Source organism: Phocoena phocoena, chromosome 16, assembly GCF_963924675.1.
Source record: "Phocoena phocoena chromosome 16, mPhoPho1.1, whole genome shotgun sequence".
NCBI lineage: Eukaryota > Metazoa > Chordata > Mammalia > Artiodactyla > Phocoenidae > Phocoena > Phocoena phocoena.
In genome coordinates, this window is record NC_089234.1 from 28,724,558 (window position 1) to 28,868,736 (window position 144,179).

Sequence of the window (144,179 nt, forward strand, 5' to 3'; positions counted from 1 at the left end):
TCCAATGCTATTAGGGTAAAAATCCTTGAGTTTCTCTCAGACAAAGAGAAGTGGCCTGGGGCTGAGAGGCACAGATTCATAAGCAATTTCCCTCATTATACACTTCCAGTTCTTAATCACCATTTCAAAGAGGATGAGCTATCAGAGCAGACTCTGAGAATTTTGCCCTAGACAAGACGCACAGCCCTTATACTGTAGCTTAATCAGTGTGCTTTTCTCAGCTGCTTAAAATGGGGGAGACCTGGCTCTCAGCATGGCTGAGCTGTAGGAGACCTTTTGTCCCTAGTGATTTTTAGGCCTGGGACAAGGAAGAATTTACAAAGTGCTAATGTAGAGATCTTTCCAGAAGTGGGATCTGCTCGCACGGATGAGATATCCAAGGAACCAGAGAGGTTATTAGCGACAATGCCAAGTGTAACATCGGGGGTGTGGGGGGAATGTATCTGGAAAAGTCAGACTAACACAATTCCAGTAATCCCAGAATCGAAAAGCTACAGGTTTAATAACAAAAACCTTGGTGCCCTAGCAGTTTTTGTTTGGTGCAGGAATTATAGATTTATTTTTTGTTAGCCACTCTGCTATTTATTATAAAATTATGCATTTAAGATTATAATATTAAAATAATAATTAGCTTAAATAGTCTGTAATCCAGGATTACAGATGGTATGACAACCAATAGTCCTGGAATGCACTTGGAATAGCTACACGAGTAGTGCATGGATACATTCTTGTAAAATATTTAGAAGTTTACACAGCAAAAAGTCCCTTTCCCTCCCATTCCTCTTCCCAGAGGTAACCACTGTCAACAGTTCAGTAAGTATATTTCAGTCATCTTTCTGAACATTTACATACACATGTATGTATATATGCACACTCATCTTTTCGCATGAGATCATATATATTGCTATGTAACTGAAAAAAAACCTGAATAGTACATATATCTTGGAGCTATTTTCATAGCAGTACATATGAGTCTTCCTCATTCATTTCCACATTAGCACAGTACTGCATTATCGGGATGTGCCCTACTTAGGGAATCACTCACTAACTGGTAGACATTAAAATTGTTTCCAATATGTTTGCTATTACTAACTTTTAAAAATGATGTATACCCATGCTGCACTGCTGACCCACTGATTCAGAATCTTTGCGAGTAGGGCTTAGGCTTTGGATTTTTTCAGAAAAAAACTGGAAAATTCTAATGTGAGGCAAGGATTGAGAATCATGATCTACACATTAAACAAAATAAAACAGAACTCTAGAGCATTTTAAGATAGTACAATCAATTATTATGGAAGCAATCAGAGACAGTCAAATAGTCACTGATTAATTTTTACTCATTTACTCTGAAAACACCTTGAGTAGATCAAGTTATCCAAGTGAAAATAAATATGATATTTAATAGCTGCATGGCATTTTTATCTTTGGGAATGCTTTCCTTTTTTAATCTCAGCATCTTCAATTCAAAGCTGTGAGCAAGGTGGGCCAGGAATGACCTTGTCTATTTTACAGTCCTGGAAGCTGATGGGGGTAAAATGATGCTTCTCAATTTTAATATGCTTAGGAAAAATCTGGGAATCTTCTTAAAATGCAGATTCCAACTTAGTAGGTCAGGGGTGGGCCTGAGATTTTGTATTTCTAACCAGCATGAAGGTGACTCTGATGCTGTTGATCTGAGGACCACACTCATTAGTAAGCACCTGGATTAAAGGTAGTGAGCTAAATACAATGGAGAACTCAATTCAATAGAAGAAACTGGGTGTCATTGAAATGATGGACACTTAGCATGACGAAGAAAGGAGTTAAAGGAGAAGGGAATATAGGGTGGAGAAGGATGGACAGCAAAGAAGCTCTTCCTCTACATCAGCTAAACAAGGATGCCTTTCATCTTGGAATCCCATGCCCTAAACAGGGGCACATCCTGAATATGGCACTAAAAGCATTCCAAGCCTATTGGCTGTCATACCATCTGTAATCCTGGAGCTTGCCCAATACTATTTCTTGTCTCTGTAACTTTCCCTTCTGGGGGATCCTGATGGTAGCCCATGGGTCCTGTAGTGCTCATCCCACCGCCTTTCACCTTGTTTACAACCCATTCCTTCCTGGGGGAACCAGAGGCTCCAATTCTGAACTTGACTTGTCTCTGCACACCATTTACTCTTTTGGTTCAGTGGTCTTCCAGAGGAGACTTTGCAGCCCAGCGCTGGCTGTTATCTCCGTCAGACATGGAGGAGACACCATAAGTCTCTTGGCGATATCCACTCACCAACTATGACAGTTCCATCTTCTTTGGGCAGTCCCTGTCATCAGTTTTCCTCTCACTCTTTAGAGATTCCTGTCCTGTGTAGGATAAGAATAATAAACATATAAGTACACGTTTCTGATTCTCCCTTCTCTTGATATCTGTTTTTATTTAATTAATAAAGATCTATGTGATTCAGAATAAATTTTTTACTAGTTTTACATTTCTCAACTGAGTCATAAAGATAAAGATACTTGTACCTTACTAATAGAAACTAGATTTTTTTAAATGCTGTTTTTGCGTTTTTATCATTTGGAACAAAAGAGCTAGAAGCACTAATAAGATAATAAAGGTATTATTTTAATGGGCCATTTTCTCTTGAAAACATTGGCTTCCAAAACAGATTCCAGAAATTTAAGATTAATATGTGCAAGCTGTAGGGTCTAAGGGGTGCTGCTGGGGTGGGAAGTAGAAGGGGAATGCTATCCACGCTGGAGGGAACATTCTGAGGGGAAAGAACTGGCCTCAACTAGATGAATTCCCCTTATTAATATGCTTTCACATTCCTTTTCCATGAAAGGACAAACAGCACTCACCATGGCTGTAATTTTAGCAATTTTATTTGTGCACTGCTTTTATTGTCTGTCTCCCCCATTAGATTAGAGAATTCGTGAGGACAGGGACTTTGTCTTTTTGTTCACCATGTTATCTTTTTCTTTTTTGGCCACACCGTGCGGCTGTGGATCTCAGTTCCCTGACCAGGGATTGAACCCAGGCCATGTCAGTGAAAGTTCCGAGTCCTAACCACTGGACCACCAGGGAAGTCCCTCACCATGTTATCTTTAGCACCCAGTGCTATGCCTGACACATAGTAGATGGTCAATAAATATTGATAAAATGAATGAAGTGAATGGAAAAAATCATGAAGAAAATTATGAAGAAAAAGAAACAGTGGTATTATGTTACGAGATGGAGTTTTAATGTAACTAAGGTTAAAACTATAATTAAAAGTAAAAAATAAAAGGCTCTCAAGACTACAAAGCTGATAAATGGAATATTGACTGCCATATCAGTAAAGAAAAGATGTCACAGTCATCAGCAATTGCAGCCACAGCCAGTGGTGAGCTGGTGAGCCCTGAGGGAACTCTGGAAGGAAAAGTGTACCTGCCATCTAGCAGCCATTAGGCTGCAGCTGCTCCCTACGGTGAGCCCTGAGGAAACTCAGGATGAGAGAACACAGGATACTGGCCCCAGTTAGCTGAAGTACATATCAAAGGAATGATTTCAGTGAGCCCAGACTCTTGCATCTTCCCATACATAGAAAAGCAATAAATTCCTTAACTTGAGATTTCTAGTTTTCTTTAATTAACAGTAATCATTTGTTCCTACTACCTGCCCTTTGTCGCAAAACTCCTATATATCCTAGCTCCCCCCTCACCTCCTCAGAGCAGTTCTCTCAGGGTTATTTGACATGCTGCCTCCTGGGCTTGAAGCCCTAAAAATTCCCACCAAATAAAACATTACTCTCAACTTTTAGGTTGTGAATATTTTTTCAGTCGACAAAGCTTAGCTAAGGAAGAAGGATTCCTGATTGGAAAAGTTGGAGACCCATTGCTTTAGTCATGTGGAAGATTAAAACTCACACCTTATCCCTTTAAATAATTTTGACATTGTTAGGTCATTTTTCTTTGTAAGCCCTATGCCTCTTCCATTTCTAGAGCAGGATGTTTCTCTGTTCCGAACTTGGAACTCTTGTATGGAAATTAATATGATGTCAGAAAGCAAATACAGTGACTCCACCACAGAACAAGGACCTCCTGTGGTCTTTTTAAACTCAAGTAATGAACCAGTAATACATTTTAAATGTTTTTTAAAATATGCTCTACCTTAAGGAGAAGTTGTGGGATTAAATTTTGGTATGCATTAATATAAAATATTCTGAAGTCCTTGGAATAAAAGCACAATATAATATCTAAAACCAGAACATCTCATGCATTCTTTCACTCAATAAACTTTTATGACACCAGAGGCCATATGGCACGGTGGAGCAGGGACCCTGAAGATAGGCTGTCTAAATTCATATCCCAACCATTTTATGGTTGTGCCATTTTGGGCAAATTGTTCCAGTGCTTTTTGCCTCAATTGCCTCATCTGTTAAATGGAACAATAAGACAACCTACTTCCATTGTTATTGTAATTTGAGTTAGTTTTTATTGAGCACTTAGAACAGTACCTGCCATATAGTGAGCACTATGTACATGGTTTTAAATAAACAAACTCCTGTAATGTGCCAAGCAGGTACTAAGCACCAACAGGCTTCCAGGAAATTAGTGAGCTAGTATCTACTGAACACTTGCTATGTATCAAGCACTAATCTGTAGGCAGTTTTGTATCCATTTTTACGACAACTCTGCTGGAGATATCATCCTCCTTCATTCCTTCAGCCAATATTTACTGAGTGTTCACTAGATGTCAGGAGCTGTTTTTGGTCCTGAGACACAATGTCTTGGGATTTATGTTTTAAAAAATTACTATTTTACTAACAAGTGATTTTCAAGAGCTCCCTTGATTTCCAGATCAGCTCAAAACTGTAGTGTGTCACATTAATCTTTATTAAAACATATTCTCATAACTTCTGAAGTTTTAAATTACTACATTTCTAGAGCTTTGTAGAACTATTTTCCTCCCTCTGTCTGTTCTACTTAATTACCATTATTAGAGACTATCTTAATTTTGTATTCTTGTTGTCTCTTTCAAATGTTATTTTTTCAATAAAAACTTGATTTTTTAGGTTATAAAATAACACCTTTGTTGGAAAGTATGTCATTGTTTATTTCTCTATTAAAGCAATGCTGCAATGCATAGTTGTATGTGACTGTCTCTCTTTGTAAACGTGTATAAATGTCTTTAGGATAGATTCCTAAGAGGAGAAATTGCTTGGTGAAATGGTATACACATTTTGACTGATATTGCCAAAATGCATTCTAAGAAAAGGGTTTATCGAGTGACACTCTCACCAATAGTGCATGAAAGTGCCTACCTTACCCTGCACTCTCAACGACGCTATTTTATCCATATTTATAAATATTTTTGTCAGTCTGATGGGCAAAAATGGATTAATTGGTGCGGTTTCAATTTTATAATGAGTATGATTTTTGGTCCATTTATTGGCCATTTGTATTTATTCTTTCCTGATTGATTTCTCTATATCCTTAATTCATTTTTATATCAATACAATGAAGCGCTGAGTATCTACTAGATGTGACTGATAAGCAGCCTGCAAATATTTTTTCCAAGTCACCATACTTTAATTTATGGTGTCTATCGTCAATGTTTTTCTTTACGGCTTCTGAGATTGTGTCGTGATTGGGAAAGTCTATTCCACCCCAGTACTGTTTCAAAAATCTCCACTATCTTCCCTATTTTGTTTGTAGTTTAAATATTTAAATTTCAAAAAATTGCTACAGTGATAGCAATAATGATTAAAAATAGTACTTAATTTTCAGTAATTAACAGAAGTCACATATTCTGGAAATCAAATAATAACAGAGTTTCTTTTAACGTGATAGTTTTCTTCATGTAAATGTTTAATTATATGCTAGACATAAATGACCTGTGAAAGCATTTTATAGAGGCGCCTCTCTTTTCTGGCATATATTCCCATGTTTATAGAAAATGGCTGAGAAAATGGTTAGAGAGAGACCAGGACAGAACCTCTCTGAGGGGAGTGAGAATTTAAAACAAAGTAGAAGTCTTTCGATTACCTTGTTCTACACATCCCTATCCGCAGAGTGAAAGTCCTGTATTTTTTTCCTGTTTTTGCCCAATCAACAAAGATGTGCTTTGGAAAGCAGGTGATCTGGAAGATAGTTATTAAGAATTAATTCTGGATGAAAAAGTTACAGAGATCTGTTGTATACAATGTGCATGTAGCTAAATCTACTGTACTATACACTTTAAAATGGTTAAGATAGTAAATTTTATGTTATATGTTTTTTACCATAATTAAATAAAAAGAGTTAATTCTGCATTAGAGTGTATTTTTTAATCAATCAACAAATATTTGAATGTCTATTATGTACCAAATATCTTGTTGCGGTGCAGGATACCAGGAAATATAATTGGTGGTTTCAGTTCTCAAGGAACTAAGAAGCTATCAAGTTGGAGAAAAAAGTTAAGTATGCATGAAAATGTACAATCTCAGGCAATGTAATGATACCAAATGAGGAGGAGAGACACAAATTCTTATAGGAGTTTAGAAAAAGCAGGAATCTGACTACAGTGATAGAAATATTTGTTAGGTACTTAAAGGGCTTTCAAAGCACTTTAACATATATTTTCCAAATTGACCCTTTTACCAGATCTAGGAGACATTATCTCCATTTAACAGATGAGGAAACAAAGGCTCAGAGGTCGTAATTTTTCCAAGTTCACATGGCAGAACTGGGAACTAGACTCAGGTCTTCCAGTTCTTACTCCTAGTGGGATTTATTTAAGTTGGCACTGAAGTTTTGCTGCCAGAAAGTTTTGAGGGTTACAGCAGAATCCAAATGTGCCAGGGACACTATGGTTATGTATTAGCTAGAATTATGATTATTCTCTCCTCGCTGTCATCCTGCCAAAGAGCATCAAGTAACTTTTAATACAAAACAAGGGATTATTTTTTTCTTGCTAGTTACTGCATAGAGAAACTCAAGTCAAACTGCAATTGAATGAGGACTAACATGCAAGACTTTAATTTCACCACTGTATACACACAGCCATTTAGCCAACTGCAGTCCCATGACAGACATTCCTTACCCATCATGTCTGACATCATTCTTTAAAGTCATAATACATATGGTACAGGTCTGATCTGACCCAGGTGTGACAGAAAGGAAAACTAACACAGACAGCAGAATAAAGTCAGTGAATTCAAATTTAAAAGCAGTTATCAGGGCTAAGACCATATGACTTACACACATTTTTAAAACCACATCCTGCTAGTTCAGTGGACTGACTTCTCCCCAGAAAGTGCAGAGGAGCATTAGGTCTGTTCATACAATAACCCTATCTGATTGCCTAGGGTCAAGCTACTGTTTATCTCTGTCAGACACAACCCATATCCTGAACAGAGCCCATATCCTAAAGCCTGCGTTTTTCACCAATTACTTCAGGGCAATACAGGATCTGACGTTCTTTCTACATAATCACCTAAACAAGAAAAATACTCTAATTTTTTGTTTTTTAAATATTAGGTAAAAGTAAACGCACAGACACAGTGGTCAAGAGCTTTGCTTTTCATTTTCCTTCTCGTTGAGTGCTCAACGTTTTGCAAAAGAAGGGCAGTGCTGCCCTCTACTGCAGGATGTTGCAATGTTCACAGTACACTTCTACATCCACGCATCACCCCGCACTCCACCCCAGACAAGTCAGGTAGAGGAAGACAATCTATTACAAGGTTTTACACTACCCCTTTAGGAGCTGTTTAAAAGAAATGTGTTCTTGGAAAATACATTGAATTTGTTTCCTTCATTATCTCTTCATCTACCTTCCTCTTGTATCAAAGCATAGGACTTTTAGGACATGACCTAACAACAAAAAAAAGGATATTACAACTCGGGGGAAAAATGCTTAAGACATTGCTCTAGAGGTAAGAGGTTGTGTTTTGATGCATTTAGGGAGAAACGGGGCAAGGGGAGGAAACTTTCTTCTGACTTTAAGGTCTGTAGCCTTCTGGTCTTCTGTCATTTGGTGCGTTTTCATCAGCTTTTAGCTAGGGTGATCTATTTCCTTTTCTGTATTTCTCTGACTGGAGATGACAGTCACCTGGGCATGTTAAGAGAGTAGTGGAATAGGGTGTCTAAAACACTCTCTACTCTTCAGAAAAAGATAATATAGAAATACTAAGGGCTATTATTAATATAGCTACATTTTAATTAATTATTAAATGTCTTGTTATCTTTAAATTGCTTTGAGATTTTACAGATCTCTACAAAGATTTCTTGAAGGGTTGAAGATATTAAGAATTATGTTCTGTTTTCTTTTCCATTAAAAAAAATTTCAGAGTACATGCCCTCAAGAGGCCACGGCAGACAGACTTTAAAGATAGTCTAACCATTACCTTCTAGCTACCCAGGAACTAAATTGTAATTTTCATGATAATAATTTCTACAACTGTGTTAAATGCATGTGTGTGTGTGTATCAACACCAAGAAAAAAACCTTTTTCCCCCCAATTTACAGATAAGAATACTAAAACTCAGACATATTAATTTACTCAAACTTTCAAAACTAGTAAGAGGCAAAACCAGAATTTGATTTCAGAATTTGATTGAAAGCCTAGGTATTGTTCTACTATGCAGCTGATCAACGAACAAACTAAACAAATCTCAAAGGCACATGCTTGTAAACAACATCTGTGATGATGACAATGATGATAGTTAACATACTGAGTACTTACTGTGTCCAGTACAATTCAAAGCATTTTAGAGTCAATCATTTAATAACATTAAATCATTTAATCCTCACAGCAACCCCATGAGGTAGAAATATTATCTCCTTGTTATAAGTAAGGAAACTGAGGCATACAGACAAAATCTAGTCCCAGAGGCCACGCTTTTAACCATTATGCTACACTGCTTCTAAGTAAAGTGCAAAAATTATATAGCACAACAATTTCTAAACGGTGCCCTGGAACTTAGTTCTATTAATAAGTAGATAAAACCCATCCATAGTTGTCAGTCCTGTTGATATCTGTTATACAAAGGCCTCAGCAGCTTTAAAAAATGTTCTGCCCATGTAGGTGCCTAGTTTAGAACTAACATTAGAACTTGTCCACCGCAGGCCTCACTAGACATGCCCTTCTATGAAATAGGAAACAGCAAGAGACCTTCACTTGGTCCAATCCATGTGTGCAGGTGGGGAGACAAGTCATACATAAGGGAGGGAGGAGAGAAGTGAGGGAAGAGATGCAAGGGGAGATGGTTCCACCAAGGCACAGCCAGGAAACAAGCCAGTTAAGCTGAAGGGAGTGGTTGATAAGCGATCATTTTCCTTAGCAAGAGTAAACTCAATCCAATCAGAAGCCAGCACCAGCTTAGGGGCTCTACTCTTACTTTCTTGCCCACGATTTGGTCACACGGTGACTATCAAACAGATCTCCTCTAACAGCTTTGGTTTTTTTAAATTTTTATTGGAGTATAGTTGATTTACAATGTTGTGTTAGTTTCAGTCGTACAGCAAAGGGACAGCTTTGGTTTTTAAAGAAACTTTTGTTCAATGCACAACTCAGCTTCTAAATAATATCCTACCCTTAGTGACAACATATACCCAAATATAACCATTCCAAAGCGCTTTGTGCTTAAGTACAAAGTGTGATAAACTCCTCCCTCTCTTGTTGCTAAGCACAGACCTTCTGGGTATCAGCGGCAAGATTAAGTACAATAAGCAGGTGTGGATTTGCTTAGGGGTCCATGCAGTGCCCGCCACTGCCCTGGCCTGTCTCTTATGCTATGCGGCAGTGCTGCCTAGCCCCAAAGGCTTCAGATTTCCAAGCGAGTATATTCTAAAGGAATTCATTCCCGATCAAGCTGTTGCTATGTGGTTCCTACTTCCTCCCTTCCAATTCTTTTGGGAAAAAAAAAAAAAAGGCAGAAGGGAGATGGTAGGGACAGATAGTCATAATGAAGTCAGGAGCCAGGGGAATACCTGCCCCTTTTCCTTCTGATCCTTACTGCCCTTTCCCTGGACACTCACTTTACCTGGCTGCCTACTAGTCTGGGCAATGTTTGCCTCTCAAGAATCTTTTGCTTGAATTATCCATTCAGCAGGGAGGCTGTCTTGCATCCATTCTAAGTCAAAGTGTTAAAATTAGTGATGGCCTGGAAAGCATTTTGTTTACTTCAATACAGGCATTTTGCTTAGAGGGGCACGCTGCAGAGCTCAAGATAGAAGGCTACTGAATTTAAAGTAATCTCCAAGAAACATATTCCCGAGGAAAAAAGTTTGAGACTTGCATCCCACATAATATGCAATCCCTTCCCCCAACACCCAGTAACTGTTTGCCCCTTTCTAAAATTCAGAACAGATAATTATGGGGACATGAAGAAAAACTGCATATGGTACTTTCTATGCCCCTGTCAGCACTGACTTGGTTATGGGGCTGCTTAGGTTGCCAATAAATATTTATTTGGACTTAGCTAAGTTGATAATGTTTAGGTAATTTAGGGTTGTTTTTCCCCCAGGGAATGACGTAAGGTGTGACCATGACATTGTTGGCCAACGCTGTGAAGATCATACTTTTAAATCAAACTTTCGTAAGGCTGGGCTATATAAACATCTCACTCAGCAGTTGCCCTTTGCCTCTGCTTATGGAAGCACCGAAAGTTCATTGTCATCTCACCTTCAGTGTTGAACTCACAATCTTAGAGGAAAGTGTTGTTAATGAAACACTGTTGACAGTTATCTTTAAAACCAGAGGCTGTTTCTGAAAAGAAGCAAATGATACAAAGGTTGGCAGGTGTTGCACAAAGTACTTTTGGCTTATGTTTGTCACTTTGAATGAGATTCATTTTGAGATTTGTCATATTATCCAATGAACAGAGGGTAAGGTATTGCTTTTTTCTGAACCAAAAGAACTGACTCCTCCTGCCACCATTTATTGAATACTTACTAAGTGCAAGAAACTAAGGGAGACTAATACAGGGTTAATATCTCTAGCCAAAGGAAGTTTACCATCTACAAGGGGTGTGCATCTGTGCAATGATGACAATAGCTAACATTTAGGGAGTGCTTACTATATGCAACTAAACACTTCATATGTATTAACTCACATAATCCCCACAACGACCCTAAGAAAAGTACTATTATCTCCACTTTATGGAGCAGGAACAGAGAGGTTAAGTAACTTGCCTAGCTCTGACCAAGTTAGTAAGTGGTAGCATTATAATCTAAACCTAGGTAGTCTGGCTCCAGAACTAGGTTCTTAACTGGGCATTTTGGTCGTTTCCCACAATTGTAATATTGCCAACAAGGGACAGAAGCACAGGAAAGAGAGAGGGATTTTAACCAGAGTGAGGGTTAAGGCAAAGCTTTAGGGAGGAGGCATTTGCTCTGGATCTTGAAGGTCAACAGATGGAGAGAGGGGCTGGGGAGGAAGGAATAGCCTGACTAAAAGAAGAGACAGTCTGAATACCAGCCAGCTGACGACAGCAAGATCTGGTTGAGTGCCTGCGTGGGAGAAAAGCTGGAGGGGGAGGCCGCGCCTAGATTCGTAAGGTCCGTGAGGACCAAGCTCTCTCGGTAAGGACAGGGGAGCAAAAGCTTCAAACTGTAAGAGCGGCAGAAAGGAATTCCTGGACACTTTCTCTTTTAGTAGGATGACCCCCTGTCTGAAACCAACGCAGGTGGCCCACCCACATTTCTCTCAGGGGGAAACAGCCGGCCGAGATGGTCAAGGTCGTCCGCGCGGGCTCCGGAGCTGCGCGTCCTGGCCGAGGACTCACTACCAGTGCGCAGAGGCGGATTTGGCTGCCAGCCCGAGCCGGGCCAGACTGGGTCAGGAACGTGCGCACTCCCGGGCCTGGCAGGGAGAACACCAGCTCCACGGGTACCGGAAGGGCGGTCCTCCATCTACCTGCCGCCAGCCACCTCGCGCCAGCTTGTCTCCGGGCGCCTGAAGGTCGAGAAAACTGCCTTCCGTGTACGCCGCTCGTCTCCTCCCCTCAGCGACCCAAGGAACAACGGCTTCAGCGATAGGAGCACGCTCTGCCAATCAACTCTATCCCCGCCCCGTCCCAGCCGGCGTACGTTGCATTGGTTGCATCAATACCGGCCTACGATAAGATTCTCTTCTTGGATTGGCTAATACCATCCTGTTCCTTTTGCGTCAGAAACTCGCGATTGGTTAACCGCGTTGCCAAGTTCCGGACGCGGCTCGACCATTGGAGGCCGCGGGCCCGCCCCTACCGGCTAGGTGAAGGTGAGAGTCTCCTCCAGTCGCAGCGGTTGGGCCGGACCGAGCGGCTTCAAGCGCAGAGTGGAAGCTTTCGGCCGACTCCAGCTTTCTAGCTATGGCGCCTCCATCAATCTTTGCCGAGGTTCCTCAGGCCCAGCCGGTCCTTGTCTTTAAGCTCACTGCTGACTTCCGGGAGGATCCGGACCCTCGCAAGGTCAACCTGGGAGTGGGAGGTAAGGATGCAGTGCCCAGGAGTGTGAGCAGCCTGGGAGTGGAGCGGGCCTAACCCTGGCTGTGGGGACCGTAGGAGATAACCAGGTCCAGCTTAGCTCCGTCGGAGAGGAGGAAAGATCCATGAGGCTTAGTTCAACCTGCCCATTTTACAGATGGGCATATGGAGTCCCTGGAAAAGGGAGATGTATCAGTGTACACACAGAAAAGGTGTAGCAGTCAGGGCACAAACTCAGTTTTTCCGATTCCGCATTGTGTGTTCTTTATACTGTATTCTTTCGCCTCTTAAGAAATGGGGCGGCCAGGGATTGAAAGGAGAGGGATAAAAATAGGAAGTCTTATAGGCTTGGAGTCCTGGCTGCTGGGGAATGGAAAAAGGAGAACTCTTAGCCCTAGGGAGCTCTGGTCTGGGTCGGTAAATGTTTGAGGTATCAATCAGGTAGTTTACCAAGCCTTGTGCGGGGAAGACTGAGTCTTGGTTTTGGCCCCAAGGAGATTAAAATCAGCAGGTGTTAAGTGATGTAATAGAGATCTAAAATGCTTCTGAGACAGGTTAATGCTCCCTGGGGATCTGGGAAGAATGTTCTGGCTCTCACAGATGTGGTGGGAATGGTAGAAATGGTGGTAGAGATGGTAGAAAAGAGAGGAAAGAGTGTGGACAGTAGAAGCTCACTTTCCACACATCCTTGTCATCATTTCTTGCTTGTATTTCTTGGACAGCTCAGAGCATGGGCCTCAGTTTTTCCTACTGCCAAGAAAAAGATTTGGACTGAAATGCCTCTGAAATTCCTTTAACTCTTATCTTAATCTTACCTGGTGAATTTGTTATTTCTGTCACTGTCATTTGGATGTTTGAAACCACACCAACACTTACTCAACCACATAGAAAGATGAGCCAGGGAGAAGAGAATGAATAGGACAATGTTCTGTGCTAGGGAACAGACTTAGAGCAGAAGGACTAGAAATTTCTGAAAGAAAATTGAACTGTTTTGTAGCAGAGAAGCAGTGGCGAGAAGGAGGTGCAGAATCAGGTGTCCCACAGTGACAGTGTCTGTACATAGAACTTGTTAAAGTCTTCACCAAGGAATATGCAGGAGGGGTGAGGAAAAAGCCATTAAAAAGTGATGGTTTGGGCTTCCCTGGTGGCACAGTGGTTGAGAGTCCGCCTGCCGATGCAGGGCGCATGGGTTCGTGCCCCGGTCCGGGAAGATCCCCTATGCCGCGGAGCAGCTGGGCCCTTGAGCCATGGCCGCTGAGCCTGTGCGTCCGGAGCCTGTGCTCCACAACGGGTGGGGCCACAACAGTGAGAGGCCCGCGTACCGCAAAAAAAAAAAAAAAAAAAAAAAAAAAAAGTGATGGTTTGTTGAACCTGGGTAATGGGTACATGGGCATCCATTATATTATTCTCACAACTTTTGTGTATGTTTGAAATTTTCCATAATAAAGCATAAAAAAGTCAATTCAGAATGCATAGTTTCACCCACAGAGGGAAAGTGATGTTTTTAGCAGGCAGCAAAGTGGAAGTAATATTGAAAGATTGCCTTGAATTGAGTTGGAGTGAGCACTATTCAAGCTCTTAATTTAAAACCAATCCAAAACCTCCAAGTATTCCTTTAGGGCCGGATATATCGTGAAGAACTAGTATTGATATTAATCCAAATACATGTTTTTAAAACCTTAGGTTTCATTGGCTCAATTACCCTTGAACTATCTTACAGGATTTTGGTGAGGATTAAATGCGTTTAAAGTGCTTAGAACAGCCTCTGGCACATAAGTAGGAGTTATGTAAGTATTAGCTGTTACTGTAGTTGTTTTCGCATTTCTTTGCATAAAAGATATTGAATAAAAATTTTCAGCTCAAGAACTGCAAAATGAAATAATTTCTGACATTGGTTCAGAAATAAATTGCTAATGCATAGAAAAAGCACCCTGCCAGCCAAGGCCAGAAGTGATTGGCTCAGAAGCATATTCTGCAGCCCGGATAGTGGTCAATTCAACTGTGAAAGTGCCTTTGTCATGTTTTCCTGGAACCGAGGAATTCTTTCTCTTTATTACAAGCAAATGATTTATGCAGTTAATTGCATTTAGTGCTTAGGATGACTCTGGAGGGTTGTTTATTACTATTACTGTTTTAGAGGTAAGAAAGCTGAAGCCCAGATTGATGAAGCATTTTGGTCGAGATCACATGGCTGTAGTTGGTAGAGCTGGGATTCTAGGCCACATTTCTCAGATCCCTAGGTCTCTGCCCCCTTCTCTATTGGGCACCTTCAGGTTGTCCAGAGGGAGCCAGTGTATGGTAGTGGAACAGCCAGGAGACCTGGGTACAGGCCCAGGCCTGCGGTCCAGTGATGTGACCTTGGGAGTGTTATTTACATCCCCGGACCCAGTCTGTTAAATGAGGAGCCAGAACGGAATGACCTCTCTCTAAAATTATACTCTAAGATTCACTAGCATGTTACATGACTGTAGTATAGAATAATAATGTTACTGTCTTCTTCAGATGACTGAGAATTAAATGAATAATTATGTGTGTGAAATATAAATGAAAAGTGTTGTATAAATGTTATTTTCGATGATCACTGTGACCCGTCTTTTTTGTGGATGGCAGGTGCTCAGATAAAGGTCTCATTAAAGTATAGTAGAATAAGAAGTCTCTTTACGGCTTTTGTATGTCCTAGCTCTATTTATACACATACTGAAGTATATCCTTTGTGAAGGAAATGTATTGATAATTAATCTCTGACTTTGGTGAAGATGCCCTTTTTTTTTTCTAAGTTAAGATAAAGCTTAATGGAAGTTAACCAGCTCAAGTTCTAATGATGTTGGACATTTAGAACAAACTGCAACTATAATCTCATTAGCTCATTCCTACTTGCAGATAGTTTCCCCAGAGATTTTCTTCTTGCTGTGACTATTTGCATAATTTCCATATACTTAGAGCAGAGCATCACATTTTTCACTGTTAAACATGATGCTCTTCGAGTTGACTGTTTTAGCGCTTCGTAAAGTTTCAGACAAGTGACTTTAGGGGCAGGGGAGATATGAGTTCATTCAGCCTGATGCAGCCTGAAGCAGGACATTTCTACATAGACTTCAGTCTATTCATCATGTAAACTTAGCTTTCTTTTGTTCCAGGTAGACTGTGCTTGCTTTCATATTTGTTGTTGTTTTTAATATGGGTTCTTAGCATCTTCAAATAAAGTTGTGGGAGCGACATGCTGTATCAGGTGTTTCTGAGTACCCCCGGTCCTCTCCGCAGGACCCTAGTTGGAGAAGGGCCTTAAAGAGGCATATGTGCATGGGCTGTTGGGTAGGGATGGATGGGGGAAGTGGAGATCTTAGGAGGAGGAGGAGAGTGATGGTTTGATCATCTAATTCTCCGTGTTCTTCTGGAAATGAGACTCACCTGCAGCCTGTATGACTCCTCTAAAAGAGCTGGTCCTCAGGGAGAAGGGTGTGGTGTGTGGAGCTGAGGGGCATGCTGGTAGGTAGAAAGGCCCCTTGCACAGTCAGTCCTCTGGGACCTGCTGGCTTCAGGCTTTCCCTAGACATCTCTTGCTCTTTAGAAAAAGCACAGGGATCCATGAACTTAATATTAATAGTATGACAGCCTAACTCTTACAGTTCTTGTGATCTTGGGCGAACTTTTCTGGCCTCAGTTTGCAGATCCCGAAAATAGAGATCATAATATCTATTTTGTGAGTTGTTATAAGAATTAAATGAAAGTTAAAAAAATGTGAAGTATTTAGCACAGTGCCCTGTATGTAGTAAGTATTCAGTAACTCCTTGTTATTACCATGGCTTCAGCCACCGTCCATGTCTATAATTATGAAATCTTTCTTTCCATCCTGGACTTCTTCCCTGGATGCCAGACCCATATTCGCTACAGTTTGCTGGACACGTTGTACAACCACTTCAAATTCAACGTGTTTAAAACAATGCATGGATTCCACCCTCCCCTCAATCTTTTCTTTTCTCTTCTGCTTTGCTCTATATCTTGGTTGCCCTCTCCCCTGCCCCACCCCCACTAGTCTTTATCCAGACTAGAGAGAGACTTTGGAGGTTGTCGGTGACCCTTTCATCAGTCCCATGTATATTTATTTGGTCACTAGGTTCTGTCTTTTTTACCTCATCAATTTATTTTGAATGTCTCCCCTTTTGTTTATCCCCGCGGCTGCTGCCGCTGCTGTGATTCAAGATTTCACTATTTCCTTCGTGGATTATTGCAGCAGCCTCCTGACTTCACTGTCTGCTTCTGTCCTCCTTCCAGTTTATTTTCCATCATGTCACTCAAATGATTCTGTTAAAATGTACAGCTGTCCATGTCACTCGCTTGCTTAAATGCTTTCAGTGGTTTCCCCATTGAGACAAAGTTCCTTAGAAGAGACCCCAAGACTCCCTGAGCCATTCCTTGCTGTTTCTCCATGGATCTTACATCCGAGCCATGAAAATGCAGATCCTCAAGAACCTCATCTCTTCAAGCCTCTGGAGCCTTGCACAAGTGTTCCCTCTGTCTGGAAAGTCCTTTTTCCTGTCTTTTAAACTCTTATTCATCTTTTATACTTCATCTTCCCTGCTCACTTACAGGAGAACTAAGGACTCTATGCTCTATGTTTCCTGGAGGGAGGCCAAGACAGTATCTTGTTTTATCTTACCCATCTCTGTGTAGCTACTTCTAGCCAGTACCTGGTTCATGGTGGATTCAATAAGTAGCTGTCAAATGAGTGAGATAATGAAAGAATGAATGAGAAACTCATGGGTCCAACAAAACAGGAATAAAACCCCAGCAGGAATAGTGGTTGTTGGTAATGCTTAACCTCATTGCTCCAAACGCCCAAGAGTAACTGCAGTTCTCCTTCAGTAGGGCAGTGAGACAAGGCATTGGGGATAAATCTAGAATTGAATCTGGGAGAAACTGGGCCGTGAAGAAGGAAGCAGAGGTGTGAATTGGCCATTTTCTCTTTTGTCACAATATGGACACAATGCCTCCCTGCCTCCAGTCCTATCACAGGATTTTTTAGAGTTGCACAGAGTATACATTACTGGTAAGAACAGTGGTACTATGGCTTTATCTTTCATATTTTATTTATTTATAATACATGATTTACAAATGACATATCATAAATATATGTAGCATAATTATATATTAACCATCCAAACACAGATGGGAAGCATATTAGAACTAGTTTTTCACAAACACCCATATTCTTGTACATCTAAACAGTATCCCCTCTGTGTAATGTAGTCCATATATACTGCTATTGCTCAAAGTTTTCCGAAAACCCTCTTTTAGAATGGCCTTCAAAGCATGTTAGACCCATGTAGGAGGCCATCTTTTTATAGCTGTTCTCCATTAATATTATTCAGTCCATTCACCCACCTACTTTGCTGGACATAATACAAGTACCATTTTCAAAAATTAAATTTACTTTCAAAGGACAAAGATTTGGCATCATTAAGGATATTCAAAATAATGAGATGTCTCCTCTAAAAACAATTCCAAGAATATTTTGAACAATGGTAGCATTGTGATCATAGATGGGGTGATCTACTTCAGGGAAAACGATCACTTGGGAGTCATTATTTTGGTATCTCTTTGAAAAACCAGACCAAATCTCAACTGATAAAGTAGACTTTTTGAACTTGTTGAGAGGGAGGGACTTTGGTGGGCCAGGGGGTGTACTGGGAGTGATTTGACAGCATTGTGAGTCAGATCCATCTACCCAGAGACTGGTTGTTGGTTAGTGGCTGTCAGTCTGGAACTCTCTCCACATTTTTATTACTAGCTTGATGTGCTTTTCAAATTTGCAGATGACACATTCCTGGAAGGTAGGGTTAGTTGATGGAGTAGAAGACAGATGCAAAATCAAAATATCTTATAAAGTCTTATTTGTTGTCTGACTTTTGATCTAGTGATTTTACATCTAGAAAAAGTTTTCCTAAGGAAGCACTCATGAATGTGTAAAGTATAAGAACATTAATTACAATGTTTATATTAGCAAATAGTCAAAAGCAACATAGTTAATAAATTATACATAGAAAGGAATATTGTCTAGTCACTAAAATTGTGTTGTAAATGGCTCATACATATGAAAAATGCCCAGTTGCCTCCACAATAAGAGAAATGCAAATTTAAACTACCCTGAGATAGCATTTGGATTCTTAAATTGGCAAAAATTCACTCAGTGGCTGTGGCTGTGGGGAAGCAGACACTCTTGTACATTGATGGCAGTGATGTACACTGATAACACCCCTGCCCTATGGCAGCAATGTACACTGATAACAGCCCTATAAAAAAGGCAATGTGGATATATCTGTCAAAACTACAAATACACAAAGTATGCTTAAAAGTAATATATTTGCATTTAAACTTTTCATTGATTGCCACCAGTATTCTTCCAATCAGTTGTTTTAACCATATTTGTCCTACAACCATGTGTTGTAAAATGAAAATCAGTTGAAAGTAGTAAACTAATGTATACCCTCAAAAACAACAACAAAATTACACATACACGTACTTCTCAACCTACTCTTCCATTTTCAACCCTGCCTCTTACAGCTATATTTACATACATGTAAGATGACATATGTACAAGGTTCACTGAAGTATTATTTTCTAATAGCCAAAGATTAGAAACAACTCAAATGTCCATCGACAGGAGACTCACAAAACAAATTATAGTACATTTATCAGTTATGCAGCTCTAAAAAGAACAAAGACAGTCTGTGTGCACAGACTTAAATAGTTGATGATGATGAAAGGTATTCATAATGTATATTTAATAAGTGGAAAAAAGCATGTTGCAAATTCTATATAAAAATGGCACAATTGATAAAAGAATATACTCATGTAGAATAAAGTTTAAAAGGCTGTACACCGAAATTTTCATACTCCTTATCTCTGAGTGCTGGAATTACATGTTAATCATAATGTTTATTATTTTCTTTCTGGGCTTTTCTAAATTTTCTACAGTCAACATGTGTTGTTCAGTAAACAGTATCAACCACCCTAAAAAAGTGATTTAAAAAAAAAGTCAGGGATTAATGTTGAGCAGAAATCAACAAGATAAAGAAGAATTACTTTAAAAATTTGTTTCACTGTCACTTGCCAAAGTATAGGCTTATTGGAGACCTAAACAGTCCAGCAGAAGCAAATCCCTGTCAGGAATCCTGCTCAGAGAAGTCACTGGCTTGGATGCAAGCCAAAGCAGCTGCCCTCTCAAGCTATACTCTCAAAATGATTATAGGGTAGTATAGGAAAAAAAATCTGATAGGTTAACTCAAAGTAGACTAAAAATACTTTTAGCATAGAAGAAATGCTTAGAAATTTGCTGTAATCAAGATTAAAAATTATGAAACAGGTAAACTTAGATCCATAAAAGTGTGAAGCAGAGGAAGTGAGTGGTAGGAACAGTCAAAATGGTAAACACTGACTGATGTCAAAAAACAGCAGGAGGACAAAGATGTGTTTAAACTTGTTGTTCGATGATTGTGTAACCAGTTGTGGGAATCTTCAGTCACAGGTGTTTCCTTGCCGTTTGTCTCATTTCTGTTCTTACAGGACAAGAGGAGGAGGTGGACGTCCCTCCACCCTCCTCTCTCTCCATGTTTATGTTTGAAGGTGCAGCGTTCATGTGAAGTAGCACCGAACCCTTTTCTTGGGGAGATGCAGAAGGAAGGCGATTACTGGGCCAGTGGTCGTAGAGACCTCAGTGCCCTAGTGATATTGACATAGCATTTGTAAGGTATTTTTAATTTGTGGAGTGCTTTTGCTTGCACTTTCTCACTCAATCAGGCTCTTTGATGTCCCAGTTTTATTTCAGCATTCTACTTTTTGGAGGTCACATATTTAAGAACTATAATTTCCATAAGGATAGGAAACTGTCCTTCTGCCTTCCCAGCACCTAGCCCGGTGCCTGGCCCAAAGCAGGCAGTCAGTAAGTGAATGAACTTTAATTTCCCTCACAGTTCTGTTTGGATTGGAAGGTGGTAGAACTCTCCCTGTTCACAGCTCCGAATTCTTCCTTGGACGAAGCCTAAGACTCCTCCATTGTATGTCTCTTTCCCGTGTCCCAGCTTATCGCACGGATGATAGCCAGCCCTGGGTTTTGCCAGTCGTGAGGAAGGTGGAACAGAGGATTGCTAATGACAGCAGTGTAAACCACGAGTACCTGCCCATCCTGGGCCTGGCAGAGTTCCGGACCCGTGCTTCCCGCCTGGCCCTTGGGGATGACAGCCCAGCTCTGCAGGAGAAGCGGGTGAGTTTTGGGTGAGGATCTATTTTTTTCTAGAAACTGTGAGGGTAAAAAGTGGTTAAAAATTAGGTGTTATGTCTATTGAACTGTCAGTGAATAAGGGTTTAAATAGTGTGACCTCAGGGACTTGATAGCACGAATAACATGCTTTTGTATAAAGCACAGCTTCTTCAGTTGTTCACTTTTGCCCAAGAGATGATTGGATTTCAGCTGCTGGGTTTGAAGCAGTCAATGGAAATGCCAGCCAAGGGAATTTAATGGAATGATCAAGAGATTAGGGTCTGGACCCAGCTCTGCCACTACTTTTGACCAAAGGCAAGTCATTTGCCCCTCCAGCCCCTATGTCTCATCTATATGTTAGGAGAAGACTAGTTTATGGTTCATGGTCCCATAAGGAGCATTTGCATAGGGGATCATTCAAGGGGCCTCTGAGCTCCCTGAAATTTTAGGCAGAATTCTGTGTGTATGTGTATTTCTGGAGAGAAAGTTCATAACTTTTATCAGATTTTCTGAAGGAACCTATGGCCCCCGAAAGTCCAAGAGCCACTAGTCTAGATGCTCTCTGAAGATCCTGCCAGTTCTAATATTTGATTCTTCTAGCCTTGATCTCAGCTTCTCTTCATTTAAATGCTTCCTGGTATGTAGTCTATGTATAACTAGAGATACATGGAAGAGAAATGCATTTGGGGAGAGTCTGTATGTGGCAGAAAGTGGTGTGATAGAGATTATCAGTGTTGTAGGAATTCAGAGAGACTGACAAAGGCTGGAAATGGGACTTGAGCTGAACCTTGGGGAATGAGGCCAGGACACTGGTTCTCAACTGTGACTGTATCACCTGGGAGGTTTTAAAAACATTCTGATGGCTGGATCCCATACCAGACCTGTTAAATCAGAATCTTGGAGGGTACCACCTTTCTCTGCCCTTTTATTACCTTTCCCTACAATTCCCTTCCCTTCATGGGTATTTTTTAAAAGCTCCCCATGTGACTGCAAAGTACAGCCAAGGTTGAGAACCGCAAAGTACAGAGGAAGAAAAAGGAGGGGTATTTTGTTTGGAGCAGTAGGAGTCCAGGGACAGAGGTTGGAGGTGAGCAGGTCTAGGTTGTAAAGAGACCTACCTGATATGGGCTGGGAACATGCTGGATAGATCAGGGAGGCTGATTTTGGCAGCCAGGGCAGGGGAAGCCCCTTGAAGTTTTGCGCAGAGAAGTTACCCAATAAGAGTGTTTGAAGAAGATAAACCTGGCTGGATGAGTAGGAAAGGGAAGAGCTCAGGTTTTTGCAATAGTCCGATTAGGTATTGTGCAATTTAAACCAACTTCCCTAATTGCTCTGCTAGGCAGTGTCAGCCCCGCTGAGCAGCCTTCGTGCATGAAAGAGACCACATCTTGGAGTCACTGATTTATTTCCATGCTGTTACCCAGATGCCCTGATAAGCAGAATGGGCAGGGTAAAATGAAGGCTGCACACAGGCACATTCTTATGTATATCAGGAGACCTGGAGGCTCTGCGTGAAGGTCTTGGAACTCAGATCAATGGTTAGATAAGTAATTAACTTGATGAGGGTTTTGTCTGGATTGGTATAAGAGACTGTAACTGACTTGCCTCTAGGAACAGAAGGAATATGGGTAGAAATGGTAGACTTTAGAGATTATGGGTGGCATTGGGAAGTTGCTCTGAAAATCTAGGGTTTCCACTGAGGGAGAGAGAGAGTCCTGATGAAGTTTGAAAATGGGGAACTTTGGCGACTGGAGGTGATCTTCTGAGACGTTGTTGATAAATTAGTTGGAATTCCATTGCTGACAAATGAAAACAGAGGTTCTGTGTTGGGGAGCTTCTTCCTCTAAGACTATACATTTCTTATATGATGCTTATTAACTATGTTGGCAGATAGATGCTTGTTCCTCTGCCCAGGAACAAAATGCTCGCTTAATACTGAGGCTTGGGGCTATTGCTTGTGGCATAGAGCCCTTCCTCTTAGTCTAGTTCATCCTGTGTTATGTTTTTGATCATAGAACAAATTTAAATGGCAGTCTGTAAATATTTGAAGATTTTTACTTTTTACTTTGTGTGTGTGTGTGTGTAATGGTTTAGGATACCATCTTGGCATCTACAACACCCTGGGTACCAGTTGATACTGAGCTCTGAGCACTTGCTCTTTCCCTGGACCATCCCCAGGTGACTATCTTAGCTCAGCCCACCATCATCTCATTTGGATTCTTATAATAGCCTCTTGCCTCTAGTCTCTTCCCCATTCTAGTACATTCTGCACAGTGCAGCTAGAATGATCTTCCTCAGCAAAAGAAAAAAAAAGAGCTAATTGTGTCACCTGCTTTCCCTCTCACAGACACACAGTAGCTCCTCCATTATCTACAGGGTAAAATGCAGACTCTGACCTGGGCATGCAGCATGTTTTGTAGCCAGGTGTCATCCTGTTCTTGCAGTCACTCTTGCTCCCATCCTCTCAGGGGCCTGCCATCCTAAGAGCCTGCTGTTTTCTAGACCTTCCGAGCCTTGCCATGACTTGGCACCTTTGCCTCAGCTGTTCCTTCTGCTAGGAATGCCCCCTTCACTTCTCTGACTCCCCAGTCCCCACCTCCAATTCCTTCAAGACCTGAGCAAGGGTCACTTCCATGCTGAATCCTGAGCTCTCTTAGGCAGAGCTAGTTGTTGGAGTGCTCTGAGTCATCACAGGACTGTGCATTGCTTGGGAAAAGCAGTACTTACTGTGTTTAATGTACAATTTTGTAAGCCTGTCCCTCCCGCAAGACCCTAGGTTCCTCCAGGGCAGGGGTGATGGCTTATTTACTTACTTAAAAAAAAATTTTTTTTGTGTGTGTGTGTGTATGGTGTGAAGTATGGTTCTTTTATTTATTTATTTATTTGGTTGCGCTGGGTCTTAGTTGCGGCCCATGGGCTCCTTAGTTGTGGCACGTGAGCTCTTAGCTGCGGCATGCATGTGAGATCTAGTTGCCTGACCAGGGATCAAACCTGGGCCCCCTGTACCGGGAGCATGGGGTCCTATCCACTGTGCCACCAGGGAAGTCCCAATGGTTTACTTATTTACCTCATGAATCTTCAGCATTTAGCTCCTAGCCTGGCACTTCAGAGATCTCAGATGTTTTAATTCACTCATTCGTTCAGTCAGCAGATGTGTGCTCACCACTAGGCACTGTTCTAGATGCTGGAGCACAGTGGTGACCAAAACCACTGCCCGGCTTACAGTTTTGTGGGGAGAAACCGACAGTAAACATAATAAATAGGAACATTATATAGTGTTTTGAAAGATGATAAATGCTACAAAAACAGAGCAGAGGAAGGCATATTAGGAGTGCTGAGGGTGGGAGTGAGAGTGGATACAGTTTTAACTAGGGTGGTCATGGTAGAAACAGAAATGACATTTGAGCCAAAACTTGAAGGAGGTGAGGCATGAATGAAAGAATGAACCAGAAAACAAACAGTAATCATGTCCTCTCTTAGATTTTTCTTCTCAAGATTTTACATTACCAGGTCCATCAACCATTTTGAGGAGACCTGTCTTCTAGACTCGTCACTGCCGCCTTCTGCTTTTCCATCTTCAGATCTTAGAATCCAGACCAAATGTCCAATTGTCATCTCCTGCTTGGTAACATTTCAGCTTCTGAAATTACTGAGCCACTGCAGGTAGGAGGGCTTGTGGCGCATGAGATGGCGTCCCAGTTTCCTGCTCAGACCGTTGCCTCTGGGAGACTTGGGGCTTTCTCTGTGGCTCTCACCTTGTCAACACTGTCTTCTTCTTCATCTAGTTCAGCCCATGTTTCTTTAGTGCCACATGCCAGATACCACATGAATTGCTAGGAGCACCCAGATCAATGCATCATAGCCTTGGCCACAAGCAGCTCCTAAACAGCTCTCCTGCTCCTCACAGGGAAGTCATTGCATCAGCAAATTGTGATCTCAGACAAGTGTTCTAGAGCCCAGCAGGGATTCCTTCAGGCAATTCATGGCTAAATTGGGAATACAGATTGCTGGCATAGCTTTCTGCCAAGTCTTACTGGATTTCTCTTGTTCTGGATACTCCTGTTTAGCCACCCAGGTCCAGTTGCCTGGCTCCCTTTGAAGTTTGTATTTATTTCCTTTGCTATTATGATTTTTTCCCTTCATCCCAAATACAGGATTTTCTTGAGCTTTACAGCTATTTGCCAAAAATCAGTTCAGAGAATGACCGAATTGACATATTATTGATTCACCAGAAATTCATTTCCGCTAGTTGCTGATATAGTTTAGAGCCACCTGTGTTTCACTGAAGCCATCTAGTGTAAAATATATTTTTAGAGGGAATGATAATTTCTTGGGAATTTAATATGTCAAGTGTCATATACATCATGAATATCAAGAATTAGTTACAGGGGATTCCCTGGTGGCGCAGTGCTTGAAAGGCCGCCTGCTGTTGCAGGGGACGCAGGTTCGTGCCCCGCTCCGGGAAGATCCCACATGCCGCAGAGTGGCTAGGCCTGTGAGCCATGGCCACTGAGCCTGCGCGTTCCGGAGCCTGTGCTCTGCGACAGGAGAGGCCACAGCAGTGAGGGGCCCGCGTACCGCAAAAAATAAAAAAAAAGAAATAAAGAATTAGTTACTGTTAGTGAAGTGGGTTTATCTCTTCCAAACACATTTCCAATCTAGTCTACTGACTTTGTGACTTCTTTTAGTTAATGACTTTGCTTTTTGGAGTGGGAGAGAAAGGGTGGAGTTAAAAGCTGAGCACAGGAGAGGGCAGACAACAGAAGCAAGAAGAACTACAATCCTGCAGCCTGTGGAACAAAAACAACATTCACAGAAAGATAGACAAGATGAAAAGGCAGAGGGCTATGTACCAGATGAAGGGACAAGATAAAACCCCAGAAAAACAGCTAAATGAAATGGAGATAGGCAATCTTCCAGAAAAAGAATTCAGAATAATAATAGTGAAGATGATCCAGGGCCTCGGAAAAAGAATGGAGGCAAAGATCAAGAAGATGCAAGAAATGTTTAACAAAGACCTAGAAGAATTAAAGAACAAATAAACAGAGATGAACAATACAATAACTGAAATGAAAACTACACTAGAAGGAATCAATAGCAGAGTAACTGAGGCAGAAGAATGGGTAAGTGACCTGGAAGACAGAATGGTGGAATTCACTGCTGCATAACAAAATAAAGTAAAAAGAATGAAAAGAAATGAAGACAGCCTAAGAGACCTCTGGGACAACATTAAACGCAACAACATTCGCATTATAGGGGTTCCAGAAGGAGAAGAGAGAGAAAGAAAGGACCAGAGGAAATATTTGAAGAGATTATAGTCGAAAACTTCCCTAACATGGGAAAGGAAATAGCCACCGGAGTCCAGGAAGTGCAGAGAGTCCCATACAGGATACACGCAAGTAGAAACATGCGGAGACACATAGTAATGAAATTGGCAAAAATTAAAGACAAAGAAAAATTAATAAAAGCAGTAAGGGAAAAACGACAAATAACATACAAGGGAACTCCCATAAGGTTAACAGCTGATTTCTCAGCAGAAACTCTACAAGCCAGAAGGGAGTGGCATGATATACTTAAAGTGATGAAAGGGAAGAACCTACAACCAAGATTACTCTACCCAGCAAGGATCTCATTCAGATTCGATGGAGAAATCAAAAGCTTTACAGACAAGCAAAAGCTAAGAGAATTCAGTACCACCAAAACAGTACTACAACAAATGCTAAAGGAACTTCTCTAAGTGGGAAACACAAGAGAAGAAAAGGACCTACAAAAACAAACCCAAAACAATTAAGAAAATGGTCATAGGAACACACATATTGATAATTACCCTAAATGTGAGTGGATTAAATGCTCCAACCAAAAGACACAGGCTTGCTGAATGGATACAAACACAAGACCCATATATATGTTGTCTACAAGAGACCCACTTCAGACCTAGGGACACATACAGACTGAAAGTGAGGGGATGGAAAAAGATATTCCATGCAAATGGAAATAAAAGAAAGCTGGAGTAGCAATACTCATATCAGATAAAATAGACTTTAAAATAAAGAATGTTACAAGAGACAAGGAAGGACACTACATATTGATCAGGGGATGCAAGAAGAAGAAATAACAATTATTAATATATATGCACCCAACATAGGAGCACCTCAATACATAAGGCAAATGCTAACAACTATACAAGAGGAAATCGACAGTAACACAATAATAGTGGGGGGCTTTAACACCTCACTTACACCAATGGACAGATCATCCAAAATGAAAATAAATAAGGAAACAGAAGCTTTAAATGAAACAATAGACATTAGATATTTATAGGACATTCCGTCCAAAAAGAGCAGACTACACTTTCTATTCAAGTGTGCACGGAACATTCTCCAGGATAGATCACATTTGGGTCACAAATCAAGCCGAGTAAATTTAAGAAAATTGAAATCATATCAAGTATCTTTTCTGACCACAGCGCTATGAGATTAGAAATGAATTGCAAGGAAAAAAACACAAACACATGGAGGCTAAACAATATACTACTAACTAACCAAGATATCACTGAAGAAATTAAAGAGGAAATCAAAAAATACCTAGAGACAAATGACAATGAAAACACGACGATCCAAAACCCATGGGCTGTAGGAAAAGCAGTTCTAAGAGGGAATTTTATAGCTATACAAGCCTACCTCAAGAAACAAGAAAAATCTCAAATAAACAATCTAACCTTACACCTAAAGGAACTAGAGAAAGAAGAACAAACAAAATGCAAAGTTAGCAGAAGGAAAGAAATCATAAAGATCAGAGCAGAAATAAATGAAATAGAAACAAGGAAAACAATAGCAAAGATCAATAAAACTAAAAGCTGGTTCTTTGAGAAGATAAACAAAATTGATAAACCCTTAGCCAGACTCATCAAGAAAAAGAGGGAGAGGACTCAATAAAATTAGAAATGAGAGAGAAGTTACAGCAGACACCGCAGAAATGCAAAGCATCCTAAGAGATTACTACGAGCAACTGTATGCCAATAAAATGGACAACCTGGAAGAAATGGACAAATTCTTAGAAAGGTATAACCTCCCAAGACTGAACCAGGAAGAAGTAGATAAAATGAACAGACCAGTCACAAGTAATGAAATTGAAACTGTGATTAAAAATCTTGCAACAGGGCTTCCTTGGTGGCACAGTGGTTGAGAGTCCGCCTGCCGATGCAGGGGACATGGGTTCGTGCCCCGGTCTGGGAAGATCCCACGTGCCACGGAGCGGCTGGGCCCGTGAGCCATGGCTGCTGAGCCTGCGCGTCTGGAGCCTGTACTCCGCAACGGGAGAGGCCAGAGCAGTGAGAGGCCCACGCACCACAAAAAAAAAAAAAAAAAAAAAAAATCTTGCAACAAACAAAAGTACAGGACCAGATGGCTTCACCGGTGAATTCTATCAAACATTTAGAGAAGAGCTAACACCCATCCTTCTCAAACTCTTGCAAAAATTTTCGGAGGAAGGAACACTCCCGAAATCATTGTATGAGGCCACCATCACCCTGATACCAAAGCCAGACAAAGATACTCCAAGAAAAGAAAATTACAGACCAATATCACTGATGAATATAGATGCAAAAATCCTCAACAAAATACTAGCAAACAGAATCCAACAACACATTAAAAGAATCATACACACCATGACCAAGTGGGATTTATCCCAGGGATGCAAGGATTCTTCAATATATGCAAATCAATCAGTGTGATACACCATATTAACAAATTGAAGAAGAAAAACCATACGATCATCTCAATAGATGCAGAAAAAGCTTTTGACAAAATTCAACACCCATTTATGATAAAAACTCTCCAGAAAGTGGGCATAGAGGGAACCTACCTCAACATAATAAAGGCCATATATGACAAACCCACAGCAAACATCATTCTCAATGGTGAAACACTGAAAGCATTTCCTCTAAGATCAGGAACAAGACAAGGATGTCCACTCTCGCCACTATTCAACATAATTTTGGAAGTCCTAGCTACAACAATCAGAGAAGAAAAAGAAATAAAAGGAGTACAAATTGGAAAAGAAGAAGTAAAAGTGTCACTGTTTGCAGATGACATGATACTCTACATAGAGAATCCTAAAGATGCCACCAGAAAACTACTAGAACTAATCAATGAATTTGGTAAAGTTGCAGGATACAAAATTAATGCACAGAAATCTCTTGCATTCCTGTACACTAATGATGAAAAATCTGAAAGGGAAATTAAGGAAACACTCCCATTTACCATTGCAACAAAAAGAATAAAATACCTGGGAATAAACCTACCTAAGGAGACAAAAGACCTGTATGCAGAAAACTATAAGACACTGATGAAAGAAATTAAAGATGATACCAACAGATGGAGAGATATACCGTGTTCTTGGATTGGAAGAATCAATATTGTGAAAATGACTATACTCCCCAAAGAAATCTACAGATTCAATGCAATCCCTATCAAATTACCAATGGCATTTTTTACAGAACTAGAACAAAAAAACTTAAAATTTGTATGGAGATACAAAAGACTCTGAATAGCCAAAGCAGTCTTGAGGGAAAAAAATGCAGCTGGAGGAATCAGACTCCCTGACTTCCGACTATACTACAAAGCTATACTACAGTAATCAATACAAAAGACCCCGAATAGCCAAAGCAGTCTTGAGGGAAAAAAATGCAGCTGGAGGAGTCGGACTCCCTGACTTCTGACTATACTACAAAGCTATACTATAGTAATCAAGACAATATGGAACTGGTACAAAAACAGAAATATAGATCAATGGAACAGGATAGAAAGCCCAGAGATAAACCCATGCACCTATGGTCAAGTAGTCTATGACAAAGGAGGCAAGGATATACAATGGAGAAAAGACAGTCTCTTCAATAAGTGGTGCTGGGAAAACTGGACAGGTATATGTAAAAGAATGAAATTAGAACACTCCCTAACACCATACACAAAAATAAACTCAAAATGGATTAGAGACCTAATTGTAAGACTGGACACTATGAAACTCTTAGAGGAGAACATAGGAAGAACACTCTTTGACGTAAATCACAGATCTTTTTTGATCCACCTCCTAGAGTGATGGAAATAAAAACAAAAATAAACAAGTGGGACCTAATGAAACTTAAAAGGTTTTGCACAGCAAAGTAAACCATAAACAAGACAAAAAGACAACCCTCAGAATGGGAGAAAGTATATGCAAATGAATCATTGGACAGAGGATTAATATCCAAAATATATAAACAGCTCATGCAGCTCAATAGTAAAAAACACAAACAACCCAACCTGGAAATGGGCAGAAGATCTAAATAGACATTTCTCCAAAGAAGACATACAGATGGCCAAAAAGCATGAAAAGCTGCTCAACATCACTAATTATTAGAGAAATGCAAATCAAAACTACAATGAGGTATCACCTCACACCAGTTAGAATGGGCATCATCAGAAAATCTACAAACAACAAATGCTGGAGAGGGTGTGGAGGAAAGGGAACCCTCTTGCACTGTTGGTGGGAATGTAAATTGATACAGCCACTATGGAGAACGGTGTGGAGGTTCCTTAAAGAACTAAAATTAGAATTACCGTATGACCCAGCAATCCCACTACTGGGCATATACCCTGAGAAAACCATAATTCAAAAAGACACATGCACCCCAATGTTCATTGCAGCACTATTTACAATAGCCAGGCCATGGAAGCAAGCTAAATGCCCATCGACAGATGAATGGATAAAGAAGATGTGGTACATATATACAATGGAATATTACTCAGCCATAAAAAGGAACGAAATTGGGTCATTTGTAGAGATGTGGATGCATCTAGAGACTGTCATACAGAGTGAAGTAAGTCAGAAAGAGAAAAACGTATATCGTGTATTAACGCATATATGTGGAACCTAGAAAATGGTACATATGAACCGTTTTGCAGGGCAGAAATAGAGACACAGATGTAGAGAACATACGTATGGATACCAAGGGGGGAAAGTGGCGGGGGCGGAGGTGGTGGTGGGATGCATCAGGAGATTGGGATTGACATGTATACACTGATGTGTATAAAATGGATGACTAATAAGAAAAAAGAATAAATCAATTAAAACAAAACAAAAAACCCTCCCCAAAACAAAAAAAAAAAGCTGAGCACAGGAAATATAAAAACTATGCTTGGGAATGTCTTTACTGATATCCACATGCACCTGTCACATATCCATGATAACTTTAAGTCCCTGCTTTAAGGGAGACCTTGCTCATTTGTATAGGAAGTATCAACATTCCTATACAAAGTGCTGAGGTATTTGAAATGTGAAATAATGAATAAAGTTGACATTCAGCTTAGCTGATGACAAATCCATAAAAAATGAATGTACATTTAGGTTACATCACCTTGGTCGAGATTTGCGTAAGGAATCCAGGTAAGTCACAGTGTAAAGCCCAAACCTTTAAGGTAATGGGAAGCAACAGGTACACACTGCTATATTTAAAATAGATAACCAACAAGGACCTACTGTAATAAATGAATGAATGAATGAATGAAATTATTAAAATAAAAAGAAAATAAAGTAATGGGAAGGGACCAGTGCTCAGGGCGGACCACTTTGAAGAACCACATCTGATGCACAGTGACCTTTTCCATCCCAGTCCACTGCCTTTGCTCCTCTCTGCAGTGGATGCCGTGCTCAGTCCCTCGTTTTCCTGAACGTCAACTTCACTTCTGTTTCACGTTTCAGGCGATGTTCTTTCACAGATGCTCAGATCTCTGAATATAGATAGAGCAGTGGGGAATAATAGTGATAATTGGTATTATTGCCTAGTTCCTAGCTTAAAGGGAACTTCTGCTCGTGATTCAGTGTTCTTCATGAAGCTGACTTACTCATCATGGCTGGATCTTATTTTTTTTTCTTTTTAGTTATTTTTAGGAAGTCTCATTGCTTCTTTTTTTACCAAGCATTTATATCAGAAATAGCTATATTGTTTTCTCCTGTTATGATGATCATTTGGGTGATCATTTTCTCTATCTAGCAGCATGATAAATTTTATATTTCTTCTCTCTTTTTTTTAAAATAGGAGAAAATCAAAGTTTAATAACACATATACGTGGGAGAGGTCCAGGAAAACTGACTCACTCCTATATTTGTTAATAATCATGCATTCATGGGATGACTAACTTGACCAAGGGAGTATTTTTATATGCACTATTGGATTAATACTGTTCATCAGTATTTAGGAAGTTAGTATCAATATTCATGAAAGAGGTCTCTTTTTTTCTCTTTTTTCCCTTTGTCATCTTTCAGCATTGGTGTTGACGTTAGTTTTTGTTTTTTTTTTTTTTTACAGATTTTGGAAGCTTTTCTTCTTTAGGAAGATTTTTTTTTTTACTTTATTGTGGGAAATTTTAAATATATACAAAAGTAGTTAAAACTGTAATGAACAAACCCCCATGGATCCATCAGCTAGCTTCAACAATGATCTGTATTTGGTCAGTCTTGTATATTCCCCCACCCTCCCTGCCAAAACTGAATTATTTTATAGCAAATTACAGACATCTAAATATATTTTTTAAATTATTAAAAAATTTTCCAAATAATACATGAATACATTCTCCTTATTTTTTAAAAAAACAACTTGTAGATTAGGCCAAAGTCCCTTTGACCACTATTCCCACATCCTAGGCCCCTCCCCAGAGGTTGCTGCTGTTATCACATTGGCGTGTGTCCTTCCTTTTCAGTAGACATTCTTATGTGATCTTTCTCTTTCTTTCTCCTTTAGACATATTAAGCAACACGTAATTAATGACATTTCTCTACTGAAAGAGTTACGCTAAAACCTAATTAGAAGTGTGAAGGGGCAAAAGCAAAGATGTTTAGGCAGAACAACAGAAGTAGGGCCTAGTGACTAGATGTAGAGTGAGAAGGTCTGGATTTATACCCAGCTCTGCCGCTCACCAGCTGCGAATCCCTTGGCGAACCACTTCTCTGAATCAATTTCCTCATGTATAAATTGGGGATCTAGAACTTACTTTACAGGGCTGTGTGAGGGTCAAACAAGAATGTGTGTGAAGGTATTTTGTAAACGGTAAAATGTAGGACTTTTATTATTGCCCAGGTGAGGCCATTTTAAGATAAGAGGAAGCTTCAGGAGAGGAGAGTAGTATTTGCATATAACCTTTGTTCTGTGAGAACATTTCTAAGGATTAATAAGCCTTTGTCATAGCGATGAGAAAGGGCATTGCAGACTGATGATAGCAAGCTCGGAACATTATTTTACCGGCTTCTGTTGGAGGGCAGTTTTGATCTTGGGATGGGTGCAAAGGGATGAGTTTGCTTTGCAGGGCACACTCTAATGTGCCCGAGGTATGTCCTAGGGCCTAGGTATGTCCTCCACCTCTGTGTTCAGAGGGACACTCCTTTGGGGGCCAGACTTCCAGACTTCCTGGGTGAAGACCTGACCTTTCTGCTGAGTAGCTGGTAACTTTGAGCAAGGTGCTTCACTTCTTAGCCTTAGTTTCCTCGTTTGTAAACATGGGCAAATAATACTTTTTCATGTAGTTATGACATTTTATAGAGATAACACATTTAAGGAAGTGCTCATCATTACCATATTTTCCCTAATATTATCTGACCTCACCATTAAATAACCAGTGACCCTGCTTCTTCTCTTTCAGGTAGGAGGTGTGCAGTGTTTGGGGGGAACAGGTGCACTTCGAATTGGAGCTGAGTTCTTAGCGCGATGGTACAATGGAACAAACAACAAGGACACGCCCGTCTATGTATCCTCACCAACCTGGGGTGAGTCCTGTAGCTGTAGCGAGAGGAGAAACAGAGAAGCCAGAGGCATTCTCACATACTGTGAGACAGCTATATTGATGAGGTCCTATGGAGGCACATAGCCCAGACTCTGGGGAGTGTGTGTGTTTTGGGAGGGCTGGTGGTAGCAGAGGAAGCCTTCCTGGAAGAAGTGGTTTCCGTGTTTAGACTTGAAGGATGAGGATGGGTCGGGGCCGGCAGGGAAGGAATTATCCTCATGAGTCTCACTGCTTACACTGAAAATGTAACCCAGCCCTGGATCAACTAACATGGGAATGGCTTGAGCAGTGGATTATGGTAGTACATGGGTAACCTGATGCTTAAATTCAGATTGGGACTACTTTATCCCAAGACTCTTGGTGAACTTGTGTTTTAGTGTATATTGAGCCTTCCCAGAGGAGGGAGGTCCCACTGTAGTAGGATGTAAGTCAGCATGACTAGACTGGTCAAACTTGTTCTTGGTCACAGTCATTCCTCTCAATCTTAACCCCTCACCTCCATGTCACCCAGTGGATGTTGAGCCTTTGAGGGCCCTGGAAGCTGCCTTGAGTCCCTTCTGTTCATGCCTCCTTGTGTTTGTAAAACATTTAACATTTTACCCCTTTGCTTGCAGAGAATCATAATGGTGTCTTTATTGCCGCTGGATTTAAAGAAATTCGGTCTTATCACTATTGGGATGCAGCGAAGAGAGGACTAGACCTCCAGGGTTTTCTGAATGATCTGGAGGTGGGTTATTAGAAGAAAAAGTAGACAGAATGCTATGACGTCAAGAAGAGCAGGGAAAAGTCTTTGGATCAGTTGATAAGTGAGAGAGTCTGAGGCACCCTACTCAGGCCGGATGGTGGTTTCTGAAATGGCACGTAAGGAGGGAGTACCTGCCCTCTGTGCCCCTGACTCTGCCCCCCATGTCCCTGCTGGTGTCAGAACTTACATAGCTTCCTTCTCCCCAGAAAGCTCCCGAGTTCTCCATCTTTGTCCTCCACGCCTGTGCACACAACCCGACTGGGACTGACCCAACTCCGGAGCAGTGGAAGCAGATTGCCTCTGTCATGAAGGTAAGTCTTTTCAGAGCATCTCTTAAAATAGTGTGTATTAATATTTGATGTATTCAACAGCAGTACCTATTTACGGAAGAATTTGGAAAAATGGAGAAAAGCCCAAAGAAAAAAATAAGTACTAACTATAAATTCTATTACCCAAAGAAGGCCACTGTTAACATTTTGATATACAGAATGTCAGGCTCTTTTCTTTTTAAATTTTTTTTTAGTGTAGTTATACATGACATGCATGGCTATGTCACAGTACAGATTGATTAAATCAGTTGATGGCCATTTCGTGCCCAGGTTTCTTACTCTTGTGAACAATATATGTAATAAATCTCCTTTTTTTTTTTTTTTGCGGTACGCGGGCCTCTCACTGTTGTGGCCTCTCCCGTTGTGGAGCACAGGCTCCGGACGCACAGGCCCAGCGGCCATGGCCCACAGGCCCAGCCGCTCCGCAGCATGTGGGGTCCTCCCGGACCGGGGCACGAACCCGTGTCCCCTGCATCGGCAGGCGGACTCCCAACCACTGCGCCACCAGGGAAGCCCCTAAACCTCCTTTTTATTATTTCTTTGGGATAACTTTCTACACTGGAATTTCTAGCTCAAGGTGTATATATTCTTCATTAACATGTTTAAAGAATACTTCTTGATAAACTATTATGTACCAGGTGCCATAGGAGGACAATAGTGAACAAAGCAGAGGTGGTCCCGCCCTCAGAGCATACAGCCGGTTTGGGGAGACAGCCACGTACTGTGAGACAGCTGTGTTGATGGGGTCCTATGGAGGCACATAGCCCAGACTCTGGGGAGTGTGTGTGTTTTGGGAGGGCTGGTGGTAGCAGAGGAAGCCTTCCTGGAAGAAGTGGTTTCCGTGTTTAGACTTGAAGGATGAGGATGGGTCAGGGCTGGCAGGGAAGGAATGTTTCCTGCAGAGGGAAGAGCACCATCAAAAGCCCAAGGCAGAGGTCATGGTCCATATGAGGAAGTAAAAGTAATTCGTGGTACGGGCTGGAGTTCCAGGGGAGGGGGCGAGTGAGTGATGAGGCTAGAGAGGTAAATGGGGGCCAGGTCCTGTGCTGAAGCCTCGGACTTTATTCTGAGGGCAGTGGGGAGCCCCTGGAAATCTTTGATGTCATGGAGTGACATGATCAGATGTGCCCTTGTTGGCAAAGCAGCATCGTGACACTCTAGGACAATATACTTAAAAAAATAAGGTTTACCGAAGTTAGATTTGTTGGTTGGTATTTAGGTGAACAGAGAAACAGATGTAAAGTGGAGTTGGATGCAGAAAGGAAAGAGGTAGGAGAAACGGACAGGGTGAGACATTCCTTCCAGGCACCAGTTGGGGAAGGAAGGCCGGTGTCTGAGGTTGGTTCCAGGAGGATTTCCTGCCCTGACTCACTTTCCTTCCTCACAGCGCCGGTTTCTGTTCCCCTTCTTTGACTCAGCCTATCAGGGCTTCGCATCTGGCAACCTGGAAAAAGACGCCTGGGCCATTCGCTATTTTGTGTCTGAAGGGTTCGAGCTCTTCTGTGCCCAGTCCTTCTCCAAGAACTTCGGGCTCTACAGTGAGTGCTCTCATGAGTTACAGACCAGCTGCCCCAGCCTCGCCGCCCCCGGAGCCCCAAGGCTGATTCTCCTCCTTCCTTTTAGATGAGCGAGTGGGGAATCTGACCGTGGTTGCGAAAGAACCTGATAGCATCCTCCGGGTCCTTTCCCAGATGGAGAAGATAGTGCGAATTACGTGGTCCAATCCCCCTGCTCAGGGAGCACGAATCGTGGCCCATACCCTCTCTGACCCTGAGCTTTTTAATGAATGGTAAGGGGCTCAACGCCGATGGGCGAAGCGTGGGGATGCAGAACAGCGATTGTCCCATTACATTTAACTGTCTCTTCCTTTTATGCTGGCAGAGGCAGGACAAAAATACTTGAACCTCTTTTGAGTGTCAGTTATTATTTCTGTAAAATAGGGCTGACACTTACACATGTGTGTAACAGAGCACTGGGAACATAGGAAGGAGGCCCTCAGTGAATGGGAGTTTCCCCCACTCTCCCACCACCCAGGCTTCTTCCCCTTAAAGTTGGGAAATACAGGGAGGAATTTCTGATAGAATAGAATATCTAACTCCAAGTTAGTGCAACAATTTTGGGGCTCTTCATTCTTATCTAATTTATATATTTTTCGTCTTATTTTGAAACAGTAATTTTTTTGTAGTAGCTAAATCTGCAATCTCTACCTAATTATACCTGATAAAATATATTATCCTGTCTCAAGCAGCACCTAGCTGAAGAAAATATATTATCCTGTCTCAAGCAGCACCTAGCTGAAGTCTGAGTTAAAACATAAGTGGTATTACAGCCAGTATACCTAAGACTAGCCATAAACTCCATCAGTAAATAAAGTCCTTTCCTTCTGCCTAGTAAGTCTATCTCTCTGGTCTCCTTATCCACCCATCCAGGCATCCACATACCATAATAGGCAGGTTGTGATCATGTTTTCAGCTTACAGATTAAATTACATTTAAAAAATGTTTCTGTTTTCGTGTACCATCTCTCCTGTGTGGATTGGTATTCATATTGCTGTCCACTCAGGACAGGTAATGTGAAGACAATGGCTGACCGCATTCTGACCATGAGATCTGAGCTCAGGGCACGATTAGAAGCCCTCAAGACCCCTGGAACCTGGAACCATATCACGGAGCAGATTGGAATGTTCAGTTTCACCGGGTTGAACTGTAAGTGGCCCCACCGCCTCGAATGCTCACTGTTGGACACAGCACTCCTCACAGCCAGTGTTCTTGGGCTTGGCTCCCTTAGCTGTTGCCCATTTGGTCAGCTATGACTTTGAACCAGAACAAGTTAGATTTTCTCAGTGTGCCCCGCCCATCTCCTGGACTGCTTGGGTCTCAGAAGAGCATTGTTGTGGTCTACCCTCCAGAACATAACTCAGATATTTTCATTTTTATGGGCTTGGGAAGTGGCTCAGAGCCAGCTGGGAAGTAACAAGATTTGTACCTTGGAGCCTTGATTTATGAAACATCTTTTATAAATGCTTAGGCACCTTTTGGGTTTTCCTTAACCTTAAGTATAAATATTACATATGATTATCGAAGAACCTAATTTCTTAACAGGTCTTTCCTAGTCTCCAAGCATTGCCTAGGTTACAACATTCTCTTTTCACTTCATAAATAAGAATTTAGATTGGTAGTTGGAATTAAAAGTCAGTTGACAGTCTAGCAGGCAGCCATGCACGATCTTGGTCAGCCGTCAGTAGGGTGTATCAGTGATTGGCCATCCCTTCTGATGATAGAGGACTCATTCATTTAATAAGTAATTCCTGAGCACCTCAAGCCAAGCCACTGGTTGCGTGGTGCAGATATGACCTCCCTGTGGAGCTTGTGTCTGAGTGGCTCAGGGGACAGATGTGTGCCTTTGGGTAGTCAGTAGAACCTCAGGTACTGGGAGGTACTATAAACCAGGGCCATCAGAGTGCCTGTTTGAAATGGGCTCAGAAAAAAGCCAAAAGAAAGGTGGTAAAGATTGTATATTGCAGACTCACTGAAACACTTTGGGGTAAAATGAGGCTAACCAAGAAAGTAAACGGATAGCTCAGTTAGCCTTTGGTGTTCTCACAGTTCTGGAATGGGGAATTAGTTCACTTAATTAAGGAAAATCATCCTTATACAATTTTTAAGATATTAAGTGTAATGGAAATGGTGTTTAGTAGTAATATTCTTTTTTTTTCCCCAGCCACATTTCTTTTATTTTTTTAAATAAGTTTATTTATTTATTCATTTATTTAATTTTTGGCTGCATTGGGTCTTCCCTGCTGCACGCGGGTTTTCTCTAGCTGCTGAGAGCAGGGGCTACTCTTTGTTGCGGTGCGCGGGCTTTTTGTTGTGGTGGCTTCTCTTATTGCAGAGCAGGGTGTCTAGGCATGCGGGCTTCAGCAGTTGTGGCTCACGGGCTCTAGAGCGCAGGCTTAGTAGTTGTGGCGCATGGGCTTAGCTGCTTGTGGCATGTGGGATCTTGCCGGACCAGGGCTCGAACCCATGTCCAGTGCATTGGCAGGTGGATTCTTAACCACTGCGCCACCAGGGAAGCCCTTTTTTTTTTTTAATTTATTTTTTTATGCAGCAGGTTCTTATTAGTTATCTATTTTATACATATTAGTGTATACATGTCAATCCCAATCTCCCAATTCATCCCACCACCACCACCCCACCACTTTCCCCCTTGGTGTCCATACATTTGTTCTCTACATCTGTGTCTCTATTTCTGCCTTGCAAACTGGTTAGTCTGTATAATTTTTCTAGATTCCACATATATGTGTTAATATACGATATTTGTTTTTCTCTTTCTGACTTACTTCACCCTGTATGACAGTCTCTAGGTCCACCCACACCTCTACAAATGACCCAATTTCGTTCCTTTTTATGGCTGAATAATAGTCCTTTGTATATATGTACCACATCTTTATCCATTTGTCCGTCGATGGGCTTGCTTCCATGACCTGGCTATTGTAAAGAGTGCTGCAGTGAACACTGGGGTGCGTGTGAGTAGTAATATTCTAAGAGCTCACAAGGTGGGGATGTCCTCCCATGAAGTATCCATATTGTCCCACTCTCCAGAGTAGGAAATTAGTTTTATTATGAATTGAAAAGTGGTGAGAATAGACCTGGGCTTATAACATAAAGTTATACTTTTAGAACTTGGCATTATTTATCCTTTTTAAAAACAGGGTTTGTTTTTATTTCCTTCCGACATTTTATTAGGAAAAATTTTAAACATACAGAAAAGTTAGAGGACTTGAACCCCATGTGCCCGCCACATAGTTTCTACAATTCTCATGTTGTGGTACTTCCTTTTCTACATTTTATCTATCAGAACAGGGGCTTTCATCCTGAAATATTTTTAAAATTGGGTATGCCTATATTGGCCTTTTTCTAGGGAAAGAGTCCCTAACTTTTACTAGCTTCTCAACTGTGGTACTCCCTTTCCCCATAAAAGTAGAGAAGTTTCATTTCTATTTAAGAAAACGGGGCGGGAGCCCTGTAACCACAACATCTACATCTGGGGCATAGACTTTACAAGGTGCTGTGCCCGTGGCTCTGTTGATGTCTGAGGTTAGGCGCTCTCTCCTTGGATGGCTGTAATTCACATAGTTAAAGCCGATCAGGGCTACTGTGAAGGTGGCTTTGTTTGGAGGGGCCCAAAGGTAGCACTGAGTACAGGGTCTAGGTTTTTCACTTCCATACAGAGGCAGTATAGTATCCTGGCTAAGAGCTGAGAGCTGGGAGTTATACTGCCTACCTTAAAATTCCAGATTCACAGCTGACTAGCTGTGTGACATTGGGAAGGTCATTTAACTTCCATCTATGCCATCTGTAATATGGGGGCGATAAGGTTATTATCAAGATTAACTGAGCTAATATAAAGTGCTTAGAACACTGCCTGGCACCTAATGTTTGCTCCTCTGATGATTATGATTTTATTACTGTCTGAGTCTGCTTGGGCTGCTATAACAAAATGTCATAGACTGGGTGGCTTAAACAACAGAAATTTATTCCTCACAGTTCTGGAGGCTAGGAGGTCTGAGATCAGGGTGCCAGCATCAGCAGGTTCTGGTCGGGTTTCTCTTCCTAGCTTGCAAGTGGCTGTCTTCTTGCTGTATCCTCACATGAAGGGGGAGAGAGAGAGAGCGAGCTCGTCATGAGCAAGCTCTCTGGTCTCCTCTTATAAAGGTCACCATTCCCATCATGCATGCTTACCCTCGTGACCTCATCTAAACCTAACTACCAGCCAAAGGCGCCGCCTCCTAATACCATCGCAATGGGGCTTAGGGTTTCAAAGTATGAACTTTGGAGGGACACAAACATTCAGTCCATGACAATTATTATTATCCTGATCCCTCAAATTGATGGTGCCTTAAGGGTGCTAATTACTTAGGGGAAAAAAATCAGCTAAAATTCTCTCATGGTTTTGCAATAAAGCAAAAAAAGCTCTAGAGATTGTGGCAGAAGGGAAGTACAGGCAGTCCCTTCCCATTTCATACAGCAGCGTTTCTGCAAACTCATGGGAAAACCCTCCTGTGTGTGTGTGCGTGTGAATGAGAGCTGAGATGTGCCAGGCCCGAGAGGTCTCTGCAGTGTTCAGCCTGCGGGTTCACACACACAGCATTTATCCAGCAACGCTCATCTCAGGGCCTTGTCCAATGTACTGTGAAAATGAAATGTCAAAGGGAAGTTGCTCTGGGTGCTCAGGCTTAAACAAATACAGGTGAAGGAAGAGATAAACAAAGCACTTCTTAACCAGTTTTTCATATCAATGGATTGTTCTTAAGTCTATGGGTTTGGTTGAGTGGATAGGGTGTCCCGGTGAACGTAACCTCCAAGGTTTGGTTGGGAGGTAGTCCCAGATTAAAATTCTCATCAGGAAGAACCATGTTAAACTTGCTGGGGATTAGGAAGTTCGCTCATAAGAGTAGTTTCCAGAATCTGCTGAGCGTATTTCTCACTGTGTCAGGTGGACAAAATAACTCCTATTGTTTTGCTTCTCTGTGTTAGGGGGAAGAAAGGAAATTGTCATTGTAATGGACTCTCTGGACCTCCATTACTTAAAGGATTCCTACTGCTCTGATTATGTATCTCTTTTGGTTTTCAACAGCCAAGCAGGTTGAGTATCTGGTCAATGAAAAGCACATCTATCTGCTGCCAAGTGGTCGGATCAACATGTGTGGCTTAACCACCAAAAACCTAGATTATGTGGCCAGCTCCATCCATGAAGCAGTCACCAAAATCCAGTGAAGAAACACCACCCAAACAAGCACCACCAAAGCGGTCCTCTGTCTCGTGTATTCCCTGCCTGCACAAACCTGGCTGTACACATCACAACTAGATTAGAGACTACTGAGGGACAGAAAAGCTGTTCTGGTGAGGTGATTTCTGTTTAAGCTGGCCCCACGGGAAGAGAACATCTCTTGAAAGGAAATGGGCATCTGGGATTAGAGCCCGTTTGGAGGCCAGAGCAAATTAAGGCTTTTATTTGAGAAGAATAAAAAGGTACTTTGATGATGAAATGTAGATGTCTTGCCCCCTCGCTGGAAGCAGGAGTATTGCCCATGTCACTCGTGTGCTCCTGTGTGTTGCTTTACTCTGTACAAATTCGAGTCCCAAAGATCAAGTTGTCTGAAGAGCCAGGTGTGATTGTGGGTGTCATTTGTGTCATTAAAACTCGTCATCTCGATCCAGAGTGTCTGTCTCCCTGCTCTTTCTGCATGGTTGTGTCCCTGTCCCTAAGCTTGAGTTCTTTAGAGTGACCAAGGTAAGAAATTTATTTATATCTCACCCACACATTTAACTGACATGAAAGTTTCACAAAACAATATTTACCCTTGCTATGTGTAATGCATTCTGATATTTTCTATTCTATTCTATTCTATTCTATTCTATTCTATTCTATTCTATTCTATTCTAATTCACTAAAGTAATAAAGTGAAAGTGCTGATTGAGGCCCATGGACTTGATTTTGTCATCCGCTAATGGGTTGTAACCCATGATTTAAAGTGAATGCTGGGGCATACAAAATGGACTTGAGGACATGGGGAGGGGGAAGGGTAAGCTGGGATGAAGTGAGAGAGTGGCATGGACATATATACACTACTAAATGTAAAATAGATAGCTAGTGGGATGCAGCCGCATAGCACAGGGAGATCAGCTCGGTGCTTTGCGACCACCTAGAGGGGTGGGATAGGGAGAGTGGGAGGGAGATGCAAGAGGGAGGGGATATGGGGATATATGTATGCATATAGCTGATTCACTTTGTTATACAGCAGAAACTAACACACCATTGTAAAACAATTATACTCCAATAAAGATGTTAAAAAAAAAAGTGAATGCTAGAGTGGGATTTACCAGTTGCCAAAGAAAAAACTAAAATGTATTCCTGCAATCTGCCTCCCTTTAGTGAACTCACCATAACACAGCCCTTTGACAGTTTTGTCCTTCAGAGGCCAGCCATCTTCATATGTTACTTAAGAAACTGAACTTCATGGATTCATAGAAGGGTTGACATCACTCAGGGTGATTCTAGAACCCAGTCCCTCCCACTGTAGTTGGAGTACCTCTTAGTCTATTGAAACGATTAGAGCCACTTAAACATAGATCACATTTTCCAAGGAGTCCAAGGGACTCTCCAAATGATGATTTAGTAGAATTTGAGTCTTACTTAAAACAAGAGGGTCTACTAATTGGTGTCTTAAAATACTGAAAAATAATTCTTGTTATGTTAACAGGATCTGCCCCTTTTTAGGATGCCTTTGAGTTGTTATAAAATCCTACAGTCTTTTTTTTTTTTTTTTTCCAAACTGGAAGAATATATTTGCCATGCACATAATAGACAAAGGATTATTATTCAGAATTATAAAGAATTACTGTTATACAGGATTACTATCTGGGATTTTTAATTTTAATTTTTAAAATCCTACAAATTAAAAGAAAAATACAGATAACCCAGTAGAAAAATGAACAAAGGATACGAACAGGTAATTCAGAGGGAAAACTCAAATCAATTATAAACAATGAAAATGTTCTGAACATCGCTAGAAAAAATGGAAATGTAATGAAAGTAACAGGATACTATTTTACACTTAGATTGGGGAAATGGGAAATATGGGACAAATGTGTTGGAGAGCAATTTGGCAACATTTTGAAAAGCTGAGGATGTGTGTACTTCACAATCAAGGAATCGTATGCACTTTATGCACGTTAGAGAAACTCACTTGTGCACCTGGAGAGAGCCATGAGAGTGACCAGGGAACAGTGTAACAGTGAAGAGATGAAAACACAAGTGTGCATCAGTAGGGGGTACATCACCCCACATCCAGTACAGTCACAGGACTGGACATGGCACCAGAGCTGTGTGTGTCAATGAGGGTAAAGCTCACACATAATTTTGAGCGGATGAAAGGTGAGATGAGATGCCGTTTATGACACCATTTCTTAAAATGGGCTGCATATTGCAGTTGCTTATGAATACATACATATGTAATAAAAATTTTAAATATAGGTAGGAAAGGTACACATCAATCTCAGGAAAGTGGTTACCAGTGAGGAGAAAGGGAGTGAGACGGTGAGGCGCTTAACCTGTAACTGTGATATTTTCTTTAAAAATTATGTATCTAAAAGAAATACGAGGAGAGGATTTATTAAATGTTAATAAATGTTAATAAAATTAACATTTACTGAATACAATTTGCCATTGTCAGGCACTATTGTAAGCCCTTGTATGTATCGGTTCACTTAATCCTCAACAATAAATCGGTGTGGTAGGTACTAATGTTATCATCACCCTTTGCAGAGGAGAAAAGAAGCATAGTAAATCAAGTAACTTGCCTAATATTAATATTAGTCACATGACTAGTAGGTGCTAGGATTTGAACCTAAGAAGTCCGGGTCCAGAGTCCATAAGTTTAAGCTATTACTCTACCCTGTTGCTGTGCCTTATTCTCTCTGAATCTCCTAAAGCAGGAAGGGCGAGTACAGAGCAGTTCTCAGGAGCTCAGAGCGTAGCCTGTGATTCGCTCAGCGTCAAGGGCAGAGTAGCCTACATGGCCTTCTCTGTCAGAATTCAGTCTTTCTAAAGCCTAATCTGGAACTCTGTGATTCCAAAAGGTACAGGGTGGCCATGTTCATCTGAGGCCGCCTCCTACACCTGCCTCTCCCTTCCTCAAAATACCTGTCTGTTCAGTCTTCCACTCTTCCCTGTCAGGAAGAGGGAAGACACTCCTCACCAATTCCTTCTTCAGGATCTGCCAGGAATGGGACACCATATATCTCCTCATGGCTCCTGAGTTGGCAAATGGCACAACAGCCCCTTTGCCTTTCAAGGGTAGAACCACAAATCTTTCCCCAAGAATCCAGTTGTACTAGAAATAAAGTTTCCTTAGTGGCAAGGTAAGAGCTCCTCTCCATTCCTCATATCTGACCAACAGTGGCTGGAAGCCTTGTTTGGACAGATCTCATGTCACAATGGAGGATTCTGGAAGGAACAGGGGGCAGTGGGAAATAATTGGAATCTGGGAATCTAATGTTTACTGAGAACTCATAGGCATTATCTTAGTTAATCCTCACGACTACTACAAATAACCCAGAGGGACTTCACACCCAGTCCTTACATGAGGCTGAGGCTCAAAGTAGCTAAATGACTGAGTCATGGGGCCATCTTAAAGTGGGAGGCTTCTGGACTGGAGGTGGGGGCACCCAACACCTCAGCCTGGGGACCACTCTGAGGCTTAGAAACGAACCCCTGGAGTGTAGGTACAAGGCACTATCCTGTAAATCTTAAGTCGGCAAATCAGGAACACTCCGCGTTGGGCTGCCACACCACAGGCCTGCAAGCCCTGTACTTACCCAGCCTCAAGACCGAAGAAATAAAATCCTAGTCTTGAAGGACGATCAGGGTCTTAGAAATCATTAACTCCAGCCTCTCCCAGTGCAAGAGTCTCTTCTATATTGTCCCTGACTCATCACTTTTAACTGGGGTGGGTTGGGTTCTTTCTTTTTTTTCTTTTCCCACAGCACGTTTTACATGCTTACATTAAATTATATGTTCATTTATTTATTTTTAATTTTATTTATTTTTTATACAGCAGGTTCTTATTAGTTATCTATTTTATACATATTAGTGTATATATGTCAATCCCAATCTCCCAATTCATCCCACCACCATCCCCACCCCCCCACCACTTTCCCCCTTGGTGTCCTTATGTTTGTTCTCTACATCTGTGTGTCTATTTCTGCCCTGCAAACCAGTTCATCTGTACCATTTTTCTAGGTTCCACATATATGCATTAATATATGATATTTGTTTTTCTCTTTCTGACTTACTTCACTCTGTATGACAGTCTCTAGATCCATCCATGTCTCTACAAATGACCCAATTGCGTTCCTTTTTATGGCTGAGTAATATTCCATTGTATATATGTACCACATCTTCTTTATCCATTCATCTGTCGATGGGCATTTAGCTTACTTCCATGACCTGGCTATTGTAAATAGTGCTGCAGTGAACATTGGGGTGCATGTATCTTTTTGAATTATGGTTTTCTCTGGGTATATGCCAGGTAGTGGGATTGCTGGATCATATGGTAATTCTATTTTTAGTTTTTTGAGGAACCTCCATACTGTTCTCTATAGTGGCCATATCAATTTACATTCCCACCAACAGTGCAAGAGCGTTCCCTTTTCTCCACACCCTCTCCAGCATTTGTTGTTTGTAGATTTTCTGATGATGCCCATTCTAACTGGTGTGAGGTGATACCTCATTGTAGTTTTGATTTGCATTTCTCTAATAATTAGTGATGTTGAGCAGCTTTTCATGCTTTTTGGCCATCTGTATATCTTCTTTGGAGAAATGTCTATTTAGGCCATCTTCCCATTTTTGGATTGGGTTTGTTTTTTTACTATTGAGCTGCATGAGCTGTTTATATATTTTGGAGATTAATTCTCTGTCCGATGATTCATTTGCAAATATATTCTGAGGGTTGTCTTTTCGTCTTGTTGTAGTTTCCTTTGCTTTGCAAAAGCTTTTAAGTTTCATTAGGTTCCATTTGTTTATTTTTGTTTTTATTTCCATTACTCTAGGAGGTGGGTCAAACAAGATCTTGCTGTGATTTATGTCGAAGAGTGTTCTTCCTATGTTTTCCTCTAAGAGTTTTATAGTGTCCGGTCTTACATTTAGATCTTTAATCCGTTTTGAGTTTATTTTTGTGTATGGTGTTAGGGAGTGTTCTAATTTCATTCTTTTACATGTAGCTGTCCAGTTTTCCCAGCACCATTTATTGAAGAGACTTTTTTCTGTTGTATATCCTTGCCTTTGTCATAGATTAGTTGACATAGGTGTGTGGGTTTATCTCTGGGCTTTCTATCCTGTTCCATTGATCTATATTTCAGCTTCTGTGCCAGTACCTCATTGTCTTGATTACTGTAGCTTTGTAGTATGGTCTGAAGTCAGGGAGTCTGATTCCTCCAGCTCCTTTTTTTTCCCTCAAGACTGCTTTGGCTATTCTGGGTCTTTTGTGTCTCCATACAAATTTTAAGATTTTTTGTACTAGTTCTGAAAAAATGCCACTGGTAATTTGATAGGGATTGCATTGAATCTGTAGATTGCTTTGGGTAGTATAGTCATCTTCACAATATTGATTCTTCCAATTGAAGAACATGATATATCTCTCTCCATCTGTTGGTGTCATCTTTGATTTCTTTCCTCAGTGTCTTAATATTTTTCTGCATACAGGTCTTTTGTCTCCTTAGGTAGGTTTATTCCTAGGTATTTTATTCTTTCTGTTGCAATGGTGAATGGGATTGTTTCCTTAATTTCTCTTTCTGATCTTTTGTTGTTAGTGTATAGGAATGTAAGAGATTTCTGTACAGTAATTTTGTATCCTGCAACTTTACCAAATTCACTGATTAGCTCTAGTAGTTTCCTGGTGGCATCTTAGGTTTCTCTATGTATAGTATCATGTCATCTGCAAACAGTGAGTTTTACTTCTTCTTTTCCAATTTGTATTCCTTTTATTTCTTTTTCTTCTCTGATTGCCATGGCTAGGACTTCCAAAACTATGTTGAATAATAGTGGCAAGAGTGGACATCCTTGTCTTGTTCCTGATCTTAGAGGAAATGCTTTCAGTGTTTCACCATTGAGAATGATATTTGCTGTGGGTTTGTCGTATATGGCCTTTATTATGTTGAGGTAGGTTCCCTCTCTGCCCACTTTCTGGAGAGTTTTTATCATAAATGGGTGTTGAATTTTGTCAAACGCTTTTCCTGCATGTATTGAGAAGATCATATGGTTCTTCTTCAATTTGTTAATAAGATCATATGGTTCTTCTTCAATTTGTTAATATGGTGTATCACATTGATTGATTTGCATATATTGAAGAATCCTTGCATCCCTGGAATAAATCCCACTTGATCATGGTGTATGATCCTTTTTTTTTTTTTTTTTTTTGCGGTACGCGGGCCTCTCACTGCTGTGGCCTCTCCCGTTGTGGAGCACGGGCTCCGGACGCGCAGGCTCAGCGGCCATGGCTCACGGGCCCAGCCGCTCCGTGGCATGTGGGATCTTCCCGGACCGGGGCACAAACCCGTGTCCCCTGCATCGGCAGGCGGACTCTCAACCACCGCGCCACCAGGGAAGCCCTGTATGATCCTTTTAATGTGTTGTTGGATTCTGTCTGCTAGTATTTAGTTGAGGAGTTTTGCATCTATAATCATCAGTGATATTGGTCTGTAATTTTGTTTTTTTGTAGTATCTTTGTCTGGTTTTGGTATCAGGGTGATGGTGGCCTTGTAGAGTGAGTATGGGAGTGTTCCTCCTCTGCAATTTTTCAGAAGAGTTTGAGAAGGATGGGTGTTAGCTCTTCTCTAAATGTTTGATAGAATTCACCTGTGAAGCCATCTGGTCCTGTATTTTTGTTTGTTGGAAGACTTTTAATCACAGTTTCAATTTCATTACTTGTGATTGGTCTGTTCATATTTTCTATTTCTTCCTGGTTCAGTCTTGGGAGGTTATACCTTTCTAAGAATTTGTCCATTTTTTCCAGGTTGTCCATTTTATTGGCATAGAGTTGCTTGTAGTAGTCTCTTATGATGCTTTCTATTTCTGCAGTGTCTGTTGTAACTTCTCCTTTTTCATTTCTAATTTTATTGATTTGAGTCCTCTTCCTTTTTTTCATGATGAATCTGGCTAAGGGCTTATCAATTTTGTTTATCTTCTCAGAGAACCAGCTTTTAGTTTTATTGATCTTTGCTTTTGTTTTTATTTCATTTATGTCCGCTCTGATCTTTGTGATTTCTTTCCTTCTGTTAACTTTGGGTTTTGTTTGTTCTTCTTTCTCTAGTTCCTTTAGGTGTAAGGTTAGATTGTTTATTTGAGATTTTTCTTGTTTCTTGAGGTAGGCTTGTATTGCTCTAAACTTCCCTCTTAGAACTGCTTTTGCTGCATCCCATAGGTTTTGGATCATTGTGTTTTCATTGTAATTTGTCTCTAGGTATTTTTTGATATCCTCCTTGATTTCTTCAGTGATCTCTTGGTTATTTAGTAACGTATTGTTTAGCCTCCATGTGTTTGTGTTTTTTATGTTTTTTCCCCCCTGTAATTGATTTCTAGTCTCATAGCATTGTGGTCAGAAAAGATGCTTGATATGATTTCAATTTTCTTAAATTTACCAAGGCTTGATTTGTGACCCAAGATGTGATCTATCCTGGAGAATGTTCCGTGCACACTTGAGAAGAAAGTGTAATCTGCTGTTTTTGGATGGAATGTCCTGTAAATATCACTTCAATCTATCTGGTCTATTGTTTCATTTAAAGCTTCTGTTTCCTTATTTATTTTCATTTTAGATGATCTGTCCATTGGTGTAAGTGAGGTGTTCAAGTCCCCCACTATTACTGTGTTACTGTCGATTTCCTCTTTTATAACTGTTAGCAGTTGCCTTATGTATTGAAGTGCTCCTGTGTTGGGTGCATATATATTTATAATTGTTGTATCTTCTTCTTGGATCGATCCCTTGATCATTATGTAGTGTCCTTCTTTGTCTCTTGTAATAGTCTTTATTTTAAAGTCTCTTCTTTCTGATATGAGAATAGCTACTCCATCTTTCTTTTGACTTCCATTTGCATGGAATATCTTTTTCCATCCCCTCACTTTCAGTCTGTATGTGTCCCTAGGTCTGAAGTGGGTCTCCTGTAGACAGCATATATATGGGTGTTGTTTTTGTATCTATTCAGGAAGCCTGTGTCTTTTGGTTGGAGCATTTAATTCATTCACATATAAGGTAATTATTGATATGTATGTTCCTATTACCATTTTCTTAATTGTTAACAGGTTTTTTTTTGTAGGTCCTTTTCTTCTCTTGTGTTTCCAACTTAGAGAAGTTCCTTTGGCATTTTTTGTAGAGCTGGTTTGGTGGTGCTGAATTCTCTTAGCTTTTGCTTGTCTGTAAAGGTTTTGATTTCTCCGTTGAATCTGAATGAGATCCTTGCTGGGTAAAGTAATCTTGGTTGTAGGTTCTTCCCTTTCATTACTTTAAATATATCGTGTCACTCCCTTCTGGCTTGTAGAGTTTCTGCTGAGAAATCAGCTGTTAACCTTATGGGAGTTCCCTTGTCTGTTATTTGTCATTTTTTTCATGTTGCTTTCAATAATTTTTCTTTGTCTTTAATTTTTGTCGATTTGATTACTATGTGTCTCAGCGTGTTTCTACTTGGGTTTATCCTGCCTGGGACTGTCTGTGCTTCCTGGACTTGCGTGGTTATTTCCTTTCCCATGTTAGAGAAGTTTTCGACTATAATCTCTTCAAATATTTTCTCTGGTCCTTCCTCTCTCTCTTCTCCTTCTGGGACCCCTATAATGCGAATGTTGTTGTGTTTAATGTTGTCCTAAAGGTCTCTTAGGTTGTCTTCATTTCTTTTCATTCTTTTTTCTTTATTCTGTTCTGCAGCAGTGAATCCACCATTCTGTCTTCCAGGTCACTTACCCATTCTTCTGCCTCAGTTATTCTGCTACTGATTCCTTCTAATGTATTTTTCATTTCAGTTATTGTATTGTTCATCTCTGTTTGTTCTTTAATTCTTCTAGGTGTTTGTTCTTTAATTCGTCTAAGTCTTTGTTAAACATTTCTTGCATCTTCTCGATCTTTGCCTCCATTGCTTTTCCGAGGTCCTGGATCATCTTCACTATCATTATTTTGAATTCTTTTCCTGGGAGGTTGCCTATCTCCACTTCATTTAATTGTTTTTCTGGGGTTTTATATTGTTCCTCCATCTGGTACAAAGTCCTCTGCCTTTTCATCTTGTCTGTCTTTCTGTGAATGTGGTTTTCCTTTCACAGGCTGCAGAATTGTAGTTCTTCTTGCTTCTGCTGTCTGCCCTCTGTGGGTTGGGTTCTTTCAATGCTTGGTGAAACATCCCATTCTACTGATGGAGTAATTTCATTACAAAGATCTTTTCCCTTGATCCAGAATTTGATCTCCAACTGTCCTACTCACCCAGTCCCCCTCTTCTCTTCCTTTAAACCACAGACACTAATTGTACTGGCACTTCTAATTGATGACTTTTCAAATATTTGAGAATAGCGGTTGTTATCCCTTGTTTTTGCTTCTCCCTGTGAAACTCCTCCCTCCAAGATTGTGCAGTGTTTGAGCACAGATTATGGTTTCCAGATCCTTCACCACCCGGCTGGCTCCCTAGCAGTCCTTCAGAAAACATGTGCAGGTGCATGATTGGGTCTAGTGGATGGGAACAGATTTCAAGTGATGAGATGACCTTTCACTCAACTCTTCATTACTTTCATTCTATTTTTCTTTCTGTCAATATTTGTTCTTCCTATTTAAATATGCTTGCCCTTCATTAGGGAAGAATAACAAAACTGGAGTCGAATGATTCTACATTTTGTCAGTCTTCTATCATTCTTCTGAAACACAGCTTTAAACCATGAATTCTCAACAAGGGTGATAGTACCCCTTAGATAGGGGCTAAAAATTGGTTCATGGGGACAAAGAAAGTCCGAGATATTAAAGTGGTTTTGTAGTTCTGCAAAGCACAATCTTACTTGACAAAATCTTATTTCTGGGTACTTAATTTCTCTTGTTGGGGAGAATTTGAACTTAATTTTTGTCTTTAGGGGGATTGCTAATGAAAAACCGGTTGAAAACACTTCTTTAAGTCAAAGTATACCTACCAAAGTTCTCAAATGTTTTTAGTATTTAAAAAAGCCCCAATCTCAGGAGTTCCCTGGTGGTCCAGTGGTTAAGAATCTGCCTTCCAATGCAGGGGATGTGGGTTTGATCCCTGGTTGGGGAACTAAGATCCCACATGCCATGGGGCAACTAAGCCTGCCTGCTACAACTAGAGAGAAGCCCATGTGCCACAACTAAGACCTAACTAAGCCAAAAATAAATAAAAGCCCCAGTCTCAATAGGAATCTGCCTTTCTTCATTCTCTTCTTACATATATTCCGAACAGCGTGTTCTTTTTCCCCACGAGCAGGGGCTCTCAGCAAGTCTGGGAAAAGCCAGGCTAAGTGAGTTACACAGGTTTCTTTGCTGCAGGGCTTCTCGGCACCTCTCACATGCAGGAACGCTCATTTCTTTCTCAAAATCACCCTGGAAAGGAAGTTTCACAGCCTGCCCTCTTTTACAGTCTATGAAATAGGCTGGGAACAGTTAGGTGAATTGCTCAAGTTTCCATGGCCAGGAAGTTGCGGAGCCTAGGGGTATGAGTGCTTCCTCGCAAGCGTGGACCAGTCCTACCTCTGAGGTTCACAGTGCACACCTGCTTAGCACAAGACCTGGCACATAAAACCCTCAGCAAAATAGTTGTATCATTTATTTACTGTTAATGAACTTAACAGCCTATGGAGGCTCCTGGGAAGAATCATGGGTCATACTGGTGCAGGTCACTCGCTAATTATCCTGTGTGGTGGTTGAAGACTTTGGTAGTAGGTGTCAGATTCCAACCCTCTGCAAAGACCTTAAAAACCCCAACACCTGTGCCCACCTGTCTGGCTGTCCCCTCGCTCCTGCCTTGGTTTAAAACTCATCAATAAGCTCTGCCCACTCCCTCGTTCCTTTTTCCAGCCTTTGGTTGGAAAGTGCTGAAATTAGGCCACCTTTGCTCCTCTCCAAAGGGCCTACAGAAGTGAGCCAGTGTGACCAGCACGTTGTCTCAAGTGCTAGACTGGGTTTTGGCCTCCAGGACCTTGAACTTAGAAGGCACCCAGCCCAGTGCCTTGCACATCACGGGGCTCTGGCAAACGCCAGCCCTTCTCGTTATCATCCTTGTGCTTCTTCCTTGTCCAGAAGTCACACTCTTGCTTCTCATTTGGCTTTTACTTTCCATCCCTGGCATTTGTTCTTGCAACATCTTACCCATCTGATATCCCAAAGCAGAATGCGAGGGCTTTTCTGTAACCTTACCTGCAACCTCACACCTGGTCTCAAGAGGGGTGCCTCTTTAGGCAGGTGGGCCTCAGGTAAGATAATTATGTGTGCACCACCCACCCTGCACCTCAAATGAAACCATGTCAGAACACTGAGATGCCGGGGCAAGGGAAACAGCCACATTCCAGGAAAAGCATTTTTATTTTATTTAAAAATTATTTACAGTTTATTGAGCCTTCACAAATGCTTTATTTTAAAATCCTCTTTTTTTTTTTAAATCTGAAGAAAATCTTGGGTTGGGGTGGGGAATAGGGACGGGAGTGGTGACAGGCTCCTTAGGGATTTTGCAAAGGGATGGATTAATGCAACAGCAGTGGTGTAAGGGGTAATGAAAGGAAGACTAGACAGGCAGGCCCCCTCGGGCCAGTGGCCAGCTGGGCAAGATGACTGCATGATGGCAGTCGTTGTTTGAAACTCACTGTATACTGGTTTGGGTTGGAGCACCCAGCACCAAGGGCTGACACTTTGCCTATTTCTACCAGGCAAGAGTAGGTGTTGGGGGTGGGTGGTAGCTGTGAGTTATCTACAAGAAGTCATGCACTGCTGAGCCTCAGGCAGAGCCAGGCAAGGGATGTGAAGTCAATAATACATTGATGAAAGAGGCATTTCCAGCTGGAAAGTCTACTTCCACATGCTGTGTCCCTCCTGTTGGCAACACCTGCTCTGGTCTGGTGGGGGAGGGGGACCAAGTTATGTCGGGTGTAGGCTGTACAGCACCACAGGGTGTGTCAGGGGTTTCTGACGACTTCCACGTGGTGGGTGCCAGCTTTCCCTATCGATTTGATGGACACTTGAGAAGAATCTGTCTCAAACTAACCAGTATTCACTTCACTCTGCACTGCAGAAACTCTGGGCTGAAAGTTCCACTAGTTAAAATAGTGGGTTTTAACACTTTGTGGGTCTGAGACCTTTGAAAATCGTATGAAAGCTTTAGCCCTCTGGAAAACACACATAAGAATGCAGACACTAAATTCTGACAGAGTCAGGGGTTTCATAGACCCTCTGAAGTCCAACAATGGACCCCCTGGAGCAATGGACCCCCAAGTTAAGGACCCCCTGAGTTAAAGGTTCCTCTGGATATTTTTTTTTGAGATGCAAATAACCCAGAGGAATTATCAGCCTCCCCGCTCCCCATGTGATTATTGATTGAATGGGTGGGGGGAGGTGAGAGTAATGGTTTTGGAGGAAGGGAAGGGAAGCCTGAATAGTATACCCCAGAGAAAAGTTAGGGAATGGTTTGGAGATCAGCAGGTAGCACTGGATCACTGGATCCCTGATCTAGGGGTGGGATATACATCAGAAAGGGGGGCAGGTGTCCCAAAGACAACCTTCACTTACTTCCACATTTTCCCTAAGGCTGGCTGTGTGGTTCCGGATCAGAACGAGTTTGTTCTTCAAGTAGGTCTGTGCAGTCATCCTGCCATCTGGTGGTGATGCTTGGAATTGCACCTGCCCCAACATCAGGTGAAAAACCAGAGATCTAAGATCAGTACGTTCTTAGAATAAAGTACACTCAGCTGACTTGCTGGAGTGGAGTAATGGGTGGGGGTGGGGGGAATGGATGAAAAAAGAAGAGTGATTCTTCAGTGTTCCAGTGTAATATACACTGAAGTCCCATGAGAGCTTGCATCCTTCTTGGCCGACCTGGGCACTCTTTGGTTTGTCATGGCTAAAAACTTTCCACATATATATATTTTTTGAACTTAAAACCTGAAGTTCCATCTCTGGCTCCCAAATGGGGTTCTCTGCTCCCTGCTCCTCCTCTTCCAGAGCAGATATATTGTTGGATTGATGAGTACTGATCAGGAGCCAAAACAGATGTGTCCCTGGGAAGTAACAGTGACTTGAGGTTCCATCTCACATTCTTTCCATTCCAGCTGAGACACACCTCCCGGCTGCTGGAACCCTTATCTAACAGGAAACTGGTCACTGACAGTTTTCTGTCCTGTAACTTCACATGCCAACGTGACTGTCCCGCTGCTCTAACGTTCTGGAGGAATTCTTGGTGCATCTCCTGAACTAATCTTCCTATCTGCTGCTCCAGCCTCCTTTGTGCCCGTCTGCCAGTGGCACCTTTTGACCTAAGCTAAGTATGAAATATGGTGCCAGGGGACACCAAAGAACAAAAAAGGGCATCAGGGATCCTCGAGTGGCACTGTCAGCCTGGGGTCATTTCTTCTCCAGTCCCAGACTGTGCTGTGGATAAAACCATTTCTAGCATGTTCCACTGAGGCACCTCCTTCCGTTATGGCTACCGCAAGGCTCTGAGTCAAACTGGAGGAACGAGGGAAAATCTGCCAAACTGACAGCTAGGGGTGAAGAGGTGGTAAGGAAAGCGGAACGCTCTGTCACCTGTGGGAGGCCTTGGGGAGAAGCAGATGATGGGAGGACGGGTTCTCCCCAAAGCTCTGGAATCTCACGCACCCAGCGAACGCTGACTGCCCTGTCATGTGATGAGAGGAGTTAAGTTGGAGTTCTCCTCAGAGGTTCTCTCTCCATCTGGTGACCTCTTCCTTTTTTGACCACCTGAAAAACACAGCTTGTAAGGATCAATCTTTAAGACTGGGAGGACATTGATACTCTCTCGGTGGTCTAAGCTTTCTTCAAAATAGAAGCAGGAATGGAGACAAAGCCCTTGATAGTTTGTCGGAAGTAACCTGCATTGTCTCCTGGAGCTGACATCAGCATATTTACATCTTGAAGGATCAGGATGCACCTTCCACCTGAGATGACATCTCCAAAAAGCCGCACACCCAGGCTAGTGCCAATGGAATGGAGATTTCCTGGAGGGGACTGAGTGAAGCCCACACAATGCTTCAGGATCACGCCCCACCATCCCCAGCTCGGATGACTGCCAGACACCCTCTGAGAGAGGGCTGGTCTCACGGACTTTGATGTCCCTGAGCCAGGGGTGGTGGGTGTAGCTAGGAGCCAACCCCCACACCGGGGACCTACATTCTCTAGATCAGAGGCAACCTTCCTTCTGCACTGGGGTACGTGGGGGTAATTATATAACTGCCCTCAAGGATGGAAGGGCACTCTGTTCCCAGCTCCACTGTTTTTAGGAAGAAGTATTTTTCACCTTGTTCTCTCTCCCATGGACTTCTTTCCACGGAGGATATTGCTTTCCTTTTTATTGAGCGTCCCAAACACAAATTCTTTCCTTAAAGGACCAGATTGTAAATGTTTTAGGTTTTGCAGGCCATTTGGTCCCTGTTGCAACTACTCAACTCTGCCATTGTGGCCATCAGTAACAAGGGGGTTCTATGATCCAGTAAGTCTTTATTTTTTACAGGAATGCGCGGGGGAGGGAGGTCAGGATTTGATCTGTGGCCATGGTTTGCAGACTCCTGTCCTAGACGATCACCAACTGAGTGGGACAGCTCCCCAAAGTATCAAAGGTGCAGTACTGCCTGAGCCCTATTATGGGTTTCCACAATTGTACCTCATTAGGGTTCCCAACAGGAGTCAATGGTTCCTCCTCCAGGAATAAGATCCTAACATGTTTTTTGTACTAACCAGCTGGCGTGCCGTTTTCATCTGGGTGAAGAGCTACTCACTCAAGGTTCTCAGCAACTTCTGGCCCATGGTTTCCTCAAAGCTGCTGCTGCAGCGGCTGGTCTCTGTGTCCAGGTTGATATGACAACATTCACTATCTGATGCTGAGAGAAAGGGAAGAAGAAAGAACACAAGCCTTTCCCACCTACACACCCAGGGATCCAGGTAGGGTGTTTTGGTTGAGGTTCCTCAGCAAGTGAAAGTTCAAAACCAGCTTACTAGCTAGTCTCTGGGGCCCAAAGGAAGGGACGAACCTTGTCAGTAAGAGTGATGGCTGACCTCAGTTTCCTAATGTGTAAACTAGGCCTAATAATAACTATTGATACCTAACATTTAGGAAGCATGGTACCAAGTACTATGATGTGCCCTCCTGTAAACATTGTCTCATTTATGCTCAAAGCTACTTCATGAGCTAGCCACTGTGATTTATATCTACTAATATAAGGAAACATATCTATTAAGATAAGGAAACCTAGTGTTAGGTTAAAGTAACTTGCCTAAAGTTGCAGAGCTCCTAAGTGGAGAAGCCAGGATCGGAATCCAGGTGGAAACCTAGCTAACAGTGTCCTACACACTGTTTTCCTAGGAGAATGGATTAAGATGGGTCTGACGCATGGTAGGTGCATAGTAAGCCTTAGTTTCCCTTCCCTGGTGGAATAAGGAGGTGGGAAGTTTTACATGGGGACAGGGGTCCCAGACTTCCCTCACATGGCTCACCCTGGGCCATCCCAGCACCTGGTGGCCTTGACACCCACCCCCACCTGTTCCTGCAGGGCCCAGTTTCCCTCCCTGACCTGCTCTCATGGGAACAGCTGCAGGAGACAGTGAGAGTTGCTGCGTGCTCTGCCCCTCGAAGTCTGTCATCTCCTCCTGGGTGAAGGCCATCTCCTCCATCCTCAGGTACATGACCTCACTGGGGCTTCTCAGCCCATCTGAACGGCTGCCTGGGGAGGACAGTGAGTGCGTCACCTCCCTGCTTTGTAGAAGACCTGGGGCCCCATGAGGACAAGATGGCAGCTCTGGGCAGGACTGAGGAGGAAGGTAGGGCCGTCCCTACCCCACGGTAGCCCGGCCCATCATCCTCCCAGCTGACTTACACGGCAGGCTGTTCCTGTTGCTCAGGAGGGTGACGGCAGGGTCATCCTTGGGGGTCTGGGGTGTGCCCCGAGTCATGGGGGCCTTGGTGGAGTCTCCGTCAGTGAAGGCCTCCACGTCGGGGGACTGAGGTGAGCTGTCCATGCGGCAGGCGGTGAGCGCATTCTGGTACTGCTGCCGTGTGATCTGGAAGGAAGGGGCGGAAGCTCAGGAGGAGCTGGGCAGAGCCCTCCCTGGATGTAGTCTGCCTCTCTGAGCTCAGAAGCAGCCCCATTAAGGTGCTTGCGAACGCCTGGCCTTGGTGGCCCGGGATCTATGATCTGGGGGCCTTACCCAAGTTGTACCAGCCCAGCAGTTAAGGGACAATGAGGGGACCCTTTTGCTTGTTTGCCACCAGAGCTCCCTCTGTTCATTTTTATTGGCTCTGGACTCTAGCACCTGGCGGAGCCAAGCCTTCTCCCGAGACCCAGGAGAGGATGGAGGGCATCTTCAGTTAGCAGGGTGGTCGCCCACTGAGAGGTTTAAAACACAGGCTTATACTGTTGCCAAGGACCCTCTTCCTAAAGGGCAGTCAGTGGGGACTCGGCAAGAGCAAGACCCCCAGCTTGTGTCAAGGGCTGAAATAAGAAACCTCCAAATGAAAAACATAAACTGGCAAAACCACTGATGAAGCCAATTTATTACTCTTATTTTTTTCTGATGCCTTCCATAGTCATATAGGAATCCATCTGATAAATCCTTCATGAAATTAGTGCCAGGAATAAGCTCCTTTCTCTAGATGAATTATATACTTTCTTATATTGGATGAGAACTCAAATATCCACTAGGTTTCTCCTTTTTCCTTTTATGACCAGGAAGCTCACAAATAAATTTATTTACTTGCAGTAACAAACTCATTCCTGATAGCGTTTTCACAAAATTGGTTTGCAATTTCTTTTCAATTTTTTATTTAAAACATCGTTGGGTTATTTCTTTTGGGAAACCCTACGTATTACTGAAAGTTCTACAAATATCCTAAAGAGATGGAACTGATGATTAGATTTTCAGACGCTGGTGAAAGCTCTAGTGCTAATGTTACCCAAGAGAGCTTGCTTTTGCAGACAGATGTTGGGATATGAGGATGGAAACTTCCAGCCATACAGTGCATTATGGCTCACAGAGCACTTAGGAATGTGTTGTCTCCTTTGGTCACAATGACTGCATGGGGTAGGCATGAGAGGTCTCATGATGCCCATTTTACAAATAAGAAAATGAGGTCCAGAAAGATGGGGGACTTGCCTAAGGTTTGACAGTTAGCAAGCCTTCAGAGTCCCAGCCATGTGATGTGTGTTCTGCCCGGGAAAGTGCTATTCATTCTTGGGGGCCAGGGAGATGGAAGATGGAAGTGGGAATGTGGAACTCCAAGTTCTCAGAGGGGAAACTCCAGGGTCTGATAATGGCACCCCTTGCAATCTGGGCATTTCACTTAAAAGGGCCTTTACTCTTGCTCTCCAGGGGAAATCATCTGAGCTCAGCTCTGTATACTGCAAACACACCTGGCTGCATTAGGCTGCCTTTCACATGCCCACGGAGGCTGCCTTTCACAAAACTTTAGGGGAGGTCCCCCCAAAACTGCTGTTTTTTGGGGGTCCATAGGCATCAGATGACTGAAGAGAAGCTGGCACATGGTCTGAGCCAAGGTTATCGTCAAAACTCAATTTTCTAATGTGCCCATGGGTTTCTAAAGGTGAAGCTTTCTTTGGAGTCTTGCAGGTTCTCCTGGCTTGAACAGGAAAATTTCCTAAATGACACTTCATAAGCCCAACAAAGCACCTGATATTATTGTTTGGGTTCTTTTAACTAGTTAGTTTAGATTTGGCTTCCAGTTTAGTTAAAGAAGACCCTTCGCATAGAAAATGTGGTGTGAAACACACTGCCTATTCAAGACAAAGGCACTGCCCATTGGTTACCTGCTCTAGGCATCTCACAGCCTTGCTTTCACACTGCTTCCTCTTTTTAAGCTAAAAAAAAATATCACAAATACCATGTCAATGTGTCACCTTGAAAGAAATTTGAGAAGGGACCTCTCTGGAAATGTATTCAGGTAATCTCCCCAGCTGCACTTCTAGATTCAAGCATCACTTTTTGTCAGTTCCCTCCCCTTGTTCACCTATGAAGCCTTTTCTACGTACTACAGTACTGTCCAAGAGAAAAATAATGTGAGTCACATAGGTAAATTAAAATTCTCTAGTTGTCACATTTTTAAAAGGTAAAAACAAACATGTGAAATTAATTTTAGTAATACATATATTTCATTTGACCCAATGTATCCAAAATCACTTCAACATGTCAGCAATATAAAATAATTAATAAGGAACCTTACGTTCATCTTTGTACCAAGTCTTTGGAATTCAATATGTATTGGGTTGGCCAAAAAGTTTGTTTGGTTTTAAGTGAGACTAAAAGACACACTTTTCATTTTCACGGAGAACTTTACTGAACAACGTATTCACTAAACGAATGAACGTTTTGGCCAAATCATTATCTTACATTTTACCAAACATCAATTTGGATGAGCCACATTTCATGCGCTCAGCAGTCACATGTGGCAACTGGCTACTGTATCAGACAGTGATGGTCCAGCAGATCAACTAAACGGCTCTGCCCAGTTTTGATAATACAGGCTCGCATGGCCACAGTGTCCCACTGCTTGCCAGTCAGAACCACTGGTCCAGCTCAGCTCCTCTTTCATGTTCCTTGAATGCGCCATGTTCACTTGCCTTCCATACCCCTATTTATCAGTGTTCCCCACTCCTCGCTCTTGGCATTGCCTTCACTCTCCTCTTATTCTTTCCTAATTCTTAAAGGTCCAGTATATTCTCTAGACAAATTAGTGCTTAAAATAAAGTGCCATGCGATTTTGTAATCAATTAGACACTACCCTGCATTGGTTACTGTCATCTGACTTACGTTTCTTCTCCCCAGCTGTATTTCTTGAGTATTGGTCATGTTGCCTAGAACCAGCTTTAGTGCTCAACAAATACTTACTGATTGGCACTGAGGGAATCTAACCACTGTTCCAGAGACAATATGTTCTTATTCTTTTTTCATTTCTGTAGCTACAACCATTTCTTAACAACAGCTTGAGTTAAAGTTGCCTTATACTCTGGCCAGTTAAGAACTCAAGCATCCTCTAAATTACATAGGAAGTGGAGACCTGTTTATCTTGAAACTAATAGGAGTTAAGGGTACCCTTTGGGACATTTTGACTTAGCAGTCAATGTGTCCAGAAGTTAACCTTTCAGCCAGTGTGATGTTTCCCATCATTTTGTGATGTTCCGTTTACATTTTCAACTTTCAGGTGGTTTATTCATCCCTCAAAACACGATTCTGCAGTTTAGGGATTCTGCCACCAGATGGTGATGGGGCATCTTGGCCGTGGTTACACAGTTCTGTCTACACGACATCTGCCAAATATTCTTAATTTAAAAATGATACTTACAGAATACACTTAAAAAATTCATAAGGATTCTTTGGTACCTTCATAACTTATTAACTACTATTAATCGTGGCTTTAATACCTTTCCCAGATACTCACTGGATACACCTTTCTTTCTAATTTTATCTTGAACTCAAATTACTACTGGACTTAATGAACAGTTCTAGAACTTAGTCTGTTGGACAGGAAAAGCCCTTGCAGACAGTCACGGGGGCTTTGGCCAGTGAAATCACCCCTTGAGCTTCCTCAAAAACTCTCTAAATGTTAAAAAAAGGCGGGTTTGAGGAGGCGAGTAAAAGAGCAGCCTTAACATGGCCGTAAAAGTCCATTCAGTCAGGAGGAAAAAAATCTCAGCGTCAGTTTACTGTATCATCTTATTGATAACTTACATTAAAAAACAAAAGAGGTCTTCCCTGGTGGCGCAGTGGTTGAGAATCTGCCTGCTAATGCAGGGGACACGGGTTCGAGCCCTGGTCTGGGAAGATCCCACATGCCACGGAGCAACTAGGCCCGTGAGCCACAACTACTGAGCCTGTGCGTCTGGAGCCTGTGCTCCGCAACAAGAGAGGCCACGACAGTGAGAGGCCCGCACACCGCAATGAAGAGTGGCCCCCGCTTGCCACAACTAGAGAAAGCCCTTGCACAGAAACGAAGACCCAACACAGTCAAAAATGAAAATAAATAAATTAAAAGAAGGCTCAACATTAAAAAAAACAGAAAAACAAAAGAGAAAATCAAACCCATGTGTTAAACAAGAGCTTGAACTCACAATGTCCCCTTCTGTAGAACAAGCCATTGCAACTGAAGTTTTTAAGAGACTAGAGCCACAAGTTGAAAGAGGTTTCTGAATTATGCTTTAACTGTTTCTGTCCTCCCCTCAACTTCTACTTTTGACATGTAGTCTTCTCAATTTCAAAATATCTAGGTAGAAAAACGGACCATGTGCTGTGATGCTCAGCTGCCCTAGTCACAGCAAGGTCCTCTGGCCTGAGAAAAAGGATGACACCTGCACCTGAGAATTGACCTCAGATTTGGAGTTCTCAACACCTCACTGGCTCACGTCAGGAAAGAGACTTCCCTTTTATGCTCCTTGTTATTTATAGAATGTTCCCTTTCCTTATGTTTTAGGGGTGGATATATGAGATCAACTGTAAGTTTTAGGAAAATCCTTACAGTCTTAGTGTCAGGTATTCATCCTAACACATTCCTCTTGGAGGAGTTGCCAGATCCATCTCCTGAAAGCGCTCTCCAATCGATGCCCAGAGGTGTTTCAAAAAACTCTGGGCTCATCACAGTTGCTCATTAAACACCACTCCTCAAAATCTCATTCACTTTTCTCCCCAAAGCCTCATATGGATTTTCTCAACTTAAGATAAAAATGGTGTTATGGACTGAATGTTTGTGTCCCCTCCAAAATTCATATGCTGAAACCCTAACCCCCAAGGTGATGGCATTAGGAGGTGGGGGTAATTAGGTCATGAGGAGGGGGAGACTTCACGAATGGGATTAGTGTCCTTATAAGACGAGAGCCTTCAGGCTTCCCTGGTGGCGCAGTGGTTGGGAGTCCGCCTGCCGATGCAGGGGATGCGGGTTCGTGCCCCGGTCCGGGAGGATCCCGCGTGCCGCGGGGCGGCTGGGCCCGTGGGCCATGGCCGCTGAGCCTGCGCGTCCGGAGCCTGTGCTCTGTGACGGGAGGGGCCACAGCGGTGGGAGGCCCGCATACCGCAAAAAAAAAAAAAAAAAAGAAGAGAGCCTTCTTCTTCTCTCTCTCCTCCCCGCCATATGAGGATACAGAGAGAAGACAACCATTTTCAAACCAAGAAGTGGGCTCTCACTAGACGAGACACCACCTGGATCTGCCAGCACCTTGAACTTGGAGATCCAGCCTCCAGAACTGCGAGAAATAAATGTTTGTGGTTTAAGCCACCCAGTTGATGGTAATTGTGATAGCAGCCCAAATGGACTAAGACAAATGGAAAGACCCGAGAAACAAACTTAATAAAAATTCCCAATGCACTTAAAACAGAATCCAGACACCATACTCTGGCCTAAAGATGCCAGGCAACATTGCTGCCGGCGCTCCATCCCCAACTCACATCGGCCTCATCTTTGCACATAACGCGCCAGAACAAAGATCCTCCTTGGACCACCAAGCTCTTTCCTGCCTCTGTTGTTTCTATCTTGAACATTCTCTCCACATCCCCTTCCAGGTCTCAACAAAAGAGACCTGCTCTCTCAGGCTGCTCTGACAACCATTTCTAAAGCAGCTTCCTTGCCAACTCTGCCCAATCACTGTTTATCCCATGATTCAGTTTATTTCCTTCATAGCCTTCATCACTCCCCTAGATTACCTAGGTTATTTATGTAGTTACTTGTTTATCATCTTTCTCCCCCTAGGAGCATGGAAGCTCTAGAAAGGTAGGAGCTTGCTGTCTTGTTCACCATGGTATCTCGCTGATACCTATACAGTGCCAATCACGAGCAAGTAGTCAGTAAATACCTGTTGAACCACTGACTCATATAGCGACATTCAGTTTCTTTTCCCACAAACCATATGCACAGTACTACAAACCACTAAGAGTTAGTTATAGCAGAATTTCTCTTCTCCCATTTTTTCCTACCTCCACTTCTGAGGAAGGTCTGCAATGAGAGGGCTTCAGGGCTGGAAGCAAGAGGGAGGAGAATCGTGGGCTGCGGTTTTCTGAGGTTCATTCTCACTGTCACGATAGACTATTAAGTGTCCACAGTCATACACACCGTGCGTGTTGTTGGGTTAGTGCCTAAAGCACTTCTCCCGGGCTCTGTCAGCTCTGATTTCTCTAAACTCTCCACAAAGCCCAAGGACTCGAAGGCTTGGACTCTGGAGACAGAGAGACTCAATCTGAAGTTTGGCTGTGCCACGTCCCAGTCATGAGACCTTATACTCCTCAAGCTCCCACGTCGTCTATAAAGTGGGGATGACACAGTACCTACCTGTTAAGGTGGTTGTAGGACTCAGTGGGAAATTCGTTCAAGGACTTAAAAGTGCATGGCACACAGCACCCCACCAACAGTCATTGTCCCAGCCCACCCCCCAGGAGTGACCCCTCTTCTCCACGGTTACTTTTCTCAAGGCTCTTGAGTTTCAGTTCAGGGTGTTTGCAGAGTTCTGGAACATAGAAAGCCAGCCAGCACACACCACCCTCAAATAATCAGGGTCAGTGTTCTGAACAGAAGGAAAGGACCTCCTCCCACCTTTGTGATTTCCATACACCTCTCACCCGGCCTGTAACTGGGATGACTGTTACCAAGTGAGTGCGTTGGGTGTTTAGTTGGACTCGGGTAAATGGGTTCCCTTCTGATCTCAGGCCAAGTGTGTAATGGTTTGTGGAATGTTAGCAAACAAAACAAACAAAACCTATCGAAGCAAGAGAAAGGAGGGAATCTTAGAATGTTTCTGTCCAAAACCAATCTCAATGAGGGGTATGAAGAAACAGCTCTCCTCCTTAATTACAAGGCGATAAGCACTGCTGCCTCTCTCTACTGCACTTGCAAAGCGGCTCTCTTCAAATAGCTCAGTGACAGCAAGGGGGTATAATAATATTTACAGGCTGAATTGTGTTTTAGACTTTAAATATTAATACGTAAAATCTTACCCACATGTAAAATCATAGCAGGGTTTCTTCTATACCCTTGGTTTATTAATCACCTGCAGAGTTATCTTGAATAAATAAAATCAACCTGGTGCCAATGGCGGGGCATCCAAAGGAAACAGTTCTGCCGGCAGCTTGTCTCGGGCAAGCTAATTCCCTATCGCTTCGTGCCTCAGTTTCTCCACAATGAAAAATGGGGATCAGGAGATCTTAATGAACAATCATGGTTCAAACGAACAAAGGGACAATAATGGTGACAAATAATGAACAGAATAAAGCTGCCCGAAACCAGGGCCTTTAGAAAGCCAGGGAGCAATCGCCACGCAGCATTATCTGGGAACAGGGGGATCAGGACGCTGCTGGCTGGGAGTGAGGGGACAGCCCTCCCTGCGGAGCTACCTTCACAAACTGCACGTCGCTGAGGATGTGGACTGAGTAGTCGGGTGTGTAGAGGTTGTTGCTGCTACTGCACAGCTGGGTGTTGCTTCCCCCAAAGTCGCTGCGCTCACGGCTCGGAGACTCGGAGCGGTTCAACCCGCTGCAGCGGGAAGGGGACCGGTTTACTGCAGAGGGTGAGAGAGGAGAGGGAGGAAAGGCAAGGAGGGAGGGGTGGGGAGGAAGGAGAGGGGAACAGAAAGAGGGAGAGAGAGAAAGGGGTGTCGTTTACCGAGGTCTCGCGGTATGTTTAGGTGATGGCAACACCGGGTGGCAGACCGGGCCCTCTCCCCTCCCGTCAGAGCCCAGGAAAATGCCTGGCTGCTCCATTTATGAGGAGCAAATGCCTAAGGCCTTGTGGCCCCACTCAGCTCAGGTTCCTGCTCCCCACGACCTCTAGCAGCGGGAAGCTGGGCGGGCTGCTGCCTTTCTCGGCTCTGGGGTACGTGCAGGAGATGAGGACCCTTCTATGAGTGTGGGTTGCTACCCCAGACCATGAGACCCTCTATTGGGGTGAGTTCTTTTATATAAACTCCATTCACAAACCTTCTTTTAGGAAGGCGGAGGCCTTAGGTTTGCCCTAAAAAACACCTGTTGCAGCACAGGTAAGCAGCCCTCACCACGGTGAGGCATTTCAGAGGGGATGACGCAGGTCCCAACACTGGCAGGGCCGGGGACAAGCGGAGGCCCATAAACCATGTGGATAGATATTTAAATCACGTCAATAAACTGTTAAAATACGTTCTATCCTTGTCTTTGACAAGTATAACTTCTGAAAAACCTAGCAGGCCAGATGGGGCTCCTTAAGAGTTTTGTGCTGGAAAATGGGCTGTAGAGGGAGAACCAGCTCTGCCCTAGGGCTTTCTGGCCCGGTCTCCCAGAGCTGTTTGGGTGGGGAATTCCGTACCTGAAACGTGGTCTAGAAGGAAGAACACAGCTCTGGGTGGTACATCCCTTTGGCTCTGTTAACTACTCACCCCACAGAGAGGTGTGGAGCTGAGGAGGGCCAAAGACAGGCCCCCTAAAGGGTGGGTCTAGGGCAGGGCTCTTTCTAGGCTCAAAGGCCGGAGGCTGGAATAACCCTCCAGGCCTTCTGTCAAAGGCCTCTTAAATGTTCAGAGCCGGCTTCTTTTTCCATTTTCAAGAACCACTTCTTGGGAAAGTTCAATTAAGACCACATCACTTGGTTTCAAAATGGACTGTGTGAACTACCCTCCCAGGATCAACAGAAGAGAAGAGAGGTTCTTAAGGTGACCCTAGCATTATCTCCAGCACAGAATAACCCTGAATGAGAGACCGCAAAGCCCCTCCCACCCCTCTGCTTCCCAACTGACGCCACTCTTCATTTCTTCCCCAAAAAAGAGAAATGGGAGGCTGTCAGCCTCTCCTAACACAGATTCAGTTCAGGGGCTCCAATGAAGAGTCTGATTCCTCAGAGATTCTGCTCCTTGGTTCTTTCAGGGAAGAACCTTGGGAATTTAATTCTGTCTCTTAAGATAATGCTGCCATCCATCAAAATGATTAGCATCTACTTGGAGTGACTTCTGAAGGTCTGTCGATGTGTTTAGCTGCCAGGCTGTTATTGTTGTCTGGCAAACCATGTAGTAGTGGAAAGACGAAAATGACCATAGGTTGAATCATTTTCTCATTAGAGCCAGAATAATCACTGTCTTGATCAGATTATAGAATTAAGGGTTCCACCTCCAGTTTTCTCCTTCTCAGTAAGTGTCATTCACATACATGCTGTTACTTAAACCAGAAACCTGGGAGTCTCCCGTGACTCCTGACAATCTGTCAGCCCCACATCAAGTCTCCACTTCCCCAACATAATAAACGCATCTGCCCTTACCTCTGTCTCCACTCAAGTCCCAGTTACCATCACCCTCGCCTGGACCACAGTCTGATCTCCCCAGTTATAATCTCATAATCTGTTCTCACCTCAGCTGCCAAAAGCACATTTTAAAAACACAAATCAGCTTCCTGTTGAATCTCAATAAAATCCATACTCCTTGCTGTGACCCCTAAACCCCCTATGACTTGAGCCCTGCTTTCCTGTCTGATCTCATCTTGGGGCTCCCTCTCCTCGCCTGCTTGTCCTGCTCTAGCTTACTGGCCACCTTGGGGATCCTCAACCATGTAAGCATACCCACCTCAGCAGATGCCATTTCCCCTGCTCCCCCTCCCCCCATTTTAGCACCATTCCCACCCCTGCTCTCACTTCTCAGTCATTAGGTCTCAGCTGAAACACCGCCTTCTCTGAAGACCTGGTCTGGCCACCCTAAGAAGATTACCCCTATTTTCCTCTATCACTGTTCCCTGTTCATCTCTTTAAAGCACTTTTCACAAGTTTTACTTAATTACATGTTTGTATTTATTTGTAATGTCTACTCAGTTCAATGATAAATTCTATGAGGGCAAAGACCTTGTCTTTTCTGGTCATTGTTGTACATCTGGTACCTAGCACAGTGCCTGGCCCAGAGTAGGCACTCAATAAAAATGTACAGAATGAACAAATCAGCACCTAAGAATCCCTGAAGGAGTTTTTATTTAGAATCTAAATTTTGTTTTAAAAAGGTTTCAGGGCTCTCAATCACCCTGGAATCAGAAGGCTTTCCCCCTGCAACCTAAGTCATTTTAGGGAAGCTGACTTCTTGAAGTGAGGGGTGGGTAGAAGTACACTCCAGAAATGCACTGGAGTGTTAAATAGTGTGCAGTGAGAATCCAGGGGCACCAAGAAGCCTCAGGCCTTGGCCCATAACTTGAGGAAGAGGCCGCAGCGAGCATCAAGACCTTCTGTCTGTCTGTCTGTTTAATAAGAGCATGTGAAACGGGGGGTCCTGGAGTCAGGTCTCCTACTTATCCGCTGGGTGACACCAGAGTGACCAGGGACCAAGAGGGACAGTGATGGTGCCATGGAGAACAGAGTGAAGCACCAAGGTGACTGTAAACAGCAGTAACGTTGGGCAGAGAAATACCCATTTCACGTCTGGTCCTGATCCCTTGAAAACAAACCTATGAGGTCTGGCTTGCCTAGGCCCACTGTGGCTGTTCTGAGGCAGTGACTGACTAAGTCAGTCGGTGGTATTTCCTCAGGGCTGTTGGTTGTGGAAAAGGGGGGCAGGCAGTCCTGCAGGAGTGCAGCTTCTTTGGTGTGAGCAGAGTCTGGAAATCACACCTTGATCTGGTGGGTTTTATTTTCAGCTCAGTTTGGAACGAAGAGAGAGAGTGTGGGCAGGCGTTTGTGGTTTCATTTACCCTGAGGAATGACCATTGCTCCTTGATAATCCTCCACCTTGCCTGGTGGGACATGTGCTTCACATACCCCACATCTGCTGTTCTACATCCTCATCCCTTATGTCATAATTCAAGATAGGGTCAGGGAGGCTGATAGGGAACCACAACCCTATTGTATCTACTAAACAACTTCTGCCTGAATCACTTCTACTCCCTGTTGGAAACAGAGGAAACGGCTTCATCCCTGATCTCCCCAAAGCTCTCATCTTCACTGGCACCCAGCACAAGCATGTCACCCTGCTGTCACTCACAAGGACCCACGTGTCAAACACAAGTGACATCACTGTTGTGCTGGGAGGAAAAACATGTCTTTTTAAAAGTAAAAACAATGCTATTGAAGCTTTATTCATAAAATCCCAAAGGATTCCCAACACCAGAAGATACAACTGTCTTACAAAGGTCGGGTATAGAAAAGCAATTTTTAAATGACAAAGGAATCCTCATTTCATGACAAAGAAAGTCCCAGCTCATCTGAGTGTTGTGCAAGATCAATGCTTTTGTGTCCCAGAGGCTTACATTCCTCAACAGGTAGGATGCTGATGACTCGGCATTTTGGTAACCGTGCACATACACTCAAGAGGTTCCCGAGCAAGGGAAATGGAAATACTCTTAATAAAAAAAAAGAGAAGAAATCAGTAACAGACGAGTGTCCCAGCAGCATGGCAAACTACTTCAAGTTGTATAATTCCCCCTGGCATTTCCTAAGAGCACAGAGGCACAGCTTGGGGGAGTGAAGAGAGAAGGAGAACCCTAAGCACAGTGCAAAGAGGTCTAAGAGGCGACAGATGAGCATGAAACTGACCACAGGACCCCTCAACAGGGCCCAGGCCAAGCTTCCGACATATCCCTTGCCCACTCGTGCTCTTACATCATACCCTCAAGCTGGCCCTGGAGAGACTGGCAGGAGGGCAACCCTGGCGGAGGGCAGGGTTTCCTGCTCTAGACCCCCAAGTGCTGTGGAGAAGTGTGGCGGACCTCATTCCTGCAGACTTCACATGGTCAGTCTGCAAGAGATATCTGTCCTGGATGGCAAGTTGGAGTTACTGAGGTTGGGTGGAGAAGACACCGGGGTAAAATTGGGTCAGGGTGGGAGAAGGGGAGGAAGAGGATTTTAAACTGCAATTAGGACTGGATGGAATCTCCCCTCATTCTGCACTGATGGGCAGGGACCCTGAAAACCTATGCACAGTTCTGCTTTACTCATGACACCTCTGTCTGGAGAGCTTTCGCAACTCTATCACAGGGGCAGGACCCACGACACAGAAGAACATCCCACTCCCCTTTTCAGTCTGGGGATTTGAGAGGAGGTAGGGCTCAGCAGCTGCTCGCTTACATCTTTCAAAGCCTCAGTGAGGGATGGGGAGGAATAGCTCACTCTGGTCACTGTCACTGTGCCACGGGGCATCTGTGTTCTCTAAACTGGATGGGGGAATTTAATTACATAGGCTTACAGGATTACAAACTAGGATTATTAAAATTCATCATTCTGGGGTAATATTCAACATCAGACAACCAAATGCCAAAAGCTCTCTGTCAAAGCTACAATGTGAACCCTGCAAATCAGCCCAAGTTAGGAGTCCAGATGAACTCACTCAAGTTACATGGAGCTTTAATGGTTCCCAAATGTTTACTATGCAAGAGCCGACCCAAAGGAATACTTCCACTTACCACATTTCACAAAGTAAAAAGATTATTTTTAGGTACTCCCTTTATATTCTGGGGAAGATCTAACCTCACTGATCTCAGAGTACATCACAGATGGACAACTGGGCATTGTAAAAGGACCCTTGCTTGGGACCTCTCTCCTGCCTTTGTGCTTTTGTGGAAGGACTGCCATGGGGAACTTGGAATCATCTCCACCACTAGGAGAAGAAAAAAGGGATGAATCTGGGGAGATCTGCAGTGGGGCCGTGTACTCTCAGCAGTTTTCTTTTTAAATGAAAGCACCTGCAAATCTGGCTAATTACACCACACTCTGGAGGTAATCCACACACCACTCTGCTCTCCTTATTTCAAATAAGGCTCAAATAGAAGGAAACTGCCTATGGGTAATGGTGGCAATATTTGGTGTAGGGACCACCGGCCTCAACCCAGAGGGAGCACCTTAGTTCATTAGCACAGCTGTTTTCAAAATGCAAACAAGTCACAGCCCTCTAGAGGGCACAACACGCCCACGTTCAGAAGGGCAGCAAGGTCCCGGCCTAGAACAGGACCTCAGAGACTTGGACACCAGTCCGCATCCCTCTACCTTCTTACTACACCTTTGACAGTGACCCAACGGCTTAATTTCTCAGAGCTGCTTCCTTACCTATTGTTGCCCAGCAATAATTCCTAACTTCCAGGGTTTATCTAAGATGGGGGTAAGACATAATATATGTAAATTAATGTATCTGGATCATAAATCAAGTATGGGACCAGAGTGTGCCCAGAACTGCTTTCCATAAAAATCCAGTGACTGAGGCTTCTTCTGCTGATATGGAACAGAAGCAAGAGCTGCTGGGAAATACCAAATTATAGGTCCTGGGGATGTCACCCAGTTGCTAGGAAAGCTTGGCTGTTGGCTACAGAAAGAGGTGAGACAGAAGATGGTGGGAAGAAAAGAGCTGAAGGAGAAGCAGAACGTCCCCATCTCTCATTTTCTCCTGCTGTGCCCATCACTGCTCCACTCTGCAGAGTTAAACCAAGGGTGGGAATAAGCTGGCCTTGCCCTCCCCTGCTTCCTATTGGGTTGAACACACACAGTCACGGAAAAGTGGGGGGAAGGTTAAAAGAGCTCTCAGGAGCACATGGCACCAGCCAGAGTTGGATCGGAAGACTCAGTACCTCCTATAGGGGGACTGCACACCAGAAATGAGTCACCTTAATTTTCATAATAAATACCGATGAACTAGAGCTAACCTTCATAAGTATGAAGTTATAATTAACTAGGTTGTCTGGTTAACTAAGGGTTAATTAAAAAAAAAAAAAACTCCTGCTCTCATGCTGTCATTCTTTTTTTTTTTTAATGCTTTGATCCTTTTCGTTGAAAATCTTTTAGAAATGTCCATCTTTCCTTTCTGCTGAAGCTTCCTAGCATGTTCTTCATTCACCAAGAGTCCTCACATTGGAAGGATCTTGAAGGTCCATGATGTGGTCATTTCTAATTTTATGGGCATGTGGGGGTGACCACTTAGCTGGGGAGGGTACCAGACTGGCATCTCCCATTGACAGTACTCCTGTAGTCATCATGAAGGCATGAGCTCTCACAAAGCAAGAAAAAAATTTATTTCTTGGTGGAAAACCTCCACTAAGTAAGAGAGAAAACTTTGGTGAAATTTGAGAAGGTGATTAAGTCGTCTCGTCCAGATAAACATGGGAACCAGATGGGTTTTGATGGAAAAATGTGATTTGTGAGAAAGTAGAAATCAACATAAGTAGTTCTGAAGTTGCAAATTTGGGGGTTTGAGGTCCCAGAACAGAGCCTTTTGAATGTTCAGGGTCTACAATACAGACAGTGAAACATAACTGGATTCTTGATGCCTGAGGCTATGGTGGGGCCTCAGAATCATCGCCAAAGCATTGGGATAAGGGAGACAGATGTAGAGGGTATGGGAAATTGGGCTGTGCTTTAACTTCAAGGTAACTTAACAAACGAATTCTTAGTTTGGTCATTACTTGCTCCATGACCCTAAGAGATCAACATCTAGGGATGAAAACAATATAAACACTTAAGTGATTGTTCAGATTTATTACATTCTACTCAATCCTTGAGTTACTGTGTGGCTCTGTGAGGAGCTACTTTACCTGATTAAAAAAAAATCCAGTAACTTTTATTTAATTAACAAGAGAGGTTAAACCTGATGAAAAGTTGTTTTGAAAATTTTACATATAGCATCCTTTGTATGAGCAGAGCTAGAGGGAATATGGTCACTACACAGTAACATTACTAGAAAGATAAGGAGGGGTTAGTGGGTTAGCTAAAGGCAGAGACCACATAGAAGAAAAGATGGAGGAAAAATAGGAATAAAGCGTAGTCTTTCCTATTTTTCTTCCTATTTTTCTTCTGCTGCACCCCTTATCCCTCCATTCTGCAGTCAGACAAATGATAAGGAAAAATTCACACCATTCCTCACCCCACCATTTCTCCATCTACGTACACAGATATATCCTTCGGGGCTAAGTTCACACGTGACACCATTGAACCAGCAATGCCTGGTCAGTGAGTACAAGTGAGTGTTAGCCGTGCAACGTGCTGTGCCTTGGTCCTGGGAGAGACTAGCTGGGAGAGACTAGTTTTCATGTGGGACAGTGACAGAGACCAAAGGCCTCTTGCAAACCCCATGGATCTATGGAGATCGAGACCCCATGCATGTTTACCTGGGGAGCCTGCCAGAGAGTCCCCTCTGCTGAAGATGAAGGTACGAGACACAGAGACGGGCACTAAAGAGTCAAGGATTTGTGAGTTGCGTAAGGGAAGATAAACATAAAAGGAGAGAGACAAAGAGCAAAGCGTGTGAGACAGTCTGTTCCCGGATCTTCACAACATCACATTTCTCTGCCAAAGTGAATCTTGCCTCTGGAAACATGAAAATTGCATCCTCTCACAAAGTCACTCTCCAGAAAGAAGAAAATAAAATAGACTTTGCTGAAGGTCTTCCAAAAAGATGCACAATAATTTCTGAGGGGATCAGACCCGCCAATGACAAGAACAGGCAGTGCCCCAACAGGGAGTGTGTGTGGGCAGCGTTCTGTCTGAGGCGCCTTTTGGAGCCAGCAAATGTGCTGGGAGCCCAGCACTGTATTCCCGCCGGGCTCGCCCAGCTGCCTCAGGTCTCCAGCTCACCTGTGGGAGGGGTGAAAGCAAGTGCATGCTCCTACTAGGGGCATCCTCGAGGAAGCTGTCTCCTGCCTCAGACTCCTACGAGCTCCCTCTGTGGTCACAGTGCTGGGGGAGAAACTGTGCGTGGCTAGAGCCTTGGGACACAGGAAGGGCAGCATTTCTCGCAATCTTAATGTAAATCGACTTGATAAACTAAATCAGTCATTTCTTTGCAAGTACAAGTGCTCCAAACCGCCTCTCTTCCTATCCCCTTTTCCTTCTCTCTCTTTCCCCACAGAGCCTGAAATGGTGCTGGCTATCGCTTGGGGCCTGGGTGGGGTGGAGGGTGTAGCAATACTCCAGTCCTTTCCCGACCTTGACCCTGATCAAGTAGTGTTTCTGCATAGGAACCTGTTTTCATCTCTCTTATCTGGTCATTCCCAGAGTCTCTTCCAAGGAGCTAAATGAAGTCAGAGTGCAGGTGACAGCGCACGAAATAGGCGGCTTCCATAGTCTCAACTGCTGATCCCGATGGCCTGCCTGAAATTACCCAATAGTACAAAGGAGTGGGGAGGGGAAAGCCTTATACCTACTTGATAATCATTTGCTTTGTCAAATAATCATATTCTTTGTCAAAGAATATTTTAACAGGCCCCTAGTGTCACGAGACACACTGGAATAAGAAACCCCATTGTCTCAAGAAGAATCCTAGCACTTCTGGGCCACAAATTACATGTATACCCAGCCAAGCAGATAGGAGACTTGTTCTCTCTCCAATTGCACACCACTGTGGGCATCTGTTCTGGTCACGCTGAGCTCAGGCCCCGTTCCTCCAGAGTGCCAGGCTCACCACGGTCCTCCTGGGTTCCCTGGCAATCAGAACCAAGACAAAGGAGATAGTGCTGACTGCGTTCCCTTTGCCCTGCACAGGAAAACCAGAGGGACTTACTTGTAACCTCGAGTTCAACTGTGAGGCATTGGTCACAGGGCCAGTGTTCTGGCAAACTCATTGTCTCCTTTATTACCCTCAAGGCTGACAAAGCTCTAGGCTGGCATCAAGGACAGAGGTAGTTTGGTAGACTGAGACCCTACGAGAGTTTACTGCCTTGTGGCTCAGCTCAAGCTCTTCCTCAACCTACACGTGAGGTCCTTGGCTAGTGAAAGATGCTGGGTGGCTGGACCTGGGCTGAGAGTGGACCTGGAACAAGGGGGGGGCAGGTGGTGGGGTGGTGGTCTTTGGAGTTCTTCACGCTTTGCTGTATTAGGTAAGGAGGGCTTGGGGGGGAGGATGGAAAATGTCTCCATACCCCTACAGGCTAATTTAATTTCTTTTTCCTCCTGAAGATTGATAAAGATGCTCAGAAGTGTGGGGAGGGAAAGAGAGGTTAATATTTCTTTTTAGTTAACCAGTTTTGAAGGAGAGATTAATGTTGCAAATTTACTGTGTCTCACATATAAAATGGAAGGATTTTGATAGAAAGAACTAGAGACAGGAAGGAAAGAAAGGAGGAAACCAGATGACATCTTCTTACTACTTAAACTTTTTTTAAAAGAAAGAAAGTCATCTAAATCAGATGGGCTTGGGAGCTTTAGGTAGCTCTTTTCCCCTAGAGTTCCCACATCTTTTGGTCTTATGGAAGAGCCAGAATAAGGCCAACATGTCTAGGTAACATTTCATATCCCAGGAGTTACTCTACCATGAGCACTCCCCAGTGTGATGGATGGTGGAAATCTCCTTTAGAGAACCAAGGTTTACCAGGTCCTGTAGACCATCCCTCTCCCATCTAGATTTCTTGTTCTGAGAACTGACACTTCCTTCATCAACCTTAATTGAGATTTGTTGGTTTATATAAGTATAATAATGTACGAGGATGTTTTATTTTACAGCTCTCCTTCAACTCATCTTGGACCACCCCTTGGGTGTGGGCAGCTACTTCAACTTCATTTCAGACATCTGCTGGGCTAGGATGTGAAGTTACACTGCAAATTGTTCCAATATTTCCACATAGAAATTACATTCTGGAACATGATGGATTTAAAATCTCTATTTCATTGTGCTGTGTGAACTAGTCAGGACACCGGAATGCATCTAGGTAAATCACCAACCTGCTGGGTGATTTGGAGCAAGTCATTTCTTTAGTTTCTCTGTGTTAAAATGGTATCTACTTTTCATGTGCCATGGATTGTGATATCAAGCTTTGAGTCCCTCTGATAAACCCCAGTAAAAAGCACTATGTAAAATCTTTCTTATGATGAGAAAAAACACCCCTTTGGCATTAAAATGGCCACCATAAACACTAAGAGCTGAAAGCAATGCAAAATTCAGACCGGTGAATCAAAGAGAAATCTAGAGAAATAATGCTTTCTGGATCACACTTATATCACAATAAATGCCATGCTCTCTAAGCACAAGTGCAATAACTTATGCAGGAAAGAGAGAGAAGGTAGAGCACAGAAGGCACAGAAGACACCCGCCAGCAGCCCCGTGCCAGCCCCCACCAGCATGCACGGCCAGCTGCAGACACTTCTCCACCAGCTGAGATGTGGTAAACGAGGAAAGAGAAGCAGATAAGCAACATACGCACCAGCCTGGGACTTACATCCTAAGATCTTGCAGTCACTTCTTACTAACCGCCACAGACACAATAATAGCGTATTAGGGTTTGCAAGTAAAGGACAGTGGGTGAATTATCACAGCAGCAAAGGAAAGGCTGAACCTCCAGCAGAGCACACAAACCACCTGCCTGCATTCCCTGGCAGGTGACAATAAAAGGTGCCTCCCCTCACAACCTCCCTCCCCTGTCATTCGTCATTTGCACTTGAGCAGAGAAGCAGCAGAAAACATTCCAGACACGCAGAAACTAAGCCCCCTGTGGTCCGTGGGTACCTGGCAGAAAGCAGTGTTCCTGGCAGAGCATACAAAGAGGCTGCCAGCATTTGTGTTAGCCCTAGCCCAGGCTGAGTGCTCGGTCCAGGTCCCCAGAGTGGGCTGAGGCAGGACCACAGCAGGGAGGATGAGGGAGGGGTTTGAGAGATACATACGAAGGACAGAGGATCCAGCCAGACTTCCAACCTTCCGCACATCGTTATCTAAGGACAGAAGGATGCAGTGTGTTTCAGAGGCAATTCAGAAAACACACCTTCTTAAAGGAATTCTCCCTCTTCCACCCCACCCACAGCACCAATCAACCCTGTAAAAACAGGGCAATCAGGTGGAAGTGTAAAAAGTAAAATAAACTTGTCTTTTCATATTGAAAATTACCACTATCCATCCCTAACGCTGGGTAATGTTACAGTCTACCACGTACTTCCACATCTAAAGCCTGGGAAGGTAAAAGGCTTGTTCAGGGTCCATAACGGGAGTCACAACTTGAACCCAGATGCATTTTCTCCACTGTCCCACTGCTTCCCCAATAAGCTATGGCTTGGAAACTGGAATACCTGAGCAAGCAGTGGTCATGATGGCTGGGACACCATAGTAGGTGAAGGCTCCGTTCTCGAAGCGAAGGCCTTCCTTACCAACCTCCACCTCCACTTTACCCTGGAGAAAGAAGGAAGTGTACTAAGGGTGTGGACAGCACTTCCAGATCTACTAGTGATTACGACCCTAAGCACTTCTGCTTGGATAGTAAGTGGACTTAAATTCTTATCACAGGGAAATGTGAATTCTGTCTGGATACGTTTCAGAAACAGCAACTCCAACTTCAGAAGGCCTTGGCAGTAAATTACTTGCTTAGTTCATAAAGCAGCATCCTGTCATGTACATCCAAGCTTTCCTTGCAGACTGTAATGGCTCTTCCATGATGCGGGTCCAGGCACCAGCTAGCCCAGAACCCTGTAAACTGCCCCACAGGTGTAGTCTGAGACTAAACCATCTCTAAGTCTGGCTGAGATAAAGCCTGATTCTGTGAGAAGCTTGTGCATATAAGTGTGCGTCTATGGGCCTGAAATCCACTGCATGGATCCGCCCACACCCTATGAAGCCTGTACTATTTTTATCCCCAGTTTATAGATGAATCATTTCTGAGGCTCAGAGAGGTTAAATAGCTCGGTCATGGTTAGTTAGACTTTAAAGCTAGATCTTTCCAATTTCTGAACCTACACTCTTGCCACTACATTTTACGCCTCCAAGATTTATTTGAAAATGGTTAAGTTTATATTAGGCATAAGACTCTATGTGTTCCTTGTGTTATATAAACGATGTAACAGGACACTTCTCCATTTCCAACAGTAAAGAATGTAACTCCATTTCTGGAGAAGAGAGGGCATTTTACTGAGGCTATCTGGAAGGATGGGTGTGAGGCACACTACCGAGTCTGAGCAGACAGGCTGCAGGGGAACTGTTACAGAGAGGCCCTTTCTAAGTCCATGTGAGTTTAACGAAGATTTTAAGACAATCACTGTATTTAGGGTTCACCAGATTCTGTTGGAAAGAGACAGGGAATAGGGGCGGAGTTAATGGTGGAGCCAGGCCAGGACACCAGCACTACCTAGTGCTGGAACCATGCCTGACACTTATTTACAGGCCTTTCCAGGCACCCAGGGCAAAGGGTGACTGTACTCCTGTGAGTACCGGGAAGATGCTGCCCCTCTTTCATTTGCTCGTTTGTTCCCTTCCCAGTCTTCTGAAGGAGGAGAAGATTAAGGGACTGCAAAGGCTGAAGTGTGGTAGAGAGAGCGGATGTGTTCTGTGCGCTTTCAGAGAGCAGAGCAAGGACCAGTGGGTGGAAATCAGACATGGTGAGATTTCAGCTCAACAGAGAGAAGGGCCTGAAACAAGAAGTGCCTGAAGTTTGGGAGGCAGTGCACAGTTGCATTCCCGGGCATGGCCAAGCAGAGACAAGGAGGTGTTAGGGATTCTGTAGGGCAGCAGGTTCGGAAATTCAGTGGCAGAACCCCTCTGCTGGGAGGTACCCACTGCATCCCACCACAAACATCGCTGATGTCAGATTAAATGCCATCAAGATCCCACCACTCCAGGACGCCAGCCAGTCACACCTGTCCCCTCTGAGCGTCGCGGACAAACACCCACACCAACTGGCCTTGCTCCCAGGGCAGCCAGCCGAGCCTTGGAACCTGGCACAGAGGAGGCATGGCCGTTCCTCTCCAGTCTAGAGAGGTCCTGTCTTGCCCTTGGGGGGTCCGTGGCTTTCCCACTCACCTGCAGAAGTAGCACAAAGTAGTCCACCGGGCGGTTGCGCTGGTACAGGTAGTGTTCCGGGGCCTTCTTGTTCTTCTCATCACACTTCAGCTCCTGGATCACGTTGGGATGTTTCAGGAGCCGCAGCAGGATCTTCTCCGAGAGGTACAGAGACTTAAACGGCTCCACTTCTAGGGGAGACCGGGAGGCAGGAGGATTGGCAGCTGGGAGGAGTCAGGATGGGCACAGCCAGGGCCATTCATGCTCTCAGGCACCAAGCTAGCAGGATTCCTGCAGTTCCCTTGGGTGGGTGGGGGTCTTAAGCCCACGTGTGTGTCTCAGGCCCTCTGGGGATGTGTGTCCCTGCAACTGGCACCTCAGGAGAAACAGGTCACCATTTTGGCAATGTCAGTTTTGTTATTATTTTTCTCCTTGACTTTATTTAAAGCTGCACATAAACTTAAAAAAGAAGAAAATCCTGCCATTTGTGACAACATGGAGGAACCTGGAGGATGTTATGCTAAGTGACATAAGCCAGGCACAGGCACAAATACTACTCGATACCATTTATATGAAGAATCAAAAATAGTAAAATTCATAGAAGCAGAGAGAATGGGCTGGGGGAAGGAGGTAATGGGGAGGTATTAGTCAAAGGGTACAGAGTTCTGGTTATGCCAGATGAATAAATCCTAGAGACCTACTGCTCAGCCTAGAGAGCCTAAGAGCAATACTATCCTGTATACTTAAAAATTTGCTAAGACAGTAGATCTTGTTTTTTTTTTTTTTTTGCGGTACGCGGGCCTCTCACTGTTGTGGCCTCTCCCGTTGCGGAGCACAGGCTCCGGAAGCGCAGGCTCAGCGGCCATGGCTCACGGGCCCAGCCGCTCCGCGGCATGTGGGATCTTCCCGGACCGGGGCACGAGCCCGTGTCTCCTGCATCGGCAGGCGGACTCTCAACCACTGCGCCACCAGGGAAGCCCGGACAGTAGGTCTTATGTTAACACACACATGCAAAAATAATAATAACAAATAAAGAGGGTGGGAGGAAACTCTTGGAAGTGATGGATATGTTTATGGCATAGATTACGATGATGGTTTCCTGGTGTATGCTTATCTCCAAGCTCATCAAGTTGTATACATTAAATATGTACCGTTTTTTTTGTATATCAATTATACCTCAATAAAGTTGTTCAAAAAGCAATAAGAGGGACTTCCCTGGTGGCACAGTGGCTAAGAATCTGCCTACCAATGAAGGGGACATGGGCTCGAGCCCTGGTCCGGGAAGATACCACATGCCGTGAGCAACTAAGCCTGTGCGCCACAACTACTGAGCCTGTGCTCTAGAGCCCATGTGTGACAACTACTGAGCCCACGTGCCGCAACTACTGAGTTGGACGTGGATAAGTAAGCCATGTAAACATGGCTAAAAAAGTTTTAATGCTACAATCAAATGAAATACAGAGAATTTAATCTGACTTATTTGTATGACGTGTATCTGTTGAATGAAATGAAATTTCAAGTTAACAGGAACAGTTAATTATTTAAGTGGGAAGTTCTCAATAATGAGAAGCATCACTATCATATTTACATATTAATAGATATTATTATTCATATTGTTATGTTATACTACACTATTATGGTATATCATTATATTAACAGATACAGCTGTTTTGTTCTAGGAAATCAGACAGCCAGTAATTAAAGGAAATCTGTATTCAGAACTAGATAACATGTTGAAAACCCTAAAGAAGCTCCAATTTATTTATGTATTGATTTATTGATTTACTGATTTTCTTTATGACCTGAACTTTTAAAAAATTTTTATTGGAGTATATTGATTTACAATGTTGTGTTAGTTTCTGCAGTACAGCAAAGCGAATCTGTTGTACATATACATATATCTACCCTGTTTTGGATTCTTTTCCCATATAGGCCATTACAGAGTATTGGGTAGAGCTCCCTGTGCTATTCAGTAGGTCCTTATTAGTTATCTATTTCATATATAGTAGTGTGTATGTGTCAATCTCAATCTTCCAATTTATCCCTCCCCACTCTTACCTCCTGGTAATCAAGTTTATTTTCTACATCTGTAACTCTCTTAGAAGCTCCAATTTAAAAATTTCTACTTTTTAGTAACTGGAACAGTACTAGCACTCATTATATACTCAATAAATACATGTTAGATTAATTACATATTGAACTTAGTAATGTGTGTGATCGTTCTAGGTCAGCACATTCATTAGGCATGGGTGAGAATGTTAGACGGTTCAAAGACAAACTACTTTCTTCACAAGAAGAAGTTTATCTTTGGATCCTCTCTTTTTTTTTCCTTTCTAAAGATTCCAGTATTCACAATCCACATCTGTATTTGAAGAACTCGTAGCTCACAGGCCTACATGGCCCCTGGAGGGTCTGGGCCCCAGGGCCTCTGTGGCTGCACAGGACATCGCCTGTCCCTCCCTGAAGAACCCTCTGGGGCCCACCAACTCCTGCCTTGAAGCAGGTGGAGGAAGGGAAAGTGCAGCGGTGAATTCCTCAGCCCTTTTTTCGAGTAGAAGAGAGAAAAGCAGAGTAGCATTATGCTCACTTCCCCACCTAGAAGATCAGGCCTGAGGCTGAAAATGACAGTATGTGGAGTCCTGTCGCCCCACCTAAGATGACCTCCTCTCCTGGAACAGTGGTTCTCAGTCCCAGAATTGGAATTAGGTCGTAAGGTATTAAAAGTGATTGGTGCCTGGGTCCCACCCTCCAGAGCTGCCTTGCCTGCCTGCGGTGGAGATGCGGGCGGGCAGAGTCATCATACCTGTGGCCATGAAGCGGTGCGTGGCCAGCAGAAGCTGCGGAGAGATCTTCACCCTCATCTCCGAGTCAGAAAGCTTAAACAAGGAGAAGTCGTGCCGCTTCCTCTCCCTGTGTGGGACCCTCTGCTTTTTCCGGTTGTCGGCTGTCGGGACAGGGGACACATTGCAGCTATCTCAGAATCGCTAATGGTTTTTGGAGGTTTCACCATAGCCACCCGAGACAGAGAGCTCCTTTGGGGCCACAGGGATTTCTGGAAAGTGTCAACTGTAGGTGACACCGCAACATCTCTTTCCCAGAGACTGGAAGGATGTGGATAAGGGATAGAAGGTGGGAGCTGCTGCCATGTCTCAGTGTTACTTGCACTGAAGTGGTGAACAGTGGAAAAGGGGAAGGCCAGCCTGGGGCTCCCAAGTTCAGGCTTCTAGGGCTGGCCTCCCTGTTTACGAGCTGTGCAAGCTCTCTAAGCATCAGAGTGTTGGTGTGTTTTAATCTATACAATAAGGTTAGTGATTAATCATAGTTTTTCTGCTTATCTCAGGAGTCTCTTATTATGAGACTCCAATCGGAACCTATCTGTGAAATGCTTACAAAAAGGCGTGCAAACGCGAGGAACTTGCACGCTTAGCCTCAAGGACTTTGGCAGGGCCCAGGGGGTTTCTGCCTCTGCCTTTCTCCTGTCCCCAGAGCTGAGCTCACCTGGTCTCTTCCTGCTGATTTAAACCACACTCTGAGTGGTACCTGAGGCATGCCACCCAAGGGAGGAGGGCAGTCACCCCCTCTCCCCACTGACAATTCTCTTGCTTCAACCCTGGCCCCTCCACGGGGAAAGAACTGGGGGAAATAAAGGAAAGAAGGAAAAAAAATGGAAATAGCTCTGTAATCCATAAAGGTGTGGCCTCTGGGTGGCGGCCTCAGGCAGGACTATTGTGATTACTAATTGAGAAAATCTCTGCTTTTTCCAGTTTAATTTTTTCTTCCTGCTTTTTAAAAGCTTGTCTTAAAAAACATGTTTAGGGGGTAAGGGGAATGTTTTCTTTGGTCATGTCTCTTTTGCTTTCCCTTAGTATTGAGTAAAATTTTGAAACTTTAGTCTATCTTAACCTGTGTTAAGGGGAGCAAAGAAACAGATTTGGGTTTTCTCCAAAGTTGGCCTAGAGAAAAACAGGGCTGCAGGGAACTTTCAGTGCAGGCTGAGAGGACACAGTGGAAATGAAAGGGAATGAACTCCAGGGACAGGGTTTCCTTCGGACTCTCCCCCTCCCTTTGGAGCTCACCCCACCACACGACTGGGGCCCCCTTCTAGAGGGAGAAAGGGCCTTCCACCGCACTGCTCTCTTGTGGGCCTGCCTTGGACTCTGGGCCCTGGCTTTAACACTCCTTGTGTCTGGCTGCCACAGTGGTGAGATCCAGGCCCAGCTGCCCTGGGGGGTCAGGGTCCAGGGAGAAGCAACACTATATTCCTGGCTCCTTGGTCTTCTCAAAACGCTTAAGAATTCACGCCGGAGTGGGAAAACCCTCTCTGCAAGATGGCAGCAAATATATGTATCAGACCAGTCCTTTTGTGCGACTAGTGAGTAACGTTCCGATTTGCATGACACGTTTGTCTAAATATCCCCTCTCCCTCCTCCATCAGAATGCCACCGAACAGTTCATTGTTGGAGAATCAGTATTCTGATCTCCCTCTTCATTCCTTCAATTCTATTAGTGTGCATTCGGAGTATCAGGTCGTTCAAACAAAGGCCCTCGGAAGAGCTTACTCATTTAGACCCCTGTCACTACTATCAGCCACTAACACTTTAGTGTGAATGTTTTCACCACTATATCTATTGAGACATTTGGGAATTCTAAATCATGAGCCATGGGCAGAGGTGGAGAAGGGAGAAAGGAATGGGGGAGGGAGAAATTAACCCCTAACTCAAGAAGATGAGCCCCCTCAGGGCTCCACAGCAATAGCAGACACTGGGACACTCCTGCTATGTTTCGTTAAGGCCTGACCCACCTTTTAGGTCTCACCCCAAAGTGAAGCACTCTCTCTGTACCACTCACTGCCTTAGAGTCTCAAAACCTTTTCTACAGGGAGCTAGTCTCTGAACAGCTGCCTCTAGCAAACTAAGGATAGGGGTCCGGAATGGGTTATCTGAGGGGAGGAAAAGGGACTGCTGTCCCAGGTGATGAAATTCATTTGGGAGGAGGAAACACTTCCTAGCCTAGGGACTCCCACGGATTTAGATAACACTCCCATCCCTGAGGAAAGCAGGCCTTTGTAATGTTTGCAAGCAAAGCTGTGATAAGCTCAGTAACCGAAAGCAGTCACTATCTGCAAGAAGGAGTCCGTGTTGTTCCTGAGGGGGAGTGGGGAGGGGGGGGCGAGGAGGCCAGAAAGGAGGGAGCAGGGACCAGAGCCGGGGGCGGGACGGGGGGAGAGGGAGAAACCAGGCGGCAGGGCTGAAAACGCACAAGGGACAAGAGCGACTAAAAGGGCGACTTCAGGTTTAGCTTAGGTTGTGGTGGGCAGTCTCGTGAGTCTCTACGGCTCACGGATGTTTTGAATGAGTGGATCCTGAGTGGAACCCCAGGGGGTGCTGGGGTCTGTGTCTAGGTGGACGAAGAGACAAACCAGGAACAGCACAGGGGACAGAAACAAGGGCAGAGGGGTCATCCGAGGTGCACTTTATTTCCTTTGGTTCCTTTTCCATCCAAAGGCCAGGAGGTCTCCTTTTCATAGTCTTGGCTGTGTTCCTGAAGGTTCCCTCTGGATAAACATTTAGCTAGCACACTCTCAGTGACTCAGGGATGGTTCAAGTCAGGGCATCTTGCCGTGCTGGCTCCTGGCAGGAGGGGGCTGACACACAGCAATGCCTGGGGCTTGTCCTGACCCCCTTTTACACTGTTCACCAAACTAAGCCAGCTCTGAGAATCTCAGAGAAAAATATGATGGCCTTGGACAAGAGCCAAGGCTGTGCACTTACTGTAGAGGTCAGTTTCATCCAGGATCTCCGACTTGATGATCTCCTCTATGATGTCCTCCAGTGTGACAATGCCCATCACCTCATAGAAGGGGTCTCCTTCTCCCTCATTATTCACCCGCTGGACAATGGCCAGGTGAGACTTTCCTAGAGACGAAGGAAGTCACAGTTAAGCATCTGGGACATTTTCAGAGAACTTTCCTTGTGAGAAAATTGTACTAAGTTTACCTCTGACCAGTCTTGGGACTCAACCCATCCCACGACCTCTTTAAAATATGAAGTTTGTGTACAAGTTCTTATAAATGCAAACTTTATACTTTTACATCACCGTCTCTTCTTAAGAAAGTTACCTAATATACACAATGTATTTTAAATGTTTTTTTCTGTAACTTTCCTATGTTAGCAAGTATATCTAAGCTGAAGGACAATGAATAATCTAATTGAGAGAACAAGAATTTGGCATCAGAAGAATTAGGTTAGAAGCCTTTTTCCTCCAGCAAACTTCCCTGCCCCCACCCCCTACTATCCCAGTGACTATCTGTGCAACTGATCCTGGATAAATCATTAAACCTGTACTGAGCCTCAATCTTCTCATCTAGAATTAGGGGATAATACCAGTATGGTGATTTTCAAACACGGCCCCCAAATTCTTTGATATGCCTTCTACTGAGAGGTGTGGTCTAATCCCTTCCCTTGAGTCTGGGCAGGCTTGTGACTGCTTCAACCAATAGAGAACAGGGAAGTGTCGGCTATGAGGCTTCTGAGGCCAAAAGGCGTGTATCTTCTGCTGTAGAAACACTCTAAGAAGTCTGACAACTATCGTGAGGCCACCATGGTGCAGAGGTCACATGTAGGTGCTAAGGTGACAGTCCCAGCTGAGCCTGGCCTTTCCGCCATCCCACCAAAGCGCCAGACAGGTTAGAGAAGAAGCCATCTTGGCAGTGGATCTAGCCCCACCGCTGGTGTCCTCCCCAGCCATCCAAGATGTCTCCAGCTGGGGCCACAGTCACAGAGAAGCAGAGATAAGCAACTCCCACTGTACCTTGTCTGAATTCCTGACTCAGGAATCTGTGAGCATAATAAAATGATTGTTGTTTTATGCTTCCAAGTTTTGGGGTGGCTTGTTAGCAGCAGTGGTAACTAGGACAACCAATATCCATAAGGTAATTGTGGAGCTCAGATGACTTGGTGGATGTGTGAAAACGCTGTGTAAACTATGATGTGTCATAGGCAGTTAACTGACTGCCCAACCACTGAATAATAGTTAACATTTATTGAGCTCTAACTACAAGCCAGGTACTATTCGGAGCACTTTACAGTATTAGTTCATTTAATCCTCTTAACAACCCCTGAGACAAGTACCATTATTATCCCTATTTTACAAGTGAAAGAACTGAGGCACAGATTGGTTAAGTAATAAGCCTAAAGTTACACAGCCTGTAAGTGGCAGAGCTGGATTGTGAACCCAGGTAACCAGGTTCGGTCCTAACCGAACGACTGAGTCTTACCTAACAGTCCTGCTTCACCTTGATTTGTTTTCAGTTGCTGACAGATGCATTTCCTGGATCTGTTTCTAAAATGTCAACCTGGGTGGTTCTTTTCCTTGGCTAAGAGAACATCTCTTTAAATTAGGAGAATATCTAGGGTACTGACTCAGATGTTATTCTTGCCAGAAAAAAAAAAAAAGGAAGTTCATGCCTTATCATTACTACCCTTTATAAACTTTTGCTTGGCCATTGCTAAAAATATCAGATAAGAGGAGTAGTCAGTTTGCCAGAGGCATAATTAACCATTAACATTTAAACAAATGAATTTCTGTATCAAATACCTCAAATCACAAGATAGCTACTTAGTGGGATTTTTAATAATGGGAAAGATGGTATCCATATCACTCAAGAATGGTCTCTAATTTCCTCTCTACCTTCAACCCATCTCTCCCAAACTGATCTGATCAGGCCACTGCCCTGCTCAAACACCCGCCAAGTCTCCCTAGTGTGCACAAAATCAAATCGAGGCTCCTTAGTTCGCTATTATCAAGACTGTAAAATGTAGCTCTTCCCCATCTTTCTGACTGTGTGCCTGCTGCATCCTCTAATCATCCTGGACTCCAGGTGCACCAGGTTACCTCCAGCTCCTCAACTTCCTCCACGTCCACTCTCCAAGTCCTCACTCACACTGCTTCCTTCTCCTACTCTGTCTCCACTGACCCTTTGAGTTCCAGCTCAGGTGCCAGCTCCTCAAGAAAGCTCTCCCAGATTTGCCCCATTTTGTATCTGAATCAACCTCTCCTTGCCTGTGTTTCTAAGCCCTTGATAACTCCATTAGCGCATTGATCACAATTTGCCGCTTCTCGTATCTTGCAATGTGTGTGTCCTCTACTGGACCACGTTTCCTCCTCAGATCATAAGCTTCTTCAGGACAAAGGCTCATACACTGAGACAGGGTTCTCTCCATATAACAGGCAGCCAATAAGTGCCTGAGGAACTGAAGTAAGACTGAATAAAAATCCATAGTTGATGTAATAGACGGTATTAAACCCAGACACTAAAACCTTTCTAAAAAATAAACTACAGGGGCTTCCCTGGTGGCGCAGTGGTCGAGAGTCCATCTGCCGATGCAGGGGAAACGGGTTCGTGCCCCAGTACGGGAAGATCCCACATGCCGCGGAGCAGCTGCGCCCGTGAGCCATGGCAGCTGAGCCTGTGCGTCTGGAGCCTGTGCTCCGCAATGGGAGAGGCCACAACGGTGAGAGGCCCGCGTACCGCGAAAAAAAAAAAAAAAAAAAACCAATGTGTTTAAATTAACATTTAAAATGCATCAGTGGTTCTAAAATTATCCTTTGAAACAACTACATCCTGCCCAATTGGACTGAAGTGTTTTGTAGCTTAAATAAGATTATGTTAACTGTTAGTATGTGCTCAATTTAAAGTTGTTTTTTTAACACCTGTTCTTAAACTTCTGGCACCTGTTCTCACTTTTCTGCTAACATGTGCTAGCAGATGACAAAACAAATGACTACCATAACGGAAGAAACTGGAAAAGTGATTTCTTAAAATTATTTTCTTTCTTTTTTAATTGGGGTAGCATTGTTTTACAATGTTGTGTTAGTTTCTACTGTACAGCAAAGTGGAGTTCCCTGTGCTGTACAGCAGGTTCTCATTAGTTATCTATTTTATACATATTAGTGTATATATGTCAATCCCAATCTCCCAATTCATCCAAAATTATTTTCTATAATTGGATAATTTTTGTTATGTGGAGCCCAGAACATATATAATATAGCCATACTTCCTGCCACTAAGAGATTAGTTCATATAATGGGATTAAATAAATTAACATCTTATGTTGTTTCACAAAGAGTGCCATAACTTCCATGTGAAAATCCACCATTTGTGTACACCTTATAAGGTCAATTTGAGGACAAGCTATGTGATCACCAGGCAGTAGAGATTTTAAGTCCTAATTGTAATATTCAAGACAATGTACTTATGTAATCTATTTAGAAACATTTTAAATTCACAATCAGCCTTTATGATTCCCTCAAATGCCTGTAGGGATCTACAAACAAATGAAGGAAGTCATTGTTTCTTGGGGACAGACTGGAACAGGAATCAGCAGTCACATAACCCTGTTCTGAGCTGACACCGGGACAAGAAAACCAGCTGTTCCCATGACACACATACCCGAGGTCCTTCCCTCAAAAAGGCTGGCCTTTAAGAGACTACCTCCTGGTACTCCTTCTCCTCCTGGGCCCCAGAAGTGTTGGGGAGCTGTGGGCCTGGGGCATAATAGGTTCACGGCTTTATCAAAGATCTTATCAACCCTGAGGGATGACTCACAAGTATTTAAAACTGGGGCAGCGGGGTCTCAAATTTCCCAAGTGTTTTCACCTTCTTCTGGGCAAAAGCTGGTTTCCAATATGCATTATCTCTCCTCCCACGGAGGAGTGTTGTGTTTACTTCCTAATGGCATACTTGAGGGAGTGGCTTAAATCTTGGCTAATCCCCTCTTCTGCCCTTCTATAAGGTTCTGTGAATGGGAACTGTGGCCTTTTCTGCTGAGCTGTCCCTCTACAGACCAGCAGAATTTTTCAAGTTCCTTCTCACGACTACTAGTCTATTGATTTCAGTTTCCTTCCAACTTACTAGAAAAGCGGGATATGTCTGTGAAATAATTTAGGCTGACAATGATGATCATTAACATTTATATGGAACTTAACAATTTGTTAAGAGGTTCCACACAGGGTACAGGAGAGTCATGGAGATTGTGAGCAGATGTTCCTGAGAATTGTGAGAAGCCCTCATTTTGTGAATTAGAAATGTTTGGCCAGGTCCCCAGCTTTCTCCAGAATCTATTGAGAGACAATAAGAACTGATGTCTTATGCATGTTTCTTGGGTAGGTCCTGTTCCAAGTGCTGATGATATATCAGTGAGTATGACGTAGGAGGAACAGTAAAGGAGACTGAGAAGGAGTTCCAGAAGGTAATGAGGTCTCATATTTCCCTCCTTCCAATTTTGGGTGTATAGTTCTTAATTTCCATGCCCTCATTGTATCCTGGATGACTGCACTAATATCCTAACCAGTCCTCCTTTTGTTTTTTTTTCTGTTCTAAGGCATACTATCCACTAAAACCAGATTGACTGCTCCCAAACATTGCACTTATGAAGTTATTCCTCATCTCAATAACATGGACCAATAACCACGGAGGGTCATTTCTGAGCTCTTTTTCCTGTCATTAGAGGCCTCCATGGTTTAGGGTATATACCTTGCCTTCTTTCCCACTACTCTATCAAAATATAGAGTATTTTGAATGCTTTTGAAAATATTTCTGAATGCTTTTTCCCCATTCAGAAAATAACTGGTCCAAGGATACTCAGCCAATAAATGGTGGAGTCAAAATGTGAACTCAGGGACCTGAAGAGGACCTACCCAGCTAGGATTTGTGGAAATCTCTGAGACGAACTAAACAAGACTGGATATTTTAACCTCAGGCCTTTTAGGCACAGAACTGGCCTAGGAGGCTGCCCATGGGGTCGATTTGACTCTCTCCAGGTTCAGGCTAAACATAACCAGGATCCTCGGCTTAACAATCACCACTGGCTAAGCTTTGGCAGATGGTGTCATTCTCAGGCCACAAAGCAATCTCAGATATGAGGAGGATACACAGAAGGGCCTTTGTTGTCCAGCAGATCTATTAGTTCTGAGCCAGCCCAGGGGCTATGGCCAAACTTGGCTAGTCTCTGGGAAAAGAGAGAGATGTGGCTCTGGGGGCCCTATCTGAAGGAAGCCAGACACCTGAGGTGGCCTGAAAACCCGCTATTCTGAAGGTTCTCATTCCAGGTGAAGAACGCCTACAGCTACTCCGACGTTCTCCAGACTGTTTCTGATCTAAACCAAGCTGACTCCTGAGAGCACAGGTCAACATCCACTCGATTTTCCAGTTTTTGCCATGGTGGTGATTACCACACCTACTGTAAACTGGGCTCATATGTCACCTCTGGTCTTCACCATCTCTTTGCAAAATGGGGATTGTTATTACTAATATGGAGATGAGGAAAATGACACTCAGAAAAATAAGTGACTCACTCAAGGCCGAGAATTAGTACGCCATAAAGTCAGGAAACAACTCAGGTCCGTCTGCCTCCATAGCCTGTGCTTCTCCCAGTACACCTTGCTGACTCCACATTTCAGGCCAGATCTCAGGTTTCCTGTCCCAAATGTGTTAAGAGAAACTTAACTTATTTTGTAAATGGCTGAAAGTATGCTGAACTTATTTTGTAAATGGCTGAAAGTATGCAGAACTAATGCCCAGCACCTCACAAAGGCAGAGGAGGGCTTTAGACTGTGAAGGGGAAAGGAGGAGTCACTGTCCCCCCACTCCCCGGCACAATACGTCTGCCTTCCGGCTCAACCCTTCCCACATCCAGCCTGATATTTCATTTTGTGGACTGCTTGCAGCTTTAAGGGGTTTCATTGATCTGGCTGTGATATTTGTTTGTAGGTTAGTTTTTTTTTTTTTTTTGCCTGGGATGTCTGAGGAAGGGCAGAGTGATACAGGAGGAAACTGAACTGATGACAGGATAAAAGAAATATAAGGAAATTTCCACAATCAATTTTGGTCTCCTGGGCCCTATCCAAAGTAAACAGCTCTCACTTTTATTTTCTTATTATATGCAATGACTTCTACGTGGGCTGAATCAGAGAAAGCACTTGTTATACAGAACAACTAACTAGACAGAATTCATTTAACTAGATCAGTGAGGAGAGAGGCAAATGGTGGAATGTCTTAAATGCTGTACAAGCATTATCTCTAGCCTTTGCATTAAGCTTACAACGTAGGATCAATATTGCTATTTTAAGAAGAAGGAAGGTAAGCCTCATTCAGAGTGGTAGAGTGGCCTGCCACAGTCACACAGCTCGTAAACAGATGAACTGGGCCCGGACTATGTCTGTGGCTCCACAGTCTGAGACAGCAAGTCACAGATGTGGCTTCCTGTTCTGCCTCAGTCACTAACACTGAGCAGGACACTTGTGTCTCCAGATTCCATGTGCCTTGTACAAAATGGGGATAAATTCTACTGACTTCACATGCATGGTGAGCACAAAATGAGTTACTGTTTGGAACGATCTTTGCAGAGGTAAATGCTTTGCAACTATAAGGGATTATCATTGCAATTTTATAATTTGTCTTTTCTGGGCCTCAGTTTTCTCCGCCTTAAAATTAAAGGATGGGATCAGGTGATCTCCAGCGTGCTTTTTTCTGGCTCTAAAATTCTATGCTTTTATAAGGCTAAACAGCCCCGGGCTACAAAAACAGTTTGGCTTAACAGGACGTTTCTTTGTGATGATGTATGACATACCAGAATTTTAACAGTGCCAATAGTTACAGCCTCTTGAGTTTACAAAGGAGCTTGAACTCCTAATGTTTGTATTTTAATTTTAAGAATAAAATGAGAAAAATTACCTTGACACATACTAGACTTTAAAAAAAAATTTATACAATCAAATCAAATCACTTTCTATGAAATCAGGAAGAGAAACACAAAAAACGTTATCCTACCAGTCCTGCAGCAATCACCTAAATTTGGAAAAACAAAACAGTCCCTTTCTCTAGCTTAAAAAAAAGGCTGTACTTTGTAGTAATCCTGCTCTACTTCATCAGAAATAGAGTAATCAATGCATTTATCACCAAAAATTTCTCGAGCCACTAAAAGGCAATTATAAAAAAAGCCAGGCATGTCACCCAGAACACCATGGTAACCAGCATCACCAGGGCATGAAAAAATAGTTGTTAGTCACTAGACTCTAAGCTGGTTGGCAGTTTGGCTTGCTAAGCAACGCTGCAAAAATAGCAGAGTAACGACCCATTATCTGGAGGTCTGACTTTGCATGGTCTTGAATCTGGCCCCAGAAGGAACTATCCCAGGTCTATATATCAACCCCATACCTGAGGCTCCCAGTCAAAGCCTAATTAATAATTTATTCAACAAATATTTATTGAAGCCTATCGTACACCAGGCACACAATTCTCAACGTACGTATTTACTTGGTTTCTCAGTTAAATAGAATTGACACAGAGTGGTTTTGTGATGAGTGAGGTGAGGGTAGGGATTTGCTTGAGGCCGACTCAAAGAGGACTAGAAGCTGACAGCCAGAGGACAGAGAAAAATGTAAAAGTAGACGGAGAACTGCTTTATAATACAGCATAAAATAACTACACTCTCATGACCATGATCATCAAGAAAAAGATTGTTATATTTAGGATCCTTTGTTAAGGAAGGCAGGAATGGGTATAAAACATTTTAGAAATATCATCACCAAAAATAGTTAAAATATACAGTTTCGGCACTTGGAGGGAATGTAAATTATGTTTGACAAATGCCTCAATCTGCCTAGCTCCCCATTTAGCTGGAAGAAAAGCAACATTATAATCACGGTTTTACCAGCTTTTGAATGTTGTCTCGGTTCCCTGTCTGCCTTTATTTTTCTAGCTCAAGCTCCCGCCTCAGCTAAAATGCCCCTTCCCTTCCTAACTGCTTATCAGAGTCCCTCTTCAGTTACTTCCTCAGAGAAGTTTTCCCAGGTCCTTCCAGGGAATTATTTCTCCCTTGCCCCCTCACCCATAGATGTTGTCTGGATGCCCTTCCCTGTACCCCAGGCTGCTTTGTATCATTTTCATCCCTCTTTTCAGCTCCTGGATATTTATATCCATGTGCATCTCCCAGAGCCCTGGTAGCCCAGCACTCAGATAATGTTGGCAGAGGGAAGGTTGGTGGCAGAGGTGGCGCTTTCCCTAATGGGTGTTAAATGGCCTAGGAACCCTGCATGGCACGCACACGGCCCTCTTTCCTCAGAGCCTTTGGATGTCTGTTCCCTTCTCCCGGAAAGCTCTGGCGAACTCCTTTCCACACTTTAGGATTCAGCACAAATATCTCTGAGGGGAGAGGGGGGAGTTTATCCTAACCTATAATACCAGGTCAGGCCCCCCTATTATAAGCTCTCATAGTTCCCTATACTTTTTATTCAAATCACCTGTCTTCACTTGTAACTGTTTATTGATTCGTGTATATCTCTCTACTTGACTCTAAGCACCAGGAGGGCTGGAGGCCTCACACAAGATAACGTCACATGGAAGGAAGGAAAGGAGGGAGGGAAGGAGGGAAGGAGGAATTGAGAAGAATCTCAGTTTGGAAAGGAATAGACAACAGAAAATAGAGGATTGAGAGTTGTTATTGAAGGTCCAGGGGTGGCTAAACGTGGGCCTAGAGGTAAACCAATTGAAGAGAGTACTAGGAAAATCCACAGGCCCCCTGCCCTGAGACACCAAATGCTTTAAGGGAGCCAGAAACCCAACCAAATGTATTTGGTTGTTAAAAAATGGAATTGAGGTGAGCTACTATATTCTCCAAATAAAAGAGGACTCACAAAGCATGATAAAAAGAGGAAATGGAATTTGACTGCAGCCTGTGGGATTTAGATTAGATAAAAAGAGAGTCTGATAATAAAGGCTGTTATGTCCTGGAAAGGATAACTAAATGTAAAAAAAAAAAAAAAAAAGTGTGAATTAGATTCTCTCTCAGGTTTCTCAGTGCCCCTTCCAGCTCAGATTCTCTTGTTACCTGGTGTTTCTATTGCCAGGCTAAGAAAAAACCAAATATTGCATAACAATATTACAACAATCATAATGAAAAATTGTAAAGAAAGAAATATAAACCAGCAATGTTAGAACCTTGTATAATTTACTGTTTTTCACTTTTCCTTGTTTCCTTTTGTTCTTCCTCCCTGTAGGGGAGCATGATGGACTGTGCTTTGCTTACTGTCTATTCTAATTATTGTTTAGAAGGTAAACATCTCATTCTAAATTTTACTAATTATTATTTAGCAATGTTTAACACATTTTAAAGCATATTACATCTAATTATACCAGTGAAATGTAACTTTGAGTGAAATAACTTTTTATTTTCTTTTGTAGAAGACAAAGAATGGAGCACTAATGTTTTGGCAGCTTTTTATAGAATTAAGCAGTGGGATGACTTTCTGCTAAAATAGCTCACACTGGAATTTGGAGTGATAAAGCAACACACCGACTGAAAAAGTGGTCCACATCAAAAACATCTTTAAAAAAAAAAATCCCTCTGAGGATTAGAATGGGATATTTGATCTGTGCAAGAAGGCAAGACCATAGGGTTTTTCTTTTTTTTTTTCTGTTTAAGAATTTGATTAAGGTTGTTATTGCATGCAATATATTTTTAACATGACAGAGTATTAAAAGTCATTATTTCAGGACAGTGGGATGATTATCTTCAGGTGATTTTCATACTTTGTTCTATATTTTTCAATTTTCTATAATGAATAAATATAGAAATTTATAAACTTTAGTATAAATTTTATAAAAGCAAAATAACCCTATCATAATTTCTCTCTTCTCCATGTTCTCATTGCATGTTAGTATTTCTATTATTGCATGTTTGCTTTAATGATTTAGGTACCAGTCTGTCTTATCCACATTCTTATATGCTGAGCTATGACTTGCGAAATGTAACATTGTTGGAAGTTGGGGGGAAAGGTGAGTCCAGCCTGCCTTCTAGCTTTATAAAGGGGAAAGCTATTCTCCCATTAGGCTGAAGGCTCTTTGGGAGCAGGGACTGTATCTCGTACACCCAACTCTTAGCACAGTGCTTTGAAAAGGGCTAAATAATTGTTTCCTAAAGAAGTAAAGAAAGATAATACATAACACTTTTCTTCTAACATTTAAAATTTGACTTTGGCCTTCTGCGTGGTCCAAAATGATTGGGCTGGAGATAACGAATGGTTCATTTACTAGAGCTCTGCAGATCCCTTCCATTATATTAAAGTTTAACCCCTTCCAGTCATTCATTCAGTCATTCAATAAAGATTTATTGAAAACTTACTGTGTTATATCCATCGTTAAGGGCTACAGCTACAAAGGTAGATAAGACAGCCTCTGTCCTCCAGGTGCTCATTATATGGATGGGCAGCACTTTCCATCACATACTAATAATACAGCCTGTTAGTTCAATAATATAGAGATATTGAACAATTAAGTTGGCCAAACTGGGGTTTATAGGAGAAGTTTCGCAGAGCAGGTGGCCCCTGTGCTGATGTTAAAGGAGGGGCTAGACTAGGGATTAGTCGGGTAATGTATATTCCTGACAAAGAGGACAGCATGAGTAAAGGGACAAAGCCAAGAAATAACACAGTGTGGCTATGGAGTTCGGCGTTGCTGGAGCGTAGCTGTGGTAGTGATGAGTGATGAATCTGCGGGGGAGGGCGGGGAGCAGGTCATGACCGCACAGTTTAGACTTTATCCTGCAGGCAGAAGTGTTTGAAGCAGGGGATGATGACACCAGGGATTACTTATTGGCACTGGAGAGGATGGATTTGAGGGTGAAAATAACTGGAGGAAGTAGAACTTCTCAGGGGACATTTGCACAAATGAGTATGTAACAGATATGTGTTTATATTTTAAAATGAAAGCTAACATTTATTTAGCATTTATTATGTGACAGTTACTAAATAAGCAGTATTATGCAATATTGTCTTAATATTTCAAACAACCCTGTGAGTAAATACTTTTATTACCCTTATTTTACAGCTAATGAAGCAAAGAGTTAAATAACTTGCCCAAGGCCAGGATGCAACCAGAGCAGTCTGGTACCAAAGCTTATGCTCTTAATTTCTATCTCATTTGTTTAATTTCTGCCTCCTGTATTAGAATGAAAGCTCCATTCAGACAGGGGCCCTACTGGTGGTGTTCTCCACTGTGCCTACACAATAGGTGTATAGTAACGATTTGCTGAATAAAATTAATGAATAACCTAAGTGGAAGAAATAGCAGCCTAAGTTATGTAACGGTACAAGAAATATGCAGTATTGGCAAATTTTTTGCAGACTTTGTTCCAAATATTTGGCCGACTTTGGAGATTATTACGGACTGAAAATTTGTGTCCCTTCCCCTCTCCAAATTGATATGTTGAAGCCCTAATCCCCAGTGGCCCTCTAAGATTAAATGAGGCAACAAGGGTGGGGCCCTAATCCAAAAGGATTGGTAGTTTTATAAGAAGAGAGACTGGAGCTGTTTCTCTCTCTCTCTCTGTGCTTGTGCACTAATGAAAGGCCACGTGAGGACACAGTGAGAAGGTAGCTAGCTGTCTGCAAGCCAGTAAGAGAGGTCTCACCAGAAACCAAATCAGCTGGAATCTTGATCTTGGACTTCTAGCCTCCAGAACAGTGAGAAAATAAATTTCTGTTGTTTAAGCCATTCAGTCTGATATTTTGTTGTGGCAGCTGGAAAAGACTAAGACAGTGATTAGTAGGATGAGGGTGGGGAGTGAAGGAGAGGTTTCTCCCTTGGTAGACTGGGGGCACAGGTGTGCCACTAATTGGGGTGGATAAACTGGGAAGAGGAAGATCGATTATGGTCAATGGAATAACACTAATTATCCTGTACTTAAGGTTCACCTCACTCAAACATAGAAATACAACTGAAATTAGCTATTTAAGATCACTTGTTCAATAAATATTTATTCATCCTCTAGCCACCAAGGTCACTGTGTTTGTCCTGAGTGTACAAAGTAAGTAAGATTCATTCTCTGCCCTCAAGGAACTCACAGTCAGGTGGGGAGAAATATTGTTCCTTTTTGTAAAACTAGCATGCTTGCTTTCCTTTTCCCTTACTTCTAAAGACCTGGAGCTCATAAGAAATATATATGTATAAAATCCCATATGGATAAGAGCTTTGGAATCACAAGACCAGGACTTGAATCTGGGCCTTGGAATAGACCAGGTGAGTGATGATCTTAGGCAGCACAAGTAACGCTTCTTATGGTCCTCACCTATACCTGCAGAGTTGTTTTAAGAATAAGAGAGGTAGGTAGAAATGTTTTGTAAAATGCAATATGCATGTTAGCAATTATTGTAATTATAAAAAGCTACATTTCCAACCTGCAGAAACTCAAGGGTAGCAAGTCATGGGCAGCAAGTCAGAGGTGAAAGGACAGCTTTGAACCGTTTGGGTGGCAGGAGTTTTGGGATGGGAGATGGAATAAGAACAGGCTTTGGGGTCCTGTGATCTGGTTCAAATCACAGTTCAGTCAGTTATTAGCTGTGGAAAGTTGAGCAAGTCATGTAATCAATCTGAGCGTTAGTTTCTTCATCTGTAAAATGGAGGTAATAATACCTCCCCAGGTGGGTTGTTCTGAGTATGTCAAGGGCTTGGCATTGGGCCTGGCAGGGCTGTTGCTCAATTAATGGTAACCGTTGTTCCTATTAAAATTACTATTTTCCTCTCCTACCTCCTAAGGGGTTTGTTTAGGTGGTTAAGTTCCTTGAAGTGCAAGGAAGTGAGGGAAATGGAAGGGCTATTACGACTTGCTTAAAACGTTATTTTTAAAGGTAAAGAAAAGTAATTCAACTCAGCTTTCCTCTCCTAACCTATGATGCACACGTAACTCTTATAGAAAATGACCACCGTATTACATGGCTTGGAGCCAGAGAACACCTACCTTGATAATTATACCTTGTATTTATTCTATTCTAAGTTAATCTACGAATCATTGTTAATAAGGTTCTCTGAAGACAATGCTTCTGAAAATTTAATGTACACATGAGTCACTTGAGGGTTTGCTAAAATGCAGATTTTTATTCAGTGGATTTAAAGTGAGGCATGAAAATATGCATTTCTAAAAAGGTCCCAAGTGAGGCCCATGCTGCTGGCTCGTGGACCACACTTTGAGGAAAGAGCAAGGCTCTACAGGGGCATGGAAATCTCTTGGGGTGGTGTAATGGCCTGCTTCTCTTTAGGGATCTACCTAATTGCAAACTAACCACTTACTGACAGAACGTTACCGTGCCTTTTTTTTTTTCTTTTTTTTTTTTTGCGGTACGCGGGCCTCTCACTGTTGTGGCCTCTCCCGTGGCGGAGCACAGGCTCTGGACGCGCAGGCCCAGCGGCCACGGCTCACGGGCCCAGCCGCTCCGCGGCACGTGGGATCTTCCCAGACCGGGCCACGAACCCGTGTCCCCTGCATCGGCAGGTGGACTCTCAACCACTGCGCCACCAGGGAAGCCCTACCGCGCCTTTTTTTAGACCAGATTTAGAAATTCTGCAACAGGACTCATTTCTGATCAATAGTGACTTTTTCCAGCAGCCTACTACATGGGAGGCACAGTGCAAGGTGCTGGAGGTACAGAGGTTAGTAAGACACAATTTCTGCTTCAGAAGACTGCCTTTATTCTAACACTGTCCACCCGTGTAGACTGTTAATTTTCTCAGGGCAGTCTTATTGTTTCCCCTGTTGCTTAGCACTATATGGATGCCCGTAAGTACTAAATGAATGAGTTCCCAGGAATTTCATTAAAAATGTCTGGCAGAGCAAAACAAATGCTGTATATCACTTATATGTGGAATCTAAAAAATAAAACAAACTAGTGAATATAACAAAAAGAAAGAGACTCACAGATATGGAGAACAAACTGGTGGTTACCAGTGGGGAGAGGGAAGGGGGAGGGGGCCCAATAGGGGTAGGGGACTAAGAGGTACAAACTACTATGTATAAAATAAGCTACAAGGATATATAGTACAACACAAGAAATATAGCCAATATTTTACAATAACTATAAATGGAATGTAACTCTTAAAAACTGTGAATCACTAGGTTGTACACCTAAAACTTAAATAATATTGTACATCAACTATACCTCAATAAAAAAAAATCTTGTCTGGCAGCGCGTGACAATGAACTCTATCTTAGCTATCACGCATAAGAGGTGGTTAAATTAAAAAGGGGCTGATAGGGTAAGCCTTAATCCAATCTGACTGGTGTCCTTATAAGAAGAGATTCAAATACAGAGAGACTCCAGGGCTGAGCACACACACACTGAGGGGCAACCACGTAAGGACACAGCAAGAAGGCAGAGCCATCTGCAAGCCAAGGAGAGTGGCTTCAGAAGAAACCAAACCGGCCAACACCTTGGTCTTGGACTTTCACCCTCCAGAACTGTGAGAAAAGAAATTTCTGTTGTTTAAGCCACTCAGTCTATGGTATTTTGTTATGGCAACCCTAGCAAACTAATATAGATTTTCATAGCTTTTATGCCCAGAACCAAGACTCCCTTCTGTAGGGTACACAAAATGTTAAGAAAAATGCTAAAAGTGTATGGATGAACCTCTGAATGCAATGGGAATGAGTCATGGAAGGACTGGGGGGAGACAGACAGAAGAGGGTGAGACAGTAGCCAGACTGGGCTAAAACAGCTGCAGTATATATACATTTCCTTCCCCTTCTCATGATATCAATACAAAGCATAGGGCTGTTCTTTCTCCAAATCTGAGAGACTGAAAGTAGGTTTTTGACTTTTTCCCCTTTCTCAGGTTACTTTTTGATATTTAACACAATTTCACTTGTTTTAAAATATTGTGGCAGGAGGAAGACCCCAGATTTCTCTCTGTATGCAAAGTCTTTATATACAAAGAGTACCTGTGCTGATAATGAAATGAGATTGAATTTTTGACAAACAAAGAAATGTATCAAAAACACATAGTCAAATGAGATTCCTGCTAGCCACAGGGAAGGTACATTTGAAACCTGATTCTAAAGTCAGGGGATTAATTATTTGCTTTGTTTTGCTTTCAATAAACATGCCAACTCGTAAGTACAGATGAATGCCTCTTTCAAAATAGTTATTCTGGGAGGTTCTACACTTATTCTAACCATGTCACTGTTCTCAAATCATTTCTGGAATTGCTTTCAGGGTCTGTGAGATAGTTTTCTGAACGCTCTCAACTGTGACTCTGGAAGGTAGATTTGATTTTCAAAAACAACCAAGGGTCCTTCTGGGTCAACTCTGGTTACTCGGGGGACCAGTCAAACTGTGTAATGTCAAGAGGATCAACCCTAAAGTATTCAGGCTGATTTTTCTGGAGTGAATTGTTCTCAACCTCAGAAGACAGTTTCCAAAGGCAAACCCCAGAAATGGAGTAAACATGTTATAGGCATGACGTCAAGGGCAGAGGATGTGACCGCTCTGAAGGAAACCCCATTCATTTGGATATGCAGGTTTTTTAGTGATTCCCTTTACCAGAATATTTCCTCAGGTCTAGATCTACCTTACTTCATGGGACCAGAGTTCCCAGAAGTACAAGGACCTCACTGCCTTAGTCAATTTTTAATCTCCAACCTGGGTACTTGATGTGTGTCCAAGGCATAGTTGATGGAAAGATGAATATGGGGGAAGAATGGCTAAGGTGTCTGGGGCTTACTCTATGTGATTCAAAGGGCAGAACTAGGGCCCACAGAGAAGCTCTGGAGACATAAATTTCTGCTCCTTGTAGGAAATACATTTTCAGCAGCTGGAGCTGTCCAGCAATGGAGTTTGCCCTGGAATTGGAAATGGTGAGCTTCCCACCCAGAGAGGAAGCAAAGACTGCTTGTTATGGGAACCCTTAGAGGTACCTCCTGCAATGGGGAGCTACGCAGTGCCCTCCAAGGGCTATCTCCTGAGTCCTATCCGCACAATACCCGGCAACTGGTAGGCCCTGAAAAAATACTGGAATGCAATGAATGAGGAATGCAGTGCATCCTGTGAGCCAAGTAAACGGGAAGAGGCAGGGACTCAATCAGCCTCAAGGAAGGTAGGGAGAAGTGAAATGAAAAGACCCAGGGAGCCATGAGGTAGGGCCTTCCTTGAGTTTTTGGTACCATAGGAGAGAAGCGGCTTTGGGTACCTGAAGCCTCACGTGTTTATGAGAGGGTAATACTTTTTAAGGGGGTAGGAGTTGAGGGAGGAGATTAGACCACATGCTCACCCTTCTTAAACTCCTCCAGCACCGTGTCCAGCCGGGTATCATTGAAGACGCAGTGCAGGGGCCGGTTGTAGAAGCGGGTGACCGTGAGAAGCGGCGTGCAGTCGTCGGGGTCCACGAAGGCCAAGTCCTTGACAAACAGAATGTCCACAATGTTGTGCCGCTGGTCGCCCTCGTACACGGGGATGCGAGTGTAGCCGCTGCGCAGGATCTCGGAAACAGTGGCGAAATCCAGCACAGCGTCGGAGCGCAGCATGAAGCAGTCCCCAAGAGGGGTCAGCACCTCTTCCACCACCTTGGTGCGCAGCTCCAGGGCGCCCTGGATAATGTTGAGCTCCTCTTTCACCAGGTCGCTGTAAGGATCTGCGGCCCGCAGCGTCTCCAGCAGCTTCTCCCGCGTGTAGAAGGTGCTGATCTCCTGGCGCAGCGCCCAGTCCAGCAGGCGGCTCAGCGGGTAGCACACGGGGAAAGCGGCCGCCATCAGGAGCCGGGTCAGGCACACGCTGTGGGAGGCGATGGCCAGCCCGTGCCGCGAACACACCGAGTAGGGGCAGATCTCTGCGCCCAGGAACACGGCGCCGGTGCACACGAGCGCCGGCAGCCAGGGGAAGTGAGTCCCCGCGTCGCCGTAGTCTTCCCCGGTGGACCCGACGCCCGGCGGCAGCGAGGCGCACAGCCAGCCTGCCAGAGCCGCGTTGGCTCCGGCTTGGCCCAGGAGCAGGGTGCAGAGCAGATGGGTGCCCCTGCCGCGCACGGCCTGCACTCGGCGCGCCTGCTCCTGCTCGGCGGCCGAGCCGCTGTTCCGCAGCACCCGTAACTCCACCGGGTCCAGCGAGAGCAGGCTCAGGCGCAGGCCGCTAAACAGGGCAGACAGGGCGAGCAGCAGGAACGCTCCGAGCGCCCGCAGCCACGCGGGGGGCAGCAGGTCCCCGCCCGGGCCATAGAGCCGCGGGCGTACGCGCAGCAGGAAGCCGCCGGCGGCGCCGTGGTGGTGCCAGGCGCGCCCGTCCCAGGCGCACAGAGAGAAGAGCTTCCCGCCACCGCTCGTGCCGCCTCGCTCTGCCTCGCCCTTACGCAGTTCCCGCACCCGCACCTGGACTAGAGCTGAGCCCGCCACGCCTCCGGGGCGCAGGGGCCCCAGGACCTCCACGTCCGATGCCCAGTCGCTCTGCTCGCGGCAGCGCTGCGACCCCGGGGGGCGCGTGGGAACAGCGCTGGGCGCCGCGCCGCTCCCGCCCGGAGGCTCCTCGATAAACACGAGCCGTGGAGCCCAGTCCCCGGTGCCATTCTCCCCTGGGGAAAGGGTGGGTGTGGGCACCGGCTCCACGGGCGCCGCGGGCCCGGGCTGGAAATAGACGCGCAGGAGGAAGCTGGTGCCTTCGGCGGCGCGCAGGGTGCCCCCCTCCAGGGACACGCGGCCTCCAGCGGTGTCCTCGGGCCGCAGGCCCAGCAGCCAGGCGGCGGCGGTCGGGGGCCGAGGGGACAGGGAAAAGAAGAGCAGGAGCACAGCGCCCCTGCTGCAGCAGTCTCGGAGCCTGACACCCACCGCTGCTGCCGCAGCCGCCATCCTGCCCCCGGCGCGGCTGCACGTGATACTGCAGAAAGCCTAACGAGAGCTGGAGGGAGGAGGAGCCGGAGCCGGGAACCCGGCCCCAGGCAGGTCACCACGTGTACGCACCCCTGCGCGCGTGAGCTGGAGGCGGTGGGGGTTCAGACCCTGCCCGGGCAGTGGGTCCCGGCGGGAGGCTGGAGATGGTCACGCATCACTGCACGGTGCGTGACCCCGACGCACTTGAGTACGGCAGAGTTGCAGCCTCAGGAAGGCTTGTCTTGAAGCACGGCCTCCTATTCCAGCAGTAGGGCGCCCCTCAGCGAACTCCTACCGGGCAGAATTTCCCGTCTGGTCCTGCCACTTCACCATTGGCCAGGGAAATTTCCCAGCATTTCGCCTCTCCTCCTGCCTCTTGCATTCCCTCTTCTGGTCAAAAGATATTCTGGAGACGAGTCCTGAATCTGTGTTTGGTCTCAACTTCAGCTGACCTTTCATGTTTTAAAATTTTACAAATTCTTAGGTTAAATTCCTTGTTAAAATCCAAATATGTATTAATAAGAAACCGTTGAATTAAGTTATTATACCACTGTGCGATCGAATACTATGCAGCAGAAGAAAATAATGATGTGGATCCATGTGTTTGTGATATGGAAATATCTCCAAAGTAATAGCTGCAAAATATCAAGGTGCAGAACAGAGTGTAAAATATGCTACTGTTTGTATTAAAAGTATGTAAGTATAAATGTATATGTACATATATACATATATAAAATATTAGATTTAATATGCAGAGGATACACAAGAAATCTGTAATAGTGTTCACCTCTGGGGAGCAGGCCTATATTGTACAATGCCAAAAGCAGGGAATTGGCCCTGGTATAATGTGTGTGTATAGTTTTGTCTCATTTTACTACATGTATAGATTTATATAATCATTGCTGAAATCAAAATGCAGAACTATTCTATCACCATAAAGAGCTAGGAGGGAGACATTTTACTGAATTCCTTGTATTGTTTGAACTTACCATGGGCCTGTTACTTTACTTTTATGCATTTATTTAAGAAAGTTATATAGTAAAATTCACTTCCTGGCGTACTGTTCTATGAGTTTTGGCAAATATTCATGTAACGATCACAATCCAAAATAGTGCCATCATTCTCCAATATTCCCTCTTTCCGTCTCTTTGTGGCCATAGCTCTCCCCCCATTTCATCCTCTGGCAGCTATTGATTTGTTCTCTCCTACAGTTTTCCGTTTCCAGAATGTCGTGTTAATGGAATAATACAATACGCAAGCTTTTGTCTCTAGCTTCCCTTACTTAAGTTAGCAATAATGCATTTGACAGTCATCCATGCTGTGTTTATCAATAGTTCATTCCTTTTTATGGCTGGGTAGTATTCTACTACATGGATATATCACAGTTTATCCATTTACCAGTTAAAGAATTTTTGAGTTATTTCCAGTTTTGGGCAATTATGAATAAAGCTGCTATAAATGTTTGTGTGCAGGTTTTTGTGTGAACATATATTTTCATCTCTCTTGGGTAAATTTACCACAGGTCTGTATTACTTTTTAAAATAATTTTATTTTATTTATTTATTTTTTTATATTTTTTGGCCGCACCGCATGTGGGATGTGGCATGTGGGATCTTAGTTCCCCGACCAGGGATGGAACCTGCGCCGCCTGCCTTGGAAGTGCAGAGTCTTAACCACTGGACCGCCAGCGAAGTCCCTGTATTACTTTTTAAAATAGAAAAATAACAATAATTAGGCATACTACCTTTGACATCTCTAATTAAAAAAAAATCATATGTGAAATCTTATTTTTCATAGAACTCCAAAGATATTGACTGAGAAAGACTTGCAAAGGATAAAGCTCAATACAAATGGTCCCAGCTAAAAGTTACCTTCTTTTCATAACAAACTCTTATCATCCAGAGTGGAAATAGCCACTTCCTAGTTTGAGACTAAACAGGCCTTAGTGGGTTGCTGCTCACATAGGCTGCCTTTCACGCTTTCCGACAGGAGTGTGAAACAAACCTGCCACTGCCTTAAAATACACCAGATCTTGTGCACTACAAGTTGCCTCTTGCATGGGCTGCTTAAGAGACGGAAGGAAGGTTTAATCTAGAGAGAGAACATTGAGGCATTTATTGGAAATGTAGGGGAAAGAGCGAAGAGGTGTCAGGCATGTGATTGCTTCTGTTAAGTATTGGCAAAAAAATATTCTCACTTTTGTCCTGACACTTAGATCTCTCTCCTCTCCCGGCCTAAGCTCCTCAGCACAAAGGTACCTGTTATCCTAAGGGTTCTCCCACTTCTTTTTTTGTTTTTGCGTTACGCGGGCCTCTCACTGCTGGGGCCTCTCCTGTTGCGGAGCACAGGCTCCGGATGCGCAGGCTTAGCGGCCATGGCCCATGGGCCCAGCCGCTCCGCGGCATGTGGAATCTTCCCGGACTGGGGCACGAACCCGTGTCCCCTGCATCAGCAGGCAGACTCTCAACCACTGCGCCACCAGGGAAGCCCTCCCACCTCTTTTTGGTCACAGGACTTAATCATCCTTTATCAAGGATGATAAAGGATCTTTATCAACCTAACACCTTTATCAAGCTTTAGAGTTACAAAGGGATTTCATATCTATTGCTTCATATACACACACAGAGCCCTGTGAAGTAGATATAACAATAACCATTTTACAGATCAGGTGAAATGACTCGTAAAACTTCTTTGGACTCTAGGTTTATGCTCCCTCACTCCACGGGGTTGATCTGTACCAAAACAGAAGCTTTCAAAAATATTCAATTAGGAATTTAAAAACCTAAATTTCTCATATAAAGTATTACATTCCTATTGAAAATAAAGTTTTAATGCAGAAAAGCTTACGTAAAAATAAACTATAACCCCACCAACCAGAGATAAACACTGTTAATATTTTGACACATTTCTTTTTTTATCTTCTACATAGATAACCGAGAAACAAACACACACACATATATAATTGAATACATATTATGCATACAAGTTTAGTCTGCTTCTGTCACTTAACATATCAAGAACATTTTCCCTAATGTAATAAAAATTCTTTCATAAACATAATTTTTAATGACTGATGCTGTTACATTATTGGATATATTATATTGACAGAGAGAGAACTGTAAGGGTGATATCATTTCTAGTTATACCAGCTCTATTATTAACAATGTTAGGCTTTCAACTCACTTTTCTGGACCCACTTTCTTATCTGTGAAATGAAAGACAGTTTTAAGGTCCCTACCCTTTCATGAGACAGTGAGTAAGGACTAATGTACACCAGGTGAAGATAATCTAGAGAGACTGAGTACTTTTCCTTTTCTGAGCAGGAGTTAATCTGGAAAAGTACTGGGTTTCCAAAGCTCTACTGTAGCTGAAAGGATTCCTGGGGACAGGTTCAAGCAGTGTGATTCTAGTAAGGAAGAGCTGCCAAAAACAGCTCCCCAGAATCTGAATGTTGACTATCTTCCTATCTTACAAAATGAGCAACTCCTCACTTCCCAGAGAGATGAAGGAAATGACACTTGCCTTTAATCTCATGACTCTGCTATTTCAGAACGTATGTATTTAAATGCTTTTGTTTACTTCATTACCTGTTCATTCATCAATAAATACTTGTTAGTCAACAAAGGGCTAGGCCCTGTGCTAGATGTTGTACATAGACAGATACCATCCTTGCCATCACTGAGTTTAGATTCCACTGAGGATGACAGACGTGAACCGGAAACTGCTTACCTATCTAATTAATTAATTACTCCCATGAAAGAGATGTCAAAGTGCCATGCAAGTATATAACCTGAGGACAAAGAGGAAGGTCTGGGCAGACTATTCCCAAAATGAAATGAAATGAAAATGGAAGAATTTATACATTAGGAAGAACATGAAAAATATATTTTGTACCTTCTATTCTTTTTTGTAATACTTTTAAAACTATGACAATGTATTAATAATATCCCTAATAATATAACCTGTTGACATTTATCAAGTGCTTTATCATGTGCCAAGTATATTATCCCTTTTAATCCTCACAATAGATGAGAAAACTGAGGCTCACGATAGGTAACTTTGTGAAAGTCACGTTGCTGGTGGGTAGCGGAGCTCAGTTGGATACACAGTCTGAATCCAGAGACTATAGTTTAAAGTTAAGAAAATAATGCCAGCTAACCCTTACATAAGGTTTACTACGTATTAGGCATAAATCAACTCATTTAATTCTCATAAGAACTTTTGGAAGTACGTGTTATTATTATTTTCACTTGATATGAGGAAGCTAAGCTACAGAGAGATTAAGTACCATGGTGGCCAAGATTATGCAACCAGTGGCAGAAGCACTGCCACTATACCCCACAATTTTACATGATACTGTACTATAGCTACCTGTCATATTTTTGCCCATTTACATACATCATCTTACATAGTTGCACATATAATATTCCTAAAACTGTTGTATTCTATTTCTTTTCATTCATCATTATAGCATGGTTTCCCTCATTAAAACTACTTGTGAACATGTTTTTCCTTTTTTTCTCCCCACCCCCATACTCTGTTGTTATTGTTGTTTATTGGTTGGTTTTATCACAGGCACAAAGGATTGAGTTAATCAACTTCCTCAGTCCATGGGCTTTGAAAAGGCCTCCTCCACTCCATCCTAATCCCAATCCCATCCCCTCCCCTTTCAGGCAGCCATTCCAACTTTTTGATATGTCCTTAAAACAAGTAGACAATATTGGTTTGTGTGTATTTTTTCTTTTATTGCAACATGATTCACATACCATAAAATTCACCCTTTTAAGCTATACATTTCAGTGGTTTTTAGTATATTCATAAAGTTGTGCAGCCGTCATCACTTCCTAATTCTAGAATATTTTCAGGCACCCCCAAAAGAGACCCTTACCCATTAGCATGCTTCTCTTCCCCTGACCCAGCCTTTAGCAACCACTGATCTACTCTGTCTGTGCTTTTAATTTTCACTTGTTCTGTTTATCACATTTTCACTCAACACTATGCTTGTAAAATGTGTCCATGTTGCTGAATGTACGCCTGGTTTGATATTTCTAAATGCTGGGTGGTCTTCCACAGTGGATAGCCATAACATTAATTTAATCCATTCCCTTAGAGATGGACACTTAGATTGCCATCAACTTCCCACTACCACCAATAAAGCCACAGTGACATCCTTACCATTCCCTACTGGACCAGTGGGGGATTCCTGTGGGATGTACCCACTGTGGGACTGTTGGGTCACAGTATACACATACACTTAATTTCACTCAGTACAGCCAGATTACTCTCCACCAATAGTGCCTGAAGTTTCCTGTTTTCCTACATCTTAGCCTACACTTAGTATTATTCACTTTCCAAATTTGGCCAAGCTAATGGGCGTGAAGTGCTATCTCATTTAAAAAATTGGAATGTCTCTGATTTCTAACAACTTTGAGCATGTCTTTATATATTTGTTAGCCTTTCGGGTGTGAAATTGAATTGAAAGGGCTAAAGTTTGGAGCTGGCATTAAAAGTACATCTGCTCTTTTATAGGACATATATTCAACAGTTCTACATATCTGAAAACGTTAACGCATGCTTTACTCAGCTTGAAGCCCTGGACCAACTCAGACGGAAGCACGGAGATGGAGCTTCCTGATAGAGCAAGGGTAAAACGGCCTGCACTTGTTAATGTCTACAATAAACAGTTGTTTGTGGAGACTTCCCTGGTGGCTCAGTGGTTAAGAATCCACTTGCCAAAAAAAAAAAAAAAAAAAAAAAAAAAAGAATCCACTTGCCAATGCAGGGGACACGGGTTTGAGCCCTGGTCTAGGAAGATCCCACATGCCGTGAAGCAACTAAGCCCGTGCGCCACAACTACCAAGCCTGTACTCTAGAGCCCACGAGCCACAACTAATGAAGCCCGCGTGCCTATAGCTCGTGCTCCGCAACAAGAGAAGCCACCGCAATGAGAAACCCGCGTGCCACAACGAAGAGTAGCCCCTGCTCACTGCAACTAGAGAAAGCCCGCACACAGCAACGAAGACTCAATGCAGCCAAATATAAATAAATAAATTTAAAAAAATTATATAAAAAAAGCCTACACAAACAGTTAATTGTGTGCACAGCATTTCTCAGATATAGGAATTTCTATCAGTTAATAAGAGAAGCCCCTGCCCAGGGCAGGGAGACTTTTTTCCACCAAAAATGTCAAGAGCTTTTTAGGGGAATGATTACTCTCTAGCATCTGGGCAGTCAGAAGCTCGGCCCCACTTCGGTCACGAACTAATCAGTTCATTCAACACCTGAATCAAGAAATCCAGTGGGGCGTACCAGCCTGGGTCACAAAGGGTTGAAAGCGGGGACAATAACCTCCAGTCAAACAGAAAAAAAAAAACCACTGAAGATGTTTTCTTTACTGAGAGGGGGTGGGAATTGAAAGCTATTAATATGTGATTGGCTTGTGTATTGTTTTCCGGGATAATTTGGTTCTCAGATGGGCAGGAGAGAAAGTCAGTCTTATTAAGACAGTCTTTAATTCAGGCAAACATTAATTTTTTTCTTTGTAGATCAATGATTCTCAAATTTTTTATGCATAAAAATCATGAAAATCACTTGGGAGTTTTTTTTTTTTTTTAACAGATTCTAGAAGGATACACAGGAAACTGCTAACAGTGGTTGCCTCTCTGAAGAGAAACTGGTAGTTGGGCAACAGGGATAGAAGAGAGACTTTTCCCTTTTGATCTTTTAAATTTTGTACCATTTACATTTCCTATTCAAAACCAATTTACATTTAATTTTAAAATGCACATTCCTGTCTCTATTTTGATTCTGTAGATCTTGAATAGGACCCAAGAATCTGCATTTTAACAAGCATCTCATGGGGTTCCAATACAGCTGACTGTTGGTTCACTTTTTGAGAAACAATGATATAAAAGAGTGGTTTTTAAACTTTTTTGGATTTACACACCCCTATGAATTCTAATGAAAGCTACGGGCCTCTCCCTAGAAAACTGCACATGTACTCAAGGACACAATAACGTGAATATGTTGTGAATACAATTGCAGGCATTCATGCCATCCAGTGGCATTGTGCCCATCCATGATCCTTATGTTAGGGACCCCTGATATAGAGATTTTGTTCTATATAATGGCAAGGAGTTTGTTTGCTTTTTTTTTCAGAGAGGGAAATTCATAGAATTGAGAAGATTTTTAAGCGGGTGAATGCGTGTGTGCATGTGTGTGTGGGTGCATATGTGTAAGAAAAGAGCAGAGGCAATTTCTACTTTTGATGACGGGGTTCCTTCTCCATTTCTAGAAGCAGTTCCTAATTAATAAAGGAACAGAAGATGGATCCCTCAACAATTCCCTTCCAGCTACATCCTGTCCACAAATATGCTAATGAAATTTGCAGATGACCCCAAAAGAGGATACACTCCAAACACCAGGAAAGCCAAAGAAATTACATAAAACATTAGCAATATGGCAAAGAGAATGACACTCAACTTGAAAAAATTTCAAGTTGAGGCATCTGGGGAAAAGTAATTGGAAAGAAAATTTTTCATGGGGAGGGCAACACCTGGAAAATAGTAATGTCTGTAAGAGGCCCAAGGGTGACGCTAAATGGCGAACTAGATACATGTCTGTTGTATAATATTGTGAGAAAAATATAACACTGACCTTTTGTCACAAAGCACGGAGATAATGGCTCTTTCTGTTTGGCCCTAGTAAGATAGCACCTGGGATGCTGTTTTTGGTTTTGGACACTTCATTAGTGGAAAATTGTTGATTAGCATTTGGGAATTTGGAGGCAAGAAACAAGAAACAATTAAAAGCATACATTTGACACGATTAACCCATTCAAACAACAGCACAGAGCAAAAGAGGAAAAATGAAACTCCGCATTTAAATTGTGTTGCTGAGAAATCAAATTAATCAAAAGTCTCTTCATTTCAACTTCAGCATAGAACCACTGATTGTTGGAGCTGCGAGGGACTTTGGAGACGAATTTTGCTAGACTTTAATTAAGTTCCTTTAATTAAGTGTCCTTTCATTTCAGCTTAAAGAAACCACTTTAGCAATTCTTGCAAGGAAGGTCAGTGGTGATCAATTCCCTTAGCTTTTGTTTGTCTGGGAAGAGATCCATACGTATATAACAGAAATCTGATTATATCAATCCTCTGCTTCCAATGGCTCTCTATTGCTTATGACATGGCTTATCAAAATCCTTCATGAACTGCCTTCTCTCTATTCATCACCTTGCTTCTCAAGGGTGGTAAGTGGCAGCGCTGGGATTTGAACTCATGTAATTGACTTTCAGAGCCAATATTCTTAACTGCTTGCTTGCATTGTCCCAGCAGTCAGCCATATTGAATGTCCTTCATCGTCTCCCATGAACTATGCTTTTTCGTCTTTAGGCTGCTGTAGCTTATGCTTGGACTTTTCTCTGTCCACTCTTTTGGCTTGGAAAACCCCTCCATATTTATCTTTCAGATCTTAGCTTTGAAGTTTCTTTAAGAAGTTTCACGTGATTCCCCAAGTCTGAGCCAGAAGCCCCTGCCCTATAGTCCTATAAATTCTTTTTCTTCCCCGACATATAACTTATTTGTTGTATTATAATTGCCAGTTTATTTACTTACCTCTTTGACAAAAATTTGAATTCTGTGATCTCAGGGACTGTGATTATTTTATACATCATTATATCCCCAGTGCATACAGTAGGCACTGGTAACATATTTGTTGTATAAACGAACAGAAGATTCCATTCTGCAAGTTTTAGAGCTTAATACTGGGGGTTGGGAAGAGAATACTATAGTCATCTTCCTGTTTGGATCTCTTGCGGGGGTGATTCAAAGCACAACCTAAAAAGAACTCAAAGGCAGTGGAGATACTCAGGAGAGATAGAAAAAGAGGGACCTGGGATGAGTGGAACCTGGTGCTGCTTTGCTTCTACTGTTTTCCTCTCCACAGCTTTTCTTTGCAGGTGTATCAAACCCCTATCAAACCTATTTTGGCTGGGTGGGGCCAGGTGCTTCTTCACAGCCGGGAACATCTCGCGGCGCCTCATCATCGCGAGAGCGGCGCGAAGCCGCCTCATAGCCCCGAAGGCTTCCTTGCTGGGTCATTGAAAGTTCAGGCACTTTCCGTAGGTCGTGGAATGTGCAGTGATCTCCCAACAGATGTTCCGTCTCTGCTTGACTTTCTGTGGGGCCCGGAACACGGGACTGGAACCGACGAAACCTGCGGAAGAATGGTGGTCGCCTGACTGGAGCCCCCTGCGGGGAAGAACCTCCGCGAGTGAGGAAGAGCCGGCAGAGCCTAGCGGGCGTTGCCGGGAGTGTCCACCACAGGCCCGATGTGGGCCTGTGCCCTCTGACAGGCGGAGGAGGAAAGGGAAAGACGGTGTTGGGGAGCGAGAAAAGAGGCACCCAGGAGGGGAATATTTTTCTCGGTCAGCAGTGGAGAAGAGTCCCAGGGTCGGTGGACAGAGGAGGCCACGGAGTCGACACACGGCCCTGGGCTGCGGAACCCTGGGCTGAGGTCGGAGAGCATCAGGCGGCGGCTCAGAAGACAGGTGAGCAGCACCCCCTTTTGAGGACTTGTGGAGGAGCTAATGTAGGAGGGGGTATCCTGAGAAAATATGGACTTCCTGCTAATGAAGGGGTAGCTGAGAGCACAATATTTGGGGTATGGCCCTGAGGGGATCAGATTTATGCTCACTGTACTGGAAGACCATGGAAAATACTGGTTGTATTTGGACTTAGTAGACATGATGCAGTCGGGTGACCCTTTATGGGACTGAGCGGGTGGGACTCAGCTGAAGAAACTACTTGTTATAAAATGTAAATATAAAATCACCATAGAAATAACTCCAGCACTGGCTGCGAATCTCCAAGCTTATTTGCTTAGTCTGAGTCCAGAGATGTAGCTGTATTTATTTCTTGCTCGCCCTCATTCTGTTCTGTCCCCCTTCCCTTCTTCCCTTCTTCACTTTTCACTCCTCCCCTTGCTTTGTCTCCTTATCACTACCTCCTTCCTTCCATCAAACCAGGAGTTCTTAACCTTAGAATTATGGTGGTCCGCGAACCACAACGGAAAGAAAATCATATTTGTTTAACATCTAAATAAAAATTTGCGTCTTCGTCAATTATGAACGTGATCGTAAACCACAGGAATATTAGCAGTACCCATGACTCATCAATAGAAATCAAGTGGTTTTGACAGTACCTGTACCTTTGCCACCAGAGAAATCACAGATGTCATTCACATTGTGGTATGTAGAAATATTTTTGCTCATTGCTATAAAATTATGAGTTATTTGATTGCCACCTGATCTTGTATTCAGTGCATTAACACTGAAGCATGCTATATCATTAACTTAAAAAAATATTTTGACAACTGTAGTACAATATAATTCATTTCCTTTGCATACTTCTTATTCATTCCTGATTTTGCTATGGTGCATAGAAGGAAAACTGGTGCTGATCTTCAGAAAGTGAATGACCCAAATCACTGGGCCACAAATCTTTTTCCAATTTAAGTGGTTTCCAGTTCTTCCTTTCAACAAAATAGAAGGAGGACCTAATGTAGTTGTTAACTGATAGATAATTAAAAGTAATTTTTAGTAATAGGTCAGTGTAGCATTTTTGTCAAATAACTCTGGAGATCAAAGAATTATGTGCTGTTACCATAGCAAAATGATTATTCCTAATTACTTATTTATGTAAACAAGCTTCCTCAGAATTTATATTTAAAAATAAATAAATATAGGAAAGGGATTGATTTTGTACATCTACTATTACTGTCAGTAAAAGCATGGATCCATAAAAGCCACATTCCTCTCACTGAGGGATATGATGTGAATACAATTATTATGTTTAATATTTATATAAATTTTATTATGTTTACGCTGTTTTGCTCAGTTGGGTGCTAATACTAATTATAATGACAGTGCAATTAAGAAGAAATTTTTTTATAGTCTGAGCCTCCAGAACTATGAGAGGATAAGTTTATTTTCTTTTAAGCCAACAAAGCTATGGTAATTTGTTACAGCAGCCAGAGGAAATTAATAATAGGGTTTATAGTGTATGCACTTGTTCAGTTTTAGTAGATACTGCCAAATAGTTTTCCAGAGTGGTTGTACCAATTTACACTCCCAGTAGCAGTGTATGAAAGTTCTGGTCGCTCTACATCAAGGGTTGGGGGTTAGATATTGAAGAACCAGATAGTATTTTAGGCTTTGTAGGCCATATGGATTTGTGGCAGTTACTCAGCTCTGCTATGGTAGCGTGAAAGAAGCCATAGACAGTGCATAAATGAATAAGCAGGGCTGCATTCCTATGAAACTTTATTTACAAATAAGGTGGTGGGGGTCTTATTTTGCTGACCCTTGCTCTGTGTCTTCTTCAGCCCTGTAATTTCTGTCCTTTTCATTTTAGCCATTCTTGTAGTGTGCAGTGGTATCTCATTATGGTTTTAAATCACACATCTCTGATGACAAATGAGGTTGAGCATCTTTTCAGGTGTTGACCACTTAGATATACTCTTTTGTGAAGGGTCTTTTCAAGTGTTTTGCTAATTTTTAAAATACAGTAAGTCCCCTACATATGAACCTTCAAGATGCGAACTTCCAAAGATGTGAACGTGCCTGCCAGCCCCTGTATGCCAGCTGTTGTACTGCACTATTGTACTTTTCAAGGTACTGTACTGTAAGATTAAAAGTGTTTTATTTTTTGTGTTTGTTTGGTTTTATGGACGAATTGTTTGTGTGAAAGGTATTATAAACCTATTACAGTACATTACTATATAGCCGATTGTGTTAGTTGTGTTAGTTGTGTGAGATGTAATCCACATACTACCAAATTCGTCCTTTTAAAACTATACAGGCCAGTGGTCATAAGTATATTCACAGAGTTGTGTTACCATCACCACTACCTAATTACACAGCATATTCATCACTGCCTCAGAAAAGAAAACCCCATGACCATTAATAATTACTCTCCATTCCTTCTACTCCTAGCGCCTGGAAACCACTAGTCTACTTTCTGTCTCTATGAATTTGCTTATCCTGGACATTTCATATAAGTGGAATCATAGAATATGTGATCTTTTGTGTCTGGCTTCTTAGCATAATGCTTTCAGAGTTCATCCATGTTGTAACATAGTCAGTACTTCATTTTTTTCTTTGTTTAACAATTTCATTGGAGTATAATTGCTTTACATTGTTGTGTTAGTTTCTACTGTATAACAAAGTGAATCAGCAATATATTTACATATATCCCTGTATCCCCTCCCCCTTGCGTCTCCCTCTCACCCTCTCTATCCCTCCCCTCTAGGTGGTCGCAAAGCACCGAGCTGATCTCCCTGTGCTATGCGGCTTCTTCCCACTAGCTATCTGTTTTACATTTGGTAGTGTATATATGTCCATGCCACTCTCTCACTTCATTCCAGCTTATCCTTTCCCCTCCACATGTCCTCAAGTCCATTCTCTATGTCTGCGTCTTTCTTCTTGTTCTGCCCCTAGGTTCTTCAGAACAATTTTAAATTTTTTTAGATTCCATATATATGTGTTACCAGATGGCATTTGTTTTTCTCTTTCTGACTTACTTCACTCTGTATGACAGGCTCTAGGTCCATCCACCTCACTACAAATAACTCAATTTCGTTTCTTTTTATGGCTGAGTAATATTGCATTGTATATATGTGCCACATCTTCTTTATCCATTCATCTGTCGATGGACACTTAGGTTGCTTCCATGTCCTGGCTATTGTAAATAGTGCTGCAGTAAACATTGTGGTACATGACTCTTTTTGATTTATGGTTTTCTCTGGGTATATGCCCAGTAGTGGGATTGCTGGGTCATATGGTAGTTGCATTTTTAGTTTTTTAAGGAACCTCCATACTGTTCTGCATGGTGGCTGTATCAATTAACATTCCCACCAACAGTGCAAGAGGGTTCCCTTTTCTCCACACCCTCTCCAGCATTTATTGTTTGTAGACCTTTTGATGATGTCCATTCTGACTGCTGTGAGGTGATGCCTCATTGTAGTTGTGATTTGCATTTCTCTAATGATTAGTGATGTTGAGCATCCTTCATGTGTTCATCGGCGATCTGTATGTCTTCTTTGGAGAAATGTCTATTTAGGTCTTCTACTCATCTTTGGGTTGGGTTGTTTGTTTTTTTGATATGGAGCTGCATGAGCTGCTTGTGTATTTTGGAGATTAATCCTTTGCCAGTTGCTTCGTTGGCAAATATTTTCTCCTATTCTGAGGGTTGTCTTTTGGTCTTGTTTATGGTTTCCTTTGCTGTGCGAAAGCGCTTAAGTTTCATTATGTCCCATTAGTTTAGTTTTGTTTTTATTTCCATTTCTCTAGGAGGTGGGTCAAAAAGGATTTTGCTGTGATTTATGTCATAGAGTGTTCTGCCTATGTTTTCCTCTAAGAGTTTTATAGTGTCTGGTCTTACGTTTAGGTCTTTAATCCATTTTGAGTTTATTTTTGTGTATGGTGTTAGGGAGTGTTCTAATTTCATTCTTTTACATGTAGCTGTCCAGTTTTCCCAGCAGCACTTATTGAAGAGGTTGTCTTTTCTCCATTGTATATTCTTTCCTCCTTTATCAAAGGTAAGGTGACCATATGTGCGTGGGTTTATCTCTGGGCTTTCTATCTTGTTCCAATGATCTGTGTTTCTGTTTTTGTGCCAGTACCATCCTGTCTTGATTACTGTAGCTTTGTAGTCTAGTCTGAAGTCAGGGAGCCTGATTCCTCTGGCTCCATTTTTCTTTTTCAAGTTTGCTTTGGCTATTCGGGTTTTTTTGTGTTTCCATACAAATTGTGAAATATTTTGTTCTAGTTCTGTGAAAAATGCCATTGGTAGTTTGATAGGGATTGCATTGAATCTGTAGATTGCTTAGGGTAGTATAGCCATTTTCACAATGTTGATTCTTCCAATCCAAGAACATGGTATATCTCTCCATCTGTTTGTATCATCTTTAATGTCTTTCATCAGTGTCTTATAGATTTCTGCATATAGGTCTTTTGTCTCCCTAGGTAGGTTTATTCCTAGGTATTTTATTCTTTTTGTTGCAGTGGTAAATGGGAGTGTTTCCTTAACTTCTCTTTCAGATTTTTCATCATTAGTATATAGGAATGCAAGAGATTTCTGTGTATGAATTTTGTATCCTGCTACTTTTCCAAATTCATTGATTAGCTCTAGTAGTTTTCTGGTAGCATCTTTAGGATTCTCTATGTATAGTATCATGTCATCTGCAGACAGTGACAGTTTTACTTCCTCTTTTCCGATTTGGATTCCTTTCATTTTGTTTTTTGTCTCTGATTGCTGTGGCTAAAACTTCCAAAACTATGTTGAATAATAGTGGTGAGAGTGGGCAACCTTGTCTTGTTCCTGATCTTAGTGGAAATGGTTTCAGTTTTTTACTATTGAGAACAATGTTGGCTGTGGGTTTGTCATATAGGGCCTTTATTATGTTGAGGTAAGTTCCCTCTATGCCTACTTTATGGAGAGTTTTTATCATAAATGGGAGTTGAATTTTGTCAAAAGCTTTTTCTGCATCTATTGAGATTATCATATGGTTTTTATCCTTCAATTTGTTAATATGGTGTATCACATTGATTGATTTCGTGTATTGAAGAATCCTTGCATTCCTGGGATAAACCCCACTTGATCATGGTGTATGATCCTTTTAATGTGCTGCTGGATTCTGCTTGATAGTATTTTGTTAAGGATTTTCACATCTGTGTTCATCAGTGATATTAGCCTGTAGTTTTCTTTTTTTGTAGTATCTTTGTCTTGTTTTGGTATCAGGGTGATGGTGGCCTCCTAGAAGGAGTTTGGGAGTGTTCCTCCCTCTGCTATATTATGGAAGAGTTTGAGAAGGATAGGCGTTAGCTCTTTTCCAAATGTTTGATAGAATTCACCTGTGAATCCATCTGGTCCTGGACTTTTGTTTGTTGGAAGATTTTTAATCACAGTTTCAATTTCAGTGCTTGTGATTGGTCTGTTTGTATTTTCTATTTCTTCCTGGTTCAGTCTCAGAAGTTTGTGCTTTTCTAAGGATTTGTCCATATCTTCTGGGTTGCCCATTTTATTGACATATAGTTGCTTGTAATAATCTCTCATGAGCCTCTGTATTTCTGCAGTGTCAGTTGTTACTTCTCCTTTTTTAATTTCTGATTCTGTTGATTTGAGTCTCCTCCCTCTTCTTCTTGATGAGTCTGGCTAATGGTTTATCAATTTTGTTTATCTTCTCAAACAACCAGCTTTTAGTTTAATTGATCTTTGCTATCGTTTCCTTCATTTATTTTCTTTTTTTTTTTTGTGCGGTATGCGGACCTTTCACTGTTGTAGCCTCTCCCGTTGCTGAGCACAGGCTCCGGACGTGCAGGCTCAGTAGCCATGGCTCACGGGCCCAGCCGCTCTGCGGCACGTGGGATCTTCTCGGACTGGGGTACGAACCCATGTCCCCTGCATCGGCAGGCGGACTCCCAACCACTGTGCCACCAGGGAAGCCCCCTTCATTTCTTTTTCATTTATTTCTGCTCTCATCTTTATGATTTCTTTCCTTCTGCTAACTTTGGGGTTTTTTTTGTTCTTCTTTCTCTAATTGCTTTAGGTGTAAGGTTAGGTTGTTTATTTGAGATGTTTCCTCTTTCTTTAGGTAGGATTGTATTGCTATAAACTTCCTTCTCAGAACTGCTTTTGCTGAGTCCCACAGGTTTTGGGCCATGGTGTTTTCATTGTTATTTGTTTCTAGGTATTTTTTGATTTCCTTTTTGATTACTTCAGTGGTCTCTCGGTTATTTAGTAGCGTACTGTTGAGCCTTCATGTGTTTGTATTTTTACGGTTTTTTTCCCTATAATTGATATCTAGTCTCATAGCGTTGTGGTCAGAAAAGATTGATAGAATTTCAATTTTCTTAAATTTACCAAGGCTTGATTTGTGACCCAAGATATGATCTATCCTGGAGAGTGTTCCATGAGCACCTGAGAAGAAAGTGTATACTGTTGTTTTTGGATGGAATGTCCTATAAATATCAATGAAGTCCATCTTGTTTAATGTATCATTTAAAGCTTGTGTTTCCTTATTTTCATTTTGGATGATCTGTCCATTGGTGAAAGTGGGGTGTTAAAGTCCCCTACTATGACTGTGTAACTGTCAATATCCCCTTTTATGGCTGATAGCATTTGCCTTATGTATTGAGGTGCTCCTTTGTTGGTGCATAAATATTTACAATTGTTATATCTTCTTCTTGGATTGATCCCTTGAGCATTATGTAGTGTCCTTCTTTGTCTCTTGTAATAGTCTTTATTTTAAAGTCTCTTCTGTCTGATATTTCTTTTTTTTTTTGGTTTTTTTTTTTTGTTTTTTTTTTTGGTACACGGGCCTCTCACTGTTGTGGCCTCTCCTGTTGCGGAGCACAGGCTCTGGACGTGCAGGCTCAGTGGCCATGGCTTACAGGCCCAGCCGCTCCGTGGCATGTGGGATCTTCCCGGACCAGGGCGCGAACCTGTGTCCCCTGCATCGGCAGGCGGACTCTCAACCACTGCGCCACCAGGGAAGCCCTGATATTTCTTTCGATTTCCATATGCATGGAATATCTTTTTCCATCCCCTCACTTTCAGTCTATGTGTCCCTAGGTCTGAAGTGGATCTCTTGTAGACAGCATATATACGGGTTTTGTTTTTGTATCCATTCAGCCAGTCTGTCTTTTAGTTGGAGCATTTAATCAATTTACATTTAAGGTAATAATCAATATGTATGCTCCTATTACCATTTTCTTAATTGTTTTGGGTTTGTTATTGTAGGTCTTTTCGTTGTCTTGTGTTTCCCGCCTAGAGAAGTTCCTTTAGCATTTGTTGTAACTTTTGCTTGTCTGTAAAGGTTTTAATTTCTCCATTGAATCTGAATGCAATCCTTGCTGGGTAGAGTAATCTTGGTTGTAGGTTTTTCCCTTTCATCACTTTAAATATGTCCTGCCAATCCCTTCTGGCTTGCAGAGTTTCTGCTGAAAGGTCAGCTGTTAACCTTATGGGGATTCCCTTGAATGTTATTTGTTGCTTTTCCCTTGCTGCTTTTAATATTTTTTCTTGGTATTTAATTTTTGATAGTTTGATTAATGTGTGTCTTGGTGTGTTTCTCCTTGGATTTATCCTGTATGGGACTCTCTGAGCTTCTTGGAGTTGATTGACTATTGCCTTTCCTATATTAGGGAAAATTTCAACTAAAAGCTCTTCAAATATTTTCTCAGTCCCTTTTTTTTCTCTTCGTCTTCTGGGACCTCTATAATTCGAATGTTGGTGCATTTAATGTTGTCCCAGAGGTCTCTGAGACTGTCCTCAGTTCTTTTCATTCTTTTTTCTTTATTCTGCTCTGAGGTAGTTATTTCCACTATTTTATCTTCCAGGTCACTTATCCGTTCTTTTGCGTCAGTTATTCTGCTATTGATTTCTTTCTAGAGAGTTTTTAATTTCATTTATTGTGTTGTTCATCATTGTTTGCTCTTTAGTTCTTCTGGGTCCTTGTTAAACATTTCTTGTATTTTCTCCATTCTATTTCCAAGATTTTGGATCATCTTTAATGTCATTACTCTGAATTCTTTTTTAGGTAGACTGCCTATTTCCTCTTCATTTGTTAGGTCTGGTGGGTTTTTATCTTGCTCCTTCATCTGCTGTGTGTTTTTCTGTCTTCTCATTTTGCTTAACTTACTGTGTTTGGGGTCTCCTTTTTGCAGGCTGCAGGTTTGTAGTTCCCATTGTTTTTGGTGTCTGCCTCCAGTGGGTAAGTTTGGTTCAGTGGGTTGTGTATGCTTCCTGGTGGAGGGAACTGGTGCCTGTGTTCTGGTGGATGAGGCTGGATCTTGTTTTTCTCGTGGGCAGGACCGCGTCCGGTGGTGTGTTTTGGGGTGTCTGTGAACTTATTATGATTTTAGGCAGCCTCTCTGCTAATGGGTGGGGTTGTGTTCCTGTCTTGCTAGTTGTTTGGCATAAGGTGTCCAGCACTGTAGTTTGCTGGTTGTTGAGTGGAGCTGGGTCTTAGTGTTGAAATGGAGATCTCTGGGAGAGCTTTTGACGTTTGATATTATGTGGGGCCGGGAGGTCTCTGGTGGACCAATGTCCTGAACTTGGCTCTCCCACCTCGGAGGCTCAGGCCTGACAACCGGCTGGAGCACCAAGACCCAGTCAGCCTCTTGGCTCTGCCTGGGGGCAACCTCGGAAAGTGTCCTGCGTCCCCCACCGCCTCCCCCGTCTCTGGGGTGCCACCCGCAGCTGAGTCACCAGCCCAGCTGTGTCTCGGATGTGTGTGCCTGGCCCCAGCTGGCCTCCCCTCGGAAGACCCCCTCCCCCCAGTGCAGCTGCCTGCACCCTCCCGGACCACTGCTTCTGGGTGGCTAAGCTTCCTAGCTTTAGCTTTTATTGTGGAAATAGTGTGTGGATGGGGTGATAGTAGTTACCCATGGGCCAGGGCTTCTGTGGTTTGGAACTTCTTGCCAGTGCCAAAGCGGGGAGCATGCAGGCTCTCTTGCTGGCTTGCCTTTTTGTGAGGCACGGAGGTAAACAGGAGCAGTGAGGCTTGAAAGCTGCCCAAAACAGAGTCAGACTTTTTATTCCAGTGGATCTTTGATCAGTTTTAGAACATCCTCCATCGTTATCTCTTCAAATATTGCTTCTGCCCCATTTTCTCTCTCTTGCTTTTCTAGAGCTATAATTACATGTGTGTTAGATCTTTTGGCTGTGTTCCACGTCTCCATGTTCTGTTTATTCTTTCTCTTTCCCTTCATGTTCTCTTTCTCTTCTCTACTACCCCCAGCAGTCTTTTTTCTTTTTGTGCTTCAGTTTAGATATTTTCTATTGATTTCTCTTTGAGTTTCCTTCCTGAGTTTGGCTAGGTCAGTTTACTTTTAGACACATCCATTGAGTTCTTACTTTCATATATTTTATTTTTGGTTTTAGAATATCCGTTTGATTCTTTATGTAAATTTCACTTTGTTGAAATTTTATGTCTTTCACCTCTTTGTCCATCTTTTCCTTTCTTTTATTTAATATATGAATCATTTAAAGTCCTTGTCTGCTCAATCCAATATCTAGATCACTTATAGCTCTGCTTTTATTGGTTACCAGTCAAGTGGTTATGTTTTCATATACCTAGTAATTTTTGTCTGAATTTCAGATGTTTTATATTAAACACACACACACACACACACACACACACACACACCAGTAACAACTTTAGAAGCTTCAGATACGAAGCTTCAGCTTCTCTTTTACCAGAGAAGTAATATTCTAAGATGGTGGAATGGTTGTTACCTTAATCCTGTTGTAAACTTATTTAGGTCAAGACTGGTTTGCAGTTTTGGTCAGATCTAGTCCACCTTTGTTTTCCTTATTCCTAGGACATGGTCCTTCACGGTTTTTCACTGAGAGCATGAGGGGAAGGGGGTAGTCCTCTGTTTAGAACCAAGACTCTGAAGAAGTTTTCAGTCTGCTTTCCAGAGGTACTTGGATTAGCCTTCCACCCCATGAAGCTTCAAAATATCTCACATGTTTGAGGAGGAGAGTGGCTGTGGGCTTCAGGTCTCTCAAGTCTCCAGTTTTGGTGCTCTGGTCCCCCACAACTGCCAGGACTACTGGTTTCTCTATTTTCTAGGAGCAGCTTTCTGAAGCCTGAATTCTTAGCCTCTAGCTGTGTCCATGTTGAAAAATGCAATGAGGGAAAAAGTGATAGTTGATGGCAGCATTAATCTATCATTCCCTCCAGGGCTTTTACCTCTCAGTGGCTATATTCAAGGCCCTTTGTCTCCTAAGTATCCACAGACACTAGAAAATTCTACTCTGCTTTCTGGAAGTTTTGGCTTATCTTCAGAATTCAGCAGATACCTTGAGGAAGAAACTGGCCTTGTGTTTGAGACTTTTCAAATCTTCACTTTCGTCACTCCATCCCAAGCAATTGTCAAAGGTTTGGCTCTTTTCTCTGCCCTATAGTAGCATTCCTGTGCTTGCCCCAATTCCAGATCTCAGCCACAAGTTTGTGCCCAGAAGTGACAAATGTCCCCCAAACACCGTAGATCCTAAGATTACCTCTGAATGGTTCTCTGCTCTCAGAAATTTTGTCCCTGATATTCCTTATTGTCTTTGCAGCTCTTTTTATTTTTTTGGCCACACTGCAGGGCATGCAAGATCTTAGTTGCCTGACCAGAGATTGAACCCGTGCCCCCTGCAGTGGAAGCTTGGAGTCCTAACCACTGGACCACCAGGGAAGTCCCACCTTTGCAGCTCTTTGATGCCTTTAAATATATAATTTTTGTAATTTATCCAAATTTTAGTTGTTGTTAAGTGGTAATATTTACCTGACTCAGACTACTTCATCCTACATGGAAACGTAAGTGTTCAGAGGCCCATATTTAAAAAAAAAAGTCTTTTGGAGGGCTATGGAACAACCTTTGGAAGACCACTAAACTAGAAAGTGATTAAATAGATAATACTGTAGTGTGGTAAGTATTGTGGCATGTTTAAGGGAGTAAGTTCTACCTAAGCCAAGGTTAAAGGAACTAGATTTGGGGGGTCAACACTGGAGGCAGTGTTGTCTAAGATGATAACCTAAATATTAAGCAGGAGTTAGTCAGACATAGTTGAGGGTAGATATTTTGAAATGTTTTTGGAATCTCTTACCTTAGCTAACAGACTGCATCTGGCCAATACCTCAGACTTTCCGGATAGTTAGTCCTTAGCACTTGGAAACTGTATACCATGCTTGCCAGTGTTCTGAGGTCTGGATGTACCCATATCACACTTCCTGTCTGCTCTTCACAGTTGACCCACCTTTCCTAAAATCCTTATTATCTGACATAAATTTAGACATAAATTCTTGGAAACAGTGCATTTTAAATTGGAACTGCCAGTGGACTCAACTTTGGCTTCTAATTCCATGAGCCTAGGATAGCATTATTTTAAAGGAACTTTACTTCGCAGTGGAGTAGTTGACTTTTGTAGGACACTGGAATAGGGAGAGGAAAGGTTTGCTAAGGTCCCTTACCTGACCTTTGCTGTGTCAGAGAGGATGCAGCTTCTTTCAGAAGTCTGAGAGAGTGAAAGGTGTTTTCATAGTCCTTGAGGCTGTGAAGTTGAATATGGTACCTGGGAAGGTTTGATTGTAAATCAGCTTTTTCTATATGTTCAGATACCTGTGTTCATCTTTCTGTTCTTACAAGTTAACTGGGATGGCCATTGGTAAAGCTGTTAAGTCATTAGTAACTTCAATGCCAAAGACCTTTCTTCTAAATTCCTTTCTCTTCTCAGTTTTACTCTTTCACCATAGAGATCAAAGAAAGGAACAATAGCTGTCTTTACATCCAGGTAGCCCACCAACACTTATAAAGCATTTTCATGTATACTTTCTTTATAATCATCTTGTAAGTCTGGCATTTTTCTAGTGCAAAACAGCTCAGAGAAAGTAAGGGACTGCTTAAGGGACAATGATGGGCTTTTCTCTGTGTCCTTAGTAGGACCAAAGTGGTCTGGTGGAGTCCAGAATATGTTAGACCCCATTTGGAAGATTTACTTTCATTGTAGTTTCTCTTATTCTGCCATTCCACAGCCCAGTGTTCTTAATGCATCTTCTACTGCTTTAGACCAAAGTTTGATCTGCTATCAGTCATTTATGAATTTGAATATGCTGGCTCAGCGGGGACTATTAGAGATCTGTTCCCAGAAATTACTTGGTGAGAAGACCTTCTGTAGATTTTAAACTGCTTTATATTTGTTGGTGTTTTTATTGCAGTCATACACAATTTTAGCAATGTGGATGACTAGGAGTTAACTGCCCATTTACGTTTCTGTAGGAGAATGTATTTGACTTTAAAACAAACCAATAAATACAGTTTATTTGTAAATTTTAAAGTGATCATAATTAAGGTTTTTTTTTTTTGTTTTGTTTTTGGTAAATATCTTGATTTCTAATGGGGATATAACACCTTTTGTGTAAGTCAGCCTGGATGCAGAGAAGGCTAGGGGAATTATGATCCTCGTAATACTATGTTCCTAGTGGTTAGGGTTGAGGAGGAAGTAAGGTACTGTTTGATATACAGGTAAAACCTCAGTTTGGCTGATGTGCAGATCACTTTTCAGGGTTGGCATGGTGGGGATTATCTGGATATGGGAGAGAGATCTCTTGGGCTTTGAGGCCACTGAACTAGAGAAGTAAAAATGGGCTCACATAGGGAAAGAGGAGAGAGATTTGCAGCTCAGCTGACCTGGAGAGGAGGAAGAAATACCTTGATCAAGGCTAGTAAATAATACCAAAGTTCTTTCCAATTTATTTTCACCTGAATTATCTTACTTGACCTTCACAGTACAGTTGACCCTTGAACAACATGGGTTCACTGTGTGGGTGCACTTATGCGCAGATTTTTTCCAGTAAATATGTACTACATGATTTGTGGTTGGTTCAGTCTGCAGATGTGGAACTGCAGATACAGAACAGAGGGCTGACTGTAAAGTTATAGGCAGAGTTTAGACTGGGGTAGGGGGTTTTGGCACTTCTAATCCCCAGTTGTTCAAGGGTCAACTGTAATTGTAGGATTTGTTTATATTCCCATTCTACAGATGAGACTACTCTGACTTGAAGGAGTTAAGTGAAATGTTTCAGGTTTTTCAGCCCAAGTCTTTCAGTTCCAAAGCCATAATCTTTATCTGCTCTACCTTGCTGCCTTATTATTGTTATTTTTTTATATATAAGATTTTGAAAATAAAGTGTATCATTGGGATCTCTCTCTCTTTTTTAAAATATATTTATGGCTGCGTTGGGTCTTTGTTGCTGCATGTGGGCTTTCTCTAGTTGTGGTGAGCGGGGTCTACTCTTCATTGCGGTGTGCAGGCTTCTCATTGTGGTGGCTTCTCTTGTTGCGGAGCACGGGCTCTAGGCATGTGGGCTTCAATAGTTGTGTGGCACATGGGCTCTAGGCACGTGGGCTTCAATAGTTGTGGCACATGGGCTCAGTAGCTGTGGCTCATGGGCTCTAGAGTGTAGGCTCAGTAGTTGTGGCGCACAGGCTTAGTTGCTCTGCAGCATGTGAGATCTTCCCGGACCAGGGCTTGAAGCCATGTTCCCTGCATTGGCAGGTGGATTCTTAACCACTGCACCACCAGGGAAGCCCCCTCATTGGGATCTGTTAGAAGTATGGGTGTACTTTTCAGTTGTCCCTTGTTTCAAATAAAAACTTAAATACAGTATTATAATTTGGAAAATATAGAAAAGAAGAAAGAGGTAAAAAACCCATCTTTAATCTTTTTTCTTGCCTTTTTTACATAGTTCAAATAGTAACTGAGTGTTTATGTATAATTTTATTCTTGCTTTTTCCACTTAACATTACAACATAAACATTTTCGGTTTTAATAAACCATTCATAACCTAATTTTTTTTTTTTTTTTGCGGTACGTGGGCCTCTCACTGTTGTGGCCTCTCCCGTTGCGGAGCACAGGCTCCAGACACGCAGGCTCAGCGGCCATGGCTCATGGGCCCAGCCGTTCCGTGGCATGTGGGATCTTCCTGGACTGGGGCACGAACCAGTGTCCCCTGCATCGGCAGGCGGACTCCCAACCACTGTGCCACCAGGGAAGCCCCATAACCTAATTTTAATGGCTATTTGATAGTCCATTGTGTGGATATACTGTAATTCCATTTTGCTGAGGGACAGTATGTATAATGGTTAAGAACACAGAATATGGATTACTTGTGTTTTAATCCTGGTTCTACCACCTTTTAGCTGTCTGTATGACCCTGGACAATTTAATTTAGGTACATCAACTTCTCCATATTAGATAAAGAATCTAATGGAGTAATAGAATATACTTTTATTTCATTAAAAAGAATGAAATAATGCCATTTGCAGCAACATGGATGGACCTAGAGATTATCATAAGCGAAGTAAGTCAGAAAGAGAAAGACAAATACCATGTGATAGCACTTATATGTGGAATCTAAAATACGACACAAATGAACATCTCTGTGAAGCAAAAACAGACTCACAAATATAGAGAACAGACTTGTGGTTGTCAAGGGGGGTGGGGGAGGGAAGGATTGGGTGTTTGGGATTAGCAGATGCAAACTATTATATATAGGATGGATAAACAACAAGGTCCTACTGTATAGCATAGGGAACTCTATTCAGTATCCTGTGATAGACCATAATGGGAAAGAATATGAAAAAGAATGTATATATGAATAACTGAGTCACTTTGCTGTACAGCAGAAATTAAACACATTGTAAATAAACTATACTTAAATAAAATTAAAATTTTTTTTTCCATTTTAAAATTGAGAACATAGTATCCACCTGTTAGAGGATTAAATAAGTCAACACGTGAAAAACCCTTCAAATATTGCCTAATACAAAGTAAATGCTATTTAAATAAGGGATATTATTATCGTTAATTTTCTGCTCATAAATATTTAGCTTATTTCAGTTTCTCATCTGATAAATAATGCTGTTACAAACATCTGTTCTTATAGATTTTTGTGGGACTTTGATTACTTAAAATAGATTGGATTGGAATTATCAAGTTAGAGTATATATATTTTTTAAAGTTTTGGTAGTTTTGTTGTTTATTTATTTATTTTATTTATTTTTGGCTGTGTTGGGTCTTAGTTGCGGCACTCAGGGTCTTCAGTGAAGCATGCGGGATCTTTCATTGTGGCGTGCTGGCTCCAGAGCACATGGGCTCTGTAGTTGTGGTGCACAGGTTCCAGAGCATGTGGGCTCTGTAGTTTGCTGCATGCAGGCTCTCCAGTTGAGGTGCACGAGCTCAGTAGTTGTGGCGCGAGGGCTTAGTTGTCCTGCAGCACGTGGGATCTTAGTTCTCTAACCAGGGATCGAACCCGTGTCACCTGCTTTGCAAGACGGATTCTTTACCACTGGGCCACCAGGGAAGTCCCCAGAGTATATTTTTTAAAGTTCTTGAGACATCTCATCAAATTGCTTTCCAAGTGTGTTGCTAATTTACAGTTAACCCTCCCACTTGCGGTGTTAGAATGGTTGTAGCTCTGTCTTGTGAGTGCTGTTGGTAAAAGGTAATAAATATAGCACAGCTTTTCCTTGACACACACACACACACACACACACATATTTTTAATTAGATTTATCTTCAATTAGAAATAGAGCCCCAGGAACTATCATATATATATGAAAAGCCATTCTCTTGTAGATAGACTAATGTAGAAGCCATGTTTTCTGAGCATAGACCCAGAAGAAAGGGAGTTGATGGACAAAACAAATGTTTTATGTCACTAGGCTGCTATTGCCTGATATATCTATCTCCACAATGGAGATCATCATGTCAATGGAAAAATAATGATAATAAAATCACATTGAGCGCTTACTGGGTGCAGGCCCTTTATATATGATAAGTAATTTATACCTATTGTGTTATTTGAGGCTGTCAACTTTAACAATATAATAGCTAGTTATTTTACCACCAAAAGTGAGTCTATTTGGAAATAGCCAGAAGAATTACATTTTGGGATATGAGAACTATGGGGACCATTGGCAAATCCAGAGAACAAGGAAGGGGAACTTGCTTTTATAGGAAAAGGGGGGAGTTGGGAGGGGCTGTAATAGCCAAAGAGTCCATTAGAAGAAGCTAGGAGTCCAAAGTATGGAGAGGCTTCTCTTTGGTTAGGCTGCTACAATCTCTGGCTGGACTGCCCTCTGGTGGAGAGTAGTTTTCTTCTTCCTGCTTGATAGTAAAGTAGGCAACACGTTCCTGTCAGAGATGTAAGTATACCTCTCTTCCTGTTTGGAGTAGTTGATCTTCCTGTTTGGAGTAGTTGATCTTCCTGTTTGGAGTAGTTGATGAGGGGCATGAGAACTCCCCCTGCAGGCCAGTTCTGACTCCAATTTTTAGCTGACATTTCTTTAGTTAATTCCACAGGACTACAACAATCTATGAGGTAATATTATTCCACTGTTTTACACATGTGTAACTGAAGCTCTGACAGGCTAACTTTCCCTGCAAGTGTAATGCCCATATCTGTGTTCTTTACCACTGCCCTATTTTGAGTATTGAAAATTGTTAGTTAAGAAAATTGTTAGTTACTCTTACTTGATATAATTTAAAAAACATAATCCACTGATCAGACAGTACTGTTGCATCCACCTGAGAGAAATATCCCTAGGGGTATTCTTGCTCTAAAAAATTGTGCCAGGAGGTGAAGACTAAGAAGGAAACCTGGAACCTCATTTGGAGTTTAAGGTGTTAGCTTTGCCCATCAACAGTGGGCTTGGACAAGTATTTGTCCAGTCATATTGGCAAACGTTTTGGCTGGTGGACTTGGAAAATCACAGGGATAATCAGGGTTTGGACTGAGAGAGTAAGACATTGTTACGTTTCTCTGATCATATTTCCCTCTCCTTTCCGTCTCCTGTAATTGGCCATAATCTGGGACTGAGGTTTAAAAAATTGTAACTGTTATATTGTTAGTTAAAATCTAATTTTATGTTTTCTTGATCAGTTTTTCAATTATTCTTCTGTGGCTATATACGGTTTTACGTTGTTTAAAGATTAAAAAATACTTTTGCAGTATCTGTGTTTTCTTTTAAAATTGGAAGCTGTAAAAAAAAAGTTGTTTTTCACTTGAGCATGACCCTTAATTGACTCACCGCCTCCCTTACCCCTCTTTTTATAGGAGGAACAAAATGTTCTTATCCCCTTCACAGAAACATACTTTAGGACTGGGTACACAGTCTCCTCAGATTTTTAAAAAATACCTTTTAAGTCATGGCTTGCTCAAGTTTTCAAATTCTTATTTTTGTATGACAAAGGCAGAGTATTTTAAATTTTATTTCTATGTGCATTATTCATCTTTCAAGACACAGTTCAAGTTCCATTCCCTCAATAAAGCCTTGCCTGGCTGCTCTGGCCTATCCAGTATTTCTCAATCCCAGCTCAACATTTGCTGTATAATCATGCACTGCTTTGTGAAATAGTTTACATAGTTTGCCTGTTTTTTTTTTTGCTATTTACATCCTACAATAGTAGCACTATCTTATTTTATATTTGTGGCCCTTTAGATTTAATGGTGGCTCTCAGATAGGTGTTGTATCTATGTGTGTTGGTAGTGGTGGTGGATGGTAGCTGCTTATCAGACCTTACAGATGAAGAGGGTCACATCTTGGAAGAGCATAGAACTTCTGGCCTTCTGCTTTAGCAAGTAAAGTAGAGATTACCAAATGAGTGGGGATAGACAGGGAAAAGTGAAAATGGAAAGGGGATTCCTCCTTGAACAAGGGTAGGGGGGAAGTGGGAACAGGGAAGATACATATCAGAAACTTCAGAGGTATGTGAGATATTTAGGTTTATTGAAAGAAATTTGAGAAGTATCACTTTAGAACTCTACTCTCCAATAAGGTAGCTACTAACCAACCACGTGTGGCTTTTGAGCACTTGAAATGTGGCTAGAATGAATTGAGGTGTACTATAAGTGTAAAATAAACACTGGATTTCAGACAGTATGAAAAAAAGAATGTCAGATATAGAATATCAATACTTTTTATATTAATTACATGTTGAAGTGATAATATTTTAGATGCATTGGGATAATTGTATTACTAAAAGTAATTTTAACTGTTTCTTTTTACCTTTTTTAAAAATGTGACTGCTGGATAATTTAAAATTATATATGTGACTCATATTTGTGGTTCTCATTACATTTCTGTTGGGCAGTACTGCTCTAGAATGCAAATTCTGTGAGTACAGGGGCTGTCTCATTTATCTCTGTAATACCTAGCACCTAGCACAGTGCCAAGCACATGGGTGAGCACTCCCTGAATGCTTGCTTAATCATATGTCTTTCCCTCCAACTAGATTACAAGCTTCTGACAACTCAGAATTGAATTTTAATGTTTTGAATACCTCCCCATAGGCTTAGTAGAGTGTTATACACATAGTAGGCATTCAGAACATATTTATTATTAGATGAATGAATAAAATAACACTTTCTGATGGAAATTTCCCAGATGTTCACTTCCTCTGGTATTAGTTGGTTCCTAGCTGGTTTTCAAAAATTTCCAATGTGATATGTCTGGCTACTTGCCCCCCTTCCTTTCCCATTTCTTCTCCTTTTCCCTCTCCCTGTCCCTATAAACTCTTCTTTTTTTGGACATCTTCCAACCAACATGGTATGTAGGTCCTGACAACCTTTTATTTATTCCTTCTAAAGCCATTTAGTCAGCCCCCTCCTGTTTCTAGATTTTGTTCCTCCTTGCAAATTTCAATTAAAGTTCACTGGATCTTGCCAAGGGCTGAGAGGAAGATCTAGCTTTCCTCTCTCTCTGCCCAGACACCTGCACAGCCCTTTCTCAGTGGAGCTCACTACAGTGTGATTTACTTGGCAGCTTGGAACCCTCTACAGGCCATTATCTTTTATAAGTAAATAACTAAATGGGACTGAGAACAAGAGAGAAAAAAAGAGAGAATGTGAGCCAAGGAAGAAAATGCACACAAACACACAGATAGTCTGAAGATCTGGGTGGTGGTGCCAGCCCTAGTCCTTACTAGGAGTGTAATTTTGGGGAGATCTCTTCTCGGAGTCTCAGATCTTCATTAGAAAAAATTAAGGTGATAGGGTGATTTCTGTGTTCCCTTCTGGCACTAACACTCAGTGATTCTCTAGCCACTAACCAGAGAGGGCAGAAAGAGAAACAAATGAAGATCAGACCATTGTGAATTCAGGATGGGAACTCCATTGGTTGATCCACCTTTTGTGACTTTGTGTGCTATATTATTCTAGCATCAATGTTGTAAGTTCTCTTACTCTTTAATCCTACTTGTTATTCTTTCCTCCCTAGTATTACTTCTGGAAACAGAATATCTATAAGAAGGGGGCTCCTCCAGGGTTCACTTTAGCTGTAATTACTTATGGTTGTTCAACAATTGCTTTTTTTCCCCTCTTTTTAAAAAAATTATGAAAACAAAAAAATAGGGCTTCCCTGGTGGCGCAGTGGTTGAGAGTCCGCCTGCCGATGCAGGGGATGTGGGTTCGTGCCCCGGTCTGGGAGGATCCCACATGTCGCGGAGCGGCTGGGCCCGTGAGCCATGGCCGCTGACCCTGCGTGTCCGGAGCCTGTGCTCTGCAATGGGAGAGGCCACAACAGTGAGAGGCCCGCGTACCGCAAAAAAAAAAAAAAAAAATTATGTTAAAATATATATAACATCGTTTTTTTTTTTTTTTTACCATATTAACCATTTTAAAATGTATAGTTCAGTGGTATTAAATACAATCATATGGTTGTGCAGCCATCACCACCATCCATCCCCATAACTCTTTTCATCTTGTAAATCTGAAACTCTATACCTATTAAACAGTAACTCCCCATACTCCCCTCCCCCCAGCCCCTGGAAACCACCATGATATTTTCTGTCTTGATGATTTTGACTAACTACCTCATATAAATGGAATCATACAGTATATTTCTTTTTTGTGACTGGCTTATTTCACTTAGTATACTGTCCTCAAGTTTCATCCATGTTGAAGCATATTGCAGAATTTCCTTCCTTTTTTAAGACTGAATAATTTTCATTTTGTAAACCACATATTGTTTATCCATTTATTTGTTGATGGACTCTTGGATTGCTTCCACGTTTTAGCTATTGTGAATAATAGTATTGCTAGGAACATGGATATGGATGTACAAATATCTCTTTGAGACCTTGCTTTCAATTCTTTTGGGTATATACCCAGAAGTGGAATTAGGGGTCATATGGTAATTTTATTTTTAATTTTTTGAGGAGCCCCCATCATATTTTCTACAGTGGTTGTACCATGTTACATTCCCACCTACAGTGAACAAGGGTTCCAGTTTCTCCACATCCTCAGCAACACTTGTTGTTTTCTATATTTTTTAAAATATTAGCCATTCTAATGGGTGTGAGGTGGTATCTCACTGCAGTTTTGATTTGTATTTCCCTGATGATTAGTGATGTTGAGCATCTTTTCATGTGATTATTGGCCATTTGTATGTCTTCTTTGGAGAAATGTCTATTCAAGTCCTTTGCCCATTTTTGAATCAGATTGTTTGTTTTTTCATTGCTGAGCTTTCGGAGTTCTCTAAATATTCTGGATATTAATCCCTTCTCAGATACATGATTTGCAAATATTTTCTCCTATGCTGTGGTTTGCTTTTTTACTCTGTGGGTAGTATCTCTGAACGTACAAAATTTAAAAATTTTCATGAAGTGCAATTTGTCTGTGTTTTCATTGGTTGACTGTATCTTTGGTGTCATATCCAAGAAATCATTGCTAAATCCGGTCTTGTGAAGCTTTCATCCTGTGCTTTCTTCTAAGAGTTGCATTGTTTTAGGTCTTACATTTAGGTCTTTGATCCATTTATCCATTTTGAGTTAATTTTTGTATATGGTGTTAGGTAAGGGTCCAATTTCATTCCTTTGGATGTGGATGTTCAGTTTTCCCAAAACCATTTGTTGATAAGACTGTCCTTTTCCCATTGAATGGATTTGGCACTCTTGTAAAAAATCATTTGACTGTATATGTGAGGGTTTATTTCTGGGCTTTCTATTCTATTCCAGTGGTCTATATGGTCTTTATTCCAATAGCACACTTTTTTGATTACTGTGGTTTTATAGTAGGTTTTGAAATAAGGAAGTGTGAGTCCTCCAGGTTTGTTCTTTTTCAATATTGTTTTGGCTATTTCTGGTCCCTTGAAGTTCCATATGAATTTTTTGCAAAAAAATTCTGCAGAAATGTCATTGGGATTATAATAGGGATTGCACTGAATCTGTAGATTGCTTTGGGTAATATTGACATTTTAACAGTATTCATTCTTCCAATCCATGAACATGGGATGTGTTTCCATTTATTTATGTTTTCTTTAATTTCTTTCAGCAATGTTTTAACTACAAACCATTGTAGTCAAACATTGTACTAGTCTTTCACCTCCTTGGTTAAGCTAATTCTTAGGCATTTTATTCTTTTTGATGCTATTGTAAATGGAGTTGTTTTTGTAATTTCCTTTTCAGATTGTTCATTGTGTATGGAGATGTAACTGATTTTTGTTTGTTGACTTTGTATCCTGCTATTTTGCTGAGTTTATTTATTCTAACAGCTTTATTGTGGAGTCTTTAGGATTTTCTATGTATAAAATCATATTAACAGCAAATAGAGATAATTTTACTGCTTCCATTCCAAGTTGGATGCTTTCCCCCCATTTTTCTTGCCTAATTGCTTTAACTAGAGCTTCCAGCACTATGTTGACTAGAAGTGGTGGAAGTGGGCATTTTTTTTCTTTATTCCTGATCTTAGAGGGAAAACTTTCAGTCTTTTACCGTTGAGTATTATGTTTGCCGTGGGTTTTTCATATATGGCTTTTATTGTGTGGAGATGGTTTCCTTCTATTTCGATTTTATGTAGTGTTTTTTAAATTAATTAATTTATTTTTGGCTGCTTTGGGTCTTTGTTGCTGTGCGCGGGCTTTCTCTAGTTGCAGCAAGTGGAGGCTACTCTTCATTGTGGTGCATGGGCTTCTCATTGCAGTGACTTGTTGTGGAGCACAGGTTCTAGGTGCGCAGGCTTTAGTAGTTGTGGCACGCGAACTCAGTAGTTGTGACTCGCAGGCTTTAGAGTGCAGGCTCAGTAGTTGTGGCATATGGGCTTAGTTGCTCTGCGGCATGTGGGATCTTCCTGCACCAGGGCTCGAACCCACGTCCCCTGCATTGGCAGGCGGATTCTTAACCTGGGAAGTCCCATATAGTGTTTTTATCACGAAAAGGTGTTGAATTTTGTCAAATGCTTTTTCTGCATCAATTGAGATGATCATGTTTTTTTTCCTTTCATTTTGTTGATGTGATGTATTATTACATTGATTTTTATATATTGAACTACCCTTGCACACCAGGAATTAATCCCACTTTGTCATGGTGTATAATTCTTTTAATATGCTGCTGAATTGTGTTTGCTAGTATTTTGTTGAGGATTTTTACATCATTGTTCATAAGGGGTATTGATCTGTAGTTTTCTTTTCTTGTAGTGTCTTTGTCTCGCTTTTATATCAGAGTTACGCTGGTCGCAAAGATTGAGGTAGGAAGTGTTCTCTCCTTTTAATTTTTTTGGAAAAGTTTGAGAATGATTGGTATTAGTTTTTCTTTAGATGTTTGGTAGAATTCACTAGTGATGCCATCAGGTCTAGGGCTTTTCTTTGTTGGGAGATTTTTTTTTTTTTTTGCGGTATGCGGGCCTCTCACTGCCGTGGCCAGTCCCATCACGGAGCACAAGCTCCAGACGCGCAGGCCCAGTGGCCACGGCCCACGGGCCCAGCTGCTTCGTGGCATGTGGGATCCTCCCGGAGCGGGACACGAATCCGTGTCCCCTGCATTGGCAGGTGGACTCTCAACCACTGTGCCACCAGGGAAGCCCTGTTGGAGATTTTTGATTACTGATTCAGTCTCCTTACTAGGTATAGGTCTATTCAGATGGTCTGTTTCTTCATAATTTAGTCTTGGGAGGTTTTGTGTTTCTGGGGGAATTTTTCCATTTCATCCAGGTTATCCAATTTTTTGGCATACAGTTGCTCATAGTGCTCTTATAATCCTTTTTATTTCTGTAGAATTGGTACTAATGTGCTCACTTCCTGATTTTAATAGAGTCTTTTCTCTCTTTTTTTTTAGTTAGTCTAGCTAAAGATTTATCAATTTTTTATTTCTGTAGAATTGGTACTAATGTGCTCACTTCCTGATTTTAATAGAGTCTTTTCTCTTTTTTTAGTTAGTCTAGCTAAAGATTTATCAATTTTGTTGAAATTTTCAAAGTATCAACTTTTTGTTTCATTGATTTTCTCTATTGTTTTTCTGTTCATGGTCTCATTTATATCTAATCTTTATAATTTCTTTCCTTCTGCTATCTTTGGGTTTAGTTTTTTCTTTTTTGTATTTCCTTCAAGTTGTAAAGCTAGGTTATTGGTTTGCGGCCTTTCTTGTTATTTATTTATTTATTTATTTATTTTTGGCTGTGGTGGGTCTTCATCGCTGTGCATGGGCTTTCTCTAGTTGCGTTGAGTGGGAGCTACTCTTCATTGCATTGCGTGGGCTTCTCACTGCAGTGGCTTCTCTTGTTGTGGAGCATGAGCTGTAGGTGTGTGGGCTTCAGTAATTGTGGCACATGGGCTCAGTAGTTGTGGCTCTTGGGCTCTAGAGTGCAGGCTCAGTAGTTGTGGCACACGGGCTTAGTTGCTCCACAGCATGTGGGATCTTCCTGGACCAGGGATTGAACCTGTGTCCCCTGCATTGGCAGGTGGATTCTTAACCACTGCGCTACCAGGGAAATCCCTTGTTTTTTTCTTTATTTTATTTATTTATTTATCTTTATAGAGCAGGTTCTTATTAGTTATCTATTTTATACATATTAGTGTATATATGTCAATCCCAAACTCCCAATTCATCCCATCCGCCCACTTTCTCCCCTTGGTAAGTTTTGGTATGTTGTGTTTTCATTTTCATTCAAGCCTAAGTATTTTCTAATTTCCCTTGTGATTTCTTCTTTGATCCATTGGTCTTTTAAAAGTGTGATGTTTAATTTCAAAATTTTGTGAATTTTCCAGTTTTCTTTATGTAATTGATTCCTAACTTCATCCTGTTTTGGTCAGAGAAGAAACTTTTTATGACATTTATATTTTTAAATCTATTGAGACTTAATTTGTGGCCGAATATATGGTTTATCCTGGAAAATATGTCATGTATACTTGAGAAGAATGTGTATGTTGCTGTTGTTGAGTAGAGTATTCTGTATATGTCTGATAGATCTGGTTGGTTTATTGTGTTACTTAAATTTTCTGTTTTCCTTACTTTTGTTTGTTTGTTCAATCTATTATTGTGAGTGGGGTATTGAAATACTGTCAGTTTTTGCTTCTCATATTTTGATGGTCTGTCATTAGGTGTATAAATGTTTATAATTGTTATATCTTCTTGCAGAATTGAACCTTTTATTAACATATAATATCCTTTTTCTCTTGTAACCTTTTTGTCATAGTCTATTTTGTCTGGTATTAGTGTAGCTACTCTTGAACTCTTTTGGTTACTATTTGCATGGAGTATAGTTTTCCATCCTTTTACTTTAAACCTTTTGTGTCTTTGTGTCTATAGTGAGTCTTTTATAGACAGTATATAGATGGATCATGTATTTTTAAAATCCATTCTGCCAATTTCTGCTATTTAATTGAAGAGTTTAATTCATTTGCCTTTAAAGTAATTACTGATAAGGAAGAGCCTACTTTTGCCATTTAGCTATTTGTTTTTTATGTGTTGTATGTGCTTTTCATTCCTTGATTTTTCCACAGACCTCATATTGTGGAGGAAATGAAAGTATCATGGTTTTAATACATAAAAGTACTTTTGGAATGTATACACATTATATGATTCAGTACCAAGGTGAGAGAGACTAGTTATCAAATGTTAAGTAGTCTTTAAGGGAAGTGGAACATTCTTGAAAAAGATGAAGTTATTTAAGAGTTCATTTTAAAACAACCATTTATACACACTTAATATTTACAAAATACAGTGCTTGGCTCTGTAGAGATATAACATAAAATAATAATGGCAGCCTCCATTTGTTTAGCAAAGACAAGCACAACGTTAAGCCATTTAAAATGTGAGTTTATTTGATCCTTACAATTACCTTTTGGTGTTAGGTAGTGTTATTATTCTCTTGTTCCCTCGCTACATCAACCAGTCTTCTTGGCTCTACACTTCCAAAATATATCCCATTTCAGTCTACTTCTTGGCATCTTTACTGCTACTATTATAGTCCAAGCTCAATAATTTCTCATGTGACCTGCTGATCTCCCTACTTGCATTCTTATCTCCTTGCTATGATACTCTGGCCACATAGCAGTCATCATGAACTTCCAGTAAGTTTCTAAAAGGTTATGTCATTCTTCTGCTTAAAACCCTTCAATGACTTTCTGGTACATGTAGAATAAAGTCCAAACTCTTTACCATGATCTACAGGGTCTTATACAATCTGTTCCTTGCTATCAATCTTAATTTAAATGAGACAAACTTTTTAAATAGGGAATCAAACAGAGTCAAAAGATTTATTACTTTATTGATTTCCTTTAATGATAAAGGAAATTCCAAAGCTCTTGTTCTTACTTATAAAAGAACTCCCCAAGTACTATACTTTTCAGAAAACAGATAACAATTCAAATATTATTACAGGGCAATGAATTATTAAATGAAACAATCAGAAATGGAGAATTTTAGAACTTACAGGTTACATTCACAGGACAAGGGAACAATCAACTGATTTCTTATGTTTTCATGAGTGATACTTTTATAATAACAGAAAACAGATGATACTATATATTTTCAAAGCCTCACAGTAGATAGCAGAGTAAGTTGGATATATATTTTTAAAAATTTATTTATTTAACTTATTTATTTTTAACTGTGTTGGGTCTTCGTTGCTGCACGCGGGCTTTCTCTAGTTGTGGCAAGTGGGGGCTACTCTTCATTGCGGTGCGTGGGCTTCTCATTGTGCTGGCTTCTCTTGTTGCGGGGCACAGGCTCTAGGCACACAGGCTTTGGTAGTTGTGGCTCATGGGCTCAGTAGTTGTGGCACACGGGCTTAGTTGCTCCGCTGCATGTGGGATCTTCCCGGACCAGGGCTCAAACCCATGTCCCCTGCATTGGCAGGTGGATTCTTAACCACTGAACCACCATGGAAGCCCTAAGTTGGATATTTTTGTGAGTGTTCTCAATATAACACCTTGTTAAATATAGTAATTACAAAAATAATAACAGTGATAAGTAACTTAGGTTATGTGCTGGGCACTATTCTAACTTCTTTATATTTATTAACTCTTAATCCTTCCAACAACTCATGAGGTAGGTATTTTTTTTTAATGTGTTTAAATTTTTTTTTTATCATTTTACGGAGGATAAACTGAGGTAGCACAGGGAACTCTACCATGCTGTACAGTAGAAACTAACAAAACATTGTGAAACAACTATACCCCAATTTAAAAAAAAAATAAAAGAAAGTTTATATAGCTTTTGTAATACTTTAGAGCCTTCTTTTCTTGTGGCTGTAAGGTAAGAGAGAACACTTTTCCTTATTGCCTTTTTGAGACTTCCTTCTCAAGTAGTTTTGAGGGACCATAGCTTCAAGGCTAAGCACTGGAATTCCATTAGAACTGAGAGAAAAGAATCAGATAACTGAGACCTGAGAATCGTAAAACTGTTGGTACAGAAAAGGGCCAGAACAGAATTGTAACAAATACTTGTTGAGTGAGTGAATGGAATCTCATTTAACAGGTAAAGAAATTGAGGTTTAGGGAATTTTAAGTGCCTTGTTCAAGTTCTCAGAGCTATTAAGTGTAGGAGTTTGGATTTTGAATCCAGAGCCGGAATTTTAACAACTGCCTAGCTTGCAACATGAGAGTGGTATACTCACAGTTAACCATAACACAAGGAGAGAGGGATGTATTACATATGCAGGTAGGTAGTGGTGGTAGGGAATGGTTCCTTTATTTGGCCAGAGGTTCTTTTCTTTTATACTTCAAATTGTGGCTGTTTCACTGTTCCCCAGAGTCTGGGAATGGTTAAAGGGAAATTTTGTCATTGTTTAACTGCTGATGAAAGATGTGAAAGAGAGGTTGAAGTAATTATTAGATAGTTGAGATTTTGGAAATGAATCTCAAATATCCATTTTGTTTCTTTTCTATATAACAGGGGACATTTGAGGCTCTACTGTAGATGTTGAATAAATACAGGTGTGTTTTAAAAGATGTGGTGGCATTCAGTACCCTTGGCGATTTTGCCAAACTTCCCTTTTTGTCCATTTCTTCCATTGTTACCCTTCTTCAGATGATTTGGTTCATTCACTGCCCCTCTAATAGACCTTTCATTTTCCCTTCCCAGAGCTCTTGCCTAATGGAGACTATAATCTCTCTTGTGATAAATCTGGAATATTCACAAACTCACCTTCTTGGAGTTGGAAGGGACTTTGAAGAAATTGTGATCCAGAAAGCTGAAGAGACTTGTCCATCCAGGGTTGCACAGCAGTTAATGGCAAGGCTAGTCAAGAACCTAGTTCTCCTGAACTTGCAGTCACAGGCTCTGTGCACAGCTCCACTCTGCCTCACTTTTGGGTTGCTAGGAGCAGTTTCTAAAGAATATGCTGAGAGGGCCTCTGGGTCTTCTCTGACATCAACTTCAAAATATGTGCCAGTGTGATTTTCATATACAGAGTATGGGATTTTTCAAGAAAGTCACGTCTGTTTTATTTACTCAGTGTAGTCCCTGACAGCAGTATGCAAATATAGAATTTATTTAGTCTGCCTCCTCTGGTGACTTGCCAGTCGCTGAGCGGGAGGAACACATTTCATGTTTCCCATGGGTTTTGTTTGTCATAGCTTGGTTTCCCATAATGAAAAGAGCCCTGGGTAGCCCCATATGGGATGAAGCTGGAGAGTATTAAATGCTTCTGTCTTATGTACATTGGGCATTCATATTTACTTATGAAGTTCCTCTATGTATTAAATTTAGAACTTGCCAAAATCTACCACTCAAAAATTGGTTTCTTGGGTATTCTGATGAACCACAGTATTTGACAAAGGAAAGTTAGCCTTCTAGTTACAGTGTAAGCAATTGGAACCTGGGTTTTATTTGCAATTTAGGAATCTTTCTTAGCGAAGTGTACTCCCTTAGGTAAAGAATAAAAGCCTTGATTCTTATTGAAAGTTATGAATGTTTTTACCTCTGTTTTTCCAGTACCATATATTCTTTTTCAGAATAGATGTTCTTGGTCCAAAAGTCCAGCATCATCCTACCTTTCTGTAAGTTGCTTGCAGCATTTTTCTGAGACCTCATTTATGTGCTATCACTTTCTGTGGTATCAGTAAAGAACAATGCAACCTTTTCATGAAAAGAAGCCATTTCTTCCTCATTTCTAATTGGTTCTGTCATTTATCAAAAAGAACAACAATTGCAACTCTGTTGTTCTGAAATGAGACTTTTTTCTGATGATAATCGAAGATCCAGGGAATTTATATAAGTTCAGTGACTAGGAGAGAAATAGTGGTTTTTATAAATTGTGATTTTGATGACTTAATCAGTTATCTTTGGTATTTTGAAGTCTGGAATCTAAACAGGCATTTCTTTCTTTCTTTTTTTTTTAAAAAAGGGAAATAAGTGCCTAGAACATAGTCTCTTTTAAACATTACACTATTACTCTCTTCCCCTTTTGCAAAATACCTACTTGGTACTTCAGTAAAGGAATGATCTGAACCTTTCATATATTGAACACTACTGTGTGAGAGCCACTTTTACATACTTTAACTCATTTAATCTCCTCAACAACTTTATGAAGTGGTTATTTTTGTACTAATTTTTACTGATGAAGAAATAGATGGTTAGAAAGCCCAAGTAATTTGCTTAAGTTCACATAATGTGATAGAACTCGGGTTTAAACCCAGATTTGTTGATTTCTGTGGCGGTGAATGCTAATTGCCTACTTGGTATTCATCCTCTCCTCTTTCTTATAAACAGAACTCCAACTTTATATGAAGCGGCAAAAGACTGTATTTTTCAGCCTCCTTTTCAGCTAGGAGTTGGCCGTGAGATATAAGTGGAAATTGTTGGATGGGACTTCCAGAAATGACTCAGGTGGCAGTTGTCTTTTTGCTTTTCTCATCTTTCCTGTCTAGAAATTAGATGTGATGGCTGAAATTCTAGCACGAACATGAGGGAACCTTGAAAATGGAAGCTACTTGCCAGTGCTAAGAAGTAGAAAAACAGAGGAGTCTGAGACCCTGATGACAATGTGGTGCTACCATAACAGCTCTGGACTGCCTACCTTCAGGCTACGTTAATGAGAGAGAGAGGGGGAAAAAACCCCATTTGTCAGATCTGTGTAACAAGCAGCTGAATGTAGTTTCCTAATTAAGACAGACTTCAAGAACCATTCTACATTTAGTACACTAGACCAGTATGGCTGGTCTGCCTGCCATTTTTTGAATACCTGAGTGACTAACTTTTTAAATTCAGTACAGTCCAGTGTCTTACTATTCAAAGTGTAGTGGGTGAACTAGAACATTGGCATCACCTGGGAGTTTGTAAGAACTGCAGCATCTCAGGCATGGACCTATTGAATCAGAGTCTGTAGTTTAAGAAGATCCCCATTTGTATGCCTATTAAAGTTTGAGAAACACTGGTTGCCTTATGGTCACAAGAAGTTCTTAACTGAAAGTGAATTTGTAAAGTATACTTATAGATATGCCTTGATTTATGCAACAGATGTATTTATGGTAAACAGTAGGGAAATCAAAGTTTTGTAAATTAAATCATATTAAATACACCAGGACAGAGGGGCAATTCCTTTAAAATTTTTTTGGCTTGATATACTACTATGTGATAATTACTTGCATTAGTTCTTAAAACAATCCAATGAATATAGGTATCATCATCATCATCACTACCATTACCATTTACAAGTGAAGAAACTAGAGATTTGAAAGTTTAAGTAACTTGCACACTCTCCAACAACTAGTTTATGGCAAAACTGGGGCTTAGATTAAAATCTGTCAGATTCCAGAACCTGTATTCTTAAGCATTTAAAGTGATCTCATGGTGTAGTCCTTTGTAAGATCTCTTTCTTTTTTTTTTTTTTTTTTTTTTTTTTTTTTTTTTTTTTTATGCGTTACGCGGGCCTCTCACTGTCGTGGCCTCTCCCGTTGCGGAGGACAGGCTCCGGACGCGCAGGCTCAGCGGCCATGGCTCACGGGCCCAGCCGCTCCGCGGCATGTGGGATCCTCCCAGACCGGGGCACGAACCCGTGTCCCCTGCATCGGCAGGCGGACTCTCAACCACTGCGCCACCAGGGAAGCCCAGATCTCTTTCTTTTTAAATGAAATGCCCTTTGATCTTTTTCCTTACAGATTTTGATACACTGAAGCAAGTTATGTAATAAATATAAGAATAAAATAATGCCATTATTTATTAAACATCAGTTATTATGGCATTAACAGCATTATTTCTGCCAGAACCCTTTAATTGAACTTATATACAGTAATAATGATAATACTCAAAATAAAATCTGCATTTTGGAAGTTCCTGATTATCCTTCTTTGACCTTATAATTTAAATTTTATTTCTTAAAAAATATATATATAGGGCTTCCCTGGTGGCGCAGTGGTTGAGAGTCCGCCTGCTGATGGAGGGGATGCGGGTTTGTGCCACGGTCCGGGAAGATCCCACATGCCGCGGAGCGGCTGGGCCCGTGAGCCATGGCCGCTGAGCCTGCGTGTCCGGAGCCTGTGCTCCGCAACGGGAGAGGCCACAACAGTGAGAGGCCCGCGTACCGAAAAAAAAAAAATATATGTATGTATTTATTTATTTATTGGCTGCATTGGGTTTTAGTTGCGGCACGTGGGATCTTTCATTGTGGTGCATGGGCTCTTCTTTGTGGTGCATGGGCTTGTCTCTAGTTGCGGTGCGTGAGCTCCAGAGTGTGCAGCCTCAGTAGTTGCGGTGTGCGGGCTCTCTAATTGTGGCGCATGGGCTTAGTTGCCCCGTGGCATGTGGGATCTTAGTTCCCTGACCAGGGATCGAACCTCTGTCCCCTGCATTGGAAGGTGGATTCTTAACCACTGGACCCCCAGGGAAGTCCCTAAGTTTTATTTCTTAAATGATTATTTTTTCTGATTATGTAAGTAATATGTGTTTATTATAGAATGTTTTGGAAATATAGAAAACAAAAAGAATAACATAAAAATCCCTTGTAAACCCAGAAATAGCCACGTCTACCTTTCAAACTTTTTTTTTCTGATCTATGTATTGTTTTACACATATTCATTGTCAAAGTATTGTGAAGAATCTTGCTGTCCAAGTTTATTAAGTTCGGAGTTTTATATATCAGTTTTTCTTAAAATGAGATGCACACATATTAAATTGTATTATATGATAGACTTCTTGAAGATTCATCCTCTTCTTAGGAATTTGAGAGTTTATATTTCATTGTATTGTGCATATGGCATTTACACTATTAAGAGTTAGCTAATTGTTCCAAAAAATGGTATTTCTGTTATTAAATGTCTTAGAACATGGTGAATGGGGGTGGTATCTAAAGTACCCTCAGAAGTGGAAGGGCTTGTAGAGACTCTCACCTAGTGGGGAACCAACCCCCTTCCATTATCCTGTCTTTTCATGGTTTCGTCCAGTGAGACTGAGCTCACTACCTCTTTTCATGGTTTTGTCCAGTGAGACTGAGCTCAGTACCTCAGAAGGCATCCATTTCATTTTTGATGAACAACTTTGCTCGGTAGATTTTCTTTAAACTGGGCCCAAACCTTACTTTCCTTTTTTTATAGTCGATGGTCCTGGCTCTGCTCTCCACAGCAAAAAGAAGTACTTCAGCTTCTCTCTGATTTTTCTCAAAGTGTGGTGGAAGCATCTCAGGAGAATGAGATGATCTACCTTTTTGATTTATGTTTTTGCATGCTTTTAATGTACATTCTTTGGTACAGGAATATATGTATATAATTCATAAATTAATAATGTATATTGATCTGTTAAAATGTCAAAAAGTTTAGAGACCACTCTTCTATCCTTCCAATCTCAGAAGTCTCTCTTTTATAGTCCTTTTTCCAGTTAAATCTCCTGGGGCCTTTCTTCAACTGCCCTTCCTAAGATGCTGATTTTAGACTTCTACCACATGGTTTCTCTCCCCAGAAGGTCTCTAGCTCATCAGTATCGCTCCAGATGTGGCCTACCCTGGTAGAACAACATTTTGTGAGGATAGACTCTAATATTACATTGTACCATGAATTATTTAACTGTCCTTTTATTGCTAGACATTTATGTTCTTTCCAACTTATAAATAATACTCTGTGCTCATATTTGTACTTGAATTCTTATGTATCATTCTGATTATTTTCTTAGGATAGCTTCCTAATTGGAATCATTCTATTAATAAATAACTATTTTAGGCATTTGATATATATTGCCACATTGCTCCCCAGGAAGATTAAATCACTTTATTCTTTCACTAGAAATATATGAGAGTATCAATTATTATAGTCTTGGCAAAAATTATATTCCTTGGTATTAATATTTTATTTTACTATTTTCTAATTAAATGGACAAAATGAAATTCATTGTTGTTTTATTTTTAACTTCTTTGATTCTTAGTGTTCTAATTGTTTCTGTAATGAATTTATATTGCACCAAATTCTGTCTCTTCTGTACATCATTGTAAAAAAATTTAAAGTATTTATTGCATTAGACAGTTTTTTTCCAAAATTAAAAATTTTAAGTTATGAGATTGTTATAGCTAACTTGCTGTAATGTTCATGGCAGCTAAGTAGTACAATTAGAAAAATATTTTCGAACACCAGTTTCCAGAAGTCTGTTTACATAGCATGAGTTTCTTTCCAGAAAGCAGTTAAGATCCCATTTGTTAAGATGTCAACCTTACCTTTAAGGTGGTGTGCATGCGTGTGTGTGTGTGTGCATCTGAATGTCAGCTATGTGTTTGTGTGTTTTAATATATGCAA

At 42.1% G+C, this 144,179-nt stretch overlaps 2 protein-coding genes across 2 annotated transcripts; one reads left to right on the plus strand and one right to left on the minus strand.

Moving 5' to 3' along the window:
* Positions 1-12,166: 12,166 nt before the first annotated feature.
* Positions 12,167-41,914, plus strand: GOT1 (glutamic-oxaloacetic transaminase 1). The gene is made up of 9 exons (XM_065893957.1): positions 12,167-12,411; positions 20,486-20,667; positions 33,336-33,459; positions 34,091-34,203; positions 34,428-34,532; positions 35,938-36,088; positions 36,174-36,339; positions 37,113-37,255; positions 41,187-41,914. The coding sequence occupies exons 1-9, from the start codon at positions 12,294-12,296 to the stop codon at positions 41,324-41,326; spliced, it is 1,242 nt and encodes a 413-aa protein (XP_065750029.1). The 5' UTR covers positions 12,167-12,293; the 3' UTR covers positions 41,327-41,914.
* Positions 41,915-54,967: 13,053 nt separating this feature from the next.
* On the minus strand, positions 54,968-101,611 carry CNNM1 (cyclin and CBS domain divalent metal cation transport mediator 1). The gene is made up of 11 exons (XM_065893970.1): positions 100,048-101,611; positions 83,723-83,866; positions 80,755-80,895; positions 77,973-78,142; positions 76,253-76,352; positions 75,854-75,901; positions 64,684-64,847; positions 57,177-57,360; positions 56,874-57,023; positions 56,082-56,183; positions 54,968-55,047 (listed from the first exon to the last, which is right to left on the minus strand). Exons 1-11 carry the CDS (start codon positions 101,609-101,611, stop codon positions 54,968-54,970), a joined length of 2,847 nt encoding a protein of 948 aa, XP_065750042.1.
* Positions 101,612-144,179: the final 42,568 nt, after the last annotated feature.

What these genes read in the sequence shown, in the direction of transcription:
- GOT1 (XM_065893957.1), top strand. Translation starts at nt 12,294, where the DNA reads ATGGCGCCTCCATCAATCTTTGCCGAGGTTCCTCAGGCCCAGCCGGTC. An exon ending in CAGCTCTGCAGGAGAAGCGG is followed by an intron (nt 20,668 to 33,335) that starts GTGAGTTTTGGG and finishes CTTCTCTTTCAG; the next exon opens with GTAGGAGGTGTGCAGTGTTT. An exon ending in CAGTTTCACCGGGTTGAACT is followed by an intron (nt 37,256 to 41,186) that starts GTAAGTGGCCCC and finishes GGTTTTCAACAG; the next exon opens with CCAAGCAGGTTGAGTATCTG.
- CNNM1 (XM_065893970.1), bottom strand. Translation starts at nt 101,611, where the DNA reads ATGGCGGCTGCGGCAGCAGCGGTGGGTGTCAGGCTCCGAGACTGCTGC. An exon ending in GGATGAAACTGACCTCTACA is followed by an intron (nt 80,896 to 83,722) that starts GTAAGTGCACAG and finishes CTGTCCCGACAG; the next exon opens with CCGACAACCGGAAAAAGCAG. An exon ending in ACTTTGTGCTACTTCTGCAG is followed by an intron (nt 76,353 to 77,972) that starts GTGAGTGGGAAA and finishes TTCTTTCTCCAG; the next exon opens with GGTAAAGTGGAGGTGGAGGT.